General features: G+C 36.4%; 11 protein-coding genes across 12 annotated transcripts in view; 3 read left to right on the forward strand and 8 right to left on the reverse strand.

The window, feature by feature from the left end:
• The first annotated feature begins 25,514 nt into the window (after positions 1–25,514).
• LOC144451501 (endothelin-converting enzyme 1-like) lies at positions 25,515–43,067 on the forward strand. The gene is made up of 18 exons (XM_078142366.1): positions 25,515–25,758; positions 26,810–27,013; positions 29,736–29,863; positions 30,380–30,532; positions 31,694–31,756; positions 32,336–32,452; positions 33,031–33,117; positions 33,541–33,677; positions 34,580–34,802; positions 35,494–35,592; positions 36,179–36,256; positions 36,780–36,942; positions 37,704–37,755; positions 38,686–38,878; positions 39,798–39,863; positions 40,973–41,068; positions 42,123–42,199; positions 42,840–43,067. The coding sequence occupies exons 1-18, from the start codon at positions 25,515–25,517 to the stop codon at positions 42,937–42,939; spliced, it is 2,280 nt and encodes a 759-aa protein (XP_077998492.1). The 3' UTR covers positions 42,940–43,067.
• An 11,710-nt stretch (positions 43,068–54,777) lies between these two features.
• Positions 54,778–60,516, reverse strand: LOC144451810 (uncharacterized). Its single transcript, XM_078142713.1, has 8 exons — positions 60,270–60,516; positions 58,474–58,772; positions 57,831–57,994; positions 57,542–57,656; positions 56,750–56,913; positions 55,941–56,031; positions 55,450–55,617; positions 54,778–54,915 (listed from the first exon to the last, which is right to left on the reverse strand). The coding sequence occupies exons 1-8, from the start codon at positions 60,514–60,516 to the stop codon at positions 54,778–54,780; spliced, it is 1,386 nt and encodes a 461-aa protein (XP_077998839.1).
• Positions 60,517–68,706: 8,190 nt separating this feature from the next.
• Positions 68,707–90,723, reverse strand: LOC144451406 (ventricular zone-expressed PH domain-containing protein 1-like). Of its 2 annotated transcripts, XM_078142236.1 has the most exons (14): positions 90,518–90,723; positions 87,106–87,363; positions 86,144–86,288; positions 81,581–81,755; positions 81,179–81,342; positions 80,135–80,344; positions 78,647–78,861; positions 77,326–77,954; positions 76,149–76,291; positions 75,323–75,454; positions 74,839–74,956; positions 73,933–74,069; positions 70,551–70,568; positions 68,707–69,229 (listed from the first exon to the last, which is right to left on the reverse strand). In XM_078142236.1, exons 2-14 carry the CDS (start codon positions 87,312–87,314, stop codon positions 69,023–69,025), a joined length of 2,502 nt encoding a protein of 833 aa, XP_077998362.1. In that variant the 5' UTR covers positions 87,315–87,363; positions 90,518–90,723; the 3' UTR covers positions 68,707–69,022. The 2 variants fall into 2 exon arrangements, with proteins under 2 accessions (XP_077998362.1, XP_077998363.1); XM_078142237.1 differs by lacking the exon at positions 70,551–70,568.
• Positions 90,724–91,554: 831 nt separating this feature from the next.
• On the reverse strand, positions 91,555–93,887 carry LOC144451576 (apolipoprotein D-like). The gene is made up of 2 exons (XM_078142456.1): positions 93,344–93,887; positions 91,555–92,634 (listed from the first exon to the last, which is right to left on the reverse strand). The coding sequence occupies exons 1-2, from the start codon at positions 93,678–93,680 to the stop codon at positions 92,357–92,359; spliced, it is 615 nt and encodes a 204-aa protein (XP_077998582.1). The 5' UTR covers positions 93,681–93,887; the 3' UTR covers positions 91,555–92,356.
• Positions 93,888–94,147: 260 nt separating this feature from the next.
• On the reverse strand, positions 94,148–95,860 carry LOC144451415 (apolipoprotein D-like). Its single transcript, XM_078142247.1, has 2 exons — positions 95,483–95,860; positions 94,148–94,924 (listed from the first exon to the last, which is right to left on the reverse strand). The coding sequence occupies exons 1-2, from the start codon at positions 95,817–95,819 to the stop codon at positions 94,677–94,679; spliced, it is 585 nt and encodes a 194-aa protein (XP_077998373.1). The 5' UTR covers positions 95,820–95,860; the 3' UTR covers positions 94,148–94,676.
• A 786-nt stretch (positions 95,861–96,646) lies between these two features.
• On the reverse strand, positions 96,647–98,088 carry LOC144451640 (apolipoprotein D-like). Its single transcript, XM_078142534.1, has 2 exons — positions 97,733–98,088; positions 96,647–97,003 (listed from the first exon to the last, which is right to left on the reverse strand). The coding sequence occupies exons 1-2, from the start codon at positions 98,076–98,078 to the stop codon at positions 96,765–96,767; spliced, it is 585 nt and encodes a 194-aa protein (XP_077998660.1). The 5' UTR covers positions 98,079–98,088; the 3' UTR covers positions 96,647–96,764.
• A 3,041-nt stretch (positions 98,089–101,129) lies between these two features.
• On the reverse strand, positions 101,130–102,413 carry LOC144451812 (uncharacterized). Its single transcript, XM_078142714.1, has one exon. The coding sequence runs from the start codon at positions 102,411–102,413 to the stop codon at positions 101,130–101,132; it is 1,284 nt and encodes a 427-aa protein (XP_077998840.1).
• A 2,383-nt stretch (positions 102,414–104,796) lies between these two features.
• Positions 104,797–106,074, reverse strand: LOC144451813 (ankyrin repeat and SOCS box protein 16-like). Its single transcript, XM_078142715.1, has one exon. It carries the CDS (start codon positions 106,072–106,074, stop codon positions 104,797–104,799), a length of 1,278 nt encoding a protein of 425 aa, XP_077998841.1.
• A 6,789-nt stretch (positions 106,075–112,863) lies between these two features.
• On the reverse strand, positions 112,864–129,083 carry LOC144451090 (DIS3-like exonuclease 2). Its single transcript, XM_078141861.1, has 20 exons — positions 129,020–129,083; positions 128,475–128,685; positions 127,141–127,878; positions 125,748–125,867; positions 125,033–125,134; positions 123,715–124,125; positions 123,280–123,446; positions 122,366–122,465; positions 121,713–121,875; positions 121,035–121,147; positions 120,362–120,469; positions 119,444–119,620; positions 118,986–119,122; positions 117,902–118,085; positions 117,509–117,595; positions 116,870–117,017; positions 116,332–116,462; positions 115,698–115,802; positions 114,943–115,107; positions 112,864–113,654 (listed from the first exon to the last, which is right to left on the reverse strand). Exons 2-20 carry the CDS (start codon positions 128,670–128,672, stop codon positions 113,625–113,627), a joined length of 3,384 nt encoding a protein of 1,127 aa, XP_077997987.1. The 5' UTR covers positions 128,673–128,685; positions 129,020–129,083; the 3' UTR covers positions 112,864–113,624.
• A 1,126-nt stretch (positions 129,084–130,209) lies between these two features.
• On the forward strand, positions 130,210–137,447 carry LOC144451091 (3-oxoacyl-[acyl-carrier-protein] reductase FabG-like). The gene is made up of 9 exons (XM_078141862.1): positions 130,210–130,246; positions 132,505–132,644; positions 133,108–133,200; positions 133,899–134,037; positions 134,850–134,890; positions 135,523–135,592; positions 135,861–135,897; positions 136,689–136,755; positions 137,289–137,447. Exons 1-9 carry the CDS (start codon positions 130,210–130,212, stop codon positions 137,445–137,447), a joined length of 783 nt encoding a protein of 260 aa, XP_077997988.1.
• A 1,731-nt stretch (positions 137,448–139,178) lies between these two features.
• The window catches only part of LOC144451814 (3-oxoacyl-[acyl-carrier-protein] reductase FabG-like), an 11,513-nt gene continuing 6,512 nt past the window's right edge, over positions 139,179–144,179 (forward strand). The window contains exons 1-5 of the mRNA XM_078142716.1: positions 139,179–139,215; positions 141,000–141,139; positions 142,303–142,395; positions 143,052–143,190; positions 143,793–143,833. Of these exons, the coding sequence (XP_077998842.1) occupies positions 139,179–139,215; positions 141,000–141,139; positions 142,303–142,395; positions 143,052–143,190; positions 143,793–143,833 (450 nt within the window). The remainder of the gene's footprint in view (positions 139,216–140,999; positions 141,140–142,302; positions 142,396–143,051; positions 143,191–143,792; positions 143,834–144,179) is intronic.

Raw genomic sequence — 144,179 nt, forward strand, 5'->3', positions numbered from 1 at the left:
CACTGTATACATTCAAATTTGACAATATTCCCCATAAAGTTAGGGGGCCTTTTATATAAGTCTTGCCTTTGAAAGAATTTGAGAGTCGTGACTGCATCTAGCAATTACCTACTCATCTCAGGCCTAGAGGGGGCAAGATCATTTTATGGAAGGAGGGAGGACACCCACCACTGTTAGTCTGTCTACAGATTTTAACTCAGATTTCCTGTTTACAAAGCGATCTGGGATTTGCTTCACTGTCTCTCTAACTTCATGTATTGATAGCAGTAGGAAACTATTAATGTTGTTTGAAAATTGTGTGATCAAACTGAATGGTTTGAAAAACTGTATGCACTCAAATTGATTGGTCGCAAGGGGGAGTGATAACTTACGTCAGCCTAATTGACTATATTCAAATGAAGTCATTATATAACAGCTGGTGCCCTTGTTGAGATGAGCACACATGCAAGAGCAACGTAATTTACATATCGAGAATATTATGTAAATAACTACAAACAGGCATGCTGAAAGGTGTTAAAAAAATTGTGGTTCCAATTACATTCAATTTTAAAATAGGTGGGGTACCATAGGTAGATTTTTTATTTTATTTTATTTTTTTATTTTTTTCATGTGTGAGTGTCTAGTTCAGGTTTTCCCTTGTTTTCCAAATGGTCTCTGCATTGTTTATTTCTTCCTATCAGATGTACAGCCATTACAGATTGGAAGAATAGTTTTATATTGTCTTTTTAAGTTGTTTCCACACCCACTCTTTCATGCGAGACTTCATGATTTTCGTGATTTTATCATTATTTTTCTCAAATACATACAAAAAAGTTTAGGGTCGGTGTGAAAAACTAGGTGGGATTGGGTAACTGGAACTAAAAAACTTTTTTTATTTGGCCTAACTGCTGTTTGCGGTGTGGTTATAAATTAATTATCAGGCATTACTACACGTAGCCAATCTGATTAAAATCCGATGTGGTGAAAGCGGCTAGATGTCCTTATTTACCTCTATTCATCGTGTTTTGACGTTTGTTTTGTTCGGAGTGATCGCCACCTTCCCACATCTGAACCGGTGTAATCTACAATCCCATTGAACGTGGACAATATTGTAAGGATTTCTCAACCAATCAGCACGTTTCTTTCAAAATCATTTAGAGATACAGTTGCCACCACCGACGCATCGGATCGCTTAACATAATAATGCCAAGTTAAAGTTATCATGTTTAGTCTAACAGGCAAGGGGATTCCATATACACAGTGAAGCCTTTAGTAGGCACCCAACCGGGCCGTAGTTACTCTTTGTATCATCATGTGTATTTGATCTTGAGGTAGACTTTCGACTTGAAGGAAATGGCACCATGTGTGTATGAGCGAGTCAACTACTTATTTTATTATACATGGTTTTTATACATTTTATTTTATTATACAAACGTAATTCCTTGAGGGGAGGGGGGGGGGGGGGGGGCGGTAACGTTTTTCGCTTGCGTCAAAATCACTACAGCCTACAGGGATATTTAATTCATACTAAGATGGAATCAAAAGAGGCAATGCTATTTTGCTACTCTTGAAAATGACAGTCAGAAACTTTGCCGACATACACGGAGTGAGATGCATTTTGTTCTAAAATAATCGTATGGCCAAGTAACCCAGCTGGCCAGGGAGTGATGTACAATTAATGAATGACAAAAACAACCACATGAATGCCGCGAAAACATGATTTTATTATTCACCCACACCTAAACAGAAGTTCCTGAATTCAGGAGACTGTTTTTCTGTTTGTTCGGTCATCACAACTATAAATGATGGTACGTGACGAACGCACGTGTCAACCAATTTCGTGCGACTAGGATCGAAACTAGTAAGCGTACAACCCAAGCAAGTCATTACTGATTACACATTAGACATTACCTCATTTACTTGTACGACAACTCTTGGTTTTTAAAACGTCCTATATAGCTTTACGTTTTAGGATTGCCGTATGCCAAATTCTAGACTAGACGGGTAGCTGTTTAGACACGATGCGATTCATAGTACACAAATATAAATACGACAGTCCACTACGTATACGTAGGTAACGTCATGTGATCTTGTCTGTCAACGAAAGTTAACGAAGGCACAGTAGGTACGTGCACATGATCAGAGCCGATCGTTCAATCGTAGTCGCAACTTTTAAAGGACGGACCTTCATGATAATTGATTTGAATAGACTATGTGGGAGGACGTTGCCAAAATCCACCTACACGAAGGTTCTAAGTTAGGCCATGTTGGGGTATAACGTGAAACTAATACGAATGCAAATCCGGAAATTCGGAGATGTCACATGTTTGACTTGACGTGAAGTGACCTCTAAACTTGGACTAAATGGTCGTAGATAGCGTTGTATTGCGAATGTTTATTTCAGCACTAGTAACAAGTTGCTCGTTGGACTGATGTTGATTCAATCCTTCAATTAACGTGAAAATCAAAAGTTCGGTCGCCTGAAATAATTAATCAGCAATAGTTTAGTAATTCCAAACGGATTTGTAGATGATGTCAACATGCATGTCAAAGGCGTTGTCAACGTGGTTCGTCACTGTCGCGGTGCGATGTCACAGTCAAAATCAACTTGTATAAATTACGGAAGCGTGCGAATATATAGACTCGACATAAACAACTTGAAGGCTAAAAAGCATGAGAACTGGTAAATACAATTTCTAGTTGAAACTATGTTTTGCAGAGACAGTTAAATATTTTACAATTTGAATTGCAATGTTGCTATCCAGTGAAAGTGGTTACTTCATCCGATCTAATCTTTGGAATGGCCTTTAATGGGAAGTGGTGTCCTGCTGTTTGCAAAACATCCATCAATTTCTCCAGTGTTTGAAGCTGCCAACGTAACGCTCGTCCTAATTGGCTATTCAAAAGCGCGAGATTCAAACGGGATCATAGATTACACTGGTTCAGATGTGGGAAGGCGGCGATCACTCCGAACAAAACAAACGTCACAACACGATGAATAGAGGTAAATAAGGACATCTAGCCGCTTTCACCACATCGGATTTTAATCAGATTGTACACGTAGCATGACAAGCGATTAGTTAGACTGCAAAGCAAAAGGATAGATCGCAGTGCAGACAAGCTACACTGAAAGGGGATGAGAGTGGTAGTGGCAGACGGAGTGGCAAGGGTGGTACCTGTAAATTACACATTTTATATGTAGTGCATAGTGCTCCATAGATAGACAGATACCACTTATAACAACTCCAAGTTTGTCTTTAGAGTTTGTTTGACATTTGACATTCAACAATGTTGTTGTTAGGAACAGTTTGGGAAAACAATCTACCTGTGTTCCCCCGATATTTTATTTTCGGTCAGGTACTGTCCAAAGGTATCGCACATATAGTATGGAGATCTTTTACCAGATTTACCTTGTCTGTCATCGGCATTCCTAATAGCAAAAGCAATATATGTACAAGATCCGTACAAATACTGTATGCGAGTATGCAATGATTAATAACAAGGTAAACTGTAAACAGACGTGATTACCACTGAGACTGAATACACAACTCCACTACCAAAAGTACAATATCCACAGTGCTGAGTGCTAACACTTCAGCAGCAGTTTCAGAACATGAATCAATTTGTCTGCAACACTTAACTTGCCGTCGCTGTATCTCCTGCCCAAAGAAAATGATCAGGTTATACTGCCCACACACTTTAAATACGTCAGTAAATTCAGTCTATAAATATAAAGGTCTCACTTTGTGTTATAATATATGTAAAATATGATGAAAATATGTCTTCAAAATGAAATTTCAGAAAGATTTTTCTGGATTTAGAGTTCGGTATCAGATTTAAAGGTTAGGTGTTTTACAAAGAAAAGTCAAGGTGACCTTTGTGTTATAGAAGACTAGTGAAGTAGCAGCTATTTATGCCACACCATTCCTGAATACAAAATAGCTACAGTGGTTTAAGTTACGATTAATTGAACTTTGAAGGTATCATATTACGAGGTTTCAGTTATTTTGTAATTAAATGCTAAACATTTGTCAGATCATTTAGTAGCATTCACCTACTAAAATTATGCCATTTAGTTGAGTAATTTCTTCATATTTTACCAGGTAATAATTCTTCTGCTTTCCCCTGGCAGTCCTGAAATTCAGCAAGAATCTACTTCAGCATATATGTGCTTCCCCGTCCAAAAAAGCAAACAAAAAACAAACAAACCTAAACAGAATTTATTTTCGTGCAAAAAAAATTCAATAAATCATCCCATTAAAAACCTTTTTTTTTTAAATGATATCAAAATTCAAAATTGTGTCATTCCATTGAAAAAGATGGACCTATTATTTCAAATGTAATATGTAATGTTTTTGAAATGTTTCAGTGTCTGCTTCAAAATCTGCACCTATAAAAAAGGAGACAAAATCATTAAGGTAGGAGATATTGAACTATTACAAGACATTTCATTGATTTTCCCTGTCAGCAAAAAATCTGTACATCACTATAATTTAGATTCAAACAGACTAAAATATGTTGAAATACAGCAGCGTGTGTGCCAATTTGCAGAAGAAGGTTAATTGTCAATGTGAGGCTTGTGACTGACAGATCGGTAAACACTTGAAAATATCAAACAGAGGTTAACAGGTTTTTTGACCCCTCACTTTGGTATTACCATACCTGTATGAAAATGGTTCAGTCTACCATAGAGGACCATTGAAATAAAGATGAAGCAAGAAAAAATTGGAAGATTTTGGTCACTTTCATTCAGACTGCCATGTTCTTTGGATAAAATCTGATCTTCCTGTCCACATGGTACATGCCACTTGGATAAAAACAACTTATTAGTACTGTGGATCAGCGTTTTGTGATTTTAGAAAGGCTATTGACCCAAAGACTAGACTGCCATCTCAGCAATCAACTTCACAAGGTACATTTTAGATTATAATACTTATTAAGTGTGTTTTCTTCATCTTACATGTAGTCTGCTTGTCAAGAAAGGTGATCAAATATCTTACACTTTTCACAAATGCTGCCTGACATGTAATCTATTTGTGAATTGATTACTTTGATGTTGCTCCATTCAGAGCTCAATGTTCCCGCCAGTAAAATCTTTCAGTCACATTTCTGTTTATAATACATTTGTTGTGCTGAAGTGCAATTGCCGACATTTTTTTTCTTCCATATTTTCACTTCACCTTCACTTCAATGGATCTGACCATCATGTCTTCAATGAAAGGAATATTTTTCAGACTGATAAAAAATTTCTGAGAAATTTTCTTATCTTAATCAAAATTATATAGTTTTATTTTGTGCCATTTATTTGTCAAAATTTTATGCTATGAAAGAATTCAGAGTCATGTTTGTTTTCTAAAAATAAAAGATATTTATTTATTTTGATACGTACTGTAGGTATGTAATTGTAGATGTGTTAAACATTGACTTTGATGTTGCACATGTCATCACTAAAAACAAAGATCCGATACGGTACCTCATGCATTTAGTAAATTTCACGAATCACATACAGTGAAATACTATGAATTTTAATTTCTATATTTTTACAGGTATAATCTCTTAGCTAAAATAGATCCCCCAGACATTATTATGACAGAACTTCATGATGCACGAGTGCAAGTGTGGCGTAGTCAAGGGATTTGCACAAAGTGCTTGCAGTATTCTCTGTGGCAGTACTTTCACAAGCATAGCAAGGCAGCAGAAAACACTGCAAGCACGAGTTAAATGGGACAATGGTTGAAGGGACTGCACACTATCATTGACCAGGCTATTGGGCGAAAATGTTCAATTCAATATCAGTTTTGACAATGTAATCATTACAAGTGAAGAATACGAGGGGTAGGAGCTCGAGGTACGACCAGCTAACGATGTTATTTCTTGACAGCGCAGTAAATAGGAAAATACGAGGTTAGGAGCCCAAGGTACTACCAGCTAATGACGTATCTTGATAGTGCAGTAAATAGGAGAATACTAGGGCTAGGAGATACAACAAGCTAACAATGTATCTTGACAGCGCAGTAAATAGGAAAATACGAGGTTAGGAGCCTGAGATACTAACCAGCTAACGATGTATCTTGATAGCGCAGTAAATAGGAGAATACGAGGGCTAGGAGGTATGACCAGCTAACGTGTATCTTGACACTGACAGTAAATAGGAGAATGTGAAGGCTTAGGAAGTACGACCAGCTAACAAAGTATCTTGACATCACAGTAAATAGGAGAATACGAGGGCTAGGAGGTATGACCAGCTAACGTGTATCTCGACAGTGGAATAAACAGGCTATGATATATGAATGCATAGGAAACTCATCAGTAGGAAATTGCTGGTAATAGGCTATTGATTGTCAAAGACTTGCAAAATATAACATGTCGTGACAATGGAACTAATTTTGTGACGTCTGTATTTGAGTAATCTGACTAAATGCCTGATTTATTTTGACCTTCAGCCCCAGTTAGATATTTCATTAGATTTCATTTTATTGTCATGTTCGCCAAATTGAAACATTCGCGTGTTTCTAATAATATGCTTTCTAAAATAAAAAGGGAATGGCCCAAAATACATTTATCACTTTGAATTCTTTATTTTAGAGGGTCATAACAGTCATGTTAAGTGTTATTTTAAACAAATTTCTCATGTTCGTGTTATTTGTATGATATTTTTTCAAAGCACATGAAAATAAAATTTTAAGAGCTGCTTAGAATATCTAGACGTGATTGGGATAATTGAATGTTCTAAGTCCCTATATGCACTACAATCTCTTCAATCACCTCCACCATATAATCAAATGGATTTCTGTAGAACAACATTCTATTCTTCAACAGCATTAGTTTCTGCTATTTGAGTACATAATAATCACCAATATGAAAATGTCAACCAGAAAATTAGCTGGAGGAAATTCCTGGAAATTTTCGAACTAGTCGAGAATTTATTATGTGGTTCCTTCCAGGACCCCATTTTAGACCAACAAAATCGAAAATTGTGTAAAGTGGACCCCATTTTGACTTCTTATCTATATCTTCTTTATTCCCTACTTATTAAATTTTACATTTGTAGACAAAATAAAATAATTCATGTTTTGAGGTAGGTAAAAGGAGACCAGAAAAATAGCTACTTGCTAATCAAGTCTGTTTCCTTAGACACTGTAAATAAAATTTATAAATAAATACATGACAAAGTATAAAGAGGACAGTGAAAAAACTAAGCATCTATGAAAATATATATATTGTACATCAACATGAGTTGCAGTATATTCACATCAGGTGAAGAAAATCTTTTAGTGAGTTACGAAAAACATTCCTTGATGATTTGGACCTAACATCAAGAGGTAAGTGTTCCAATCTCTAAAAATACAGTACCCATTTTAGACCAAAGGCTGAAAAACCCCACCCCAAAGGGTGGCACATACGTGTACCCAATAAAAAAGTGAGAGTACTCACCCCCACCCCCATTTTAGACCAAACAAAATAGAAAATTGTGTAAAGTGGACCCCATTTTTAGACTCCTTAGCTCTAAAAATATAGAACCCATTTTAGACCAAAGGTTGAAAAACCCCACCCCAAAGGCCAGGGCGGCACACCCCCACCCACCCCAACTCCCACCGGTACAATAACATCGCATGTTACTGCATTCTTCTGTTTTGGAATTGTACCTGTATGTAATCAATATATACCTTTCTTCATCAATTCCCTCAGGTAGTATGTTATTGTAATTTTCATCCACATTAAATGATACTGTTGTTATATGCATGACTTGAAACAAGAGGTTGCCCTTTATTATTTACATGACTGAAAGAGTAAATGAGAAGAATTCTTACTGAACCCCAGCATTTGATATCAAATGATGTACATTGTAGGTTGATATTATTCATGTGTGCTAGTGTTGAAGTGGGTCGATCAGTCTACGTACACTACAGTGTGTTTTGTTCGTTAGAAATTTTTTTTTTTTTTCAATTGAATGGTCTTTAATATTACGCTACACACACTACCAGAGAGTGTGGTATGGTACAAATTTTGAAACAACAAAATAAAATATGAAAAGTTCACAATTGGTAAAAAGTATACAATGAACGTCCTGCATGGATCTACTGAGAGTCAGCACATAGCAGTGTTTTTGAAACATAAATCAAGATCAAGATATTTGTGTTTCATTATCATTTTGAAGATTGTTTCTTTTTGTGATTTCGTGAAAAAAGTAGAAATATTAAAATTACAATTTTGGAACAAAATAATAATATTCTTTCAGATTTGTGTGCCTTACATGAAAATAATAAATGAAATTCATCATCTATTTCATTACTGTTGCATCTCTGACAAATTCTTTCATTTAAAGTTAATCTTGGTTTACTTGTTCTTCCTATTTCTATACCCAAATTAGGATCACTTAATCTAAATTTTGACAAATTTCTACGTAGTGTAAAATTACAAATTACAGTGGGCAGAGTGTTACAATATATGGGGTCATTGAAAATAGAACATGTTTGTTGATAGTTGAGCAGTTCTGCAAGGTAATCATTGCAATCTGGGTTCAAACCCACCAAGTGTCGGCTAGGTTTGATTAAAAAATGAACAAGAATTGTAAGTAAGAAGGGGATCGCTAACTTTGATCCTACCGAACAATCACAGTATTTTTCCACTGGCACACGTGATAAGCACATTTCAGTGAACAAATTGAATAGATGTCATGAAATATAATTTATACTGTGTACGTACAATGTAGGTGGCAGAAAGGAGAGTGTAAAAATAAAGTCATGTGTATAAGTACTCCAGACAATGTACACTCATAAATTATGGGACCAATTTTCAACAAGGCTAAACTTTATTGATACATACTGACTATCAGAAAACAGAAATTATGTATAGCACATAAATTTATAGGACCATTTTACCAACAAGATTATATTTATCGATACATATATTGTCTAGCGGAAAACAACTATTCAAATTCAGGGCTTGTAATTAACAGTAGTCCTGTGTCCACAGGCCACCAATTCTTGTCATGGGGCTACCATAATTGCAACTGATAGCCCACTCAGGCTACCAGCCTACCACTGATTATGCGATGATTTAAAGGATGGAAGATTTAGCGACATAAAAAGTATTTTACATGTAATAACACACATATTTCCAATAGAGGAACTCAGTTTTCAGTTCAGGAATATAGGACTACTGGTCACCATCCTTGGGCTACCACTTTCTGAGACTACCAAAGAAAACAATTAATTTTAAACCCTGAACATTTAATATGTCCAAAATGTAAGTGCTTAGGCAAAACAAATAATTGTATGTTTCCGATAACATGGCCTCAAAAAATAGGGTAGGTAGGTCGGTATTTTATTTTAATTTTATTTCAACTTTTGATTCTTTTTTATTTGGAAGATATTGCTTTGACCCAAAACAAATGAAATATCGGTCAGAATATCCCTTCTGTGACAATCTGATGAAATATATGCATATATGGCTGGGAAAAGAAAACAGACATGCATGAAGGTCAAGAACACAAAGAATGTCTTATTTTTTTGTTTTATGGCAGTAAATGTATTAAAAAATGTTCTGGGTCATAGGCTTAAACTAGGGTGGTTAGGTTATCAGAAACACATAATTTTTTTCATGTGGCCTCATAATAACCAATCACAGTTGATCTTCTTTTAGTACAAACTCACCTGTAAGGAAAACCCAGTTGCAACGAACACTAAGTCGAAGGTACCGATGTTATTTCATTGCTATTAAATTTATTCACAAATTGTACTTTGCATATTCATTTTTTGGAATATTCTGTCAGAGTTGATCTGAATTTTGCTCTTCATGTAGTTTTCAGTAGCAGTTAAAGCCTCACTTGTCAAGTGAGATTTTATAGTTTCTGAGTTGTGAAATGGGAGCTAGTATACTCTGTTAGTGTTTTAGCCATGTTTTGTCCATAAATAAATCCTGCAGTGTTTTATCTGGAGGTCATGTACTGTTAACATTGTAAAATTTCTATTTTGGAAGATTAAACCCAATGTTAGAAATGTTTTGTGAATCACGGTCATAAAATAATTATTAGGTCGTTGAATGTAAGAAATGGCACCGTAAATATTTATAAATATAATTGTTTATTGATGAAGCGACACAAGCTTAGGTTTATAAGCATTTTCCTGGAGTGAAAATACTAACAAAAACTTTGATTAAACTATTCCAGTATAATGTTAATGTTGACGCATGTCTTCTATACTACACAACAATTGTGTTCTGACATTGTTAGAACTGTTGAATGTACATGTACATGTATAGTAAGGATTTCCTGGAACATTTTTTGATATGTATGATAAATTACATCATCAGATCATTTATGGGTTATATCTTGATACCAGGTTTGAGTTCAGTCAATTGCAAGTGATGGTTAAGTGTACTTCAGTAAGTAGAATACTGCTACCTTTGAAGTGTATGCAGCTAAACGCTATATATGTCGAAATATGTATAAGCTCAGCTTGTGTCCTTGTAACTTTATGTTCATGTAGTTGGTGATAGTTTCATGGTATGCTCCTGACCACAGCCTTTCTCAGTAAATTACTACAGTCTGTTTATTTGCATCAGGCACAAGTACCTCATTTACCTAAGCCCCCTAATTCAAACATACTTGTACATTAAGGCGTTCGTAACCTTAGTGACTGATACCATGGTAACATATTGCAAGCCACATCTTCTAAATAGAGTTTAGATTAAAATTAATGTTACCATGGCGATGCATACACATGTACCATAATACCTGACTTGTAACCGTGGTTCCTTTTAATGTTGCTTACACAAAATGTTGCTACGGTAACACATTGGAACGTACATCCTCTAAAAGAGGTTTTACTGAACCTTACCAAGGTCTGGTAGGGGTGTGCGGCCAATGCTGCCAACCCCAGACCCCATTTTAGTCTGTCCCTTGGGTACATGTGTCTGGAATGTAAATGTAAGACCTTTTGTACTATATGTGTTCAGCCATTTTTGGGATAAATGTAAGATTTCATGGTTTTCACATGTTGCTTTTAGGAAACACTCTGAATGGAAGGAGATGATGTTTGAAACAAAAGATGTCAAACCTATCAGGGAGTATTGATATTTTTATTTGTGTTCAACAAATCTTATTATCAATATCATTCCTAAGAATGATTAAGACATTAGCTTTGCCTAAAAACATGTGCTACTCTCAGGGGGTAAGGTCTGCTACTCTTGTGGAGAGAAGGTTTGCTACTCTGGGGAAGGGATAAGGTTTGCTACTCTCAAGGGATAAGGTCTGCACTCTCAGGGGATAAGGTCTGCTAATCTCAGGGGATAAGGTCTGCTAATCTCAAAGGATAAGGTCTGCTAATCTCAGGGGATAAGGTCTGCTAATCTCAAGGGATAAGGTCTGCTATTCTCAAGGGATAAGGTCTGCTAATCTCAAGGGATAAGGTCTGCTAATCTCAAGGGATAAGGTCTGCTAATCTCAAGGGATAAGGTCTGCTAATCTCAGGGGATAAGGTCTGCTAATCTCAGGGGATAAGGTCTGCTAATCTCAGGGGATAAGGTCTGCTAATCTCAGGATACGGTCTGCATTCTCAGGGGATAAGGGCTGCTAATCTCAGGGGATAAGGTCTGCTAATCTCAGGGGATAAGGTCTGCTAATCTCAGGGGATAAGGTCTGCTAATCTCAGGATACGGTCTGCATTCTCAGGGGATAAGGGCTGCTAATCTCAGGGGATAAGGTCTGCTAATCTCAGGGGATAAGGTCTGCTAATCTCAGGGGGGATAAGGTCTGCACTCTCGGTGGATAATGAGTTCTATTGTGACAGGTGCCCCTACTTTGGGAAGATATCAAATTCAGCACAGTATTAAATATTAAAGAGATATATTTTCATCCTTTTAAGAAACTTCACACATAATACACTCATCTTAAATTCCAAGAACTCAGTAAGCTAGAAGCATCAACTGTCTCCCAGTGGGAGCGATGTATATATGTTTTATTCATTTACTATAATGCTGAAGTGATTGCTTTTAGCTGATATATTATACGATGCTATAGTATGATGTCCTCGTTAGGCCAAAGTGTTTGTTTTTAGTACATATATTATGTAACTCAAGAAGAAGAAGAAGAAGAAGAAGAAGAAGAAGAAGAAGAAGAAGAAGAAGAAGAAGAAGAAGAAGAAGAAGAAGAAGAAGAAGAAGAAGAAGAAGAAGAAGAAGAAGAAGAAGAAGAAGAAGAAGAAGAAGAAGAAGAAGAAGAAGAAGAAGAAGAAGAAGAAGAAGAAGAAGAAGAAGAAGAAGAAGAAGAAGAAGAAGAAGAAGAAGAAGAAGAAGAAGAAGAAGAAGAAGAAGAAGAAGAAGAAGAAGAAGAAGATGATGATGATGATGATGATGATGACGTTGACGACTGATGACGACTACGACGACAATGACAACAACGATGGTGTTGATTATGATGATGATGATGATGATGATGATGATGATGATGAGGATGATGAGGATGAGGAGGAGGATGATGATGATGATGAGGATGAGGATGATGGTGATGATGAGGATGAGGATGATGGTGATGATGATGATGATGATGATGATGAGGATGATGATGGTGATGATGATGAGGAGGATGATGAGGATGAGGATAAGGAGGAAAAGAAAGAACTTAATGTGTATCTTTTATAGTTATAATGTGATATTTTACCCAAGAATTGTATTGTCAGTCATGGGTAAAATGTACAAGTACGTGTACATCAAATGTAGTCAGAATATACGTAGCATCAAAATTAAATTATTGGTAATTCTATTTTCCTTGCTTTCAAGTAACTAGAGCATCAAAGGCACCGACATGAATTGGCATGTCTACCTAATAATATTAATGGTGCTCTGAGATCACCATTGTAAAATCTAATTATAGCATTTCTGAGAGAGAGAGAGAGAGAGAGAGAGAGAGACAGAGACAGAGACAGAGACAGAGACAGAGACACACAGAGAAAGAGACAGACAGAGAGAAAGAGACAGACAGACAGACAAAGAGACAGACAGACAGACAGACAGACAGACAGACAGACAGACAGACAGACAGACAGACAGAAACAGAAAAGGGAATAGGGATGGATTGACAGTGAGGGATGAGAGAAAGTATGAGTAAGAGAAAGGGAGGTACAGAGGCAGAAGAGAGAGATCAAAAAATGAGAAAAAGAGAAACAGAAGTATAAGAGTGATGGCTATAGAAAGCAACACGGTAGTTAAGGTAATAGTTATAAGCCTGGCTGTAAATTCTTAATACTTGTATTGGCAGCAAGCATTCACTGTATGAACGCTATTCTCACGCTGTGTGCATAATGTAAAAGAACATCATGGAGGCAATTAGCCATTATGTTGCCATAACAACAGGTGATTACCAATGTTGAAATGAGTTTCATCCTAAACTGCCTGGACTGTAATGGATTCCTGTAATGAGTAGTCATGCAAGATGCCATCACTGCTATTAAATGATGTCTCCTAAATGATTTGAAAACAGAAAGGTATTGTTTTTAGATTGGCTAAGTTTACTCCATCATGCCACTGGATTTTATGCCTCATTAATCTTACCACAGTGATGACAAACTGCCCTTGAAGTAGTTCACTTGTTGTATTTCCCTCATACAATATAAATACAATGTATAACAAGTCATTTCAGTATAAATTACACCCAATCATTCAGCAAATATCTAGCATGGGTCAGCATGTGGGTAAATATTTTGAAAAACTACAGTTGTGCTACAATGCTATTTGCGCTTTTTTTATAATGTCCCCAAAAAATTGTATGATGACCCAGAAAAATGAAAGTTTCGGGACACTATGTCCCACTCTTTGAAAAGGCTGGCTGCAACACTGAATCATATGCAGATGTCAAAACTGTATGTATGCCTCATGCTGCAGTACATTCATATATAAATGATTTATTTCATTTCGACAAAATAGCGATAGATTGACATCTTGCTATTAAAGTGTGGTATGTACAGTTTCTTATTGAGATCTGTGCGGTTTTATCAAATAGGGAAGCTGTGAACAGTATTTTCAAATCCACTGATGAAATACTAGACTAAAGTGTGTCAGTTATAAGCATAACTTAATAGCAATGAATCAAGTATTGTTATGTCACCTTTGGTCCATGGAGGAATGTCTACCATATACAACACAATTAAATTCTCATTTTATTTCAACTATCCTTGACCCAAATTTTTGCAAATGTGGAATGTTGAATATAGGTTAAAAATCAAAACAAAGTTGAATAGATGAAGTCAGTTCTTCTGTTCCCATACAAAAAATGTATGCACTTAGATCAGTTTTGAACCGATTTAGTTGAATCCATTTGACACCACCTCAGCAGGCTGGTTTCGTACTGATTCAAAGTACGTGTAAATTGGTTCAAAATCTTTGCAAAAGTCAAAGTAAATAACTTCAATTTCAAATCCATTGCTCTGAAGTTTCATCATTGAAACAGAAACCATTTTCGAACTGAGTTTGAAGCGATTCAATTTGAATTGGTTTTGAATCGATTCAGATAGGGACAGAGTTATTATTCCCAATGTTTTTCTTCATTCAGCTGAAGAAAATACAAGTAAGATAAGGGGCCTTGAGCTGAAGAAAATACAAGTAAGATAAGGGGCCTTGTCACTCTGAGTCCAGTACTGACAAAGCCCTGGGGTCACAAGTATTTTAAATAACACATTCCAAGCATGTTACAAATCAGTATTATTGTCAATGATAACATTTCTATCCAAGTTGTATATATTGCCTGAAGTGGGACATGCTCAGATGATACAATTCAAATATGAAAAATAATGACAAAAGAAATATTTTATGATAAATATTGCATAAATCTAGAACAATTTTTGGGAATAATAAGACCCAACAGCAAAATTGTATGCATTGAATTTTTATTGATGGTTTCATCCTGAGGAGTTTTGTAGAGAATTGAGACAAATTTACATCATGGACTTTCGTAACAACGTGTAGTTATTGATTTTATGTTGCTATGTCCCCAAGGTGTGTTCTTATTGAGTTGGATCAATCATGCTGATTCTCAGTAAAAGAAAAGTATACTGTACTTTAGCCCAGATAGTTGTCTTGATGTTATTATCTCAAGAAGCTCTGCGTTTTAGCCCAGAGACTTGTTTTGGTGTCATTATCTCAAGGAGCTTTCTCTATACTTCGCCAAACCCATTGCCTTGGTAGAATAGAAATCAGTGTTAACTTTTGAATTTGACATCCACTAAAATATTTAGTGGCGAACTTCTCAAGGATTCCCTGGAGGATTTTCCAAGATGAATTATTGAGAAGACAGCCAGACATTATAGTGTAAAGTGTAATTTGACATTGCACTGGGCTACAATTTGAAGATGTGTGGGAGTAATGTAGGTGTTGAATTAGACCCTGAAGAGGAATTTTCGTTATAGCATCATGATTTTTTTTATCCATTAATGCATATATTATATACAAGCAAGATTTTGAATATTTATCTAAATCATATGATATCTCTTGAATATCTTAATATGATCTTAATATCTAAAATTATCAGAAATTTAAATCAAAATATATAGTCAAACTCTCAATTACAATCGTAGCCATACAGAACAACTTACCACACTTTGTCAATTGACTCAGAATTGTCCATTACAGTAAAAAATGATGTCGGCTTGGTGATTCACCCATTGGACATGATTTTTTTTTTGACATATCTATAGACACATTTTAACGCCAGCCAAATCATAACGCAGACACAACACACACGGCAGGACTTTTTGCCCAATCACATTGAAAAGTGATACTAAGTAAGAAATCAGCTTTCCTTTAATAACAGTACAGTAAAAACAGGCTTCTGCTGAAAAAAAGACATGGACTTGATTATTTTATTGGCATTAATTGTTTACATTTCAACTGATAATCAACATGTTACCTTGGTGATGCCTACATGTACATCACCACTATGCAAAGCACCTTGTTTGTTATGCATTTGAAGTTGTCTGAGTGTGTGTAAAGAAATGTCATGTCTTACAACTTACAAGTAATGCAAGTTTTAGAGTGTTTATACTTCTGTGACCTTAAAGTGACCAAATAGATGAGAATTGGGTATTTATTTTGGATTTTTTTATTTATAAAACAACTTTACTATGTTTTTCTACTTGAAAAAAACAATGTGAAATAATATATACCAAATCCTTTTTTGTGACTCGATTGCAAAACATTAAAAATATGCAAAACATTAAAAATATGTGTAAAATGTTTGTTATTGTACGTACATTATAACAAACTTTTTACACTGTTTTTATCTTTTTGCAATTAATTGAGGTACAAACAAGAACCTAATTACGTATGTTATTTCTTATTGCTTTTTCAAGTAGGAAGCCATGATAAAATTGTTTTGATATGCAAATGTCCAACCAGGACTCCACCCACCTCCAGCCTGTTTATACTAAAATCATGCGGGAACGCGACGACATCATCATGTTTATGTGAACTCTGTTGGGTGGGGGGGAGCACAGAATTCTGTGCGAGAGTAATGGGATTGACTAGGCAGCAACAATAGTTTCAGGTTGTGTCTATCTAAACCAAGACTTTGATTGCCAGAGTATATACGTTGTTTACACTCAGTCTGATGTTGTCTTAGACAGTTCCAGGCTATCACCACTTGAACTCCTCTGTAGCACTCATTTATTTGTGTGTATGTAATTATCATCATCACCCTGGGCAATTTAGATCAGTAATCATGATCTCATTAAAATAGACAGTTTTATCACCACACTTTTCAATTGGAGGGAGCATTTTCAATTACTGGCATATTTCTTATGGCAGTCTTTATTATTTGTATGTTTCTCATCTTATTTAGCACACCTTAAAAAATGATGGGTCAGTTGGATAGTTTTTGTTGTTGTTTTTTAATTAAGTGCGTACGTAAATGTTGGTGATATTTTCAATATGGACATCTTAGAAGTAAGAGTTAAAATGGTACAACTGGTGTTATAAGGTTTTTACTCTCAAGTGAAAATACTTAACTAAAACCACATCCCAGTATAATGTTAATGTCAATGCATGTCTTCTATAACATTACAACTGTTTTCTGGCATTGTTGAAACAGTTGATTGCACAGTAGGGATTTCTTGGAACATTTTTTGATAGGTATGATAAATTATGTCATCAGATCGTTTATGAGTTATATCTTAAAAACCAGGTTTGAGTTCAGTCAATTGCAAGTGGTGGTTAAGTATGCTTCAGTAGGTGCAATGATGCGAGTACCTTTTAACTATGCTGCAAAACCTACACCAAATACGGATAAACTCAGCTTGTTCCCCAGGAGAAAACTATGAACGATTGTTTTATTAAAGATCCTGAATTTCACCGATTCACAAAAATTTTAACCCAGATACCGTCAGTAATTTTTTGATTTTTCTTAATCCAGCTATACAGTGTACTGATTATTTTCTATAATTTTGTTGAATCAGAGAATTATAGTTTGTCAGGTTGTGAGAAACATGAAAGTTGAAAGTGTTGATGGATAATAGCATTGATAAGATTTGCCAGCTCCAAGACAAAAATAACCTTGTACATATTTCTCCTGCATCATTGATCATCGGGTATGCAGATGTTAAGTGTCATTGCCTAGCAACCCTTACAGAGTTATGATAGCGTAAGAGTCATAACATAAAATTAACACATTCTTGAAATGGGGTATTTGGCATAATTCATGTCAAAACTTTGAAAAGGAAATGTGTATCGTGTAAGTCGAACGCTATTGGTCAGGTTCTGACCTTTGATTGGTTAGACCGTCTGCTGTAGTATATGTGACGGTCTTATGCATGAGTTTGGGGATTAGAGAGATTGCAACAAGAATGTTGTTAGTAGCTTCTCCGGTTGATACTGGAAATGGAAGTCATAGTATAGCATAACCAAAAGGATTTGTTATTGTTAAGTGTTGGTGTTATTGTTGTTCTTGACAAAACAATGACGGAAAACGCACAAAACCATTTGTCCGAGAAGGTAGGCAAGATTTCAATGTATATATTATATTTGTGTAGGTTTAATTCTGCCTAAGGTGAATGTAGGTAATGAATATTACAGGGAGACAGAAGTCATCAGATCATTGCCCAGGGTCCGATGCATGTAAATTGACTGCTATCTGTGTGTTCAATTTATTTCCAGAGTATACTGTGTGTATTTATTTTATGACTCAGTTTAATAGATACATTTCACTGCATCTGTGTATGTCTGCGTACTTTTACTAATGTTAAAGATACACTGGCACAGAGTCAATTTAAAAGTAGTTTCCTTCATCAGTAATGCGGGATAGTCAAGACAGTTTCATGTGTCAAATAGCATACAAAAATTCTTAACAGAAGATTCACAAATTTCTGACCAAATAATTCACTGTTTTGGAAAGATTACAATTGAGAATACTAAAAAATTAACTGTTGTTCTTGACAACACAATGATGGAAAACGCACAAAATCATTTGTCCGAGAAGGTAGGCAAGATTTCAATGTTTATATAATATTTGTGTAGGTTATTCTGCCTATAAGGTGAATGTAGCTAATGACTATTACAGGGAGACAGAAGTCATCAGATAGTTGTCAATGTAGTTGACAATTCATTATAGCAATTAAAGAACACTAAAAAATTAATTTCAAAAAAATTATTTTAATTTCTTCGTTTTCATTTCCTGAATTGCTGCTTCAATTCTGTTTTACATGCATCATAAAACATGTACATTTAAATGTGAATTTGTACTTTTAGTACCTACTTTGTTGATTGTTTTTTCATAGACTGCATTAATATGCTTAGCCTAGCATTTAATAGATCATAGTTTCAAGCCTCATGTCTGAGAGAAACAAGGCATTCCAGATTTTCAGTCAGTATTTTTATAAGGATGAATTCCCGTAACACTGAATGAGAGTAGTGAAAAGTATACTTTAAAGTCTTCCAGATTTCTGTCAATATTTTTGTATGGTGTCTATCAAAATCGTGAGAAGAAAGAGTTTCGTTATTAGTATTTTTTCGAGTTAATGATTTTTCTGTTGAAATGTCGGCAGGTTTGCATCAAAATGCTTAAAGAGTAAGTAGTGAAACTATACAGGGGTTAACACTGACCTGTGGGAATGCATACATGTAGATGAAACATATATATATCGCAATGTTTTAACCCCTGAAGCTGATGCTATTAAAATGGGTTTCATTCCGTTTGTTTGTCCGTCAATGTTTTTTTGCAAGGGTGGGGAACCCCGGTATAAACAGAAAGGGAGAAATGGGTAAATTGTCAGTGTTTCCCCATAGTCTACGGTAATTTTGTTTAGGAACCCAGGTGAAATGACATGGGAATTCTCCAGTTGATTTTACCTACTTACAGCCCTTAGCAAAAACAGATCGATAATACATCATTTCTCTGATATTCAATGTCCAATTGTAATTCAAACCTTGCACAAAGGTGACAGTTATATGGGACATATACACATCATTTTGTGTTTTATCATTTCTGTTTGAGCAGTATAAATCACAACCTTGTTCCAGAAGTAACTAATGTGAGAAAAATTCTTTGTCAGTCAATGTTTTATTTCCTGTTTTGAGCAATAAATCACATCTTGGGAATCAGGAGACGACACATGTACAGAAATAACACCACTGTAAAAATAGTAAATGTAATATGCAATCTTTTACAATTTAGAAGATTGCTGTCGGCAATAAAATGTTGGAAGATAAAATATATCTGAGCCGAGCCATGTAGATGCTTTATTTCTATTTGCCACCCACTGACCCATGGCTAAGAAAATCACAACACAAGAAGTTGTTATGTCATTTACTGCCAGCTGAGTTATAACTGATATCTTTGAAATCTCTACCTATAGATCATTATGCTCCCTAGCTAGTAGTATCTGTGTAATGTATATTGTTGATTGCTATACAGAGCAGTCCTACTTTGCTGTGTTCAACTCACTAGCCTGTGTATTGTGCTGTCGAGCTGGTCGTACCTGGCTCACATTCTCCGCTTGTGTTGAGAAAATTTTCAAACAATTCACATAGATATACCCCAAAAGTCATTATCATGATCATGCAGCACTCATAAACATTATGCAAATATCATGTAATTTACCACACCACATAGCGTAACGCTTGTGCATTTGTATATTTACATACTGATTCATTTGAATAATGACAGCAGTCTGACTAGTTGTCATGGTTGAAGGGACTGCATGCTGTCATCGGCCAGGCTATTGGGCAAATTTTTTTTCTATTATAGTATTATATCAGTTTGACAATGCAATCATTACTAGCAGAGAATATGAGGGCTAGGAGGTACAACCAGCTAATGATGTATCTCAACAGTGCAGCAAACAGGCTGCCACTAGACAAGGGCTAGGAGGTACGACCAGCTAACAACGTATCTCAACAGTTTTTTGAAACTGTTTGAAACTACATTTCTTCATAGGATTTTCTGCAATAAGTGTTTGGTGCTAAAACAAACTTAGTAGATATATATATTAAAATGACCCAAAACAAGCGAAACGTCGGTCTGAAATAAATAGAGATAAAGTAGACCTCTGAGTGTACAATATCTAATTATTGGTATTATAACAAGTTTCAGTGAGTATATTGTATTGTTGGTTGTCTGATACAGCTGCTGACATCAGACCGTAGACAAACGGAACATGTTACAACCCGGGAAAGTAAAGAAATGAAGTGACTTAATAACTTTTGGCACAGCAGGTTGGAACAGAAGGGACTTGTATTACAGTGCACCATGGTTTGAAAAAAGCAGTTGTATAGTCTCTTTATGTATACATGAATTGCCAGGGGAACTGGAAATTTGTGAACGTGAACTAACATGTAAAGTGGCCATAAAACTGATCTTATCAAATGATGGAATGTCATACAAGTCTCTGTACTTCCAATATGGTATGCCAAGTGTTATTAATCCCATTCAGTTGTTTACTTTCCCTGTTTGTAACAGGTTCTGTTCATCTATGGTCAGATGTCGGCAGTTGTAATACCCCAGGTTAAATAAGTGGCCCCAGAGTCAGAATAGCTAGGTAACCGTATTTGGGATGGTGGCTTTAATGGTGGCTCACCCTGGACTCTCTGGTTGTAACCAGTCTGAACATAAGAGTGTAGTTTATTATCAGTAAGTCCCAGTGTGGGAAGGTGGCTTAAGTCAGAATTAGATTTTAAGCCAGCTTGAATTTTGATGTGAGTGTTAATGCAGTTGAGCTGACTCTGGTCCCCGTTGATAATATAATTCTCATCATTGTCATGATTTGAATTAAGATACGATGTGTCTTGGGGAATAATCTCCCTGAAAATAAAAGGTTTTGAAATCTCTGAGAGAGGCTTACTCCTGATCTCCTTGAAATAATAGCAGACATATGGGTTCTTTTGTTCAATGTAAAATAACTAAAAGTGTTCAAAGTGTATGTAAACATTTGACATGTATATGCTGAATTTGAGAGTAGTTATATGCGAGAACAGGCGCACCTTTTCATTTACCTCCATTTTCACCATTTGACTTTCTATACGACATAACAAAATGACTTAAATTAACTCAAAGTAACAAATGTGTATGTTAGGATTTACATGTACATGTCTAGTAAAAAAAAATTATTATCCAATACAAATACAAAACAATACAATGGAAAAGGATACACTACAGAATGTACATGAATTACAAAAGGAAAGAGGAATGAGGGTTGGTTAACTTAATTAAATAAATTAATACATAGGATTGAAAATAATTACAATTGATAAAGATTAATATAATTATATTTTGCATAGAAAGATGTATGTGATGAAAAGATGACGCGACAAAACCAAATTACAGCTGTCGACATTAGACCATGGACAAACTGAACCTGTTGCAAACAAGGAAAGTAAACATTTGAATTGGATTAATAACACTTGGCTCAGCATGTTGGAAGCACAGATTCTTGTATATTCCATCATTTGATAAGAATAGTTTTATGGCCACTTTACATAATAGTTCATGTTCACAAACAAATTTCCAGTTCCCCTGGCATTTCATGTACACATAAAGAGGCCATAAAACTGTTCTTATAAACCATGAAATGTAATACAAGTCTCTGCTGTTCCAACATGCTGTGCCAAGTGTGATTAATCCAATTCATTTGTTTACTTTCCCTGTTTGTAATAGGTTTCGTTTGTCCAAGGTCTGATGTCGGCAGTTGTACTTAAATCTAGTCTCTACTCACATGGAATGCCAGTTTTATGACATGTAGTTTCTTTTACTCTTATGTTGTGTTTATTTTGTCTACTTGTTTTTAAGTAGCTGTTCAGTTTGTGGTTTTATCTATGTCAAACCACAGACATTACCGGTACTCTCCGATGTCTATGAGAATATGGTTACATATAAACCCTTCACAACATTCCAGTGTCCATAAATGATTAAGTGTGTTCACTGACAAACAAACATCCCATTACTATTCTCTTCAATCAAACTTCAAATTCCTTTTACCATGATGTTTTCTGGACATTTCATATGTTGTTGACAAGTAAAGATAAGGCCATGTTTTTGAATGAAAAGAATTAATATACAGAAACTTTCAATTGTAAATTCTCTGAGAAGTTTTGTTGAAAAGCGTCCTCTATATATAGACGCTTAAACAAATGTCTTTATTTATTTGCTGCAATGGTTAAAGGAAAATAGCACTAGTTAAAATGACACAACCAATAAAAGCTTTTACTCTAGTGAAAGTACTTAGGTAAAATCTCAATTAAACTATTATTATAAGGCCAAATAAAAAAAAAATGTTTGGTTCTGGTTAACCGAACCCCCACTACGCAGTGCAATACCAAAAACATTATAGCATCCCTGCATGCTAATTATATGCAAATGAGGACACAATCGTTCATTCTTACTCAAACGCATGTGATTGCTGTGTCATTTTTACGTTATTTCGATATTTTGGATAAAACATGTAATAATAACAGAACCCCATGCCATGCGAGTTCCAGTGTGGGTACTCATGGGGTATTTGCACTCATGCTTGCAGTGTGTTCTGCTGCACTTTCACTTGTAAAACACTGTAATTAAAAGTGTAAAGCTGGAGTGTAGATACTCTAAGTACACCACACTTGTACTCACACATCACGGGGTTCTGTTATAATCATGCAATCTGTCAGACATTTTGTAGAAAAGGAAGTTTAATAGTACCTCTTTAACTAGCATGATTTATTATCGTCAGTGATAAAACAACATAGGCAATTATAGCAGACTACACCTATATTTTATGTTTACACTTATCAACACATGGATCTAATATTGTTACATGTTTATGGTTATAAATTCCAGGAATTTTTGACTGCAGGTCAAATATATAACCAAAGCACATCGTTGTATAAATAATCCGGTAGGACACCATATTTCCTTCTGTCAATACTAGAAACTGTCAACTCGGAAATTGAAATGTTAAGATTGATGACCTTCTGGGCAGGATAGTGTTGGTGGATTCAAATTGGGTAGAAGAGTACCAAAATGTATAATTTCCTTTTATTTCAAAACTTGTAAGGCCTTCTGAAAGTCTTTGGTGAGATATATCTGTAAATGTAATCTTGAGGGGTCACTGTGTAAATTTTTGGAATAGTGGTCAATATGATTAAAAATGAATCCATAACAGAATCCAAAATGGCTACTGGGTACAAATTGTGTTCATTGGTGGGAAAATAAAAACTTGTCAAAACAAGATGGTGAAATCCAAATTTCTATTATTATTTCAAAAGAACCAAGAACAAGCAAGGTTCGGAAAGATTTGAATAACTTTGACTTTAAGGAAATCCATTCTACTTTTAATAATATGTACAAATACATCTACATGTATATCACAAAGTGGCGATGTGTACAAACAGAGTCCTGAATTTGAGTTGTGTTTGGTCGTTCACATTGTCATTTTTGTGCACCTATGAATTCCATTTACAGTTCTGTCAACCTGAAATCATTTCAAATGTGACCCATGATAATCAGCTGTGGATAAAATGAGTCAGTTTAGAATTCTGAAAGACTTGAGTGCAGTAATGCGCAATGAAAGATTCACTCATAATACATGAAACAATTTGTGAGAATAGTTACTAAAAGGACCCATCATCAGAAATGACACAAACGTCTGTTGTTGAAAATAATATGTATAGAATGTAACAAATCGATGTCCACTGAAAAGAATATAGCATTTAGGAGATAATTGTGCTGTGTAATCCAAGTATCAATGCAAACATAGAGTGTAGGAACAATCGACATGTGTTTCTGACGTATTTACAAAATTGAATGTTCTATTTCTTGATGGTGTATGTACAATAACTATATTGTGTCGTATTGATCTGGCTACTATGAATAGTATCATTAGTTATGCTGAATTGACAAAAATTCTAAAGAAAAGTACATTTCCTTGGTGCGTTCATTTCTCCACATCGCTATCAAATGCTTGATGTACATGTATGACACATGTAGTTTCCATGGCAACCATATGCTATATGTTGCAAAATGGTGATAGGAAAGTAATTCTCGGTTCCTGAAATAGAATATTACTACCTAGGCACATCAGCAAACATTCGATTTCTCCGTCGACATCATACATGTAACTTCTACTCAACGTGCTTCAAATGCATTACTATGGACACACATGAAAATAAGTCGACCTTCTTGTTCTATTTTGGCCCTGAAATAGAATATTACTGCCTGGGCACATCATAAAACGGAACATACGATTTCTTCGTCGACATCATAACTTCTGCTCCACGCATGTATTTTAAATGCATTCCTATGGGAACACATGAAAATCAGTCAACCTTCTTGTTCTATTTTGACCCTCTAGCATGATGTAAAATCCTAATGCAGGTACTGAGAATAAGTCAACCTTCTTGTTCTATTTTGACACTCTAGCATGTGGTAAAATACTGTTGCAGGTACTGAGAATGAGTCGACCTTCTTGTTCTACTTTGACCCTCTAGTATGATGTAAAATGCTATTGCAGGTACTGAGAATTGGACAATTTGGTTTCCAATTGACCTCTAGGTCGTTACTTTTTGATGGAAATCAACAGTGGATTTAAAAATTATACATACTAGGCATTCATAATTAATTACATCAATACCAGAGGGCAGTAGCACCAACTTGTATTTTCTAACATGTACAGAACAATTACTTGCACACACACACAGAGTAAACACCCTCTGTAATAACTAATCCTACGTATAGCTATCAAGAGCAGTACCACACTGTAAATAAATGAAATTTTCAACAAATAAATCTAATGCAAGAAGTTATTAATTGTCTTGAAAATAAATAGACCATGTACTTTATTTTTGCATAATTCTGTGGGAGGTATTTTGAAATGTATTTATCATGTGAGTTATTTCCATGCTGTAATGTTTTCATCTGTGAGCATTTTTCATATTTGTGAAATTTAAATATGTCAATTTGCGTTATGGTACAGTTATGCAGTAACTGCATTCTTCCTTTTTTAATAACACACTCATTTCAAAGTGAGAATTCTTTTTTCTGTAGTTAGTTGTGATGATTATTTCTTTCTTTATGTGTATAGATGACAAAGTATGAGCGGACGACCTTTGACGATGGGGATGGAGACGCCGATGCGGGCAGCACAGCAAGCCTTGACCATAACCAACCAGATGTTACATTCAGAACACAGCCAACAAGGCCTAAAACACTCCTATCCACATGGAAAGAGCTATCACTTTTAGAAAGGATATTGTTTATATTTACAGTTGTTCTCTTAGTTACTGTTGTGGTGCTGGTCTTAGTTATAGCATATAATAAAAACACAAGTAAGTAGACTGCATATTTAATTAGCTAATTTGCATATTAACAGGGTTTTTATATTTGCATGTTTTATTGGCTTTTCTTGAATTTTTATGACCCTCCTGTAATGATAAAATGTTGCTATTCAGTTTATTAGTGCAGTTATACATGTATCTCCATTTCAGACCTTGAAAGCATGTACTTAATATATGAGTGAGTGAATGAATACATGAATGGATGAATGAATGGATGGATGGATAGATGAATCTCTATTTACCTACAAATAAGAACAACAAATCGCACATCCAGTTTAGTTTTTACAAGTGTGTACATGTCACAAAAATAAGTAGGAGAAAAGCTAGAAAAATAGTCTGTCATAAACTAATCTTAATCACTCATACAATTAGTATGTATACAATTAGCAGCTGCTGTTGTCATAAAGAAATAATTATTATTAGTAGTAGTATAATGAGGGAAAAAAACAAGAAAGATTGTAAAGTCTCAAGTGTGAAAGAGCTGGTATGTATTACAGTACCGGAATCCACCCATATAGTTAAAAAACGTTATTAACATAACACATATTGACCAATCAGAGATGTTTTATTCCAGCCACTTGTGTCAATCAAAGCATATTGTTCTATGAAGGAAATTTTATTTAACAGTCCTTAAAATAATTAATGCCGAAATTTGTATATTTACAGTTGTAAATTCATATTTACAGTATGTTCAGTGTAACTATGTCAAATCTTAAGCATCCCACATTGAATGTGACTTTTTTGCATAATGTCATTGTTCACATGGCAGTCTTTAATTCGTAGATTTCTGCTTGGAGTCAAAGATTTGTTTGAGAGGCTCTGTATTACTGGTTAGGTTTATTGTAGATTGGAACCCCAGACATGGATGTGTAAATGAAAAAAAAAAGCTGCACTTTAAAGCAAATCAAGTCTTACAAAGAAAATAATCCTTCACGTTAGGTGTGTGTAGTTAAAACCGCAGGTAGACATGCATAATTGAAACTACTGTTGCACTTTAAAGAAATTAAATCGTATACATGTATGTATGTATGTTTGTTCACAGGTTATTGTTTGACGCCAGAATGTATTACCATAGCAAGCAGTGTACTTAGTTCCATGGATACCTCCGTTGATCCGTGTCAAGATTTCTTTAAATATGCATGTGGAGGCTGGATAAAACATCATCCAATTCCAGATGGTAATTCCAGATGGAATACTTTTGGTGTCCTGTGGCAGGAAAATCAACTAGTTATGAAGAATGCCTTAGGTATGTAATATAGCAGTGCTAGATGTTTGTGACTTTCAGGGTTTCAACTGGAATGCACTGATGACAAATTAGACAGACATGGATTGGAAATTAAATTGGTTGTCCGTCCCTTGTGATCCATCAGTACATTTGTATTTACAGTCAGGAATATTTCCCATCCCAAGCGAGAGACTGTATATTGCAGTATTAGAATACATACATTTTCGCACAAACAGACTCAAGAAAACGTAAATGTAGTAACTGAGTTTTATTTTCATGTACCTATGATTCACAGACTGCTTAATATTTAGTACTACATTGAGAATGTATGTTTGGAAATTGTAGTTCTTAGGATAACATGACATTCAATCATACTAAGCTCTGTTTCCTTTGGGGTTTTTTGGGAGGGGTGAAGGGATATGCTTGTGTGGTTGGTATACGGTAAATGTTCTTTTTTGAAAATGTGGCAGCCCTGAAAAGGGATGTGTACTGTGACTTTTGATTGTATAATCAAATGCCTTTGGCCTCGGGAAATAGCATGTGTGTGTGTATGTATGTACATGTATGTATGTATGTATGTATGTATGTATGTATGTATGTATGTATGTATGTACATGTATTTATGTATGTGTGTGTGTGTGTGTGTGTGTGCGTGCGTGCGTGCATGCATGCATGCATGCATGCATGCATGCATGCATGTATGTATGTATGTATGTATGTATGTATGTGTGTATATGTGTGTCTGTCTGTATATACACAGGATCTGATCATATTCAGTTAATTATGTTCTAGGCCACAGCCACAAATATATCATGAAAAGAGAATTGTGACTAGGTGAATGAATCACACATGAAATTCCTGTCAACTTATCCAAGCTAATTCCAGACTCTGTCCCAATAAAAGTGCATGTTCAGTTAAAGAAGTCTAAGTGGAGAAATATATGCATGTTGATTATACCATGGCGAGACAGCTTCCGGGCAGGATGATTATTCCATGGAAAAAATAGCTGCTGGGCAGGATGATTATACCATGGAGAAATAGCTTCCAGGCAGAATAATGTATAATTTGTCTTCTGTGGAGAGAGTCAGATCCCTAAGGAACCAGAATGCTATTGGCATTTTGTAATTAGAATTTCGTCAAAGCTGTGACTGTTTTTTATAACAAGGCAACAGACATTATCCTCCTGGACGTCGTTGATGTATTAGTATTATGATATTAATCTCTCTGATTATAACAGCCAATTAAACTTTATGATCACAGATTTATGGCATCAATTTATTTTATAATACATGTAGATAATTATATCTCATAAGAGTAAATTGGTATAATTCTATAACTAATAGTTTATGGATGCAAAATTATAGATAATACAGTCCTTAAAAAGTAGTAAAATCATTGATGTTTTAAATGAATATTTATATTAGGTTGAGGTCATATAACGGACAGCACATTACTCAATGATTACAACTAATGACAGACAAGCATTAACAAGCAGAATTTGGTACAAAGAGGGAAAATAAACAGTTGGATTGGATTGGATTGGATTAATAACATTTGGCACAGCATGTTGGAAATAGAAAAACATACGATGTTTGAGAAGAGCAATACTGTAACAGTGAATGTGAGTTATTTTGCAAAGAGACCATAAAACTGTTCTTATCAAACCATGAAATGTAATATAAGTCTCTATACTGCCAACATGCTGTGTTAAGTATTATTAATCCAATTTATTTGTTTACTTGTTCCTGTTTGTAACAAATTCCACTTGTCAATGAATGCTTGTTAGTTATTGGTTGTACTTGTAGAAAGAGCAAATAATACAGTTATATTTTACTTCTTATTTTGAAAGTAATATTGCAAGATGTACAAGTGGTACATACTGAGATAACATAGTTCCTTCAAATTAATTAGTATAATCACTGATGTTTCACATGAGTTTCTTTACAACAGATATCATGAAACCTGAAACAAAATGTCACCAGGGTCAACAGAAATCTTACTAACATTTCTACATTTTATCGTCTGGCTAGAGAAATATCAAATTATTATTCTGTAGTGTTATTGTACAGTAGTCGCTAGTCATACCTGCAGTTTAAGGTGTTGTCTTCGCTGAAATCATTATAAGAAAGGTGTTGGAAATTAGCTTCATTACAAATAACATGCACACCTTAAGACTACATAGCTTTGGGCTAATAGAAGTAATATACAACTGAACTCCCAGACGTTGTTTGTTTATAACCAAACTCGTCAGACTTTGTTTGTTCATTCACTTTGTGTGTATTTGTGTGTGTGTTTGTGTATGTAGTATAATTGTCTCTGTCTGTCTCTGTATGTCTATCTGTCAAACTGACTGTGTCTGTCTGTCTGTCTGTCTGTCTGTCTGTCTGTCTGTCTGTCTGTCTGTCTGTTTGTCTGTCAAGTGTTTGTCTGTGTCAAGTGTGTCTGTGTCAAGTTTAAGTCTACGTCTGTGTCAAGTATGTGGTTGTGTCCATCTGTCAACTGTGTCTGTGTCAATTTTAAGTCTATCCGTGTCAATTACATTGTACATGTATGTGGCTATGTTTCTGTCGATGTGAAGTGTGTGTCTGTGTCTGTCAACTGTGAATGTGTCAAGTATGTAATTCTTTGTTTACATGGAGCTCTAGGTAGCCATATCTTTTTGCTGTTTTTATTAATTTGTACCCATCTTTTAGTGTAATGCTTCACCAGTTTTAATTCATTAACACAATTTCTATATTTTCAGAAAGGCCATATAATGAATCACACAGTGAAGCAGAGAAGAAGGCCCAAAGGTATTATCTTTCATGTATGGACAAGAAGAAAATTATTGAAGACTTAAAAGCAAAGCCACTTCTAGAGGTTGTTCAAAAGGTCCGTACTTTCCATCTAGTCAAAGTCTCTATTCTTGGTAAGAGGGGGTGAGGAAGGGTCACTGGTTGAGGGTGCTCAGTAGAACTATAATAATTAATAATTAATAAGGTAGTCATGGTAAAGCTTGGCTATTACACCAACATTGAGGGCGCTCGGTAGAATTAACTCATTAATAATTAATAAGGTAGTCATAGTAAAGCTGGTTTATTACGCCAACATCGACAAATGCAACAGCCAAATGATCACATATATTGCAAAGATAATATCAGGAATTCATACACAAGTGAACAAAAATGTTCAAAAATGTATGCAAATATATCTAACAACATGACCGCGCCCATAGCAACAGCCAAATGATCGCATATATTGTAAGATAGCAACATGGTTAGATAGGCAACTGGATAGTCATTCAGCAAATGAACACCTATTGTTAGCATGGACTAGCATATGGATAAACATTTAAAAACTGTACAGTTGTGCTAAAACGCCATTTGCGGTATTTTTTATGTTTGACAGATTGGCGGCTGGAGTATTTTTGGTGAATGGAATGAATCAAATTTTGACTTTAACCACACTTTGCGAATACTTCAAAGTGATTATGCCGTTCAACCTTTCTATTCTGTCTGGGTTGGACCAGATGATAAAAATTCATTATCTAACATTGTACAGGTTGGTATTACTTTCACAGTTCATTTATAAATATTACTCTGGTAATTGAGCCTTCAGTTTTCTAAGATAGACACAAACTAAAACTATTGTCGCGACATGTTGATACAAGAGTGATAAGCTATTGAATGGACATTGGTTTAAATATAGTCTCAGTAGGGAGGCGTATCTGAAAACTAGTTTATTTATAGTTCCATAAACTTGCAGTGTACTGTTTTGGGACTTCCAATGTTTACACTATATTGATCACAGGGTGATTAGATTCACCCAACACAGGAACTGCTATCACCCACTTGTGTAATCTAACACATTGAACAACAACAGTTTAGTTTGTGTCTATCTTAGTCTTAGTTACCCAGACTCTTGCCACTGGGGGCGCTGTCTACGAGAGTCTGGGAAAACCACATTCCTACTATATATCTCTGGGAGCAGTGCATGCTGGGGAATACTACACATCCAGTGTTGCATGCTGAATGATTTAGGCACCTACCTTCAAAGCTAGTTGTCTAGAATGCTGATGATAAGAACATCTAAAAAAATCAATGTGAAACATCATTGACAAAGTCTGTGTTTGTAACTCAATACTCAAAGCTAAAAAATATATAAAATGTTTGTTATATAATAAGAACAATTTTACACATTTATTATGCTTTTTGCAATTTATTGAGTTACAAACAAGGGCTTCGTATATGTTGTTTCACATTGATTTTTCAAGTAGGAAGTCATGATGAAATTGTTTCATATATTATTAAAATTAAAAATCAAAAATAAATACCCAGTCCTCATCCATATGATCACTTTAATCAAACACTCCTAATAATTTCATAATTATTTCATTGTTATTTTTGCTTTGTCTTTTTATTATCCACTTATTATCCACCTAAAAATGAATGATTTTCATTACGACAGAAGAGATACAACATACTAGAAATTATGACAATGAAAAGTGATTTTGAATGTTTTTACCACCCATAAGGGGAGGTTATGTTATGCTTCTGTCTGTCTGTCTGTCTGTCTGTCTGTCTGTCTGTCTGTCTGTCTGTGTCCATCTGTCTGTGGGAATGATATCTCAAAAACTATAGCACTGATACTAATGAAACTTGCTACACATCTTCTGCAGTTTGTGTATCACGACTTATCTTATTTTGTTTTTCTCTGCTGTAGATTGATCAGGCAGGCCTTGGTTTACCAGACAGGGATTTCTATCTTAAGAATACTTCCCAAGAAGTAAGTAGATAGCACTTATATGACTCAGACATAATATACTACACAAATTTTAGCTCTCACTTTGCCAAATCTGGTGCGCCCTCTTGTGGTGGTTACCTAAGAAATGGCTGGAACTTCAGTATTAAACCAGAATATGGTGTATTGTATATAGTCTTTGATAGGTAGCATGTGAATAATTAGAACAAAGGGCAAGGATATATATGGAGCTACAATTAGATATTATTCCCCGATATTTTTCTTCGTTCAGCTGAGGTAAATATGAGTGACTTAAGGGGTCTTTGTCACTACTCTTACTCGTCCAGCGACTTGTAGTGAGAACCCTTAGGTTAAGAGTATTTTCCGGCTGAATGAACAAAAATATTGGAGAATAACATAGTTATACCAGCACCAGTAATATCAAAGAAAAATTAGGGAAAGTAATGACAGTTTTGAACGTTTTTGACTCATAGTTCGAACACAGTAGAGCCAGTGACATAGAAACATGTTGTCGCGACGTAGAACAACCAGAGTATGTATTCCTCTTCTTTTTTTTTAACTTGACTCATTAGTGGCATAAGGTATTTCACTCTCTTTGTGCAGATTCTAGATGCTTATTTGATATACATGAGAACTGTGACGACATTAATGGGAGCTGATATCAATGCAACAGAGGCTGAAATGGAAGAAATCCTTCAATTTGAAATTGATCTAGCAAACGTAAGTATTTCCATATTGTATTACAGCTAAAATGATGTAGGCTTGGTGTTTCACTCATGGGACAGTACAGCATTGGGCATTTCCACCATAGCAAAAGTGCGTAACAGACTTGTGAGCGAAAGTTGTTTAGTTTAATGAAAAGCCTCTGAAGGCACACCCGAAACATAAATGTATGAAATAATATCAAGGTATCTTGGGGCACATTACTTTAAAGTAAAAACAAATGAAAGTATATCATGGCCTATGAGGGCGCACTGCCACAAGATACAAACTGAAAATGACTGAAAACATCTAGGCTGTGAGGGCGCACTACTTAAAGTACATGTGGAAGATAGAAAATCTAGGCATGAAGGTCACCAACATGTAACAAATAAAAGAGTAAATGCTACAAATTTCTGTGATACATAAATTTAACAACATGTTTTTTTGGTTTTTAAAGTTAGAGGTATCTTCAGACTGCCTCGCAAATGCTGATTTATCAATGTGATGGGCGAGAAGCTGACATTGTGAAAACAGTGACACTAATTTGTACAATATCATAAATTGATGAGTAATGTTTTTGTTTTTCCATTTGAAAGGTTACCCTGCCAACAGATGAACGCCGTGATGAGGAATTACTCTATCATCGTCTCAAATTGACAGATCTACAGGAAATGGCTCCAGCGGTCAGTTGACTTTTTGATAAAATCTTCATAGTTGAAAAAATGGACTACAAATTGTTACAACCCTGAGTTGTGAAATTTTTGCAAAGTCACGTGAGAAATAGTAAGATTTGATGAGATTTGATGATCAAAACAAGATGGCAGAATATAGTGTAGAACACAATGTCATCTATATATGTGTAAAGTGCAATCAAATCGATGAGAAATCTCTGTTGACCTCTACGTAGATTGTAACAACCTGAACCAGACCAAAACAAACAAACAAAATTTCAAGATTATAAAGATTTCCAACCTTGTTTTGAAATTGGTAGTTATCGGAAGTACACAATTTGTTTTTCTTGGCCATAATCTAAACACTTGGGATTGAATCCTTGGCCCTTTGATCTATATTGATATCATCACAGATTCAACTCTTTGTTTTTGCAGTTTGACTGGTTGACAAACACACAGTATTTATTTCAAAAAGTTGGAATTGATGATGTAGAAGGGGATGAATCCATTGTTGTCTACGCACCACAGTACCTACGGGATGTGTCTAGTTTTATTTTAAGAACACCGCCAAAGTAAGCCCACAAGCATATATTGGCCTTTTACACCTCATATGTGAAAAATATTGTGTGTGTGTGTGTGTGTGTGTGTGTGTGTGTGTGTGTGTGTGTGTCATGCATGTGTGATATACTTATCAATCAATCCATCCACCCACCATCCATCTATCCATTCATCCAACCACTCACCCATCCATCAATCCACCCACCAACTCATATATCCAGCCATCCATTCATCCATCAATTCATTTCTTTATCCATCCATCCACCCACCCACCTACCAACAATTCATCCATCCAACCACCCATCCATCCATCCACCCACCTACCCACAATTCATCCATCCAACCACCCACCCATCCATCCATCCAACTACCTATCCATCCATCCTCCCACCTACCCACCCATGATCCATCCATCCATCCATCCAACCACCCACCCACCCATCCATCCATCCAACTACCCATCCATCCATCCATCCATCCATCCTCCCACCTACCCACCCATGATCCATCCATCCATCCATCCAACCACCCACCCATCCATCCATCCATCCAACTACCCATTCATCCATACATCCATCCATCCATACATCCATCCATCCACCTACCCACCCGTGATTCATCCATCCATCCATCCATCCACCCACCTACCCACCCATGATTCATCCATACATCCATACATCCATCCATCCATCCATCCATCCACCCACCTACCCACCCATGATTCATCCATCCATCCACCCACCTACCCACCCATGATTCATCCATACATCCATCCATCCATCCATCCATCCACCCATATAAAGGTGTTATCACATATTTTGTATATTTCATTATATTGCAGTCATTATAAATCATTATACACACAATCAATTTTGCCTCCACATCATACTTCCTAATACCTTCTCCATCCCTACAGACTCTTAAATAACTACATGATTTGGAAGACCATCAAGAGAATGGCACTTTTCCTTGATGCAGACTTCCGCGATGCATCGTCAGAGTTTGACAAAGTCTTGTATGGTACAACTACTACACCAGATCCTTGGAGATTCTGTGTAGCAGATACAGATAGTACAATTGGGATGGCATTGGGCGCTATGTTCGTAAGAGAGGCGTTTGACGGTAACAGTAAAGAAACTGTAAGCAGAGATACCTTCTATCAATTCATACCGGTTTGTACTGTTAAAGGAAAAGTCTAGTCGGCCTGATTTCTGCCTTTAGTACACTTGTATTAATTACTGCTATCAAATTACATATGATTTTGGGTGATAAAATAGCATCTCTGTAACTTATTCAACTTTGATTCTTGGACAGAAGCCATACTGCATGTGTGTTCAATAATTTGTGAAAATTGTTGCAAGGCTGTATCAGGCGATGACATCATATTTAACACAATCTCTTTGTCAAATGATGACATCACAATCTCTTTGTCAAATGATGACATCACAATCTCTGTCAAATGATGACATCACAATCTCTTTGTCAAGTGATGACATAACAATCTCTGTCAAGTGATGACATCACAACCTGTCAAGTGATGACAGCATAATCTCTTTGTCAAGTGATGACATCACAATCTCTGTCAAGTGATGACATCATAATCTCATTGTCTGTACATGTTTCAATTTGTCAAAACAAAGAAATTGTGGTAAATATGATGTCATCACCAAGAAAAATAATGTAATTTATGTAAACAATTGAATCGGTTGTTTTTTGACCACTTTCATTTTGACCACTTTGACCACTTTCATTGATACATGCATATTTTCATTCATACATTTTATAATTATTCTAAATGAAATACCAATCTAATTTGTTTATTTTTTTCAGGCTCAGGATATGATAGATGAAATCAGGGAAGCATTCAAAAATAATTTTCCAAGGTTAGACTGGATGGACGATGATACCAGGACTGTTGCTAGGGAAAAGGTATTTATTTCTGCACGTTCAGAAATACCCTGTCCTTAATTGACCTTGTGGTCACCTATTGTGATCTTAGACTGTCCTCACTTGACCTTTGGCAATTATCTTCAGGTTTTGTAGCTACAATACAGTGACATCACCAGTTTGTGTAGCCACAATACAATGACATCACCATTTTGTGTAGCCACAATACAATGACATCACCAGTTTGTGTAGCCAAAATACAATGACATCACTAGTTTATGTAGTCATAATACAATGACATCACCAGTTTGTATAGCCACAATACAATGACATCACCAGTCTGTGTAGCCGCAAAACAATGACATCACCAGTTTGTGTAGCCACAATACAATGACATCACCAGTCTGTGTAGCCACAATACAATGACATCACCAGTCTGTGTAGCCACAATACAATGACATCACCAGTCTGTGTAGCCACAATACAATGACATCACCAGTCTGTGTAGCCACAATACAATGACATCACCAGTTTGTGTAGCCACAATACAATGACATCACCAGTTTGTGTAGCCAAAATACAATGACATTACAAATTTGTTAATCAATACTGTATATTTACATTTCAGGCTGATGCAGTAGTCGACATGATAGGTTTTCCAGACTATATCCTGAAACCAAAAAGTCTGGATGACAGATATAAAGGGGTAAGTAAAACTTTGAAACATTAGGATTGATTAATATATTTTAGGTTTTTTTGTTTTTTTTGGTTTTAGTAATTTTTGTTACTCATCAAAGAGAGAAATGGAAGAGTACAGTGTCCATGCAATAAGACACTGAGGGTATACAACTGTTGACATCAGACTGTGGACAACTGGAAATTATTACAAACAGGGAAAGTAAACAAATGAATTGGATTAATAACACTTGACACAGTATGTTGGAAGTACAGAGACTTGTATTACATTTCATCATTTTAAGATAATTTGTGGTTTGTATCATATTGTGTAACAATTTGTAAGTTCTGAGCTTTGAGTCTTGTCTATAATACAATGACATCACCAGTTTGTGTAGCCATAATACAATGACATCACCAGTTTGTGTAGCCACAATACAATGACATCACCAGTTTGTGTAGCCACAATACAATGACATCACCAGTTTGTGTAGCCACAATACAATGCCATCACCAGTCTGATATTTAAATTGTGTTTTTTGTCATCCTTTTAGTTGGACTTTGATGAAGATGAATATTTTCTCAATAATCTAAAATTGATAACATTTGATATCAAACGGTCTTTTGAAAAACTACGTAAGCCTGTGAAAAGATCACGTTGGGAGATGACACCACCGACTGTCAACGCATACTATACACCTAACAAGAATGAAATTGGTGAGTCAAATCATGGTAGTTATTCAACTGTAAGGTATATCATGTCATTCTGCTCTCACGAGGGCGCCCTGTCATGACGTACCTTATAGACTAGGTAGTTAGGCATAAAAAATTACGTGTTTCCTATTACATTCAATTTTAGAATAGGTGGCGTTGTAGATTTTTCATTTTATTTATAAAAAAAAAATTATGTGAGTGTCTAGTTCAAATGTGACTTTTCATATGGTGATAGTGCTGCATTTCACCAATTTATATGAAATCAAGATGAAAAATAAGCTGTCCCCAAGCAAGAGAAGAAAATAATGAAAATCGTCAAGTCCATGTTTTATGGTCTGTTTCTTCTGCTCTGTGAAAGAACTAAGCTATGCTTATCACTGTTCAATGTGATTGGGTAAAGGATTCTGCTGTGTGTGTTGTGTCTCTGTTATCGTTAGTTTGAAGTTGCAATCACTGCATGAAAGGGTGGCATTTCCTGTTCCATGTACATGACTGTAACACAATGGAATTGCCGCGATTCCTGATTCGCTGCAATTCCGTTGTGTGACCATCATGTGCATGGAACCAGAAACGCCACCCTTTCATGCTGTGAATGTATATATGTTTATGTAAAACGCATCACGTGTGCCATGAGCAAATAACCATGGTAACCCAGGTGTAGACTGTATTTTCTGAGAGTCACCATTGTCACCTGCCTTATGTACAAATATTTACAGTTATCAGTGAAAATTGATTTATAACTATTGTTCTTATTTTGTTGGTAGTGTTTCCTGCCGGAATTCTGCAGGCTCCATTTTATGACAGGAAATATCCAAAGTAAGTTTCAAATTAAGTAATTTCATCAAACAAATGATACATAACTGTTTATTGGTCAACTCTTCCAACACATTATAATACATGGCTGTTTATTGGTCAACTCTTCTGACACATTATAATACATGGCTGTTTATTGGTCAACTCATCTGACACATTATAATACATGGCTGTTTATTGGTCAACTAGCTCTTCCGACACATTATAATACATGGCTGTTTATTGGTCAACTCTTCCAACACATTATAATACATGGCTGTTTATTGGTCAACTCTTCCAACACATTATAATACATGGCTGTTTATTGGTCAACTCTTCCAACACATTATAATACATGGCTGTTTATTGGTCATCTCTTCCAACACATTATAATACATGACTGTGATTGGTCAACTAAAATTTCTCTCTCCTTGTACAAAAAATTGTTCGCATTTGAACAAAACATTGTATGATGTGTTAGGGTCCATTGATTAAATACTTTGTTTGCCATTCTTGAATTTCCCAAAAACTTACCAGGCAGACAGGGGATAAAACAAAAACAGAAAAAACCACAATGTTAACATGTCATGTAAAATTCACTTTTCTTTTGATTTATTGTATGTTTGCATCTAAATCTACGACACTGGTGAAATATAAATGTCAAAATTCAAAGTTTTTTATTTTCTTAAACAATTATTTAGAAATGTGTGTAGTTATTCTAAAAATATTTGAACAGTCTTTCCATTTACAATAATATGAAATACAGCCTTGTGCAGAAATTTTGAGAAAAAATGAAATGTGTTTGTTTTGTCTAAATCTACCAACAAACTTACCCACACACGGAGGGCAAATAAAGAATTTAGCTGATGGTGCCTAAGAAACAATTACAAAGTGTTAGCGCCCTCTATGACACGTACACAGGTTTTGATTTCATAATAATTCCCTTATTTTCAGATCTTTGAATTTTGGTGGCATCGGTGTGGTTGTAGGTCATGAACTGACACATGGCTTTGATGATCAAGGTCGGGAATATGATAAAAACGGTAACATGGTGACTTGGTGGAAGAACGCAACGGTGGAAAGGTTTAAAGAAAGAACTGAATGTATGGTGGACAAGTATAACAAATATATTGTCAACGGTGAAAATGTAAGTTGTCATTGTCAATATTTTAATAGTTTACGCAGCGGCCACAAGCGGTCACATAGCAGCTCAATGACTAGGACGCATGCACGTCCTATGTACTAAGCGAAATTTTTGTGGTGGTTTTACCCAAGGATGCATTGCGGTGACTACGCATGTACATTCCATATATACAATGCACATTCTCCACGCAGAGGAGGCTATCTACAATATCATCACGAGGCATCGTGGTCACAAATGAATCTACCCTGCGCAAGCTTATGGGCTTTGCCTAGATATGACATTACAGAATTGAAAGTTTGTGCATGCTGATTTCTCTCTGTAACAGTTATGTGTCTGTGTCTGTGTTTGTTTCTGTGACTGTGACTGTGTCTGTGTCTGTGTTTGTATCTGTGACTGTGACTGTGTCTGTGTCTGTGTCTCTGTCTGTCTGTCTGTGTCTGTGTCTGTGTCTGTGTCTGTCTGCATGTGTCTGTGACTGTGTCTGTATGTGTCTGTGTTTGTTTCTGTGACTGTGACTGTGTCTGTGTCTGTGTTTGTATCTGTGACTGTGACTGTGTCTGTGTCTGTGTCTCTGTCTGTCTGTCCGAGTCTGTCTGTGTCTGTGTCTGTACGTGTCTGTGTATGTACATGTCTGTGTGAGCATCGTATGTGTTAGTGTCTGCACACATATTTGTCTGCTTGTGTGTATGTTGTGTGTGCATCATTATCACCACTGTGGCAAAAAAAGAATCGCTGGCAGCATTCATATAGCAATAAAAGGTATAAGTTTTTGTGAGCAGTCGATTCTTTACCGCCTTTATAACCACCAACAGACTTCATTGATTTTGACAAAAGTAGTCTTGTCACAAAATATAAAATTGTGTTAGGTGTCTAGTGAGGTGAAAGAAACAATTGTAATGGTCTTTTTTGTTAACATTGTCAGATCAATGGTAAACAAACTCTTGGTGAAAACATCGCAGATAATGGTGGCTTGAAAGCTTCATTTCGTGTAAGTAGTTAGTGATTTCATTATACATGTACCAGTATGCGATGCATACATTGTACTAGTGGTATTTGCTGTACAGTATAATATCAAACTCGTATACATATGTATGTACAATCTCTAGAGATCAATCCAACGGTGGGCAAACGTACTAGTGATGTTTGCACTGTGGTGCAGTGCTGAAAACTTTATTGCATATCTGCATGCAAATGATATGCAAATGGGGAATACCATTCGTTATACACAAAAGCGTGTGATCATAGTGTCATCTTTATGGAAATTTGTTGTTCCGGATAAACATATCTAATAATAACAGAACCCCATGCCGCATGAGTACCAGTGTGGGTACTCAGGGGTATTGGCATTCGTGCTTGCAGTGTTTTCTGCTGCACCTTCACTTGCTACGCTCATGAAAGTACTGCTGCAGAGAACACTGCACACACGAGTGCAAACACCCCGAATACGCCACAGTTGTACTCGTGTGTCATAGGGTTGTGTCATATTATTGCATAATCCAATGTGTCTGATTTAGAAAAGGTTAGTATGAGATATTAAAAATGATGAAGTGGGAGTGATGTCATTATTTGTGGCATGTGTGAATGAAATTTTATCTATACAAGCAAAACCTGTAGTGGGTCATATAAAACCCTGCCATACTATGGTAAACATAAGAATGGGATACAAAATACTATGAGATCACCAACTATATAGTTAGCCTGCTATTTTGAATCAATGTTCTCCTTTTTACACAAATCGATCATTCAAAAAAAGGTAATAAAAATAAAAAATATACCTACCCCACCTATTCTCATATTGAGCGTAATTGGACCACACAATTTTTTTTGTTAGGCCTAATACTATACTTACAGAAGGTAGTAATAATTATAGTTTGTGTTGTGAGAACGAATGTTCATGAACTCTCGATTCATATTTTATGATGAAATTTCTACTCACAGAGTCAAAAAAGTTTCTCTTCCAAGACACGTGACAATAGCCCATTGTAGTACACCACTGATAATGCTGACAAAGATGTCAGCCAAATTTGCGATTCACTTCCAAGAAATATTTTTGACTTGACTTTCTTAAACAGAATGTTTGTATTGTTGTTTTGGCAGGCGTATGAAGGTTACATAAGAGAGCATGGACAAGAAGTACCACTTCCGGCGTTGAATCTCACTCACAGTCAGCTTTTCTTCCTTGGATTTGCTCAGGTTTGAATTTCTGTCGATAGGGAATCTCTAACAATGTATTTTGGTCGATTCAGATCTCAAACTGCATTTTGTAATTACTAATAGATATTATTCCCAATATTTTTCTTCATTCAGATATATAAAGGGAAATTCAAGTGACCTAAGGGGCCTTGTCACTATGAGTCGCTAAACAAGTAGTGACAGACCCTTATGTCACAACTATTTTCTGGCTGAATGAAGTAAAATATTGGGGAATAATATAATTATACCAGCACCAGTAATATCAAAGAAAAATTGGGGAAAGTAATCACGGCAATTTAGAATGTTTTGACTCATATTTTGAACACAGCAGAACCAGTGACATAGAAACGAGATGTCGTGACATACACACGTCAAGGAAACCAAGGAAAAATTCCATATTTTTTGTTCACTGTAGCTTGTACATGTATTTACAGATTATACATACTTACTACACATCCCTTAACAAAAACACTAGTAGGGAACCCTGGTAAAATGACTACAGGTCTACCACTGGTAGGGAATGCTGGTAAAATGACTATAGGTCTACCACTGGTAGGGAACCCTGGTAAAATGACTATAGGTCTACCACTGGTAGGGAACCCTGGTAAAATGACTATAGGTCTACCACTGGTAGGAACCCTGGTAAAATGACTATAGGTCTACCACTGGTAGGGAACCCTGGTAAAATGACTATAGGTCTACCACTGGTAGGGAACCCTGGTAAAATGACTATAGGTCTACCACTGGTAGGGAACCCTGGTAAAATGACTATAGGTCTACCACTGGTAGGGAACCATGGTAAAATGACTATAGGTCTACCACTGGTAGGGAACCATGGTAAAATGACTATAGGTGTACCACTGGTAGGGAACCCTGGTCAGAGGTAAAATGACTGGGGAACTGTAGGTAGATTTACATACACCCTTAACAAAAATGCTGGTAGTAAACCTTAGTAAAATGACATGGAAATTTTGGTATTTCACTAATTTTTGAAGGGTGTAGGTATGAGTATTTTGTCCCTTGATTATATTTTATTTGTATTCACTTACTATAGGTTTGGTGTTCAGTCAGCACAAAGGCAGTAGCCCATGTACAACTTTTGACAGATTCACATAGTCCGGCGAAATTTAGGTGAGTGTAAACTGATTCATGTAGTCCTGCTAACTTCATACTCAAGTATTCATTTATTATAATACACATACATGTATGTTTTCATTCTTGATCTAGAGTGCTGTCACCGCATGAAAAGTGATGTTTCTGGTCACACAATGGAAATATGACATTTCTGATTTTCGGCAATTTTGTTATGTCACCTTTATGTAAATGGGACCGAAAATGCCACCCTTTCATGCAGTATATGTTTCAAAATGTTGCAACCCTAGGCTGTTATCAGAATTATGTTTATCATAATTTTTCTACCTTTTCATGTATAAGTTGAAGGAGTTGTACATAGTATGATTGCTGTGTATCAAATCCTAATATCCCACGAGTAGTGAGTTGTATTTTACAACAAAAATGGTCACCCAAGTTCAGTAAATTCAATGCGATCCCACAAACTTAGTGATGAGCATATATGTCCGGGCTAGGCTGTCACCTTTGTGCCAAGTGTGAAAAAATCACTTCATAGGCGATCTCAAGAAAAGCCGCTTACAGACTGATGTATGCATGTATAGAGCCATAGACACTGCACTGTCTATGCTGTGTATGATAGATTCCATTCTGATAGTTCCCTGTGAGAACTAACAAGTTGTTGTTCTCTCGATTTCTACAGAGTAATAGGCACTCTATCGAACTCCGACGACTTTGCCAAACATTACAGTTGTCCTGTTGGAAGCCCAATGAACCCTTCTAAGAAGTGTGAAGTCTGGTAACCTGCTACACCTGTGAAGAATGGAACAATCCTGTTGCATTACTGTCAATGGCTAGTCAGTGCATTGCCTTGTAGTGATTGGCTAACTGCAGACAAAATAAGAATGTGGAGGGTATAGTTCAACAAACATACAATTGTCTGTTGTATGTCCTGTACACCACACAGTTGGCAGAAAGTTTTCACAAATTTGAAAGTGAATTTTATTTATTGGAATATGTAAAAAAAAAAATTACAAAGTTATATCAATTTGTTAATTTTCTTTTTTTTTCAGGAAAGCATTGTCAAAGTGATTCCCCGTTGAATCTAAGGGTATTTCAGGGGTATGGACAAAAATGAACTAGAATGCTCATATTGACCGTTATATACCTTTGGTACATTCATGGAACTTGATTTGTTGTTCCAACCAAATTTTGTTCAAATATATTGTGGACATAGATAATTAGATGGTATTGCATTGTTTCAGTTTTAGGCCATATCTTGTCATACATATTGCATTATGTATTTAGATAGACTCTCTCACAGTCCTCGGGAACGTTGCTACATGTAGCCGAAAGTGGCCATTTTGTATGTACTGGTATCTACCCCATACTTATTTTCATGTGCCCGCTCATGATAACCAAATTTTGTTGTTGTGAGTCAAAATGAGAAAAACTGGGATTTCTTGTGAGTGGGGAAACACCAAATTTTGGTGAATCACTAGAAATTGTGTGCATCAGTAGCACATCAAATTGGGCGTAGAGGGCGCACTGCTTGTGCTCTATCTAATATCCTTGTACTGTCTGCCCTCATTGACTTCATAGGAATAACCATTCATTGACGTGTTATTGAGACCCGTCCTTATATTGCGATGCCCCCGACTGTCACAGTAACACGGCAGGTCGCAAAAACACGTCATCAATGAATAGTTAGTTCTATGTAGTCAATAAGGTAATCGTGTGTAGTAGTTAGGTTTTATTTTCAAAGTAGGTACTCTGCAAAATAATGGAATTTCTCTTAACGTAGCACTGTTATTGTTTTAGTGATTTTTACAGGGCCTAAATACAATTTTAACTCAATATTTCTATGTTCAGAGGGTATGCCAAAAATATGTGTTTTTATGTTACAACTTAGTTACAAATGTAGCACCATTTAGTGTACATATTTTAAAAACCAAATTATAAAAAATTATATGTTATATCAGATTATCATATATATCATATTGTTTCAAAATAAAAATACAATGTGTAGCAGATAACTACAGCATTTCATCTACTTGCCCCATTCACTTAGGACATTCATATCAGGTGTAAAATAACAGTGTGTAATTGTCAGTTCAGTAGTGGTCACTCTAAATGTACTCAATTTGTAATAGTGTTGACAGCAGATGAACCCCCAACTGTGTCACAGTTAGAATATAGGCAAATTTGATTGACACTTCATTCACTGATAACAATCAGCTAGGGTCTACCCTTCCCAATGAATAAATATTGTTTACAGATAGATTACATTTAGAGCTACCACTACAGAGCTGATAATTAAAGCAGTCAGTACATTCTTATTTTACACCTGATCAGAGCGTAATGAGCTATCATGATTGTTTTTTACCCATCATGCTCTGTACCCCCTCTGGCCTCCTTTGCACCTGATATGAACGTTCTAAGTGAATGGGGCAAGTAACTGAAACACTTTAGGTATACGTTATGCATTGTAACACAGTAGGGAATTTAAATTTTTTTTAAACCAAAAAAATTATTTAATTAAATGAAAGACTATATTTACTAGATGTTAAAAAAACTATTGATGGGAATCACAACTTGATATTGAGAAAATATTTTTCGTTATTTTTTAAAATGTGACTAAAATTCAGAGTTCATATGAAAGTGTAGAACTCATCAGCCATATTGTATATTTGTTTGTTTTACCTCAACTCAAATGATAAGTTGATAAGTTGTTTGTGACATCTTACCTCAACCAGTTGAACCATGCTAAGTTGCAAGTGTTCTACCTTTATCGGGTTATTATATGCATTCTATTTATAGTTTTGACAAGATTAGCTTGTTTTGTTACTCTAAAAATTGTTTCCAGGTATTAAAATGAAGACAAGTATTATATTTTGATGTTACATACAGAAGAACACAGCTTTTTTGTGATTGGTTGCCATGGTGACTATAACTTCAGCATTTACATAATAGTGCAGTTCTGGTATTGTTAATTTACGTGTAAACTGCAGAACATCTGCTAAAACCTGCTTTAATATGTAAATGAGGTTTTAAAGAAGTGCACAAGATGACATGAAAGACTTAACATTCACAAACTGACCTCAATTTGCATAAACTTTCAAAAAAATGTTTAGCACAACTTCCCACCTTTGACCTTAACATGCATAACATTTGACCCAAGCTTACACAAACTTTGATCTCAACTTGCATAACTTTTGACCTCGATGTATCTTTCGCGAACTTTGACCTCAACTTATATTACTTTGACCTTGATGTGATTTTCACAAACTTAGACCTCAACCTTTGACCTCAACTTGTATGACATTCAGTATTCATGTTTTAACCATTGTAAAGTAATTTACATGTACCGTCATGACCAGCAAGATTGTCAAGAACACATTAATGTTTAGTCCACTTACTTCAGTGCTAATTTACATACCATATTACACTTTGAACAGCATTAGTCATATTTACATATAATAGCATTTAACCTTTAACCTTTATATATATCACATACATAGTAACAAGTATAATGTATTTCAAGGAATTGTCTTGCCTAGACCCACTTAGTCTGTAAGGTACGCCGTGACGGAGCGCCCTCACACATCGGCCAACCATGAGAGGAAGCCGGTGAGGGTGAAACGTCACGACGTGTCTTACAGTCTAAGACCCACTTGGTTCATTTCAGCATTTTCCTCTTAACTCTTGCTCAAATATCTAAATTCATTATTAGTTCCCAAAAGAGGGGACTGTTACAATGGGTTCTGTCAGGCCATCTTTCTGTAATATGTCATTTCTCATTTTAAGACCTTGACATTTGACCTTGACCTTCAGGGTCAATTATCAAACCCAAGTTGAATATTGTAGACACTTTGTGGTATTTAAGTGTTGTGGGTATTTTTATTTTTTTTAAAAGGGAACAACACACATGCATTAATTTTGGTTCTCATCACTGTTTTGCGGAACGGTAGCCATATTTGGTATAAAAATCAACAATTTGCATAACAGCTCAGGAAACATTATGCAGAGATTTCCGTCATTCAAGCGTCTACTCCTAGGTATGTTAATTTTTACAGATACGACTTTTCAGTCAGTAACTTTAAATTTGACTCTGATCTTTGTCCTGTGACCAAAATTTAACACAACAAATCAATTTTAATCTGTTACGCGGAAGTAAAGTACTTGAGGGGGCTGTTTCTTCTATGAAGGCTTGTTTAATTTTGAAACGTAGTTTCAACTACTGATGCATCTGCCAGAAAACAGGTTGCAAATTCAAATTCGTACTGGGTTTTAAATCTACCTACTGTGATGTCATTGAAATCACTGCGATCCAAATCAACAAAGAAATTGAACCTGTTTGACATAAACTGCAGACTGGATGAGCCAATCAGAAAGGAACACATAGTCCATGAAGTACTTGGTTGAGATGTTGTGAAGTGAGACTCTAATCTGATTTTAGATTTGAATACAAAGCCTTTTTGGTAAATGTCTAAGCAAGAGTTGAGAGGATCCACTGAAAATCAACCAAGCAAGCGGTCTAGACAAGGAATTGTCTAACACATCAAAGACAATATGGTGGTATGCAAATGATGAGGGCGTGACTAAATTTGCATGATTGACAGGGTTGCTTCATCTAATCTTTGTATACAGTTCTACTACTATGACATGTCAGTGCTTACGAAAAGTAAGTGGATGACTTGTATTATAATCTACTCAAAAGTTAGAATTTTCAAATATATTAATATTTTATAAAATAGAATTTATGTACATCATCATCATTTAATCACTCTATGATAAAGATGAATCACTGAGTTTAGTAGTCTAGGTCCTGACAGGGACCATATTACGTACTACACTCCCAGTCTAGTCAATCCCCTTGCTTGAACACAGATATCTGTGCTCCCCCCCCCCCCCCTACGGTGTTCATATAAACATGATGATGTTCCGGCGTCCCCACATGATTTTAGTTTAAATAGACTGGAGGTGGAGTCCTGGTTGGACATTTGCATGTCATAGTCAAAACTGAAACAGCTGTACAAATGAATATTGATGAGCGATGACGACAGCCTGTCAATTTGTGATGCATTGCTACTGGCATGCGCCCTTTGCGCTTCATTCACCATGGGGATTGAACCACATTTAACGGCTTGAGCAAGGGGATTGACTAGACTGGGATTGTAGTACGTAATACGGTCCCTGTCAGGACCTAGACTAAGAGTTTAGGTGCTTTTGTAAAAAGTTTTACTGATCACAAATTTTTGTTAAATATTGATGTGTATGAGTTATTTGCCTGGAGTGCATAGTTCTGAGTTTATATATCCTCCTGTGACCTATTGCTATACCTACTATTCTTAGTTTGGTAAATTTAAAACTAAGTGGTTGTGTGCTGAGCATCCTCTGATGCGCATATATGTCACAAGTTTTGGGACATTTACAAAAATGAGTTTGATACAAATATTGAAAAATTTCAGTTTTTCAAGCATTATGTGTAATCCAAAGTAAATCTTCTTCTCAAGTTGTATCAGTTTTCGTCATAACCATTCCCATCGTCTGGACAACTGGTGTATTTTACTATGACTTAAGGGACCAAAAGAGAATTGATACAAGAAAACAGATCAAACCAAGATATACCTTGGAAGTGTACATAAACCTTGAGAAAACCATAAAACTTTTGAATTTCAGTGTCAAAAACCTTTTTTGGAAATATCCTGAAATGCGTGTGCACTGAAGATGTCCAGCACACGACCACTATAAGCTCTGATAAATACATATACAACAGTTCTACACTACTAGTATCAAACATTTACTAACATTTACAGTACCGAGCACATCATATCTATATCTCAAACTATAACATAATAAACTACAATATACAAGGTTTTTCTACATATATCTTACTTCATTAGCATGTTAATTAGCATGTCATTTGCATATTCTAATGCCAGCATTCATTAGTATGTAGTATAAATCTATTTGGAATTTTCATATTGTAAGATAGATCAGCATTAAAGTGCACAATGTATTATTAGCATGTCATTTGCATAATATGTATATTCTGGCTTTCTAGTAGCATTTGTATAAAATAAATCAGGCATGTCATTTGCATAATGTATGATATTATCAGCGTGTTATACATGATATAAAATCAATTAGCATATCATTTGCATAACTGATATACTAACATTCAAAAGTATGTTACATGCATAATATAAAATCAGTTAGCATATTTGCATAATTTATTATATACTAACATTCAATAGTATATTATAAATCATTTAGCATGTCATTTGCATAATGTATGATATATTAACATTAAAAAACATGTTATATGCATAATATAAATCAATTAGCATATCATTTGCATGATGTATGATATACTAACATTTAATAGTGTGTTATATGCATAGTATAAATTGTTTAGCATGTTATTTGCATAATGTATGATATACTAATGTTCAAAAACATGTTATATGTATATTATAAAGTAATTAGCATGTCATTTGCATATTGTATGATATACCAATCCTAGCATTTCAGTACAGGAATATTACATCTTTTAGAATTTACACACTAATGAAAAAAATCACATTTCATATCTTAATCATAATATATGTTTGCGGTGAAAGTAATCTTGTTGTATTTTGCCAGGCCACCAGATGAAGGAAAGATTATTTAACCATTTTATCAATTACTCTGTAGATGATTTATCATATATATCAGTGATTATATTATCATATATATTGGCAGCTTTTTAAATCTTTTGGGGAAAAATATTCAGAAAATTTTCAAAAAATTATGAAAAATTAAAATTTTAGCTTAATTCAAGACTTGTTCATTTGTTAAGGTTTGTATTGTTGAATATATTATTTTCACTTTCCAATCACTGGTATTTTTGGAAAACAAACTTGATTTTCTAATCATTATAGTTTTGTTTCTACATTATATGTGTATTTCAATATCATATACAGTAGTCTTGGTTTCCCAGTCTCTCACCACTGGGGCTCTGCCTACGAGACCACCCCAGACTTTCATCTGGGTGGTCTCATAGAAGAGCGCCCTCAGTGGTGAGAGTCTGGGTAACTGAGAACTACATATAGAGTGAAATTTAAGTGATATATGACATCACTGTTTGTAGATGGGTAAAGTTCTATTTTGATAAGAAGCTGTTGCTAAGAGACAAATGATTGACATGTACTTACAATATGGTAAATAATGAATGTATAATGATAGTTTTCATGTTACAGTCAACGTCATCAGACATCACCAAATACTATGTCTGTCATTTCATTTGTTTATCTTTGATACTGCATTGTGGGTAGATAAGGTCAACACTTCAAAGATGCTGACTTGGCACAAATGAACCAGACAGGAGGTACAACCAATGATATATCTTGACAATGCAGTGAACAGGCTAGACAAGGGCTAGGAGGTATGACCAGCTAATGATGTATCTCGACAGTGCAGTAAACAGACTAGACAAGGGCTAGGAGGTATGACCAGTTAATGATGTATCTTGACAGTACAGTGAACAGGCTATAGGGCTAGGAGGTACGACCAGCTAATGATGTATCTCGACAGTGCAGTAAACAGACTAGACAAGGGCTAGGAGGTATGACCAGTTAATGATGTATCTTGACAGTACAGTAAACAGGCTATAGGGCTAGGAGGTACGACCAGCTAATGATGTATCTCGACAGTGCAGTAAACAGACTAGACAAGGGCTAGGAGGTACAACCAGCTAATGATGTATCTTGACAGTGCAGTATACTGGCTACAAATGACCTGAAATCTGGTCCTAATTTGTACCACTGATCAACTGTGAAACTGACAAAGTTGAATGGTAACTGAGCTCTCCCAAAAATTTCCAAATTTCTCCGTCAGGGTTGACCAAACTAGTTCATGATGTGGTTAGTGTAACCTTTGAACCTTGTAGTGAGGCCAAATTGCCAGTGTTTTTCTACCCATATTGAAATATCAAAGATTAAAAATATGTTCATGACACACAGTTTTGGCAATAGATGATGAACTTGGCTGTAATATAGATTTTATGTTAATGTCACCATGAAATGTGTACAGTTACTCTGTTATTCCCACCAACAAATTTCATACTGTGGTTTTCAAAATTTTCAGTGTTGGATTTTTTGGAGTGAAATATTTGTGCCAAGCAAGAAACTGATGTTGTTTGTGTAATAAGTGTTTTAACCTTATCAGTTGATATCTGTACGGTAATTGTAAGATAACTATATACTTTCATAAATACATTAAAATTTTGTACTGCACTAAAGTACTTGGATAAATCCTAGCTTTCAACCCCAGTCCTCAGGTCTTCTTCAGGGATGAGATGTCATGTGTTGTTTTCACATGAATGACTTCAGAATATTGTCCCAGACAGGTGGTAAAGTATATCAGTCCACGTCTCTGTTTAGCAATGGTTTTAATGTTCTGATATAAATGGCTTCTTTGATTCCCCTGACAAACCAGTCTGGTTCCCTATCCCACATTCTCCATGTCAATTCTAATGTCCAGACAGTCTTATGAATGTCTTTGGAAACATACTCCATGTCAATTCTAATGTCTGGACAGTCTTATGGATGTCTTTGGAAACATACTCCATGTCAATTCTAATGTCTGGACAGTCTTATGGATGTCTTTGGAAACTTCCGATGCCGCACAACTAAGGACGTCAGTGCTCCTGAAAACTGGATGTCAATGTTCTTTCCATTTCACCAATGTAGTCAACCTGTCTGAGACAATATTTTGAAGTCTGTATACATGCGTAAACAATGCATGACTTCACATCCCTGAAGAAGATCTTAGGACTCAGTCTGAAAGCTAGGATTTATCCAAGTATTTTGGTGCAGTACTAAGTTTTAATATATTTGTATAAACTATTCACCTGCACAGATGTGTCTTCATCATTATATACTGTTATATTGATATAGAAATTGTACAACATTTTATGGCATTGGAATAAATGTTGTCAGTAAACTGTCTGTATAAATATATGGATTTTATGACTGTTTTGTACATTTTGGCAAAGACTAGTAAATTAAATGGGTACAAACTGAGTTTATTTGGGATGCCCTCGCGTAACCATTCTTTCCAAAATGGATACAAGTAGGGTAACTAGAATTGGTGATGCCAAAGAGAGGTACTTTTATTTCCACTTTGAAGACCCCAAAGTTGTGTAAATGTACTAAATATGTCTATTTAATCACAGCTGGGATTTAATTAAAGGGGCACAAGCTGAGTTTATACGTGTTTAGGTGTAGTTTTTACTGTATATTTAAAAGGTACTCACAGTATTGTACTACTGAAGCACATGAAACTATCATTTGTAATTGACTGAATTCAAACCTGGTATTAAGATATAACCCATAAATGATCCAATGACGTAATTTATGGTATGTACCAAAAAATGTTCCAGGAAATCCCTACTACACATGTACATGTACATTCAACAGTTCTAACAATGACAGAACATAATTGTAATGTCATAGAAGACGTGTATCGACATTAACATTATACTGGAATATGGTTTTATTTAAATTCCACTTGAGTAAAAGTGTATAAACTCAGCTTGTGCCACTTTAATAATAACCTTAGTTTTACAGAACACTGTTTTTCACCTGCTCAAAGCACTTTACAATCCTATGGTAGCACAAAGGCTCTAAATTTAATCTCCCTGGTGAGCATACAATGCATTGCAACCTCTGCAGGATCCTTCACATTGCAACCTCTATCCTACAGGTACCCATTTATACAACTGGGATGACTTGGGTACAGTGGTGATACTTCCACTAAGTATACATATATAGGTTCTGTCTTACCAGCTGGGTACCCAGTTATATAGCTGGGATGACATGGATACAGTGGTGATACTTCTACTAAGTATACATACATGTATATAGGTTCTGTCTCACCAGCTGGGTACCCAGTTATACAGCTGGGTTGATGTAAGAAGAGATTTCATTTACCTCTATTTCCTTCATATATATGGTCATTTGTTTTATATTACTTTTGTTCCGAGAGTGAGCTCTTTTCCGTTTATCACTTTGAGAAAATGCACTCAATCCTAGAACTATCAAAAACAAACCACAGCATAGGAAGTAAGTTCCACCTATCTACAGTGACGTCATCACAGAGGGTGGACAGTTCGATGTACATAACTGACAAGTACGTTGACACCTGAATTCTAACCGTTTCACACGTCCAGTGTACTCAACACCTCCAGTAAATTTGGATCATTTGGTCAGATCCAGTTAGACACTGAAGAAGTACAAGTGTGATTTGTTCAAAACATGTCTGTTTCTCAATCAGACATGTAAGAAGTGATCTTGTGTATGCAGGAGATAGAGGCAAGTAGAGAAATGGAGTCCTATTACTAAATACATTGGGTTTAATATGTAAGATAATTACAGATTTTTTTTCAGTTCACCTCAAATCTGCGAGGATCTTGGTTGTCCGCTAGCAGAGCTCTTACTATTTAGTGGATCATGGATGTACTCCCCTAATACCTAATCAAAACGTCGAGCACAACGCATAGCATAGACAGGGCAGAGATTTAGATTTATTGCATTTCAAGGCCTGTCACGTGTGTATTAAAAGTGGGTTACCTTTATGTAATAGAATAGAAAGCGAAATACTATACACAAACACTCGGCAATCAAAAAACAAACAGAAGCATATGCATACAAACCATTCGAAATTTTAACTTCAACATTTCCTGACGGCTCTGAAAAGCCTTATAAGTATACGTACAAGTTTACAAATTTCTGTTGACTTCGTCTTTTGATCGTAACAAAAACGGTAAAACTTGCAATCTCTCGAGGAACGTACTTGACCCCTATGTGGTTAATGAACGAGAGAAGGGTTATATAATAGTGCAGATATAATTATTGCAGCAACCGAGTGCGTAGTGCGCAGTTTATGGTTAGCGAACACACCTGTGTGGTGGTCACAAACTGGCCAATCAGGTTTGAGGATGCGTTGACAAATTCGTGAGTCACTGCGTGCTACAGGCCAGTGATTGGCCAATTTATTTCAACCACCTGTGGATCACGTGTTTCTATCAGTTTTGTCATTCTGGGATTTAATTTCGATGTGAGAGGACAGTCATGCCGTGTGGTCACTATTACACGTTGTGGGCAGTTGTTTGTAGATAGTAATCTAGTTTTGCTTCTCCATCGTTTCGCCGTTTTCGGGAACAGACTGGTGAGTAAAATTTAATTCTCGTGTCCTTCAAATTTTACGTCACCTTCAGAATTGTTTGTGTTAGTTCACAAGACTTAAAACCGTCTCTGCGTGCCTCAAAATCTTACGTGATTTCGCTGTTATCACTATCGCCGATCTGTAGTCTGATTGTTAGCTACAGTCTGGACATTATACGTCATTTCATAACCATCGTGGAGAGGGCAGTTCTAAGTGCATTTGCCAAGTGTTGTACGTTTTCAAAATATGTACCCTACTCGCATTTTGTTTGATAAAATACGTTCTCTCCGTTTATCAGCTTCTCAAATGATCAAAACCTACGAAAATTATTAGCAAGATAGAGACATCATTTACCATTATTCCGAGTCTACAGTCATATCGTCAAGGGGATTCATATTTGACCCACGGCACTTATTTCCCGAGATACGCTTCAGAATAGAATAAAATATCGATAATATTGAGAATTATATGAAAGGAGGTAAAATAACACGCGTTTCTAGGATCGCGTAAGTCTACACCTCGCGAAATATACACAACATATCGGAAAACAAGTGCGTGTGATTTGACCTTATTGTAACTGCGCTGTTATTGTTCTATATTTTCGACCTGTAAAAAGACGTCGAATTTAATCAGCATAAATTCTTTGTAATGATGTAAACAAGGCGTAGGGTATTGCAATTTATTTTTGAAGTCTGACTGTGATAGTTGTACAGTTTGAGACTAGTTACAATTAATGTTGCTTTTAAATTATTGTTCGTGGGTTTGCACTAAAGTTAGTTTTGTGTGCCAACCCTGAAAGAATGAAAAGCGCAAAAATTAAAAAGTCAAAAACTCACGCTACAATTGTTGCATCTATGTCTGAGACATGTCTGAGAAATAATCTTTAAACTAAAATATGTTATTTATTCTATGCTTTATTCAATTTTTGAGTAAATGTTCATTACAAATATATATGTTTGTAGTGTAGAGCTTGTCTTAATATTGTACATGCAAACGTAAATATCTTACTCATAAAACAAAGTGTTTACACACATGAAGTAAATTATGATTGGATGTCATTCGAGAAGAAAATGGTATTCATCTTCATTTATTAGCATGGCATAGAATATTGTGTAAAAGGGTGGAAACATTTTTTTTTGGGGGGGGGGGTTAAACTTTAAATGTTGGTGGTGGTGGTGGTGGTGGTGGTGGTGGTGGTGGTGGGGCTGATGGTATTGTTGTTTGTAGTAGTGGTGGTGGTGGTGTTGTTGTTGTTGGTGGTGATGGTGGTGATATTTTTATTGAGACAAGTTACACATCATACAAATTACGAACGGATTTTGAGAGATGCAAAAATTGAATTCATTGTTTATGTGAAAAATGTTTAACATGTATTTCACTCGGCATTTGAAATAAAACCCCACAAAAAGGGAGTCAAAACCATGCTGACTTCACTCTGTACTCGTGTCTTTTCCATTATGTTGTGTTCTTGGTATTTCTGTACATGTTCGTGTAATATCATCTAGAGTTTCTGCCCTACGGATAATTCGCCAACAGTCTTTATCAACCAGAATTTCAGCAGGCCGGCACTGAAAAGAGACATTATAAATGATTAAATATAGTATAGTACAGAATAGTATAAGGAAACAATTATAACATAATCTCATTCTGCTGTTCATGTTGTTACAATTCAATCACTTATACATGCATAGCACATTAGAAAGCCTTCAGTAATTACAAGGGGAGGGCCGGGGGAAATCAAACCCAGTCTGGGACATCAAATGTCACCCCTCTCCCTTATTCGTTGAGCTAAAAAGTGACCCTCCCTCAATTTCCATTCTCTAAAATATGACCCTCCCCATGTTCAAATATTTCATACTTGCAAGCCAGTGTACATTTTTGCACTAAATATTGTATTATGTGAACAAGGTTTTAATACACTAAATAGGAATCAGGGTTGAGGCGTGGAGTTGAGTTGTGTCATTCGGAACATCAACAAATCTTTTATGGTATATATGTCTTAATCAGTGCAAGGATATGATCAGCACTCCACCAAGGCAATAACATACAATCTTATTGCCTTTTCACCATAGATGAACAAGGCAATAATATTATAATATTACCCTCATATTATAGTTTGATGATAGGACATAGCAATAGGCACCGACGTCACGGATAGCCAGACCACAACCTTCATGTGGGCGTGGTAAGCTCCGATTTTGACCGAGAAAATCAGCACTCTCACATATTGGTCCAACTACATTGAAGACTTTACATGATTTATCATCTTCCTGAAAAGATGACATAAAATAAAGATCACGTTATCAATTAATTGCTTTAAAATCTTCCACTTGAATTTCATAGGGCCTCTAGCCTGGTTTTCTGAAACTAAAGACACATACAGCTTTCAACCATTCAGCAAAACTAAACAAACAATGCTCTGGAGTTTGGTGCTTCATAAATTTGATTGATTGATTGACTGATTGATTGATTGACTGGCTGATTGACTGATTGGTTGATTGACTGATTGACTGATTGATTGATTGATTGGTAGTTTGTTTGAATTTTGGGTCCTCGGTTACTGACTGTCCCCTTTAATATTGTTTTTTCTAACCTGTGTTGGTTCAATAAGTTGTATGTGGTGATAGGCTCCATATAAACTTGGTCTAATAACTTCTGCCATAGAACCGTCTATAACTATGAATCTAAAAGAAATGAAAGATAGTACAAATTTGACCATAAAAGTTGACGGAAGTCTAAATGATGACTTCTAAAATACTGTTACAGTAGTCAAATAATTTACAAGTTTTGATAAAAATTTTGGTGTGATATTAAAAATCAGATTTTCCAAGGAAGGCAACCACTTGATTTTAATTGAATGTTGGAATGATAGCCCAACATGAATGTATTATTCAGCAAAAGTCAGTATTGTTTTCATCCACAAGACACAAAATCGGTCATTTTACTGATCACCGTCACTATCACCTCTCTGTTTCAGGGCTTGTTATAACTGGACATTCTACATAATTCTATTAACAACCAAACTGTATTTTGTAGTCCTTGTGCCATGAGCATGTGGTATGTGTTTTAAAATCTGTGTAGTCGCATTAGCTGTCTTATAATAAATGCTCTCTCATTTTACCAGCTTCAAATTGCCAAAACGTACGAAAATAATCTTCAAGTTAGAGACATCATATACCTAGGGGTATAGCCATCGTTCAAATGACTCTTTGAAAAATGGCCCGATATGAATTACATCATCCCATAAGTATAAACAGATTTAAACAAGGACACGATACAAGGATGCAAGCACAGCAGATGTGAAATGCTGTTAACACAAATCGAGCCTCTTTCTCGATCAGATTTAACCAGATTGCATTGTGGGACAAAGAATGATCATAAGTAAGACAACTAGCTAATAACCTTTTATCTTCATTATCCTTTACACCAATCACCTTGGTAACCAATATGGCGGCATTTCCGATTATCGATCTACCTGGTTCAAGTATGAGGCTCAGGTTTCTGTTAGAAAGTTTTTCTGCGATTGAATCCACCAGATCTGATGGACTTGGCATATCATCTTCATTCTAAAAATATACAAAAAACACAAAATTGGCTGGGTGAACACAGATGAATCAACATATGGTCATGTAGACACGTACCTATTTACAATGCATGGTACTCTTTCCTCTACAGTCGCACTCCATTTCAATATACAGACACACAACCTTCTACAAGATTCATAGTAAATTTTCATTTCACAACTACATACACATGTAGCTGCTTTTACAATTTGAAAAGGACTAGACAGTGAACAACTGAATCCCATAGAATGATTGATTAATAGACATACTTCCTTCATATCCATACGTTGACAAATCCAGCCGTGTGTGCCTGCGTGTACACACATGCATGCACACACACACACACACACACACACACACACACACACACACACACACACACACAAAGATACACACATACATACATATATACATACATACATGCATACATGCATACATAAATACATACATACATACATACATACATACAGACAGACAGACAGACAGACACAGACAGACAGACAGACATACATACATACATACATACATACATACATACATACATACATACATACATACATACATACACATGCCTATGGTATGCTGAGAAACTTAAATATAAAGCCACACAGAAAGATATTTAAAAATTTACTTGAATGTATTTTTCATAGTTGATGCCAAGTCCTCCGCCAATATTTAGGTATTTTAATATGAAGCCTTGACCTTCAATGTTGTCAACCCAGCACAACATCACTGCCAAGACAGCTCTAATGAAACAAATATAACGCCAATGACATCGAAGAACATATGACCACTTTAATATTCATGCTTCAACTGAACAATGTAGTATAAATATTAACTGTGAAGAATCTCACAGAAATAAATAGACAAATCAACTAATTGAAACTTAGACATCACATTAGGGGCGCTGATTTACTTACTGTATTACTTCAGTGTTGTGTACAGTAGATCCTACGTGACAGTGAAGACCAAGAAGATTGAGATATGGATAACATTTAACCATCTCCAACGCTTTATCCATATCTTTCATTTCAATACCAAATTTTGATCCCTTCAATCCTGTTGAAATGTATGGGTGGACCTCCTGTAATTATCAGAAAATGTTAGAAAATTCCACATATGTGTGTGTGTGTGTATGTGTGTGTGTGTGCGTGTGTGTGCGTGTGCAGACTTGACCTCCCCTTATTTGAGTATACATATATGTGCCACCCTTTGGGATGTGTTTTCTACTAAAACAGGGTCTATTTTTTTCGTACCAAATAGTCTAAAACAGGGACCACTTCGCATTATTTTCAATTTTTCTTGTTCTACTGTGGTCCATTGTCCTTTACCAAATCATAACTGCCATTTATTGCCCAAAAATATTGCCTCCTAAGGAAAATGTATTTAGGTCCAAACTTTCATCCTGTAAATGGTCTTAAATGGGTTATTGATTTTTGGTCAAAGTGGGTCTAAAATGTGGCGTTTCCTGTACTGGTCACACACACCCCTACCAGAGCTGGCCACTGGTACCGCTCCTGGGTAAAATTCATCCCTCGCATGGCAACTTCAACATTCACTTACCGGATCTATATCTGGATTCATTCGCAGAAAAATTCGAGCAGATTTATTGAGATCCTCGCACACTTCATTTATGTGACGAAGATCGAACAACGAATCAGCATTCATCATGACGTCATGATTGACAGCAAGTTCGATTTCCCATCTCGTTTTGCCGTTACCATTGTAGATAAGGTTTTGAGGGTTGAATCTCGCCAAAAGAGCTAGTTTAAGTTCATTGCCACTAACAAGTACAGCGGTGCAACCCAGTTCTTGCAGGATTCGTAATATCTCCACAGTATAATTGGCTTTCATTGCAAACCCTGTGGTAATTTTAAAAAAGAAGACATTTATTATTATGCAAATGACCCATTGGGAACATGATACGATAAAGTAGTGAAGATTAAAGCAATGTAATTTCCAATACGCATGTCAGGACATCACTGTTTGTAAAATGAGGCATCGCAATCATCTCTTACTCATTGTAGGTTCCAACCATCACACTGAATTTGGGTTTTACATGTAATGACACCATAAAAGTAACTTGAAAGATGAAGTGGATTAGCACTTGTTATCATTGTTAATCTTTTCTCAGCTTTAGTTGTCTGATAAGAAATGGTGTAATTAAATCACTATGTCCATGAATTTGAAAAAAAATAACTTGTTTGAGTTGTGTCGTGATTCAGTAAGAGTTCGGCTCTATCAACCAATGGAGAGCAATAGAGTATAAAGTTCACATTGATCGATTATATATATATATATGTGTGTGTGTATATATGATGTGATGTGATGAGCAATGTAAAGGGAGTTGCTAGTTGCATGGATATGGATGTATTAGGGATGCCCTTATACATCCATGCTAGTTGTAACTTGGAGTTTTAAGATCCTCAGACAACACACACACACACACACACACACACACACACACACACACACACACACACACACACACACACACACTTACAAGTATTATATTAACAATTGTTTTTGATATTTTTATGCAAATCGTGAAACTAAAAGCTAAAAAAAAAAAAAAAAAATTATTGCTATACTTGTATTATAGTTGTTCAACTGAACTGGCATAAATGGCTTCAATTGCAAATACATGTTAGAAGGAAATACCAGTAAATCACAATGTATAGTGACATAGATATGTAGGTCATGTCATAGAATTTATTTACACAACTGTGGAGTCTCCCAGTGGTAGTGGTAAGGGTTATTTTATACAATAGTGATCTGTATATGTTTGAGAGTCCGGGCAAAAAAAACAACTTACATCACATAGCTGCCATTATTCAATATTGGCTCACATACTCGGGCTGTGGCTAACTGTGGACAATGAATTAATAGTAGGGTAGCAGTGACTTGCCATACAATAGATCTCGAAATACACCGTAACCTAGTATAGCTGCTGACTAATTTTTTTTTTTTTACAGAATAACGTAATAAACTTGTGGTCACTTCATCACATATTTCGTTCTATATGATTTTATATTGGACAATGTACATCCAAGTTCGTAAATACACAGTCTAGTCAGTTATTTCAGTCACAGAGGTGATACTTTTAAAGGTAGGTCAAAGTTCACCTTGTATTGTCATATGGTTACAATGGCCACCACGTGCACTTCACTGTAAATGAAGGTGCCAGGTGATGTCTGTCAAACGTTACAATGGTCTGGTGAGATCAAATCAAATGTGCTCTTCATTCTCGATAAAACGATGTGTGTGTAATGTGAGAGAGACGTGGGGAGGGTAAGATCATAAACCTGTAATAACCCCCACCCCCGGGCCCCACCCCTTAGAACTATTCATTTACATACCTAATAAATGTGGCAAGTTGTATTTCCGTAAAGCGTCCGTGTACAACATTACATTTTCCTCTATCTGGCGTTTACTATACAGAAAGTATGGACTCGAACTTTCCATCTCCTTGTCAATTTCATCGCAGAGTGATTTCACTTTCAATTCCTCACAAAACAGGAAACCGTCGTCACTCGTATAGAAATATTGCGAAGCATATGTCTGATATTCTCGGTCTGTTGACTTTAACCGTTTCGAAGTCGCCATGATTGTTGATTAATCATCAATTGAAACCGTGATAGGTACAATACATTATTAATTATGTCAAATGTTCCAGGTCAGTCGAACTTTACATGCACCGTACCGTTTACGCGTGAAGGGCAACTGTCGCATTCGGAAAATGAAACATCGTATTAAAATGTACCTTAAAGTCTGGCCAGTGTCTCCGGGGGGTAGGTGAGAAAATATCGTGGTGAGCCCCCCATTCTCTCTGTATAAACCAAACCACGAATAAAAAAATTATTATCCCCTCCCATGAAGTCTTCCAAATTTCACACGTCGGGTAAAATCAGACATATAGATGGCGCCCTCATTATATTTTTATTTTATGCTTTTGTTTTCTGTTACTATTCATGTATACATTCCATTGTAAGTTATCGACCAATCATGTGTACCCCATCCACCTGTACGAACTAGCAGGTTGCAACGTGGTAAAAGCAGTACATTCTTTTTATTTCAGTCGTTCGAGTAGTTCTGCGGTCCTCTCACCTAATACATCCATGCCACAATCAATTGCAAGCGTGGTAAATGTGAGCAGTTCGTCGGCAGTTGTTCCATGCAGTTACTCTACTTTGAAGTTGAGAGTTTCGTGTAATTAATTCCAATAACGGAACATACATGTACATGTACCTCCGTTTATCACCAAAGGAGAGTTACAGAAATACAACTGAGGCCAGAAAGCTGTTCAACGGGCAACATAACACATTGGGTAGGTAGGTCGATTTTTTTTTTTTTTTTTTTTTTTACAAAGGATGTAAAAACAAACCACATGTAATGATGGCAAAACATTTGAAGTTGAGTTTACATTGTACTTATTCATTCATTTTGATTTTATCTCTTGCAATTTGTCTGTATGGCAGATTTCCATCAGCTCTAGTTAGGAACTGTGCACAATTTACGGTTAAACACATTTTGTAGCTCCTCTCAAAATATGTTAAGACCCGCTAAATGAAACTCCAGAATTATTTTAGCCACTCCTTCTGTCACCTACACTATAGAGGAGATATAAAATTATATATGGTGGCACAGGTACAATGATGCATTAAAAATAAGAGATAATCAACTACAATAACAGTCCAAATGATATTACTTGACAAAGGATGTGCATTTCACATGGATACTTGTAAGGAGATGTCTCATAATTAGCTCTGACCTATGAAGGGAGGTACTTAGTCAGCCACCTTCCATCTTGTTTTGGAAGAAAGACAATTATTACCGTGATTGCTACTGATTGGAAGGATACATCCTCAAAAATGCAAACTTTTTTGAAAATAAGACAATATAGGAGGCCATTTAGAGGCATAAAATATCAAACAAAAAACATAATTATAAAGTCTTACAAAGCTTGAGTGTGGTCTTAAAATACCAGAATTGAGAGACAATTATGACATGCAGTACATTTTATCTGGCTATGACAAAATGTATTTTGTTGTGGCAAAGCTGAAAGATATTTTGCAGATGTGGTAAATGACTTCTCCTGAACTTTAATAATTTGATTCCAAAAAAATCATTAATAAAGAAAGAGTAAAACATTTGAAGACTTTCAGACTATCAGACTTTTGATGGCCCAATGACTGCCCTTCCCATGGTCATAAAATTTTGCTCATTTCGTTTAGTGAATATTGGATATGCAACAGTTTAATTTTATCTCAATTCATGCTTGTATGCATCATCACAGCCAAGTAAATCACTGATAGTACATAATTTGGAATTGACTCAAATGTATATTGTTACATGTACTATTCAGAAAATATAAAGAAATTCCCTTAATTTTGAAACAAAGTGTGCATTTCACTGACATGCAAAGCCAGTATGAGGATATTTTGCCCATCACCAAAAAAAAAAATTGAAATGCCAAAAATATGGGTAGGTAGGGTTTTTTTTTTCTGGCCTGAAGGAATAAAGGAGGTCATGTGAGCCAAAAACACAAAACATCTGAGAAATAAATATATATAAAGACTAAAATGCAAAACAAGAAAATTAAATACTGTCCAAAGCTGATCCTGAAACAATCTATTATGAATTTTGCAGTCATCACCATAATAGTTTTATATATACTTGACATTATTACAATTTTATCTGAGAACAGGTTCAAGTTTTCTTGAACAAAGACGACCACTTACCATTTTATATTTCTGAGGCAAGTGTGTTAATACGGGTAAGCGTGGAGTATGACTGCAGCGTCAGATTTTTATCTGAATGAGTTTACTTCACCAACCCTAGTTGTTCATTCAGTGTATACCTGTCTACAATTCAAGTTACTGATCCCTCAGTCTTGATACAATCACACAGAAACTACTAAGAAACTGGACATGCTACACTTTAAGATAGCAAGATTGAATGAATACAGTTTCTTGCCACATTTTGTTAAAATGAAATAAACTTGTGTGCCACAGTGAAGACATCAAAACATTGGCACCACATGTCTGTGTTTAGTTGCAGTATGTTTAAATGGTTTATTTCATTTAGACAAAATATATCAAGAAATTGCAATATTCCTATAGAATATGCAGTTTCTTATTGGTTTCTACATCATTGTGTCAAACAGAGCCAGTGAACGGTTACTTATTTACAATGGGCTGTAATAAAAAGCTAGACTATTTTGGAGCCTAGTACATCTGCAAGATAAACTATAATACATGATTGTCATCATAATTTCAAGTCATTTGTATAATTTCAGTAGAATATATCTCCCATGTGTCATTATGTGTGAGAAAATATATACACTATTTGAATGTGTTACAAGCACTGGTTTCCATGGAAACAATTTCTAATCAAGTGCCGTCAGAATAAAACCTCAATTTCCCAAAATATAAAATTCTTCACTACTATTATAGACATTTGTATCACCATGGTTTTTGTACATTACATTTTTTCACATCCATAATTCAGAAATGTTTAGAAAATATTCAGCCACACAAGCTTCAACTGTTTTAGTGTGTTTTCGCTTTTTTGAATTTTTTTTTTTTTTACTGTTTTTGGTATTTTTAGAGTTACATGGTGAATTACGTTATTGTACATACATACAAAATACTTTTGTAATTGACCATTCTTAAAAAGCAAGGAATCAAAATTGTGTGGTGGACAGAAACTAATTGAAGATATTATGTCCGTTGCATGTATTGTTAACAATTTATAATCAGATGTTACTGTTTGATTTCCAATCAGTTAGACCTCTGTGAGAGATTTACATGAAAGCTGCATAAGTTGTAACAAGCTATTGAATCGATGTTGGTTTAATTAGAGTCTAAGTAGGGAGACGTCTCTGAAAACTAGTTTATTTGGAGTTCCATGAACTTGCCGTGCTGTTGTGGGACTTCCAATGTTTACAATATGTTGATCACAGGGTGATTACGATCACACAACAGAGGAACCACTATCACCCACTTGTGTAATCTACCACATTGAAGAATAATAGATTTAGTTTACATCTATCTTAGTAAACTGAAGGCTCAATTACCAGTGTTGTACATGTATATCTAACAAAACATCTTCAGGAAAAGTTCCAGTTTCATCTAGTGCAGCTTTAAATTTATGGTGTTAGTACTCCTTCAAGTCAGTAAAGTAATAATTCAATGTACTCTACATTCAGTTTGAAAGAATTAAACAATTCCTACCTTTACTTTTGAAATTAGTACTCCTTGTAATTTATCATTTAGAAGAGAAAATAAATGGTCACAGACCAAACTTGTCAGATACTGCAGATCTGACACCTTAGCTACCCTGTCTATTTATATATATATACCAATTCATGCATTAAAATATGGTTCATAGCCCATCATGCTTTGCAACAACATGGTACCTGGTAGTCTCGCTATCCCTCCACAACATGTCATTATACAAAGCAATTACACTTTGTTATGCCTCCCCCACACTCTCTCTCTCTCTCTCTCTCTCTCTCTCTCTCTCTCTCTCTCTCTCTATGCATCACCGCAAGTCATACACAAACTAATAGATGTTATTAAAGGTGAATCATTTCAGACCAGATAGGCTGTAGAGAGACGGGTTATACACGTTGGAACCAAGACTAGTTACTTTGCAAATTTGCTCAGTTTACCTCAAATCTGAAATCTGAAACCAAGTCATGTGACACTACAATATTTTACCCACAACGCTCTGATTTGTACTGTTGGACATCCATCTCCTTGAAGTCAGACAAATCTCACCTGTGTACAGGATTTTGTAAGAATATTTTTGCCATTTTCAAAATGTAGAATTAACACTGGTGAGTTTCTGAATATATATTTTCATTGGTTCTGGTATCAATGATTTATTGTAGGAGTAGCAATTTTAGAAATTTGTCTACAGATTTTCTTGAAAGACATGCAGAATATTTTCTACAAAACTAAGGAAAATATATGCACTTGTTATGACTTTGCCAAAGATATAGATTTATTTGAATAGGTATGACAAAAGAAATTTACATACTAAAACTCATCATACACACTGTCTACCCAAGTTATTGATACTTTGACATTGAAAAGTGTTTTATTCACAGTACATGTTTCATTTAGTTGTTAGCACATTTTATGCAAAATTTAGAACTTTATTTTTGATTCCCTAAACGTTGACAAATGTGGGTTACTGAAGAAGTTATACAATAAGGAATTTCCGAGCATACCAGTCAGAGAGAGTTGTGGGTAAGATATTGTACAGTGCATGAGGACAAAGTAATGCCATAGGTGCGTGCATACTACAGTCAAAACAACATAACATGCAAGTTCTTTGCACAAGTGATCTGATAATACCCATCATGGCTACCACAAGCCACTTATAAAGTACATGTATATCAATGTATAACAATCTACAATAACATATTCATAATATATCTCTCTGTCTTGCCATCCTTTCAGCCGTTTGAGTCTTACCTTTCCAAGGAGGATGTGTCTGCTGGATTAAAGAGAGGAGAGCTAATCCAGGGAGCTATACGGATTAATCCCAAGAATTATGAAGATCCAGTACGGTATTTACAATTTATATTGAAATTATACACACATACACATACAGTGTTGCAGCCAGAGAGGTTTTTTTGGACCTGACCCATTATAGATGACCTACACTAAAATTGTATGCAAATATGTTTAGCAACATTACCATGCCTATTATAGCAACAACCAAATGATCATGCATATTGCATAGATAACAACAGGGTTGGATAGACAACTGCATAATATTTCAGCAAATATCTAGTATGGATCAGCATATGGGTAAATATTTTTTTTAAAGTGTACAGTTGTGCTACAATGGCACTGTTTCTTTTTTTTTTATAATGTCCCCGAAAAATGAAAGTCTCGGGACACTATGTCCCACTCTTTCAAAAGGCTGGCTGCAACACTGACTTTTGGGCAAGATTTGATCACTCTTACTCAGGGAATGAAAAAAATAACCACAGCTTGAATACCTCAGTTTAATGTAATGAGCTGTACTTCTCTCTTTATTTTTTGAAATCTAAAGTACTGAATGGGGAGAATACAGCAATGCTGCAATCAAGATTACAAAAATAAAACCCACAAAAAAGAACTACTATATACATGAATATAACCAAATTTTCACACTAAATCAATAACATAGACTTCAAAATTACCCAAATTTTGCACAGTTTCTCTTATCATTGCAACATATACATAGAATTCTTGGTTCAGTGGAAATTAAAATTAAAATAGTATTGGAATGTTAAAGGCAATATATATAGGAATTTAAACTAGAGATTCCTCGGAAAACTAAAATCATTTTATACATATAGATACTGGTAAATATTAAAGTCAAAAAATTAAATATACAACAACAGATTATCATGTGTAAAAGTAATCTACATAGTTCAGGGGTGAAAGGTCACGATGGTGTTATCTGATTTGATTGGACCAATAAGTGAGTTAGTGTCACATCTGTCCTTTGACAAGGTTCAAAGGTCACTAAGAGAATCAAATCTGTCATAAGGTAACTGATCAGGTTAAAGGTCACAATGGTGTCATCTGATCATTTCCAACCAATCACAGGGAGCCCAGGAATTTTATATACTCATCCATACAAACTACACTCTCTTTGGTTGTAACACGGTTCCTGGACTCCCTGTGCTAACAATAAACCAATAAGGGGGTGAGATCAATATTTCAATGTAGGATAAAAGACTAAATTCTTTTTACTTTGGGGGTGGTGGGTTTGAGCCATTTTAGTTCTCATCCTACTTTCAATGGATTTTTTGTACCCCTAAATAGAAATATTTCTTTAAAAATATCAAATTGAGAAATGGAAGAATTTTCGCTACAATACAGTGTCAACAAAAGAACTAGTTTAGTTTTTTCCTCACTACGTACTGGCTAAATACTTAACTGATATTGATTGTGCAATTTTCGGAATTATTGATCTCACCCCTGAGTATATGTCACATGACTATCAATAACCAATCATTATTGAGAACCCTTGGCAGCTAATCAAAACTTAATGCTAAGGTCATTTGCTACACATCAAGTTTAAAATAATACTGTACTACAAGGAATTTGAGTTAAGTTTAGAGATGTTGATACAATATATATATGTATAGATATATTAATGAGTTGACTTTCACTTTCAATATTCACACAATCAGCTAACCCTATTTCCTAACTTTTCTTTCTTCATTTAAGGTACTGCAGCAACAAACATACAGACCTCAAAGACTACCGACTGTATGGAGGCATGATTTAAAAGGAACTGGTACTATGACTAGGATTTTGCACCTGATAATATGGGTAAACAATCAAATGGATTCTCTATTTAGTACAGTTTTTTGAGTTATGCATTGATTTTTAACTACAAATATGGCTGCTGTGACTATAATAGTCTCCCTTCGAAGGACTTAAAAAATAATGCATGTTATTTTTGTGCCAAGATGATAATTTTGAGTTATATTCTAAAAAACCATAGCTTGATTGGGGTACAAAATGATGTTCTTGTTCAGTTTTTACAAGACTTAGTTCAACCTTACTTTAAGAAATAGATAAGAATGGCTGTCTTGTAAAAACTCTGCTTCATAATGTTTTATCATCGTGAATAATCATGGGGTCATAATTCCACTACTGTTCATCTCAGATCCTAAACACATTTAACTTGATTGCTGGTTGCCATTGACAACATGTTTACTAATTATTAAAGTGGCACAAGCTGACTTTATAAGCTTTATAAATTACACTCACGTGAAAATATTTCAAACTATTCTAGCATAGTGTTAACATTGTTAATTACATGGTAGAAATTTCCTAAACATTATCACTTTAATACAAGGTTATGCTTCAGGCAGCAGAATACTTTGAGTACCTTTTAAATATGGAATCAAAAATTACATCCCAAAACATATAAACTCAGCTTGTGCCCCACACATACCTTGTTGATGCTTCTGAAGCTGTGTCAACATCTAAAGTTAATTCCAGTGTCAGAGGCAGCCATTTTGGAAAAACAGTTAACAAGGCATTGGTCCATTTGTTGCTTGTACTATTTAAATGTATGCTAAAGTATACAACTCTAAAACAAGACGTTTCCATTTCAGATATGAACAATTGTGAAATTGAAATCCCTTGATTTTTTATAAAGGAGAAATCTTTACTATTTACAGATGGGAATTGCTTCTATAGTATTAAAACAATGCTAAAGTCTAAGAAGTGAGCATATGTATAGTAGATAATAAACTTCAGATGGATTCATGTGTTGTGTAAAATAGATTTTACCTACTTGTAATAAAATGTCAGTCTTTCAACTTATTACGCCTGGTCATTTCATAAGTTCTAAAGTGAAGGAGTTTGATGGAATGCGTTTTTCAAATCGCAACATATTGATACATTACAAAGTAGGTCTTTGTACAGAATTTAGTAGGGTCAGATCAAAGATGTGCTACACTTGTGTGCATCATAACTGATAAATTCAATTTAACAAATCACTTTACATCTTGCTATTTATTTGCAACAATGAATAAACTAGTATTCAACCTTGCCACTGAGTAAGCAATGTTGCAACTCCTATCGCTAAATCTATATAAATGAATCAGGGCAAGTTTAGTAATGTATCAATATGTTGCAGTACTTCATCGTTCATACTTCGATTGGAAGCACTGTAAGGGGCGAGATCAATAGTTCAACATAGGATAAAACACTAAACTCTTTTAGTTAAACCCCCCCCCCCCCTTCCTTCCACCTAAATTGGCCAAAATTGAAAATGTTTCAGGCACGACTATCAATTTCAAATCATTATGTAGTTAAGGAAAAATTGTTCTTTTGTTTAGTGCCATGCAGTTACTCTAGCAAAAATTAGTTTAGCTTTTCATCCTACATTGAACTATATATCTCGCCCTAACATGGTTGGCCTGGTGTTGTATGATTAAAAGGCAGTTAAAAGTGTGTGTGTGTGTCGATATTTACTTTTTATAGTTTCACAATATACCTAAATTATATATTTTAAAAAGTATGGAGAATATAGGCAGCAAGAATATAAAACTCTGCATACACACCCCTCTGGAACGATTCTTCTATATTCCACTTTTACTTGCATGGTGTCTCATTGCTAATGTCAGACACTGTACCCACTGTTCTGCATTCTGTCCATCTTTTGGTTTCAACACATACGTCTTTTCATTGGTGAAGATCTCAAACGCCCGTGGAATGCTGCGGTCTCTCTTACGTAACGTCTTTACACTCTGAATCTTATTGAGATCAATCGGCATACCTGGTTTGCTCTGAAAAGTGAACATAAAAATAAACTTTTAACCGGTTTGTTTTTTTGCATGTATGAGAGTGTGTGTGCTTGTCTCATTACATCTGTATTCCAGCAAATTTACTTGTAAACGTACAAACAAATGTAGTTATGTTTCATGATACGGTAATCCAACCAGTTTGTTTTTGATTTCCTAAATCAAGCAGAAACATTCGTACACTTCAAAGATTACAGAATCATGCAATAAGAATATTTCTAAAAGTAGGTCCTTGTGACCACATCACGGATATGTCATCTACATGGTGGATGAATGTCAGACAACATATTTATCTGAATAAGATGGTTAACGGTAGCCTATACATCGATATCTGAGTACTAGCTTAGCATCTATTGATTGTTGCAACTCTATGAGAAAGTAACAGTCTAACAGACTGATGATTTCCTTGAAACTAAGGCAGTAAACAACCAAATTTCTATAATTCAAAGGGACCGAGAACAAACTTTCATTTGCAAAGACTTAGGTTATTAAAGCTACAAAAGATTCAAAGCTGTAACTTTGATTTCCAAAGAAATTTGTTCTTAAGGCACCTTCTTCCTGAAGTATATCATGACTTTATGACTCAAGTCTTCAGGTGAAATTTGACTTTTTTAAAGCAAGATAACAAATTTATAGTTATAGCTATTGAGCCTTTAAAGATGCATAGTCTAGTCGCATTTGAAAATATGACTATGTGTTCTATGCTCTTTGCAGTGAAAGATACCGAATGTAGAATGCATTTCAGAAATAAAAGTTTGCTGTTACTTTATTCATGAAAACTCCAACCCACTCTCAGATGAAATCAAGAAAAAAAATCTGGGCTCACCATGGAAATTTTTTAAATAGATCTAGAGCTAAAAACAATCTTAAAATTAAACATTTTAGAATCCAACATGGCTGCCCAATACAGCAAATGTATTCAATGGGAAAATAAAATTTGTCGATTTCTTTGAAAATATGATGATGAACCATCAAATTTCTTTTATCATTTCAAAAGGACCAGGAACATGCTTCCATATGGCAGAAGTTTTGAGAGGTTGGAGTAATTTCATAATTTCATCTAATAAGGCACGTCCTGCTTTAATAGTGACAGAAGGCTGCATTTTTGAGTGATTTGAAAACTTGCCTAGGCATTTCAATACAGAGAAAGCATCTTAGCTTGCAGGAGAACTCATTCAAACCATCGAATTAGAATGTTAGACAGAAACTCGCCAGGCTAATTAAGCATAAGACAGAACTACAAAATTTCCGTACAAAAAGTAGAATTAATGACAAAAAGTTAATGTACAAGTATATATAGTCATACCTGTTCTATTTCGGCCTGCTTATTAGGCAATGAAAAAATGAAATAGGAAATTGACATTTTAAAATATAGATTAGTTTCCATGGATATGAATCTATACCAATATGACATGCAATATCTTAAATAAAATATACTATATTTTTACTTTGAAGGAATGAATATGAAATTGGAAAGGAAATTGCAGCTTTTATGACAAAATAAAGAAACTGTGTTCAGAGATATTGTTAGATTACTTGTATTGGTTTCCATCTTTGTTTCTACATATGCTACAATAGTGACAGACACTGTTGAAGTTACAGTGTACACTAACACTTTGGAGATAATATCATAACTAAACACCAGGGTGCACACACTTAGTAGTTGCCTTGTCTGAAAATACTAGTCCCATGTATTTTTGAATGATATTGCTACTACGATAATAAGTAATTCTACTTTGAACAAGTGCAAGGACTCATTTAAACACAAAATTGAGGAGCTTTTATCTCTGAAAAGACTTGGACTACTTCTTCTGTAAAGTTGTCTATTCATTCAGGAAAATGCATTGACTGCTTGTCAGTATCCAACTGTGATAAGATTGTAAAATCTTCAAGTACTAGTAATTTACTGTACACTTCCACAAGTGCAGTAAACTTGGGGACTAACTTTGAAACCAATACTAGTAATTTATCAACATCTATTTAACATTTTCATTCTTTCTTTCTTTCTATCAAAAAAGCTGTATTTTTACAAGAATGAAAGATGAAGAGGACATGCAAGTACATTGCTTACAGCTGAATTTATGATATTTTTGTGTGTGCAGTATGGTTGTTCAAAGCAAATTTACAATATTGCCATGCAAGACAAGTAAATGAAAAGCTATATATTTCTTTACAGCAAGCAAGAATTTCACGCTTTTTAAATTTTAAACAACATTTTTTGACAAGTTGTAGGAAGTCAAATGATAGAATGTTGTGGGTATTGTGGGTAAAACGGTTGACAACTGACAATAAAATGGTTGCTATGGAGACATGACAGAAGGATGTTGTTAGCAATTTGTAAGATCACATTTGTCAAGAAACTATCTTTTTGGATAAATTTTAATTAAATCTTATAATATTCGTATTTCCTCCCAAAGTTAGGGGCGAGATCAATGGTTAAAATGTAGGATAAAAAACTAAAAAATTTTACTTTGGGGTAAGGGTTTTGAACCATTTTGGTTCTCATCCTACAAAAACGATCTTACTTTAAATGGATCTGTTTTGTACCTTCGAATACGAATAAAAATACCGATATTTCTAAAAAATGTCGTCAAATTCAGAAATAGAAGAATTTCACTCTTAGTAAATGCATGACTCTAAAATGAAGTAAAGTGTCAACAAAAGAACTATTTTTTTTCCTCACTACATACTGACTTTGTATTCATAGCACTACACACTGATTTGAAATCGATTGTGTAGTCTGAAACAATTTCAATTTTGGCCAATTTAGTAAGAAGGGATGGGTGGGAGTCTGAGGTCTAACTAAAAGAATTTAGCTTTATTATCCTACATTGAACAATAATGATCTTGCCCCTTAGCAATAAAAATGTTTTAACTATCTGGTATTAAAATTACATACTTTCGGCTGCCATGTTTTGACTGGATTTTTACAACTTACCTATTTCTATATCAGTTATCAACAATATGGCTATTGACGTCACAACATAGGTGACATGCATTTTGAGGAGAGGGGGGGGGGGGGGATTTATACAAAAGAGGACTGACAATAAAAAAAACAATTCCAATACCAGTGTGTAAAACAAAAACTATTACCAGCACAGACTTTTTGGTTCCTGTTACATTTTCTCAGAATTTGTCAAATGTAGACAATTAGCATTTTTAACAATTTAATATGTAACACTATTTTTAACAAAACTACAGCTAAGCTCCACCAATTAAATACTTGGTTTCCTGTCCTTAAATATTCCCAAAACCTTCCCGGAGACGGGGAAAAAACAAACACCGAAAAAGAAAACAATATTTGCATGTCAACCCCCAAATTTAAAATTCACTTTTCTGTTGATTCATTCTCTGTTTGTACCTAAGTCTACTACACTGGTGAAATATAAATGTCTCAGTGCAAAGTTTGATTGACTTAAACAACTACTAGAAATATAGGTAGTTGTTCTGAATATATTTGAACGGTCTTTCCATTTATAATATTATGAAAAATTGGCCTTGCATGGAAATTTTGAGCAAAACTAAATTTTGTTTGTTTTTTCTAAATCTATCAACAAACATACCCAAACAGAGATGACAAAACAAAGAATTTAAATGATGGCGCTTTATGTATATTTGCAGTAAATTTTGATGTTTGATTCATTTTAACCAAGTTTCACAAATCTATTACAAGTTTCATGTATATCTTTTTGTAAACAGGAGGATAACGTATAATATCTTGAAACATCTAGTTCAAAACATTTTTATAGGACCATTCCATTCTGCAGGAAAAGGGGGTGAATGGCAGCCAATTCTGATGTGCAACTGATATATAGTAATTTCCGACCAACTTTTTTTTGTAATTTGACAAAGAATAAAGTTATTTCTCACTAACAACACACTGGTGATTGGTTCAATGTTTTTTACTGATATGAAAGATGTCTGACATATCCCCCCTAAAAGTAAGTGGAAACCTTAGACATCAGTAGATTATAATATTCCACTGCAAGCATATTAATATCAATAAGTAATTATTCTTATCAAAAGTTGTATTAATAGAAAAAAATATGAAGAGAAATATTACTATTATATTATTATTATTATTGTTATTTAATGGTATTATATGAGATAGAAAGATTGACTAGAGCCTTCAACAAGGTCTGACTTGGATCTCTGTCTATGTGTACATCTAATTAAAGAGAATGCTTGATTCATTTTGTTTAAAGTCAGCAGTTGTCCCATTCACACACGTGTCTTGGGGTCTCACAGCATGAACACATAAGCCAGTAACTAGGGACACTGAGGCCTAGCCAGTAACTAGGGGCACAGAGGTCTGGTGGGGACATAGACACCTCGCCAGTAACTAGGGCCACACACACCTGGCCAGTGACTAGGGAACACAGAGGTCTAGCCAGTAACTAGGGGCACAGACACCTAGTCAGTAACTAGGGCCACACACACCTTGCCAATGACTAGGGACATCTAGCCAGTAAATAGGGACACAATGCAATTATTATCTAATACTGATTTACCTCATGAATATCAATACTGATAATTATAAATGACAGACCAGCACGCCTTCAGGACTGAGAAGCCCCTTAACTGATGGTCTGTCTAACCTTAGAAATAGTTATCACTCTCCACAACAAATATTACAATTTAGTACCAAAAAAGAGGTTATGAGGTGCCAGTAAGTTTTCAATACTTACAGATTTACTCTTGCTGCCTACAAGTTGTTCCCCGGCTAGTGTAAAATATCTTGTTTTCCATCTCTTAAATAGTTTCCATCTTACTTTCTTCTCCTTAAGACATCCTTCAATCATCGGTTGACCTTCATGGAGATAGCCTAAAATAGAAAAAAACAATATAAACATCAGAGTTATCATTGAGGGCAGTAGAGCAGGTAAAATCTATCTGAGTTCCCCTTCCATTTTACAAGGTTCCCTATCAGTGTTTTTGTTAAGGGTAGTAAGTAGGTAAAATCTACCCGAGTTTCCCTTCCATTTTACAAGGTTTCCTACCAGTGTTTTTGTTAAGGTTGGTACATGCAAGTACTAAGGTAAAATCTATGCGAGTTTCCGTCCCAATATTCTCAGGGTTCCCTGCCAATGTTTTGTTAAGGGTAGTAGTAAATCTACCCGAGTTCCCTTGCCATTTTATCAGGGTTTCCTGCCAGTATTTTGTTAAGGGAAGTAGCAAGTAGTTAAAATCTACCTGAGTTTCCCTGCCATATAATACCAGGATTCCCTACTGGTACTTGTTAAGGGTGAAAATAAATACTTGGTATAAAAGTATAACCAAGTTGAATGAGTTACCAAAACAAACTCAGAGTACAACGTAAGATATTCTATGAATTTTTTTACCATAATGTACCACCCATCACCCACCACCCACTTACCGAGTACACATGGCTGCAAATGTACATTTGCATGGGCCCACATACAGATAGATAAAACCCATCTAAAGAGTCCCTCTCAACAGAGGTCAACAAGTTTATAACTGAGGTATATATGCACGTTCCCCTTCTTTTAGAAAACATTAGTATGGCCCCCTAGTTTGCATGCTGAAGGCTGGATCATTCCATTGAGAAAGGGGAGATTTTGAATTTTACTCACCTGTGGCCTTGTCTGGATTATTGCAGAGAAAACACAACCATGATTCTGTGTCTTTATTGAAACAGAAAACGTCAAAGTAACTTACATCTGTTAACTCATCAATCATGTGTTCCTGACTCTGAAAAGAGAAAGAAAAGAATGTTCATTTTAATGGACCTTTCTGACAATTTTGTAACTTCTGTTACCATACACATGTAACCTCCTAAATGTGTATGTGATGGATCACTCTGATGGATGGCGCCCTCTATCAAATGATTTCCTCTTTCCATGTCTCTAATAGACCTTTCCAATAACTGCCATCACCTAGCACTTGTCTCTACTAGACCTTTCCAATAAATTACATCACCTAGCACTCATTTCTAATAGACCTTTCTGATAAATGCCATCCTGTGGTGATGCATCTACACATAATCCAGAAGATGAAATTTACACATATGCTGTGTAAATATTGACTGAATAGAATGAAACTCCCGAATTCACGTACTTTGAGAACAGGAAATGGCTGTGTGATGAGTCTTGTAAATGGAATGGGACCACCTTTCTTCTGTTGCTCCCAGCATGCTTTGAGGTTCTGTACTGCATCATCGTCCAAAGACACGGGCGTAGACGAACTGGCCTGAAAATGACAGAAACGACACATATGGTAAGAACGTGGCTTTGACATAACCAGCTGAGTTCTGTGTGTTATATAAAAGAACCAAATATGCATATGTGGTAGCAAAATTTAGAGAATCGCATGTTGGACAAGCCATCAGTCAACCAAATGTCCATGCTCTATTTGGCCATCACATAGCATGCTATCTAATTCACAGAATCGCTTGTTGGACAAGTCTATCAGTCAACCAAATGTCTCTATAGATTCTATATTTGGCCACATCACATACATGTAGCACCAAATCTCCTTAATGGCCATTTTAATACTCTGATTGCAAACCATTTCCATGAGCTACTTGTGAACAAGTTGGATCATGAAAATCCCTGTACATGGGTGTCAGTTTGTCATTGTACAAAATCCCTGTATCTGGGTGTCAGTTTGTCATTGTGCAAAATCCCGGTATCTGGGTGTCAGTTTGTCATTGTGCAAAATCCCTGTACCTGGGTGTCAGTTTGTCATTGTATAAAGTGTGGTTGAATGTAATTGTAGGAGTTTTCATTTATCTTGTATTGTATCTGTAGGTTTTACTGGTTGTCTTTTATTTCTATGTATATTTGTTTTGGGATCCACGTTTATAGATGTTCGTCACCTGTGTGGACTACATGACTTTTGACGAAGTTAAATAAATAAATGAAAAAATAAATAAATGCCTTACCTGAACCTCTAAGAACATGAGATGAACCCAGGGTTGAAGTGTACGAGTTGATATCACAAACGGAGTTTTGTTAAACAGGCAGTGAGATCCTTTCCTGTTACAGTAAAATTCTAATCTACCAATGCTTCGAGAACCATAACCCTCTGTAAAATAAATCATATACAATGTCAAAGGTTAATAGGTCAAAGGTCATGGCAAAATGTACCTGTATCATTGCATCTTGTATAGTATGGCTTCACTATCTCTTATCATTACACCTTGAACTGTTTCTTTAATGGCTGTACATTTTAGGATGCCCCCCCCCCCCCAATAAAAAAAAATTGTACAACTTTTCATTATCAAGCAAATAAAGAGTTCCATTACACAGCGTGTTTTAAGTTACTATTCAGTGGCTTCCTAAGAAACTATCCCCTGGGATTGTCTCTACCACCTTCCTACAAGAGTATCCCTCGGGACTATCCTTACCATCTGCATAGGAGAGTATCCCCAGGGATTGTCCTTACCCCCTTCCTAGGGGAGTACCCTCTGTGATTGTCTCTACCACCTTCCCAGGAGAGTATCCCCTGGAAGTGTCCCTACCTCTTTCCTAGGGGAGTATCCCCAGGAGTGTCCCTACCACCTTCCTAGGAGAGTATCCCCTGGAAGTGTCCCTACCTCTTTCCTAGGGGAGTATCCCCAGGAGTGTCCCTACCACCTTCCTAGGAGAGTATACCCTGGAAGTGTCCCTACCTCCTTCCTAGGAGAGTATCCCCTGGTGGGATTGTCCCTACCACCTTCCTACGGGAGTATCCCCTGGGAATGTCCCTACCACCTTCCTACGAGAGTATCCCCTGGGAGTGTCCCTACCTCTTTCCTAGGAGAGTATCCCCTGGTGGGATTGTCCCTACCACCTTCCTAGGAGAGTATCCCCTGGGAGTGTCCCTACCACCTTCCTAGGGGAGTGTCCCTACCACCTTCCTAGGGGAGTATCCCCAGGAGTGTCCCTACCACCTTCCTAGGAGAGTATCCCCAGGAGTGTCCCTACCACCTTCCTACGGGAGTATCCCCTGGGAATGTCCCTACCATTTTCCTATGAGAATATCCCCTGGGAGTGTCCCTACCACCTTCCTAGGGGAGTATCCCCGGAATTGTCCCTACCACCTTCCTATAATGAAAGTATCCCCAGAACTATTCTTACCTTCAACTATGCAGACATATGGTACAGGTATCTTAGGTCTAGTAGAATCCATATAGGAAGTGATTTCTTTGTGTCTATGTGCTAAGTATTGCTGAATACTACTGTCTCTGTTTTTACTCTTTCCACTGGCCTGGAGACCATCCATCCTCAGAGTAGCTTTCATATGTTTTTCATCCCGACTAAGTTTCCTCTGCAACACTTTGGTTGTCTGGCTACTGTTGCTAGGTGACAAGCTGCTACGACTTGGTGGTCGTTCTGGCATGTTGTTAAGGCTACCTGTGCTAGAAAGGTTGGTAGCCTCAGCTTTATTGTTTGTATCCATTTCTTTCACTTCAGGGTGAGTTGAATTCATTGCACTTTCTGAGATAAAACTGCCTGTGGTCGTCGTGGTAACAGTGGATGTGTGTTTTTCTGTAGACGAAGTGTCTTGAGCAAGTTCTTGGCTTTTCTTAAGACTTGTGGCAGACTGAGATGCCTTAAGAGTACTGCCTTTTTCATTATTTTGAGCCTCGTTTTCCTTTGCAGGATCTAGGTTGATGGGTTTAAAATCCCCTATTTCATCTGTTTGTGACATGGCTTCACTTGTTGTAGGGCTTCCTGGTTCCTTTTCGATTGCTTCAATTGGTCCACTGTAGAAAATGAATAGAAAAAAGAGATTTGTTGAATCATTTCAGAACCAAATTGTAAAAAAAAATACATTTACAAATTATTGCCATCACTCACTTTATTCTCTCTATTGTTTCAATTGGTCCACTGAAAGTTATTCATTTTAGGCCAAAAAAAAGAATTGTTTCTGGTCAGGACAGTTTGTCTAAAATGGTGCGATGACGCACTTTGTTTGTTTTTTTAATTCTCAACAAACCTGTAACTGAATCTACAATGTATGGCAGTTACTGTTCTCTTTATCTAGTACTTTATAGCAAGTGTGTATGTGGGGTATGTCATTTGCTTGGCTCTGCAGTTATCTTCATTGAAGTAAGGAGGGTTATTTTTGTGTTTCCCCACGGACCTGCAGACTGCAAGGGCTGGACAAACACACACACAAAAAAAAGACCGACGCAGGGGTATTTAAGTGATGCGTGCACTGACCAGAAACAATTTATTTTTTTGGTCTTAGGAGAGATTGTTCAGACATGCAGGACAAATCTGAAAATACATTTACAGATAATCAATGGCATGTACCCATGTAAATGTACACAATTGACTATGTAACACACAGGTACACACACACTATTAAACACACACACACACACACACACACACACACACACACACACACACACACACACACACACACACACACATTAATAATTGCACTTACAACTTTGCTATGTCATCTTTGAGTTGCTGAACTATCATTCTAGCTGCTGTGGATGAACTTTCACCCTGTTTACTGATTGCCATCAAATGAACTCCCAGCAGGCTTGGGTACTGGTCTCCAATGCTTTTGATTTCTATTAAGACAGCTGGCAAGGTAGTGTGGTCTACGGCTGATAGCTGGGAAACAAGGAAGGCAATGCACTCTTTGCCATATTCCTGGTCAAAAGAAAGAGAGAATATTGCATATTAAATTCACATAAATTATGTATTAAATGAACAATGAATAGTTTTGACTTGTAAGTGCTTATTACCTTCAGATAAATAGTCATGGATATTTACTGCTAGAACAATTAACTTATCAAGTCTTTCTTAATTCCAATAACGGAACATGTATGTACACGTACCTCCGTTTATTCCCAAAGGAGGGTTACAGAAATACATAAGAACAAATAAAGGAGGTCATGTGAGCCAAAAGCACAAATCAGCTGAGAAATAAATATATATAAAGATTACAATGCAAAACAAAAAGTCAATCAAATACTGTCCCTGATCCTGAAACAATCTATTATGAATTTTGCAGTCGTCACTATAATAGTTTTATCTATACTTGACATAATTACGATGAACTTAGTCTCGTCACCATTATTCATAAAATCCAGGTAGATAGTGGATACAGTTTGAAAGAAATTCTGTAACAATGGGGTGAGAAGACTTTTAATTTGGTGTTTCTTGGCAATTGCAGTGAATTTTGGGGGACTTCTAATGTTTGCACTATCTTGGTTAGGGGGTGAGATGATCAATAGTTCAATGTAGGATACAAAATTAAATTATTTTGCTTAGGGGTGGGAGAGTTTTAGTTCTCGTCCTATAAACACAATTTTACATTTAATGAATCTGTTCTGTACCTCTAAATACAAATATTTCTAGAAAATTTCAAAATTGAGAAATGGAAATATTTTCAGATATAGTAAATGTATGGCACTAAAATACAGTAGCGTGTCAACAAAAGAATTCTATTTTCCTCACTACATACTGGCTGTGTATTCATACTACGACATACTGATTTGAAATTGATTGTGCTGTCTGAAACATTATTTTTAATTTTGGCTAATCAAGTTGTTAAGGGGGGGGGGGGGGGGGGGGCAGAAACCTAACTAAATGAATAGTTTTTATCCTACATTTAACTACATTTAAATCTGCGTCGTCATCACTCTGTGATCCGAATGACTATAACCAACAAAGTGTGTACATGCATGTGACCACCCACCCTGGAGGATTTTTTCTCAATTGTGAGACAGTCTCCAGTTTCCAAACAGATATAGATAGATACTGATCTTGACCTTTACAGGGTGATTACAGGGTAAATCCACATAACCAAGGCCATGTGTGTAACCTACTACATGCAACAACAATAGTTTTAGTTTGTGTCTACAAGTTTAAATTTGCTAACAGTATATTTAGTATAGTAACATATGACAATATGCTATACCTGATTCAATCTGCCTACAGCTCCAAACACTTTAGCAGCAAGGCTCATCAGAGATGATTGGTCCCTTACAGCGTCTTTCAAAGCTGGCAAACAGCTTGACAAGGTAGCTGCATTGGTGGAGGCCATGTCAACAAATGCTGTCAATACTGCCTGAGATGTACTGTTAGTTTTCAAATGCTGTGCAAGTGTACTCACATGGGCTTCTAGTAACTGTATGGAAAGAAAGTTGATACAAGGATTATTCCAACACAAGCCAGGTTGAATGTGTTCACATACAAAATATAGGTCTTTATACCCTGATTGTTCTATGTTATGACAACTTGCGTCCAGTGTTTTTGCTAAGGTTGGGGAACCCCGGTATCAGAAAGGGAGAAAGGGGTGAAAATGGCAGTGTTTCCCCATAGAGTTTTGTTTGGGAACCCAGGTAAAATGACATGGGAACCATGGTAGATTTTACCTACTGGTACTTACTGCCCTTAGCAAAAACACTGGTGTCTACAGCACTGAGTTTGCAGTGCTCATAATAAAACTTAAAAGTCAAAAAATTTCTAATTGCCATTAGTTTTTTCAATTTTTCATAAATTATGCTTGCAGAGTATGTATTATATTACCCCCAATAACTTTTCTTCATTCAGGTGGAAAACACTCGTTGACCTAAGGGTTTTGTCACTACTTGCCTATCGACTTGTAGTGACAAGGCCCCATAAGTCACTCATATTTTCCTTGGTTGAACAAGAAATATATAAGGGAATGATATATAATTGTTCAGCCTTACATAACAGTTCAACTTGAGACATCATTTTAAATAACGATTATGTAAAACCGTTCTCACATTGTATTCATATCGAAATGTCATATTTGTCCAAGGTTTGATAGAAGTCGCATATTGCATTTCAGAGAAATGATGTCGGACAGACAGACGGAACACATTGTAATGGCATTATCTAGGAGGTGGGAGTGGCTAAAAGGACACAAAATAGTCAATGTGGGGGGGGGGGGGGGGGGGGGTTGTTGTTGTTGTAAGGATTGAAAAGTTGACCATACCTGAGCATCCTGTTTTGCCACCAATCCTATCAACTGAAGTAAATTGTTGACTTCTGAGCTGTCACATTCTGGCAGTAGCAACACCAACTCGGAGACATGTTCATTAATTGGTTTGGGTTCCTCTGCGTAGATCTGTGGTAGGATCCGTGTTAGTGATCGGTTTCCTGTAAATAAACAAAAACATTTTACAAATTTATTAACTTGTAAAAGAATTTTGACAAACAGGATAGACTTAAATCATGGCTCAAAATAAATTTCTACGCTTGATAATCAAATTTGCAATTTTATTATTTTTTCTCGAATATGTAAAAAAAAGTTTAGGGTCAGCAGTGAAAAACTAGGTGGTGACAGGTAACCGGAACTAAACAATTATTTTTTAGACCTTATATGGTAGATACCTACCTTTAACAATGCTGTCAATGATGGGTGTTGTATGCATGGCAAGGAGACTAGCACTCTCTATGGCAACCAAGGAAAGATAACTTGACATATTTCTTGTGATGTCTTTGTTTCCCTGTTGTAGGAACATGACGGCTACTGGGACTGCCAATTCCATCACTGCTTTCTTTGAGTAGCTCTACAACATAAGAAGCATAGTTTGTTAGAAGACAAAGAATGACCAAACACACAGGTACAATTGTATAATGTAATTTGTATCTTACATCTTATATTTCAGAGATTTTGATGTTTGCTCGTAAGGATTGTTATGGAAACTTTCCGCGAAGAAAAACCCCACACTACTCTGGTAATCCAGCCTTTGGTTTACTAAGATAGACACAAACTAAATCTATTAGTCTTCAATGTGGTAGATTACACAAGTGGGTGATAGTGGTTCCTCTGTTGTGCAATTCTAATCACCATGTGATCAAGATAGTGTAAACATTGGAAGTCACAAAACAGTACACTACAAGTTTATTGAACTCTGTCAATGAAACTCTGCGATGCCTCCCTACTGAGACTATAATTAAACCAATGTCCATTCAATAGCTTATCACTGTTGTATCAACATGCTGTGACAATAGTTTTAGTTTGTGTCTATCTTAGTAAACCAAAGGCTCAACTACAAGAGTAACAACTAATAACTGGGTACAACTAGAGGAGCCTGATTTCATTACAGATGCTTTATGAATGTTTACTGACCAGAACTCTGTACATTTCAACCTAGTTTGGACATTTGCTGACTAGATTTCCTCGATTTTCCTTTCTGGAAAATAGTGACTCCTCTAACTTTGCTGTCACTGAAGTTCTGCACTGCTATTGTTCTACAAGTGGATTCTTTTCTAATGCCAATTGTATGATAACTATGCTAATTGTATGATAATGATGAACATTCCCCTTGTGACAACACTGCTGTTGATTGCTGCATTCACCACTATGCAATACTCCAGTGAGATGCTACACCTGCTGAACAAAGAATCATCCAATGAAAGACTGTCAACACCAGTCTGGAATGTGATCAAGTCCTGCAATCTGCAAGCAAGACCAGCAACTCATCGTGGTGTCAGGGCAGGCACTCGTAAGCAGAAATTCACCTTAACTGCTCCACACCTGCATCAACACATTCTACCCAACAATAACCAGTTTCCTTCAGATTCATCAACAAGTCACCAATGTAAGCCAATACTCAGACATACCAATCTCCATCTTACAATCTGGAATGTTAGGTCAATTTGCAACAAAGCAACTGAAGTTGGCGATTACATCACAGAACAGAACATTGATTTATTAGCTATGACTGAAACCTGGTTGAAAGACACAAATAGCCATGTCATCAACGAATGCACTCCTACAGGATACTCATTTTGTCAAACACCTCGCAATACCTCATCTGGCGGTGGTGCTGCTCTTGTTTACAAATCAGTGATGAAACTGTCTTCATTGAAACCATTAAATTTCAAATCCTTCGAGGCAACACTAGCTACTCTTTCATACCATGGTATCTCAATCAAACTGATCATATTATATCGCCCACCACCAAACAAGAAGAATAAATTAACTACATAACAATTCCTATCAGAGTTTGGTATTCTTCTTGAACAGTTCAGTTCATGTGACAGCCACTTGTTTATTGTTGGTGATTTCAACCTCCACATTGATGACCCACAAAATAATGACACAAAGAAATTCACTCTTGCTATAGACTCCTGCGGCCTGAAACAATGGGTACAGTCTTCAACTCATATCCGTGGTCATATCCTGGATTTGATCATCACAAATTCTGAGTCTATCATCGATTCCATAGATGTCCATCATCCAACTCTTTCTGATCACAGTCCTGTCCATGCCAAAGTCAAACTACAGAAACCACCACTTCAGAAACGTCAAGTCATGTATCGCTCCATCTCGTCCATTGACACCGATGTTTTCTCCAGTAATATCATCACCATACCTGAATTTCATCAGCCTCTAAGTGACGTGCATTCAGCTATAGCCACCTACAACAAACATCTCTCCAGTCTTCTTGATCAACATGCACCCCTCAAGAAACGCATCGAAACCACTAGACCAAACACTAAATGGTACAGCACTGAAATACGCCAGGCAAAACAACAACGAAGGTCAGCAGAACGCAAATGGCGCACTACTAAACTGGAGGTACACCTGCAAATCTATAAAGATAAATGTCGTCATGTCAACACGCTAATTCGTCAAGCTAAATGTAACTATTACACCAACCGAATAAAAGACAATGAGGATAACCAGAGAACACTGTTCAGAGCCATCTCATCACTCTTCAATAAGCCAACTTCTCTACCAACCCATACTTCTATTCTCGATCTCACACAACAATTCAGCCAGTACTTCATCAAGAAAATCACCGACATACGTCACATACGTCACAACCTCAACTCGAATACATCAACCAGTCAACACAGCAACTTCGAAATCCAGAGTAAATCCAAATTATCGCAATTCAAGTCCGTCCGAACAGAAGATGTCAGGAAAATTATAATCAACTCGCCATCAAAATCATGCTGTCTGGACCCAATTCCAACGTCACTTCTCAAGAAATGTCTCGATCCTCTACATCCATTTATTACAAAAACTGTCAACCTGTCTCTTCACACTGGTACAGTTCCACAGCTATTCAAGTCAGCAGTCGTCACTCCACTCCTCAAGAAACCTTCACTGGACTTCAACATTCTCAAGAATTACCGACCTGTTTCCAATCTGCCATTTCTTTCCAAAGTACTTGAGAAGATCATCGCTGTTCAAATCACCGACTACCTCAAAGAAAACTCGCTCCAGCAACCACTTCAATCAGCATACAGGAAATTTCACAGTACAGAAACTGCCCTCCTGAAAGTACACAATGACATTTGTTCATCCTTGGACTCTGGCAATTATGTTCTACTCATTCTCCTCGATCTCTCTGCTGCATTCGATACTATTGATCACAAGATATTACTTCAGAGACTCTCTCATCTTGGTATCAACGATGTTGCACTCAAATGGTTCAACTCATACTTAATGCAAAGGGACCAATCTGTCAAAATCAACGATATCGTCAGTGAACAATCAGAACTCAGTTTTGGAGTGCCACAGGGCTCTGTCCTAGGCCCTCTTTTGTTCACTATCTACATTGCTCCATTAGGAAATTTAATTCACAAGCATGATCTTAACTTTCACCAGTATGCAGATGACCACGAACTTTATCTTTCATTTTCTCATCGTGACTCTCCTGTAGCCTTGTCCTCAGTCGAAACATGTATCCATGACATCAAGGAATGGATGACTCACAATAAACTCCAGCTCAACGACAATAAAACAGAAGTCCTTTTGATCCGCTCCAAATTCAACTGTGCACCTGCTCCACTCAACAGTGTCAACATTGGTTCTTCTTCCATCATACCCGTTTCATCTGCTCGCAATATCGGCATGATCTTTGACGACAATCACATGTTCAGTCAGCACATTACGTACACTTGCAAATCAATCTACAACCATCTCTGCCGGATTGGATCCATACGACGCTACCTCACTAATGAAACATGCCAAACATTAATACATGCGACTTTGACAGCCAAACTTGACTATTGTAATTCACTTCTCTATGGACTCCCAGACAACACAATAGGCCTATTACAACGAGCTCAAAATACTGCAGCAAGAATAATCACATGCACCAGGAAATTTGCACCGATCACCCCAGTTCTCACCCATCTCCATTGGTTACCAGTTCGTCTCAGGATTGACTACAAAATTTTGCTGTTAATTTTCAAGGCTATTTACAACCAGACTCCTGCATACATCAGTGATCTGCTCCAGCCCTATATTCCAACTCGTACACTCCGTTCATCCACCAAGAAACTTTTAACATCTACAACCTACAAAACCATCACATATGGTGGCCGTGCATTTTCATATGCTGCGCCTAAACTATGGAACGTACTACCACTCGACATCAGAGAATCTCCAAACTTGGAAACTTTCAAAAGAAAACTGAAAACGCACTTATTCTCCAAAGCATACAGTGTGGTTTAGCCATTGAACGTCATAGAGCAAAACAATGTTTTTGGATTTTGGCGCTATATAAACTTTGCTGATTGATTGATTGATTGATTGATTGAACTATTAGGCAAATAGATAAACATTTTTTTGTAAATGACAAATATTAGTCACCCAGGAACTAAGATATCGCACATAGTTACAGTAACATGATGGTGTATATTACATGTACATAGGCAACAACTGGGTTGGATTAGCATGTGAATAAACATTTCTTAAAATTATCACATAAATTGAACAGTTGTGCTACAACACCATTGGCGCCATTTTGTTTTTTACTTGTAGTGACAAAGCCTCTCGTATTTTCTATGGCTGAATAAAGATAAATATTGGGAAATGACCTGACGATGCTCTGGTATTAGGTCGAATGCTGGTCATAGAGTTTTGTTGAGACCATCCGGTTTATATTAAATTTTGTGTTATTAGGAGATGATATACTATAACTGTCTTCCTTACCATAAACAGACAACTCATGATGTCAGAAGCTATCTTGGCATGTGGAGGATCTTCATCTCTGTTGCTAGGTTTCAAGTTGTATTGTAAACAAGATTGCCATAGCAACACCAAGGCTGCTGCATGTTGTTCTATTGAGTCAGTCTCTCTACAAATTGGTAAAAAATAAAACAATATAAATATCATTTATGTGAACATGTATGTGTGTATGCATGTACAATCATGGTCAGTATGTATGTATGTATGTATGTATGTATGTATGTATGTATGTATGTATGTATGTATGTATGTATGTATGTATGTATGTATGTATGTATGTATGTATGTATGTATGTATGTATGTATGTATGTATGTATGTATGTATGTATGTATGTATGTACGTACGTATGTATGTATGTATGTATGCATGTACAATCATGGTACAGTATGTATGTATGTATGTATGTATGTATGTATGTATGTATGTATGTATGTATGTATGTATGTATGTATGTATGTATGTATGTATGTATGTATGTATGTATGTATGTATGTATGTATGTATGTATGTATGTATGTATGTATGTATGTATGTATGTATGTATGTATGTATGTATGTATGTATGTATGTATGTATGTATGTATGTATGTATGTATGTATGTATGTATGTATGTATGTATGTATGTATGTATGTATGTATGTATGTATGTATGTATGTACGTACGTACGTACGTACGTACGCATGTATGTATGTATGTATGTATGTATGTATGTACCGGTACGTGTGTGTGTGTTAAAGGTATGGAATTCTAAGTCAGTTTACAAGTATGCCCCTCTCTCCATTACCAGATTTTCCATTCCCTTGTAAAACAGTCTTGTGACTGTCTGTCTGTCGGTCTGTCTGTCTGTCTGTCTGTCTGTCTGTCTGTCTGTCTGTCTGTCTGCCTACAAATAAAAGCAGGAAGTTACTTGTCTTCAAATTACCTGATTGCTGTCGTTACCCTGGTGATACAGATTTCAACCACCGACTGGTCATTATCATTTTGAAGGTAATCTGGGGACGATGAAATTTCTTGAATTTTATTCAAGACTTCAGACAGATCGTTGACAATGTCTTTATCCTCTATAGAGAAGAGATCGCCAGCTCTGGTGAGGTCTCGTTGTGCCAACACTTGTGCAAATAGGTCATGCATGATGACGTTGCATTTAACATTGTCTCTCACTTGTCTGTATATTAATATCCTGTAAACAAAGAAAGGACACATTCATAACAAATATACATAGATTTATAAATGAACAAATAAACAAACAAAACAACGATGAATTTAAATACAAGTAAACGTAAGGCCAAATAAAAAAATGTGTGGTTCCGTTGACACTAAATTTTAGAATAAGTGAAGTAGGTAAAAATTTTTTTGATATTTTTGATATTTTTTTTTTCATATGTGAGGTCTAGTTCAGTTAGTTATGTTTTCCGTTGTTTTCCATATGGTCTTTGTGTTATTGGTTTCTTCCCATCAGATGTACAGCCATTACAGATTGGAAGAATAGTTTTATATTGTCTTTTTAGGTTCACTGATGTCAGTTTCCGCATCCACTATTTCTTGCAAGATTTCACAATTTTCGCTAATTTTTTTTCTTCCTTGAATGCGTAAAAAAAAAAGAGTTGGCATGAAAAACTAGGTGGGGGCCGGGTAACCAGAACCCAAAAATTTCTTTTCTTGGCCTAATAACAGTGAGGATTAGGTATTTATTTTATATGTTTAATTTATAACACAATTTTATCACGGCTTCTTGAATAATTAATGAAACAACATACATCAAGGGCTTGTTTATAACTTAATAAAATGCAAAATGTGTAAAATCTTTGTTACTGTACGTACAATAACAAACTTTTTACACATATTTTTTTTTTAGCTTTTTGCAGTGTATTGAGTTACAAACACAGACTTGGTCAATACTCTTCCGCATACAAGAAGGAAGCCATGATAAAATTGATTTAAAATTCAAAATCAAAAGTTAAGAATAAATACCCAATCCTCATCCATATGGCCACTCTAAGTAAGGGGGACTACAGTAGTTGAAATTGGTTTGAATTAATATCTGAGTGTAATTGTGAATTATCTATATAAGGTAATACTGTAAACCTGCATATTTTCACGACTAGAAAATTTTGCGATTTTACAGTCTTCATGTAGTTCACAAAGATTAATTTTCACTAATAACCATACTGGTACATTGCATTATGCAGAAATATATATTTTCGCTACTACTTGTTTTCGCGTTTTTGTTTTGTAGGGAAATTAGCGAAAATAAATCTTACGCAAACATTTCCACGTTTACAGTACTTTTTATGCCCAAGACTAGACTGTCGACAGTCGCTCGCGCCTTTTTTTCCTACGTTTTATCTAAACTCCGATCCGGCGCAACACTAGTATAATCGCAAACTGATATTGAGGGCCGAAGGCCCGAATGGTCGAGGGCCAAAGGCCCGAGCGACTTGCTCGGGCCTTCGGCCCTCGATATCAGTTTGCGATTAGACTAGTGTTGCGCCGGATCGGAGTTTAGATAAAACGGAGGAAAAAAAGGCGCGAGCGACTGTCGACAGTCTAGCCCAAGACATTTACTTGGAGATTACACACTCACATGTTAGAATCATATTTTATGATTCAGGTGAAAAATTTACAGATGTTTTATTGACAGGTACCTATCACACAATGGATGTTGTTGACAGACCAGGATTTTGTGGCCTCAATTTTATGTTTTTGGAATACAAACATGTTGGTTACCTTTGAAAATGAATGCCCCTGCATATCCTTGAATGCATAAAACTAGTGAAGTATGTAGCGCCATTAGATAATTAAGCATTTCTAATTCTCACAAACATAACGACCTAAGACAGGTGTGAACCTAGGTCAAAGGTCATTAACATGCTGTGTGACAGTACATACGACTTCCGGCACAAAAACCTCTGACACACATTTCTACATGCATAATACTTGTATCCTTTTTTGATAACTAAATTCATTGATGTAAGAACTGCTGTCATAATATTCAGACGTTGCATGTATAGTGCCTCATTAATGGATTTGTGGGTTTGTAATTGTATGTAGGAGTTTGAATGTATGGTTGAAGTGTTCATCGTGGATATCAGTCACAGTCCAGCATACATCTGAACTCGTTTAGGTTTGTTTGGAATACATGATACATCACACACATTATTTAATGTATTGGAACTTGGAGTAATTGTACTGACAGTATAATTACTTCAAGGATGGAACAATCATTTTCTAAGGTAACTGGGTACTTAAACTCGCCCAAATTGCTGTCATAAAACGTCGATGTCTTGCCTGTCAGAATCGTGTAGTGTTGGTGACAGGTGCCAGTCTGGAACATGCTGAGTAACGGGAGCCTGTCAGGAGACTAGGTCAAAAATTTATCATGTATCATTACATTGGGTTTAATTAATGGCCATTGAATTAATTATCACTAATAGTATAATAACACTTTCATCCACACTGCAGTCCATGTCTGGAATGGACTCCCTGACAATATAGTTGGAGTGATCAGTGATAATGGTGCTCAGTCCTTCAAGAGCCATGTGCACAAACATCTTTCAACACCCTAAAGAAACAGAAGATTCTCTAATGTACTCCTAAGCTGCTGTGAACCATTGCTTTGGCTCATGAGATTTACTTATATAGTGCTTTGCTGCTTATATCTGTGTATGACCTGGTCACATCTTATGAGCTATTGTTCACTTTAGCATTTTATATATAAAAAAAAATTAAAAAAACATATTCATGGGCTAAGCCCACAGGCGACTAGACTGTGATCCATTCTGCTGACATTGCATACCTTGTGCTTGTGACTGCGGAAAGACACATGAAAACATTTTTGTTTACTTTACATATTACGGTTACGTTAATGTGCACAAACTTCACACGATATCATCACCAACACGAAAGTAAACATATACCGCCCTCGACAAAACAAATACGGAGACACCCAAAACAGTTCCAAGTACCAGCAAGCTTACGTACACACCGCACCCGTCAGCTAAAAACAATCGACTTTGCCTTCAAATTACGTCATTTAGCCTGCAAACCGAAATATTGACACCTGTTCGGTTTCAGAAAATTTCTTTCGTCGACAAATCATTTAGTTTACTACTGTGTACAATAAATATGTACCCCATTCGTGAAATGGCATGGAAAGACTTCTGCAAATGCCATGGACCGTTTATTCTAGCGTACTATTTACAACTCTAGCTCTGGGCGAGGTTCCACTGTACGTGAACTGTGAAGGTGATGTCATACACCTCACAGGTGAGATATCCTTTCGATATACGGTCGCAGTACGAAGAGTATAGCTAGAAATTCATAGGTGTACTCACCTTAGCTCTCTTACGACAACATTTTATCGAAAACAATTTGCACCGTTTCTTGTAACATCCTAAATCACGTTCAAAACACCTCAGCTGTAGCCACCCATCGCCATATTTGCTATCCTGCAATCGTCGTAGAGGGCGCAAGTATGAGTCATCGAAGTTGTCAGAATGATAATTATGATCGTCACTGAATCATGACAAGGAGAAGCGACAATTTGTTTCCAATCTGGTATAGCAACCGAGAAAAAAAGGAGAAAGCTTGTGTAAGCTCATTATCACATGCCAATGCAATGACCAATTAAGCTTGAACGGTGGCAAGACTTCTTCGAACACAGAGGGCGGGGTGGGGGATTACAAAAAAAAATTAAAATACACACAACAAGTTACGCAATAAGCTTATCCATTCTTTTCCAATTACAACTGAAAACTCAATTTACGATTTACGGTGGATTTACGGAGAAAATAGCTTTCGACATCTTTACGTTCAACAAAGAAATGGATTTGTAAGACAAACACCAAGTGTGAATCACTAGTGGTTGTAAACTTGTATATGGAAATAGGACTTGATGAAACGATATATGGGTAGGTATGAAAGTAAACAAACTCGACTCCCCGAAAATTCTGTTCTGAAACGAGTCTTTTATAATACATTTCTTTTAAGTGTGCTAGTTAGGTTAAAATCATGTGCAACTAAATCAGTGATGTAAACGCCAATGAACATTTAAATCTACCATTTTTCTAATTCAAATCGGTGGCTGTAAAAAAAATGCCGGCTTTGTTTCGACATTTTGGCTCTCTACAGCTGTAATTTTACAAAATTTGCTACAATGGGGGGGGGGGGGGGGGGGCAATACCCATCCCCTATCCATAAGATCATTCCACATATGCAAGCGCGACTAATTATTCAAATGTCACGTGACCAACTTTCACTTTTTAACGTTTAGAAAAAAAATTAATACATAGAGGAGGTTCATAGCTTTCAAAATATGTATGGTTTATTGAGTATTAAATTTGAAATACTGAAATGAAATATCATATCCTGTAATTGTAATTTGGGGTGGTCTAATACCTTAAGCATTTAGAATTTGGTATAACATAGAATTTAAGAATGGCTAGTTGTGTATCAGGCTAGAGGGTTTTTTTTATTTTTGCATAACTTGATGAAAACTCGTCATTGTTTGCCAAGAGACTTGTCTTGGTGGTACAATCTCAAGTAGCTCTTGATCTTTATCTAGCCCATATCTCTAAATGTAGATACTAACACAAAAACAATTCTCTTGTCGAGGTCAACGTGTATAGATCGTATATAGGTATATACCATACAACCATAAGGTAAAAGTCAACACATGGGGTGTCTTGATCCAAAATAACCACACAGCTTAACTGTTTTAAAACTCCCCTTGTATTCAATACGTAGTGTGTGTGTGTGTATGTGTGTGTGTGTCGTCATCTGCCTCCGACATGACAGTATAGGACATGGATACGGGGTACACATCAGATACATGTTTGTCAAAGTTTCTTTTTCATGATCATGAACTCTATGTGAATCAAACTTAGAGACGAAATTTTGAGAGTATAAAATCAAACAAAAGGGGGTGAAAAAAATATTATAGCATTCCAGATAATATGAAACTATCACCAAAAAATAAGTTCTAAATACTCTACCTTGAGATACAATACAAGCTACACATATTGTTTTCTTCGATACAAGTTGGCTTTATTGGCGAATACTATCATATCGACAATGACTTTAATTAATGCAAATACTAAATACCTATTGAAAATGGAATCTATACTAATCTATCACAAAGAGGAACATTCAGATATAAAGTGTTCTTGAAGACGTTATGGTCTAAGTCTCCTTATCAATGGACCGATCTCTACTTCTTTCTCGACGTCATCACATTCCGTTTGATCCGTTGGTACGAAGTAGCTGACGTCAATACCCATCGACTCTATGTCAGTCACGATTGACGCAAGGGTGTCTTCATCGAGGGTACGCTCTCTGCTAAGGATCCAGGCAAATTCCACTCGGCTCAAACCAAAGTAGTCAGTACAGGTATAAACAACAGCATATGATTCATAATCTGTGCGAAGTACCCAGTAATCACCCGGAGGTTGCCCTGTGTAGAGAGATAGGCATATCAATAATCATCAGAACTTGATGGATGGATGGATGGATGGATGGATGGATGGATGGGTTGGTGGGTGGATGGATGGATGGATGGATGGATGATGAGAGAGAGAGAGAGAGAGAGAGAGAGAGAGAGAGATAGAGAGAGATTCACACTCCATATTTCCATAACAAATAGAAATGTATTACGTCATAGTATTATCTTTTCAGACTTTAAGCCTATGTTTGATTTCTTTGTGTGCCTGGCATGATTGAATGTTTGTTATTTCACTATGTTTTTCCTTTATTTTCGGGGCGAGTTGAAACATTTTACACTGAAAGTGGCACAGTCAGTAACTGGCCTGGAGTCCCCTTTTTGCGGCAATGTACAAAGTACACATGTCGTACGTGTACACGATACATACATGTACTCTGGGCATGTACTATCAATATTTGGAAGCAAATCATTACAGTTGATTGAGTATTTACAAGAACGTTTACGCTTACCTTTCAGTAATAGTACAGTAAAGTACAGCACAATACAGTACAGTACATCACAGCACAGCACAGCACAGTACAGTACAGTACAGTACTGTTTAATATTTTGTATTAATTATTGCATACGTAAAACATTGCAAAGTAAACCAGCCAACCCCATAGGATAGTTACAGATTTAGCCCTTTTAAAAACCTTTTTAACTTGAGAAATGTAATACTTACACCAAAAGAACTTTATTTTAAGTTGCTCTGGTACTCGTGGGTCTGGTGCATATGCATCTCCTACGATCGCAGTGGTTGTTCCCAATAATTCGTTAATGCCTTCATTTTGAACGCGAACGTGTCCATTGTCTTTGAGTTGATAAATCGCCTTGGTGCACTTCAACATCTGCTGGAATGCGGCAGGAAACTTCGTGATTTCGTACCATGTACCCATATAACTAGTGACGTCGAAGTCTTGCTGGAGAGTGACATTTGGACATTTGCCCCAGTTGAAAACTTGGCCATTTGTAACAACGCAGAGAGAGACTAGCAGAAACACGACGTGCGTCACTGCCATGGTGAAAATGACCCGTTTCTTTCTACAGCCGTTGTTTGTCTGAAATGATCTTATCAATTTAATACTATCTAAAGCTCCAGGTGACCACTCAATCTACATTTGGGATCACTTTGACCAGTATCGTGTATAGGACTTTACTTGTGTATCTACATTATCTACAAAATATGGTATTGATAGAATCGTGACCACCTTTGCACTATTCTCATGTACACATGCACACACACACACACACACACACACACACACACACACACACACACACACACACACACACACACACATGCACCCATACATACATACATACATACATACATACATACATACATACATACATACATACATACATACATACATACATACATACATGTACATACATACATACATACAAGACAGACAGACAGACAGACAGACAGAGGTATAGCATAACCTTCCCTTACGAAAGGTAATAACGAGTTTCAGCATTCTGAAGATCCTAGAAGTAAGCACACAGTGAGCTTCTTTCTTTATTTTTTTTTTTGCAGCATCATAATCATCTAGTCAGGCTAGACTAGCTGTAAGCTATTTCTTGACTCCCCCATTTACCCTTCTCCCTCTTGTTTTATGTAAGCATTATTTTGTAATCGTTTTATACCCTTGGGTAAATAAACCACTTATGATAATATTACAACAAATTGTATATGCATCATTCAGTAGAACAACCAGGGCACGTGTTTCAGCCCAGGCAACAGAATAACATTAACTGGCGTTGCTGTGAAGAGACATGTGGCGTTTATGACGATGCAACATCAAAGAAAGATTCGACTTACTCAGGTCTAATATAACTACTTTAGTTTTAAAGTTAGTATTTACATGTAAGATTTTAGAAACAAAATCACCCCACGTGTACGCTCATACCACTGAAAAGAGTGGTCTGGGGTATACGTATACATGTAACAGGGCCATGGGGGAAAATACTTTTATGTGTATTACGCGGTGTACATTCAAATCACGACAACATTAGAAGATGTCCGGATCCATATCAACACACCCTGTTTGATCTGTTGATTGGAAGTATGCGATGTCGATATCAATGGACTGTAAATCACTCAGAAGGGATGTCAAGATTTTGTCGTCAAGGGTACGCTTTCTACTCAGGATCCAGGCAAATTCCGATCTGACGAAACCAAATAAGTCACTGCATGAGTAGACGATGGAAAACGTCTGATAGTTGGTGTGAAGAACCCAGTAGTCATCTGCGGGATGCCCTAAATTGAAAAGACCAGGGAGATGGATGGTTGGTATGATGTAGAGAGCCTCATATAGTAACACCAAGACAAGCCTCTGAGTTAATATCAGTGGTGTTCATATAAGATAATATTAGAAAGTTAAATACTTTTTCCAATTTTAGCAAAGCTTTGGTTTATGCGCATGTCTGAATATAGTCATTTTATATGCATCCTTGGGGTGTTCTTTGACTTTGTAATATCACAACATTTTCAAGAACGCACTTCCGGTTGTATTTCCTTTTATACATGAAAGGATTGTCGTCATGGGTTAAAGACCGACAACCACCTGTTGTCACGTGTTGTCAGGTTTGCGTTATTGATACGTACGCCCATACTACGAACTACACAGTTTAGTAGACAATATTGGTCATAACACTAGCCCTTGGCGACAAAAATATTTTCGAGAAGTATTTGGATCATAAGGTTTCTGTACCGAAATATTTCAAGGCCATTTAATCATATATTCTGAATATGAACTCTTAAATAATTTGATAACAGGACGATAAGACTCAATAAATGCATAAATAAAACACTTACACCAGAACAGCTTCAATTTTAACTTTGCTGGTTCGTTAGGATTTGGTGTAGATGCAACACCTTCGATCGATTCAACCTTTCCAGTTTCACTGTTGATACCTTCGTTCAGGACTTGAATGTTTCCGTCGTCTTTGAGTTTATACGTTGTTTGAACACACGTTAATCCTCGTTGAAAGTAAGCTGGAAACTTCTTGATTTCGTGCCAGGTGCCCAAGTAGTTAGTGACATTGAAGTTTTCCTGGACAGACACACTCGGACACTTGCCAAACGAGATAATTTGTCCATTGATAACATAACACAGAGTTACCAGTAGAAGTGTAATATACGTCGCCGCCATGATGACCAGTTAATGTGTTTTTTCTCTTTCAATTCCCCACTTATACATATGAACTGATAAGGTCACACTGTACAATACAAGTATCCAGGGGTGAAAGTTCACCGGCGACCTTGAATAACTCAAGAATTGTGACCGGAATACATAACATGGACATACAAGTGTGATAATATTATCTAATTTATAAATAAAAGTAGCGTATTCAACACATACACAATGAACAGACTTATAGTACTTGCCCAAATAGAAATGGAACCCCACAACAATTCTTATCGTTACCATAGAGTCAAAAGAAATTGGTCAAATAAGAAGTTCCTTTTTAGAGGAAATATGTATTTAAGTCACAGATGATGGTGGTGGTGGTGGTGGTGGTGGTGGTGGTGGTGGTGGTGGTGGTGGTGGTGGTGGTGGTGGTGATGATGATGATGATGATGGTGATGGTGGTGGTGGTGGTGGTGGTGGTGGTGGTGGTGATGGTGATGATGATGATGATGATGATGATGATGATGATGATGATGATGATAATGATGACAACGACTACATCAGCATTCTGATTTAAACTTTTACAAATAAACACAATTTATTGTCGTGAAATTCAACTTGTTTGATAAAATTACAAAACAATTATATCAAAATAGTTCATATAAATCCATGTAATTTTTTTCTGTAAACAACAAGTATTGTGACATCAAACTGAACAAGAAGCAGTCTTACGTCATAAGATGGATGCCAATTTTCAAACTTGTGCGACAACGACTGTAACAATAACAACAACAACAACAACAACAACAACAACAACAACAATAACGTAACAATAACGACAACTACTTTAAATCAAGAAACTGACTACATAAATGTAAATTATTTTAAGAAATCTACACAGACGAATGTTCGTGTGTTGTTCGATCACGTGACTAGCACGTGACTGACATGTGACATTGTTTTTTGTTAGGCTTCATCAATTGCTTCACATCCTGACTGGTTTGTGATGGTAAAATGGCTTGTGTTGATACCCATCGATTCCATGTCGTCCATCAGCATATGTATTGTTTCACCGCTTATACTACGTTGTCGGCTAAGTATCCAGGCGTACTCCATCTTAAAGAAAAAGTAACTACTGCAGCTGTATACGACGGAATAGGAATCATAGTCTGTAGACAACACCCAGTAGTCGCCACCTGGTTGCCCTGGAAACAAAAAAAAAAGATTTTTTTTAAATAAGGAAACCAATATTTTGTTTTACCAGACAAGGCTATTGCTTTGTGTCAATGTAGGTGTGCATTAGACGAGTATGTGCATTAGACGAGTTCTCTGAGCTCAGTTTAAAAAAACTTTGCGTGTTCCAGAGACTTGAACAGTCGTCATGTATTAATGCGTGTATTCAATAAAAAAAAAGTACCATTGCTTTGGTTATGCTACCTCAATGGTTTGGCAAACAATGCGTGTATTCAATAAAAAAGTACCATTGCTTTGGCTATGCTACCTCAATGGTTTGGCAAACACGCTATTACAGATAAACCTAAAGACAGTAATGCTAAATATATTTACCATATATGGTCACACATTGTGGGTACATTTTACTTAGTAAAGCATAGACCCTAGACGAAAAAAGTCAGTAATCACACAATACAAGAAACATATAGAGTAGTGGACTCCAAGATATTGGTAGCAAGGGAAAGATCAATGATAGAGAGCATTCATTCAAGGGAGACACCATTCTAATAAAGAGGGGTCTTAGAATATGTATCATTAAGTCAAAACCATTGGATCACGGAGAGAGTGTACCAGTACTCTACAACCACAGTACTTTCACTTTTACGAAACTATTTTTGCATGCTGTCCCATGATCAAACACACACTTTACATGTAATAAGTCACCCGAGAAGTTTCTTTTAAGATACATAAGGGGTACTTACACCAAAAGAATTTGACTTTCAACTTGGCAGGATGTCTATCTGGGTTTGGTACATGAGCTTCCCCTTCCATTCCGTCAACTTCTCCTGTGTCATCTCTAACACCACGATTGTCAACTAAAATGCGTCCATTATCCTTTAAGCTATACGTCGCTGTTATACACCTTTGTCCATCTTCGAAACTTGCTGGAAACTTTTCAATTTCGTACCATCTTCCTAAGTATGAAGTGAGATCAAAGTCTGCCTGCACTGTAACTTTCTTACATTTACCCCAGCTGAACACCTGAGCGTCTACCGTTAGAAATAGACCAAGAACTAGCAGGATACTGGTGAGGAGTGTCGACGCCATACTGACAGTGATGTGAGGATGACTGTCACTTTCGAACGGCACAATTCGTATTTATAACGAGCATAACAAAGAAACCCCCTTCTTTGTCTATTTGCAGGGTCATGATAGAGAGCATTCATTCAAGGGAGACACCATTCTAATAAAGAGGGGTCTTAGAATATGTATCATTAGGTCATAACCATTGGATCACGGAGAGAGTGTACCAGTACTCTACAACCACAGTACTTTCACTTTTACGAAACTATTTTTAAATTTGTAAAGTGTAGAGAAGACTTTCCAGGTTTTATCGATACAAGATTATGCTGAAAAATGCAAGTACCAAAGGGTGACCCACTTTCACTTTTCGGACGAACACTCACGTAGTTTCCCACCGAAAGTGGTTATGCCCATCATTCCGCTATGTATTGTTTATGTATTTAAACTTCCAACTGTTGGGCAGGGTTACCTGAACCCGTTCAGTGTGATTACGTAAGATTGGCACGTTTCGTGAAACGTTTCTTTAGTGATCACGCGTAAAACACACGTGGGGAGAAAGTGTTTGTATTGGGATCTCCAGAAAGTAGCTTCAGAGAGATTTTATCAGACGAGAACAGGTTTATGTTCTTAAAAAAAATTAAATCAGATTACTTTGAACTTTGTTATATCCGTTGTCTTGGTGATAGTGGTTCTTCGTGATATTAGTAAAGTGACAGCATGCCGGAGGTGGGGTTGGAGTTGGGGTGGGTGTGGGGTCAACGTCCTTTCATGTTTACCTTGATACCATGGCCAGCTGACTAACTATCACATACCAAGTCAGCCTGATGGCGTTAGCAATGACGACATTTTCTGGTTACGTGATACGAAGTTTGAATAATACATTAGAATTCCTGTCCAACATTTAATTACTATGTGCCTTGATCGGAGTATTGTGACATGTGAATGCCTAACACGTGTATCAATGAATAGTTCAACTTTGTCCACATATTGATCCAGGACATGGCTACTTCCATACTTGAAGAAACTCGTTTCTGAAGCTTACTACAAAAGTATATATCCTACAGTTACAACTTTGTCGCTGTAATGATTTAAATATCACACCTGGATACAAGCTAGTGCTAGCTGACATCTTTAAAGTTAGTACAGAAACTGACTTGATTGTCGAATATAACGGAGTTACAGTCCGTAAACTTGAGCTAGTTAAAAACGTTCTAAACCACACCAGCTCGTCCGAACGATGAGTGCAGAATTTTGACACAATAAATTTACAAATAACGAAATACTTTCCTTACATTGTAATATTTGTATGCAATAATTATGAATTCAAGCCCTAAGTACTGGTAGGTACAGAGTCAGCATGACTTATTAAGTTCATATCATGACCTCGGCACACACTTAAATGAAAGGCTGTTCTGTATTGTCTCAAACCACGGCCTGTTTTACGGCAACGTTCTTAACGAGCCTCACATATTTATTTCGAAATGTAGTGGTAGAAATAATAACTCTGGTTTGCGAGAATGCTGTTCTGTAAACTTCTGTTGACTTCATTCGATGTACATTGCCAATAAGTTCGGTCGATTTAATGTATGTATGTATGTATGTATGTATGTATGTATGTATGTATGTATGTATGTATGTGTGTATGTGTGTATGTGTGTATGTGTGTATGTGTGTGTGTGTGTGTGTGTGTGTGTGCGTGTGTGTGTGTGTACAGGTAGGTAGGTAGGTAGGTAGGTAGGTAGGTATGATGTATTGTTGTATATTGTGACATATCAAACAATAATACTTTTCGTTTTCATTTACAACTGAGTGTTTATTGATAGGCGTGACCTTTGACACAGTCCCGATTGTCACGTGGCATGGATATATCCATTGTGTAGGTATGCAAAAAATGTTGCCTCAGTGTATCGAATCCCTAAACTTTGAAAATGTATAGGGCCATTTGATAAATCGTGTATTTTCAATGAATAAGTGTGGTTATGATCAGATTTTATGTTTGCCCATTGCAATCGACAAAAGCCTTGAAGGTGGACAAGGTATTTTTGTACTCCTAATCGGGTTTTTCATTTTCCGTCAATTGCATTGCAACAAAGCCCGTAAATTCGTAATTCAGTGGTCAGCGTACTGCGTAATGAACTGTTTATTTTGCATGTAAATCCGTATAAAAAGCCCCACGTGTTTCATACACGTAAAAGAAAAAATACAACTGTGGTAATTGTACGACGTTTATAATAATTATTCAATACACACAGCACTAAACGCGATCGTTATACATGCGTTTCACGTGTTTACACGATTTTAGAAGTTTTAGAAGGAGATGTAAAACGTTAAGAGGTAACAGGGACTCAATTTTACTCACCAGTCTGTTCCTGAAATCGTAGAGAAGCCAAACTAGATCAATACCTCGAAGACGTCCGTCAATGTACAAGGCCAACGCCCAATACAACCCGCTCAGAATGACAAAATTGGCGGAAACACGTGTTTCTCAAGTGCCAGGTGGTTAAAATGAATTGGCAGATCACTGGCCTGTTGCTAACAATGACTTGCTAATTTGTGTACACATCCTCAAACCTGATTGGCCAATTTGTGACCACACACAGGTGTATTTTATACTATCCATTCAAAAAATCACATTCCCGAGCTTGAGGATTCGGCTCTTTGATTGGATTATTCAGCTGTTTTTCATTACAGTGGGCCGAGAAATTTTATCTTTAGTAACAAGTTTTTAACACGTGATTGATGTGTACATGGTGTAAGCTGTTTTCACTTCAAGACGCAATCGGGATTATGACTAAAGTGGAGGTCTGAAAAACTATAAAAGTGTCTGGCAGAGCTGTAGGAAAAGTTGGTCCTGAACTAATGAACAATTCTATGTAGTTTTTATTGCTCCGTTGCTATGATAACACTATTGCGATGACCAGTGATAGCTTTTACACTACACTGCGCAAAGCCAAGGTTGAAACTAATTATCTCAATTTAGATGTAAGATGTTTTAGAGGGGGGGGGGGCGAAATTGCCGAAATAATAAATATTGAAATATTTGTTCGTGACAATATCATGATATAAAGATATCTCTCAATTAATTTCTTGAGTTCCGTCCAAACTAATGTACATCTTTATGTTCGGTGGTAAAGGTAGTTTAGCAGTATCTCTGTGTATTCTACGTCCAAGACATCGACGAACTGCGCAGCGACTAAGATGACGTAGTGAACGAGGACCGACTGCCAATAACTGCAGAATAGAAAGCACACCCTTCTGTTGCTGAGAAAGCATCTCCACGTCTTCAAATATCGTAGAGATGATTCTGTGAGTATTGAAGTATGAAACTGAATTAAAGAACAGTGTGTATGCATCGATTGTGGCGGGATATTCGCGGAGGACCTGCTGTAGGTGAAGGGGGTTGGTAAATTCTTTGGGGACGCCACCGTGACTAAGGAGAAGCTTTAGACAGGAGATTGCAACTTTGGCATCGAAGTTTGTTACATTCGGCTCACTTCCCCCAAAAGAGTATATGTGTTTTAGCGCTAAATCCAGGACTGTCTGACCACGACCATTTACAGTGTTGATCGCAGTTGTCCGAGGAATCAGAAGTTTGATGCACTTAGATGCGCCCGAGTGACATGCGTGGTGCAGCGAAGTTTGTCCGATGTTGTCAACAACATTGGCAGTAGCGCCGTGCTCAATCAATGCCTTTGCCTTTCTTGCTAAATCTATCGAAACTGAGAACATTAACGGAGTTACCCCCTCCTTATTTACGCCATCTACGTCGAAACCGTGCTGTAGGAGTAGCTTCAATGTTTCTAATTCCGCATGCTCATCAGTTTCGCAACTGCTTGCCCAGGTGTGCAAAGGAGTGTTGTCATGGTAACAGTGTATCACCATCGGTGATTTAAGAAGAACTTGCAGACACTTATTGCTTGCCATCACCGCACACCAGTGAACTACAGTATTACCGTTGAGGGCATCCTCGACATTTGGATCGGCACCATGAGAAAGAAGCAAACGCAAAGCGTCAACGAAATCATGCTTACATGCTGTCAATAGGGGACGTAATCCGTGGTTGACCGTCGCACCATTCCACAGAAGAACTTTGATACAATCCATACATTGAAAGAATGTTGCAACGTCGATTGCTGAAGCTTGTTCACTGACATGAAACCAGTATATCCAGGTCAAACAAGACTCCAACTTTCCCGCAGCTAAGTAGTTGTAGTTTGTTTTGTGTACGATGAATTGCATGTTTGCATCAATCTCGTCGTTTGCTAACATTTCTGTTACAACTTTCACATCATTGTGTCTCAAGGCATTGTAGAAGGCCATAGGTTTTTCTTGCGTCCAGTTCATACTGATCATAAACATGTCGTCATCAAATTCTGTGTGCCTTCGCAAAGTGAAACCAGTGTAAGCTACAGTTATGACAGAAAATTAAAAAAAGGAAATATCTTTAGCATTTATTAAAGTTTCATTCATTGTCATCAAGTAATCCATTTTTGTTTAATTCGTTAAAACTACAATCGAAACCCTGTCACCTGCAAATGGTGTATGATTTAAATTGTATAACACTAGCTACAATGTTATAATTACTTGACAACTCTTATCAGGGAAACAAAGTAATATATTCCCCCCTCCCCACCCCAATATTGGTCTTGTTCAACCAAAGAAAAATTGAGTGGTCTAAAGGGCTTTGTCACGACGCGTCTAGCGACCCGTAGTGACAAAACCCCTAGGTTTTCCATCAGGCTGACAAATAGTCGCTGACCACCCCTCCTTCTGTTAAACCAAAAACAGATTGACTGTCTATCATGTGACTTATTTCTAAAACATTATGACCCCATGTCATATTCACCTGCCAGGCTGACTCAGAGAGTGGTCTGTTTAGCTTATCCATCACATAAGTTAATAATTTCACAATTTCGAAATGGTAATACTAAAGTATTGGCATGACATATAACAGTAACTGTTGTATATTAAGTACTAAGCGAGGATATTAAGGAATGAAGGTAAGAAATCGGGACAAGAAAAAATACTATAGTTCAGACAAGGTCATATCATTGTAGAATTGAATTGTTCTTCCATCGCAATAACGTCAAAAACACAATGATCCCCCTCCCCATTTCATTTTTTAAAAAACACAGGATGACTCCAACCCCCATCAATTTACCAACTCCTCCCCCGCGCCGAAGAAACTGAACAGTCCCTAATTTGACATTGTCTCGTTCATGTGAACGGGATAGCAACTTAAAATTTAAGGTCAGGGTCATTTGTATACTGGGACAGGTGTGTAAACATGACCCAGACCGTCCAGTCAAGAAATCGTCAAAACACACCTCTCTCTATGTGGCAACTGTAGACACGATAAACCGTGATTTTTGCGAAAATATAAAAAAAAAAACATTACTATTTGACGAGAACAGGTGAAGTCCACATTGCACATGCGTACTCTTTGCAGCAAGTTATGGACAGTCATCGAATATCAAATTAGTAATGTGGGTCAGAAGTTGAAACGTTCCGTAACATTTTTATTGGACACATGACATGGTGAAAGACTTAACTCGATTTCTGTTGTGTTGTCTACTAAAACATGCGTTATTAATCCTGATGTAATATTAAATGTTTTTACAACAAAAATAATCTTTCAATTTCTTTATACGTGGGCTCAGAGTCGAGAACCGTTAATATGTATGGGGGGAATAAAAAATATCTTTTAAATAAATAAATAAACTTAATTTAATTAACTTAACTTACCTCTTTTAAAGTAACTTAAAGGTGAAATTTGGCTCCGAAGATATTGTATGTAGTAAGCAACAGCGCGTACTAACGACAAATGAACTTTTCGTTCAGTGTTATCTTAAATTGGTCAATTGCTTCTATGGCTAAGGACGTGACCTTCATATCATTTTGGCGTAACGTGGAATATTCCATTTATATGCTGGAAGTGACGTTACAAGGGGAGGGACAAGGGTGTCATCACTTGGTTACAGGAGTGTCCGCTCGACACGTTTGTATTCACGTCTCTAACTTTTTTACTTGTAGAAACTTTGAGCATTTTTATAACTATTTTAGGGCCAACAATCTCAACCTGTGATCACATTACTTCTTTATTCTCGATGACAACATTGGACGATGTGAACAGTTTACATTTGCAGTAACCATGGTAACTTCAGACTGAAAGATTCGTAATCATGGTTAACAAGAGCGCCACCAACGACGAATCTTGCACTTAACATGTATACTAACATTTATACAGTAAACCAATGCTGTGAAGTATTTCATTCGATTTCGTCATTAACCTAAATATATTATCCCGAAAGAGCATGCAGAGGTATTAACCCCCCCCCCCCACGCCCCCCATTTTAGGGACCTACCATTGGTTATTCCGGGGGGGGGGGTAGGTTGAAGGAAATCGAAATAGGAATTCATTCGACATTTTCAAACTGTCATTCAAAAAAGTATGGTTTACTGAAAATATTAAGTTGAACGACAGAGAGCTATAACTGAATGATATATTGTGTGGTTATGTATAAATACACATCATGAATGCAGTATTGGTGTGAAATATGTAAATAAAACAACTTGAGCCTTAGCCTGAAACAGATTTTAATTATAATATTTAAATTTGGTTAAAACTACCATAACATTGCATTATACACTGAATCCTGACGGGCTTAGATATTAATTTTCGGGAAGTGAATCAATATAATGTAAAACATGTACACTTTCCCACCCAACAACAAAATATCTATCAATTGATTTCTAGAGGTCCTTCCAAACAAATGTACATCTTTATGCAAGGCGGTAGTGGCAATGTGGTCGTGTCCCTGTATATTCTAGGTCCCAGACATCGACGAACTGCACAGCGACTAAGATGACGTAGTGAGCGAGGACCAGCAGCCAGTAACTGTAGAATAGATAGGATATCCTTCTGTTGCTGAGAAAATATCTCCATGTCTTCAAATATTGTCGTGAGGATGTTAGTAGTATCAAAATATGCAACTGAGTTGATAAATATTTTGAATGCATCGATGGTGTCCGGATTTCTACGCACGATCTGTTCTAGGTGACGTGAGTTGAATTCATGTGGAATCCCACCATGATTAAGGAGAAGCTTCAGACAAGCGACCGCTACTTTAGCATCAAACTTAGGCGTGCCGTGCTCACTTGGACCGAACCTGTACAGGTACTGGAGCGCAAGATCAAGGGCTGTGTAACCGCTCACGTTAGTGGCGTTGATGGATGCTATTTGTGGCACCAAAAGCGGGATGCAATTGAAGGCACCCGAAAGACACACACGGTGCAGTGATGTTTCACCGATGCAGCTGACAGCATTGATGCTTGCACCTTTCTGGATAAGAGCCTTCGCTTTGCCGGATAAATCTAATGAGGTAACTAGCATCAACGGGGTTTCTCCTTTCTTATTAACGCAATCTACGTCAAACCCGTGTTTTAGTAGTAGTCGCAATGTCTCATATTCCGTATGTTCATCTATCTTGCAACTCTTAGCCCAAGTGTGTAGAGGAGTGTTGTCATGGTAACAAGATATCACCAATGGCGACGTTAATAAAACTTGTAGACATGTATTGCTTCCCATCGCCGCACAATAATGGACAACGGTAATACCGTTGTGTGTGTCTTGGACGTTAGGATTTGCACCGTAGGATATGAGCAACTTCATACCATCAACAAAGTCATTCTCACAGGCTGTTAACAACGGACGTATTTTATTCTGAAGGGTGTCTTTACTGACGCCATTTTGCAGAAGAACTTTCATACAACCTATACTCTGGAAATAAGTGGCAATGTCGATTGCTGAAGCTTGTTCAGTGTCGGCAAACATCAAAAACAGGATAGGATTAAACTCCCCTGCAGCCACGTAAGCATAATTCGACCCCATCACCATATACATGATATTGGCATCCACCGTTCCTTCCAACAACATATTAGTCACTATTTCAGAATTATTGTCCTTCAGTGCATTGTAAAATGTCACAGGTGCGTTTTGGTCCCTACTACCAGCAGCCATAACTTTCCTCGGATCGTTCAATATATATTTTACTATTGTTGCAAATATATAATTCAGTTGCTAACGATCGCCAGAACCTGTAATGAAAAGTAGAAGCTGTGTTTGTTAACGGGACATAAACTGGGTTTATAAGCTTTTTTTTTCTACTCAGGTGAAAATACTTACAAAACAAATAATTAAACTATATTATAGCCTTAAATATTGATGTCTGTCGAGGCATTCAATCCGAACCATTCGTTGATAAAAAGATATGTTTGTCTTTGCCGTTAATCAAAACTTGTCTTATAGAAGAAACGTAAGTATACTGTAACAATTGACATTTATTTCAAACAGAACGATCAGTATGTAGTAGTATGTAGAGCTGTGAATACAAAGCCAGTATGTAGCATTATGTAGTAATGTAGTAATCCTACAGTCCGGAGACGAACTTGCATCAGACGGACAAAATTAAATGCACTTTGTACACATGACCGAATTTCATCATATTTTAGTTAACATTTAAGGACACATCGGGGTCAAGGTCAGCCTGTAGTCGGTACCTGTCAAATTTCATCCATGGATGTCAAGTTTAACTATATATAAAAACAAGTTCACTGAGGCATACTAGTTTGATAAAAATGTGTTCATCTTCAAGTTCTAATGGCAACAATAAATGTCATAAAATCGTGATATAAATAAACATTACATACCTGAGTTATTTTTGTCACAAACTGGTGTAATTCGTGTACTTCTATGACATTGACACATTTAATGAACACTCGTGAATGTTTACTTGGCGAACCGTTGCGCATGCGCTGCTGAATCAGTGCAGTTGCTAATTTATTTTGCAAAAAAATATTGTCGGTAAAACATTACCAAATACGACTCAACGCAATATATAACTTTATGACGCGTGACGCGTACTCAGGCGAAGCGATAAAATATCGCCCTCTCCCGAGAACCGATTTGGAAAAGTGACCCACCGTCAATTCCCCGGCCCTCCCCCCTTGTCATTACTGACGGCTCCCTTACTATAGCATCGTACTACAAAACTTCACTCCAACAGTCCGAGCTACTCTGTGACGCATACAGTATATACTGCTGTACACCAAGACTATGGACGAACCAGACAATCAACTAATATAAGCCGTGGAAACAGAATGGTTCAAATATTCAAGAATAGAATGGTTGTTTTTTTCATAATCTCTCAAAAATAAAGTAACTGGAAAGAAACAGCCAAGTGGCTGGTTATTTATCAACTTCACTGCATTAATTGGTGAGGCCCTTTTTTTGCTTCCTCAGTCAGGTAATGTTATTGGGGCATCCATGATGGTATTTATGCTATGTTCTTCATTACAACCTCACATATGGTGTTTATAGTTCTCTAGTACATGTACAAGCAAGTTATAACCCTAGTCCCTATGGTTGTGATATACTATGTCACTTGAATGGGGTCAGCTTTTAACACACTGAACTTCACCAGTCCGTCCTTGACCAAATTTCTTATCTGAGCTGAACCGAGATACAATCTTTGATAAATTTGGCAAAATATAAGTTATTTCAGTCTCGAAAGATGTGCCATCAGTTGTCATGTAGTCCTAATTAGCATATTTCATAAGTTGTAGTCTCTCTATCTGTGTACACTATCTATCTATCTATCTGTCTGTCTGTCTGTCTGTCTATCTATCTGTCTGTCTGTCTGTCTGTCTGTCTGTCTGTCTGTCTGTCTATCTATCTATCTATCTATCTATCTATCTATCTATCCATCCATCCATCCATCTAATCTATCTATCTATCTATCGGTAACTATCTAATCTATCTATCTAATCTATCTGTCTATCTATCTATCTATCTATCTATGTCTACCTATCTGTCTGGACATATCAAACATATAGTTCCAAGCACATTAGTATACATAAGGACAAGGGGGAAATTCAGGAAATTGTTTTAGATGGGGATGTGTTGTCATGTCTCCACAAATCATAGACTCTACAGTCTATGCACCAATCTACAAAGGCTAAATCAGAGGCTGTGAATGATGATTTCGGTCGTTGGGGGCGCTATACATTGAATTCTTGTAGTCATTACCTGGGAACTAATGTAATGTAATACAAAGCAAACCATGTTGTTCTGCTAAGGAAGAATTTATTGGGGACGTAATTGTGGATAATTTATACAGTGCATTACATATATGAATTATTTAAAGGTCTTTCATTTTTAAAATGAGCATAGGTAAGACATCGTTGATGAGCATCGCAAGTGCTCATGACTCAGAGTTGAATATAAGCTTATTTGAAAAATGCTTGATTCTATATTGTACATGAAATTATAAAAGTAACCTTTAAAAATGAGGTAAAAATTCCATGATAAAAATAATACATCTAATATCATGAGGTTATTACCCAATACATTACCTCTTTCTTTATTTGTATCACTATGAGTGTCATTCCCACAGTGACAGTCAGCTTCTGACTTGTGCCACTATGTGGAAATGGCACTGACAGCGACACAGAGAGGTCATAACTGAGTTATTGTATGCCACACAGGGAAATTCCGACATCCCTGTATGTCACACACATAGGACAGGTTGTGTTCATAGCTGTACCGGCCATGATAGAGCTACAGTGGCTGTACCAGCTATGTGTGATATATCTCTGCAACATCTCTGACCAGCACTACACAGCTGTAACATACCTTGATTTGTCAGATATATATGTAACTGGCCATCGTATGCTATTAAACATCCATTTAACACGGGTGTGAGAAATGGCAATGCAGCATGGATTTTTATGACAACCATGATGTAAGACAGCTTTTCCCAACAGCCATGTACCAGCTATGTGAGCATAGCTGTAACATCGGTATTTCCCACAGCCATGTACCAGCTATGTGAGCATAGCTGTGATGTCATGGCCACACCCTAACACTACAAATTCACTGAGATGTGCAAGGTTTCCTGTGATGCCTTGGAATTCATAAGTTTATCACAGGTTTGTTAGTTTCTGTGTTACCATGCCAACATACTTACTGTATTAGAAACATGGCTTTAGTCAAAAACAAATGACAACAAAATAAAATTTCTTGAAATTAAAAAGAAAAGAAAAATATGATCTCATTTGATCATCACACAGACTAACACTACATCTTTATACAACAAATTTCACATCACAAATATCTCTACATAACATGTTTATGTTGAAATACATTTACATCGTTCACTTCGAAAACGACACATAAAAAGTAAAAATAAAATACTGTACACCTTTTTCAGTGATAAAAAACTTTAAAATGTACATAAAAGCTTGAAAGACAAAAATTTCACATCTACTATCACTCATGAATGTTATAGGTGAAAGATATTGGACAATGTAATCCGTTTTAGGGCTAATACACATATTTGGCAGAATCTAGTTGGCAGCCATCTTGAAAAATGGTGGCCATATTGGATTGTCAAATGCCTTGGTAACCTTTAGCATTGTCATGCTTGTATTACATAGTAAACGATTCTGTACTTACTCAGCCAGCCAGCCAACCAACCAACCAACCAACCAATGTCATGTAAAATTCATAATACCATGCACAAACCAAGTTAAAAAAAGAAGTCATTCTACGCCATGACAACGTGCGTCTATGTCACAACAACGTGTGTCTACGTCACTGGTTCTACTGTGTTCAAAATTAGTTAAAATGTCCCTGATTTTTCTCTGACATTACTGTTACTGGCCCAATATTTTTTTTCACTCAGCCAGAAAATACTCATGACCTAAAGCCCCTTAGGTCACTCATATTTTCCGTGGCTGAATAAAGAAAAATATTGGGGAATAATATTAATACTTACTGAGGAAATTGTGTACCAGTCATTCACATGACACATACATAACTCACGGTCCCATGGTAGAAAACCTTACCCAGTAACTAATGTTGCTGAAACAAAACTTAGTTTCAGAGCTAATACTGAGGCAATTTGCAAAAGAGTCCCCCCCCCCCCCACCAAGTGAACTCTGCCACCATACAGACAAGTCAAAGTCAATGTGATGGTCTGAACTTGGGATAGGTTAGGATATTACAGAGTGATCATAATGTGACACATTGTGTTAGTCAATATCAAAACAAAAGTAGTTCTTCAGATCCGGGCATCAGACAAACATTAAACAGCAACTGGAATGGGTTTCTTTGAAAACGTTTTTAGGTACAATAACTTACTCATAATATCATACACCATGAACAGAATTGTATCACCTTTGGGTAAACATATATGTTGTAGCTGTATACATGATAAATCAAATCAAATTGCTCCCAAACATCAGCACCGTCAATGGCGATCATGATTTCAACCTGTTTCTGTACTATTTTAGTTTGAGACACTGTGGAAAAATACCAGATCTGAAAGACTCATTGACTATGCCAGTAATACGAGATGATGTATATGGAAGACACATTTTCAATAGTGAAGTTGGAAGTGGATCAAGGTTGCAGGATTTTGAATTCAACGATAAAATCAACTTAGAAACATGGGATTCTGAAACGCTAATAAAACCTGTAAAAGAATGTGCACAATCCATAAAAGGTGGTACCCTAAACGCAGAATCTAAACGCTCTCTGAACTTAGCTACTTTGTCACAGATTAACATGTACAATGTCTCATATTTTAACACTTTTCAGTGATTACGTTGTTGGTTGTTTGAAAATGATACTCCAGTTACAAATAGTGCAGTTTACTACATGGCGACATCTAAAATGGCGACAGATTTAAAACCGAACTTCGCTCAAGACTTAAACTTACCACAACACTACCTACAGATAACACTGATCACTAATTAACAGATACAATGTCTTTTTAGAAGTAATTGACTATTTTTAATGAATATATACTTGGTTATTTGATGAAAAAAAATGTCCTAGTTGCAGCTAGTGCAGGCTTAGATTAATAATCATTTATTTTGTTGCAGCATACTGCATGCATTTCAACTTGAAAGCAGACTTGTCCACAAATTAATTACTGATTCACATACATTAATACATTTATATTTTGGTTCCGTCGATTAAAAACTTCAAATTTAATAAATGACATCAAAAGTTCATTTTTTTATCGTCCTATCTACATAAATGTATGTTTCTAACAGCTAGCTATCAATAATAATAATATCTACATGTACAATTGTAATTAAATCTACTGCAAAGTGTCCTTACCTATAGGTAGTTCGACAAATATGAATTTGATTGGAAAGACAATTTTCATTTTAGGGTCAAATTGGAATGACCAATATTCTGAGATTGTAGAGAGAGATATTGATTCAAATAAATGTATTACTTAAAATGATGTCAATTTTTTGTATATCACTTAGTGTTAGGTCACAACACTGCTTGTAGTGTAAGTATTACAATATTACTTTTAGCATGGACCTATATCGACACAATGGCCTTTATACGTCAATTCCCACAGAAGCATACAAACTTTGCTGCCTCAATAACGACATCAAATCTGACACTTTACATAGCAATCTCTATGCTAGTACTACCACATCTCCATTTACACAGCTAGGGCACAAGTATGGTTCAATGCTTGCCTAAAGACTTTGGCTACTAAGAAAAACATGACAGGTGAGTTGTAAACACAGAAGGGCTTGTCTGTGGTATAAACCGGCAACTTGAAGAGTGCACGCTTGCCACTCCAACGATTCAACCATCATGGCTCCACAACCAGCAATGTACAGATTACAAACCAACCACTCCAACGATTCAACCATCATGGCTCCACAACCAGCAATATACAGATTACAAACCTGCCACTCTAACCATTCCACCATCATAACTCCACAACCAGCAATGTACAGATTACAAGTCAACCACTCTAACCATTCCACCATCATAACTCCACAACCAGCAATGTACAGATTACAAGCCAACCACTCTAACCATTCAATCATCATGACTCCACAACCAGCAATGTACAGATTACAAGCCAACCACTCTAACCATTCAACCATCATGACTCCACAACCAGCAATTTACAGATTACAAGCCAACCACTCTAACCATTCAAGTGCCGTGACCAGCAATGTACAGATTACAAACCTGCCACTCGAACCATTCCACCATCATAACTCCATACATGACAAGTGCTGATTAGCTACTGGGTACTATAACTGCGTAAGTTTTGGCACAAGCTGAGTTTATAACTTTTTATACTCAGGGTGAAAAAAAAAACTTGCAGTAAACCTTGTCTACACTATTCTAATATAATTCAAGGAGTTTGATGGGCATTCAAAATCATTTTTGCTATTGTTAACCCAGTTAGTAGTACAATACACGGTTTCCTTGATATTTTAGTATGTACTAAATTATTTCATCAAATTACTACAATGTTATGTCTGAATACAACCTGTTTAAAGTTACCGTTCACCAGCTTTGTTTGATACAACCATGCAGAAACCAATAAGAAACTGTACATTCTACACTTTAAGATAGCAAGATTGAATGAGTAGTTTCTTGCGACATTGCATGAACTAACCCTGCCACCATACAGACATCAAATACAAACGTCAAAACATTTGTGCCCACATGTCTGTGTCTAGTTGTAGTGTGTTTAAAGGGTTTATTTCATTTAGACAACAAATTGCAATCTTGCTATTTTAGTGTAGAATATGCATTTCGGTGTCTACATGGTTGTAACAAACAAACAAACAAACAAACAAACAAAGCCAGTGAATGGTAATATGAAATAGGTTGTACCAGATTTGAGTTGCGCCAGAAGGAATTGATGGTTAAGTATACTTAAGTAAGTAGAAGATTACGAGTGCCTTTTACTATCCCACAAAAAGTACCCCTCCCCCAAAAAACAACAACAAACAAACGAAACAAGAAGAAACGACACAAAAACAAAACAACAACAAACAAAGAAAGAACAAAACAACAAGAAACAACACAAAAACAAAACAACAACAACAAACATATACACCCAGCTTGAACCCCTTTAATCACAACTTTCTACACTGTTTTCAATTACCACTGAAAGTGGTTCTACATTGACTGAATTTTTCCGTTTTTTTTTCTTTGTTTGGAACAAAAATTATTTCCATTGAATGCAGTCTGATAAACTTATGGCTAAAATTCATATATTCAAATGCAAATTCACACAAATGTTGCATAAAAGTATTAAAAATGAACATAAAAAGTACTAAATTTACATATCGTATGACTCGCGGTAATTTTTACTTTAAAATTGTAAATGAGTTGCCTCTTTGAAGCACTGCATAAAAAGAAATTCATCATTTTTTTTGAAAGAAATGTAAAATAGCTGCTTTTGGTGTAGTCTGCAAGGTACGTTGTAGAAGGGCGCCCTCATACATTGGCAAACCCGATAGCAGACTGTTGAGAGTAGAGCGCCCTCATACATCGGCAAACCCGGTAGTAGGATGTTGAGGGTAGAGCAACATGATGTATCTTACATTCTACTTTTGGTGGTGAAAAACCAAACATTTGTAATTTTTTGAATAGTACTTTGTAGTACTTTGTAGTACCCATTGTGATTTCAGACGTCATAAAAATTGTGAGTTACTCCAAATTTGAATTCAGTTTTCATCTGGTCTTTTAATAATAGCCTGAAAGAAAAGAAAAGAAAACATAGTCTGAAACTTGTGTCTAGTTTTTGTCATTTTTGTTTAGTAACGAAGAATTACTTCTGTTTTACTATTTATTGACACATACCTAAACATCAGTAGTCACTGGCAAAACTTTTATATTATTACACATGTACCAGAGATTACTTGCACCAGTGTGTGCATATACTAGTGCTATTTACATTGCAGTGCAATACATATGTACCAGAGATTACTTGTACAGTTGTGTGTGCATAGTAGTGGTATTTGCACAGTAGTGCAATACTGTAAACATTATTGCATAGCTGCATGCAAATGATATGCAAATGAAGGCACGATCCTTCATTGCACACAAAAGCGTGTAATCACAGTGTCATTTTTACGGAAATTTGTTGTTTCAGATAAACATATGTAATAATAACAGAACATATGATGTGACACTTGAGTTGCAGTATGGGTATTCAGGGGTATTTGCACTCGTGTGCTTGCAGTGTTTCTGCTGCACTTTTACAAGCGTACTCATGCAAATACTGCAAGTATGCCTCGCTTGCGCTCGCGTGTCATGGGGTTCTGTATTACTACATTTACATATTCATGAAAACTTTTCTCGCATGTCTTTTTATTGAGAGTGTTTGACCCCAACTGAAAAGGTAAACGGTACTTGGCAAGAGTCAATTTGAATTCTACATCTTCACCATCTCAATACCAGCAAATGTTCTAGGTGTTTACTTCCTTTTTACAAATCTTTGAATAACTTTATTTTGCTATCAAACAAAGACAAGTTTTCATATATAGTTCATCGCTGTACACAGTTGTTTTATATCGGGTCATTTGTTTAGCACTGAGGTCAACTGAAACTTGAACACGTGGAAACAACACTTGAAGATGTATTTTGATTTGAGGGAGGTACGAAAGGAGTCAGGGAAAGTGATGGTGGGAAGGAGGGAGAGGGGTGAAGGAGGTTGAGAGGGAGGTGTAGGGGAGGGAGGAAAGAAGGTAGGTAGATAAGTAGGGTAGCTAGTGTACCATTCAGTCAAACAGAGTCGAGGGTGTAGTAGAACTAACAATACTTTATTCAAGACGACACAACACTCAATGAAGCTATACATTAACATAATATTAACTTGACATCTTCGTGTAACGTGTATTCATGTTTACTGACAACTGATTATCACTAGGTAGGGAGGGTTGGGAGAGAGGTACATGTATGGAGGTATACATTTAAAGAACATACATATATACTAGTACATAAATTAAAAAAAAAAATTGGAAAAAAAAAATTTTGACTTACAGAGTATTTCAGTGGTTGTTCATCTGCTTTCAGGATGACATCAACCAATGTAAATATCTTTAGAGTTTGTTGGATTTCTGGATGTCTGTCATCAGCTTTCCATACTATGCTAAGTGATGGGTTGTTATGGTTCTTGTAAAAGTTATGCTCCTTCAATGGCAGTGCCTAAAATTGTGAAGAATTAGTAAAAAAATCCAGGTATTATTTATATAAGTGGAAAAGACGTGTAAGTGACCATATGGATGAGGATTGGGTATTTATTTTGGATTTTTAATTTATAAAACAATTTCATCACGGCTTCCTACTTCAAAAATTAATGTCAAACAACATATGCAAAGCCCTTATTTGTAACTCAATAACGTGCAAAATATTACATACAATAACACATATTTTACACATATTTTAGCTTTTTGCAATGTACTGAGTTACAAACACAGACTTGGTCTATGTAATTATTTCAACATGAGATTGATGCATGATCTTGACTTTGCAGCCATACTTTTAAAAGATGACATAACTGTGCATGACATATGCATTGAATAGTGGTTATTTTGGATTAGATTTGACATAGAAAAAGTTTGTCATTAATTGCACATCACAGGTGGTGTCAAATTTAATTACCTGGAGAATTCAATATTAGGTGCTGCAACAAATTGCAATACGCTTCAAATATGTCATGTACCTAATCTAATAATCAGATCAGGCATATGACAAGTTTGATGTTTCTTCATGGCCTAAGATATGCCGGTACTTACATTACAGTATACTCGTTTGATGACACCAAATTTCAGAACCAAGACATCAAAACTCTGATCAAGAACAGCCAATACCATAGCTTCTTCCTCAACAGGGCCACACTCCTACAGAAATTAACATAAAATTGTAATAAACTTGTGCCATAGACATTCTAATATTTTCATACAGGTCTTGTTTGTGTGTGTGTGTGTGTGTTGGTCATTACTCCAATTAGTTTCATGACCAGTAAACAACATCACCATTTCCTTTCATTTACTTTCAAGCATTTATTTTCATGTGTGAAAATTTATGTGCTCATAATTGTAACTATGTATTGTAACTGAGTGTTTTGGAAACAGCTTTGTAAGCCGAGCTATTGTATTTTGTCTACATCTGAAAAACATGTGTAATGGGGTTGGACTCAATTAGTTGCTTGTCAACTACCTCTCATCTCCATTCCCTATTATCATGTAATCATTTATCATTAGTACACTGTACCTTATATATTATATTTCTGGGAATAAATGAATAATTATATAATATTATTTAATAATTGTTATCATGCAAATGGTTGGTAAGTTTTCATTCGGAAATTTTTTCCTGAAAATGGCACCTTAGCCTTGTATCACTTTATAACCAAATAGACAGTATTACCTTGATGAAGACTGCAAAGAACAAGTCCCCACTCAGTTCCTGTACCCTCTTAGCTGCAGTCTTTTTGTCATTGCAGTGCTGGGCTTGAAGCTCTATTCTGCTTTTATCAGCTATTACTGGTGGTCCACACTCTGAAAAACACAAGAGATAATATTTATATTTACTGATAGTTATGGGAGCAATGGTTGTGAGAGAGAGAGAGAGAGAGAGAGAGAGAGAGAGAGAGAGAGAGAGAGAGAGAGAGAGAGAGAGAGAGAGAGAGAGAGAGAGAGAGAGAGAGAGAGAGAGAGAGAGAGAGAGAGACAGAGAGAGACAGAGAGAGTGAGAGAGACAGAGAGAGACAGAGAGAGAGAGAGAGAGAGAGAGACAGACAGAGAGAGAGAGACACAGAGAGAGAGAGAGAGAGAGAGAGAGAGAGAGAGAGAGAGAGAGACAGAGAGAGAGACAGAGAGACAAAGAGACAGAGAGACAGAGAGACAGAGAGTGTGTGTTGTTCATTGATCCACAAAAAAGTTGACAAAAGAAATAAGGAACTTACTGAGTGACTCTGCCAATAGCCGATGAACAACAACATCAGCATATCTTCTGATTGGTGATGTAAAATGTGTGTAGAAAGGAACATTGAGTGCATAGTGTCTGTAGTTATATTCATCATCTATATACCCTGAACAGAAATACTTGGCCATCTGAGAGGAATAAATAAGGAAATTAATATTAATAGTGGTAACAGAAATACTTGGCCATCTGAGAGGAATAAATAGGAAAATTATATTAGTTTAGTGCTAACAGAAATACTATTCTGAGAAGACTAAAACTGTCCATGTCTGCTTACCTGCATTGACTGGGCACATAAATGAACTAATATTACTCTGGTAATTGAGCCTTTGGTTTTCTAAGATAGACACAAACTAAAACTATTGTCACAACATGTTGATACAACAGTGATAAGCTATTGAATGGACGTTGGTTTAATTATAGTCTCAGTAGGGAGGCATCGCAGAGTTTCATTGACCGAGTTCCATAAACTTGTAGTATACTGTTTTGTGACTTCCAATGTTTACACTATCTTGATCACAGGGTGATTAGAATTCACAACAAAGGAACTGCTATCTCCCACTTGCTTCTTTCTTAGTAAACCAAAGATTACCAGTGTCGTATTTTACAACTGTCTGCTTACCTGCATTGGCTTAGCACATAAATGGACCAATATTTGACACCTTGCTCTGGAATGTTCATCAGCTGCATAGTACTGGCTTAGAGAAGTCTGTGAAAAAAAAGAAAGACATGGAAACATAACAAGTGATAGCAAGATATAACAACTACATCACAATATTATGAACAAATCTGTAGAATAATGGTCTAAATTACATATTAATCCTTTTACAATTTCAGACAGGGGGTGTACAGCCTGTTTCAAAACAAGTAAATATTTCTTGCAATTTTTTTTACTATAGATTTTCTGACTACAGGGGGCGCTTCTACTGTAACATTATTATATCTTCATATTTGTTTGTTATAATATCACTTAAAGAACTGACCAGTATATATAAAATACATTCCTAGAAATTACCTGTAAGTCCCCAGCCGTTGAAGCATTTATAGGCATACCCATTCTTTTACATAAATCCACAACATCTTCAAACATTTTGGCCTTCGGTGGTGGATGTCTTCTCAGCATAGCCTTGTCAGGAGAAGCACGATAGATCTTGTGAGCAACCGCCATATTGGCCAACAACATGAACTCTTCAACAAGTCTGGATGGGATGACAAAATATAACAAGAATGTTATTACAACCCTTAACACTGAAGTCAAACACTTTCTGTATTTGTCACACTCGTTTATAATGTTCTTATCAAGTGTAAATATATACTCTTTCAATTTCAGAAATTGGTAGCCCAAGGATGTAACCAGTAGTCTTGTATTCCTGAACTGAAGGTACGTTAAAATATGTTCGTATTTGTATTAAAAACTTCCATCCTTTAAATCATTGCATAATCAGTCCTAACAGTGTGCCTTCTAATGATAGCCAATTTTGTTGTTGCTGGGAGTCAAAATGATAAAAACTGGCATTTCTTGTGAGTCACCACATAGTAAGATATAGGAGAACACCAAATTTTGGTGTCACTAGAAATTGTGTGCGTCAGTGGCATGTTAAATTGGCCTAAAGAGCACACACACTAAGTGGTAGGCTGAGTGGGCTACCAGCTACAAATTGTGGTAGCCCCATGAAGAATTGGTAGTCTGTGTCATGGGACTACCAGCGACAAATTATGGTAGCCCCATGAAGAATTGGTAGTCTGTTGACATGGGACTACCAGCTACAAATTATAGTAGCCCCTTGACAAGAATTGGTAGTCTGTGGACACAGGACTACCAGCTGTAAATTATGGTAGTCCCCTTGATAAGAATTGGTAGTCAGTGGACACAGGACTACCAGCTGCAAATTATGGTAGTCCCATGACAAGAATTGGTAGTCTGTGGACATAAGACTACCAGCTGTAAATTATGGTAGTCCCATGACAAGAATTGGTAGTCTGTGGGCATGGGCTACCAGCTGCAAATTATGGTAGCCCCATGACAAGAATTGGTAGTCTGTGGACACTGGACTACTATTAATTTCAAGCCCTGTTAGCCAATCATTTTTTTGTCTTACCTGTTACTATCTTTTTGCTGGTACACAGAACATCCATTTGGAAGACCACAAGCACTGTCTATTGTAAATGCAAGTTTTGGCTGATCAAGTCTCAGAGCACCGTCATCAAAACGCTGTCTTCTCATATTAACTGCAATCTAGTGGAGATGATAAACAAATATTAACATGAAAAGCACCTCAGAAATAAACTATTTAAACTTCTGCTGTTACTTTGTTCAAAAAAACTTCAACCTATTCTCAAGTGCCTTACCACTGCAGTCTGGGTTTGAACCTGTCCTATGCCAGCTGAGTTTGATTTTGATTTAAAATTGAAAGATTGACATGTAAGAAGGGTGAGGCCAAGTGTGACACTACCAAACAAAGCAATGTTTTTCCAGAGTACTCCATTTGTCTCCTGGCTGCAACAAAAATTCTGTGAAATTTATTTTTGCCAAAAAATATCTGTTCAAAAGAATTACCTTATTCAGGTTGAGTACACACTCTATAATCTGTGGTATATTATGATTGGCTGTCACGGGTGGCAGTTCATCTGCTGTCCATTCTCTGGTCGGATCCTCTATAATTCCCTGTGCATGCTGGTATGTCATTTTGACACAGGAACGAATAACAGATCGACCCATCCATTCCTCTAAAATCTGTATACAGATGTAGTAGTAGAAAGAGTTGTTTATTATAGTGACAAATACAGTTACAAATAACCAATAAACAGAACAGAATGTTACAACCAGCGACAGACAAGCATTTACAAGTGGCACTTGTTACAAACAGGGAAAGTAAACCAATGAATTGGATTAATACCACTTGGTACAGCATCTTTGAAGTAAAGAGACCATTACATTTCATCATTTGATAAGAACAGTTTTAATTATCTTTTCACATAATAGTTCACATTCACAAACAAATTTCAAGTTCCCCTGGCATTTCATGTACACATGAAGAGGCCATAAAACTGTTCTTATGAAACCATCAAGTGTAAAAATGTGTAAAAAGTTTGTTATTGTATGTACAATAACAAGCATCTTACACATTTATTAATCTTTTGCAATTTATTGAGTTACAAACACAGACTTTGTCAATGTTGTTTCACATTGATTTTTCAAGTAGGAAGTCATGATAAACTTGTTTTATGAATTAAAAATCCAAAATAAATATCCAATCCTCATCCATGTGACCACTTTTAACAAAATGAATACGTCTTTGTAGAAGTCAACACAGTTCCTTAAAAGATAGAATGGTTTCCAGACTCTACAGGACAACTGACATTTCAGTCTCCATGTCATAAACACAATTATGAATTCTAAAAGCTGGCAGAGGAGATATCATGTGACATGACCCTTCCCTGACCTATGGTATCACCATAGTAACAGATTACCTACCTTCCCTTCCTCTGTAATAGTCCAGATGACAGAAAATGTCAGTCTGTCTTCAGCAGGATTTAAACTGCACAGCTGTTCACACAGTAGCCGTGGCAACATAGGAATCACCTGATGACAAAAAATATATATTGTAATAGACTTTCTTATACTTGTGTACAGAGACATCACACACACCCCAGATTCATATCCCACAGACTAGTAAGGTCGCTATTGGGTTTCTATGAATATTTGATAGCACAGCTCGCCTACATCCCATATGATATGTCACCTTTATGCTAGGTTTGAAACAAATTGGATATTACATTTCAAAGAAATGACATATTATATTCAGATGGACGGACGGATGGATGAATGCCAGTTGCACCCTCTAGCAGTTATCTCAGGTAAGGGCATGTGGTGGCGCTGTTGCTTCAGATCAAATGACTACTTTATGTCCTATATGACATGTCACCTTTGTGTCAGATTTGAATGAAATTGGATATTGCATGTCTGAGAAATGATGTATTACAGACACACACACCCATGTACACACAGACAGACGGATGGAGCCCAGACACACACACCCATGTACACACAGACAGACGGATGGAGCCCATTATAATAGCACCTCTACGGGGACTAAAAACAAATGTTACAATGATTGCAGCTATGACCTAACAACTTACTAACATACCTTCTGTACTAAGTAGACACTGGTAGCTCTTTCAGATGCCACTTCATCCAGTTCCGTGCCTTCCTTCAAGAAGTAGCTGACATCAGCAATATGAACGCCAACTTCATAATTACCTGAAAATAAGGTTGATAAACAAATGACATTATTTTGAGATGAAATAGATTATTCTGTTGCACTTTTCACTGGCTTTTCTCATGAAAGACAGCTAAAGGGAACACTGCATTGCAAGACTTGAGTATGCCACACTGACAATGAAGCAACATAGGGTTCTGTAGTGTTAAAATATAGTTGATGATGCTTGTGGTGAAAGTAGCTAGCTAAAGGTTATACTGACATGTTGAAAATTGTCCTTGAATGTATATACACACAATGTAAACGAACAACTGTATATTCAGCCATTTTCATTGTTGACTAGAATTGGCTGTGATCAGAACGTCACTTCTTCAGTGGTGGACAATGAATATCTTGCTATCAAATGGATGTACATTCTCTTACACATATACTTGACCACAGCAAACAGCAGGGTGTAATCGGTGAAAAAACATAAGTTCTTCAGAGCTAGTTTTATTTGTCCGCCACTGATAAACGGATATTCTTATCACAATAATCTCTATTCAACAGCAAAAATGGTTGTACAAGTGCTGTGAAAATAAAGGGTGTCAATTCAGATGTACTTACCGCCACCTAGTGGTATACATGAGAGAGCATCATCAAGATCTCTGGCTGTGGCAGGATCAATAGTAAATATACATTGTTGTCTCAGATCTCTTCTCTTTGTTATCTCCTCAGCTGGAATCTTCCATGGAGAATCATTGCTAACCCTGGGAAGACACTCTATAGCCTGGAATACAATCATTCATTCATTATTCTATTGGTAACTTTTTCACTATCAGAACTACATTTGTACTTTAGAAGGGCTAAAATATACCATACTTTAATAACTGCCCTCACTTGAGAAGGGCCCAGTGCTTTCGTTAAGTTTGGTTTTGGGCAAACATTTGAGTAAATGTTCTGTTGTTATTAAATATGTTTATCCGAAACAACAAATTCAGTAAATATGACAGTGTGTTCCCACACTTTCATGTACAATGAATGAGTATGCCCTCATTTACATATCATTTGCATGCAGGTATGCAATAATGTTTTTGGTATTGCACATGCAGTGCAAAACATACCACTAATATGCAAGTGTATCAATGCAATAATCTCTGGTACATATGTAATAATGTTTTCGGTATTACACATACAGTGCAAAATATACCACTAATATGCACGCACTGGTGCAAGTAATCTCTGGTACATAATTATGTAATAATCTTTTAGTACTTCACCTGTTTTGAGAATTCTGCATAATCTACTCCATTCTCTATCAGAAATCCTTCCGTCTCTGGTTCTATTTCACCAGCCTCACCAAGACTTCTATGCATTGACCTTGTAAGGAAACAGAAAGTCTAAATGTAAGTACAGTTCAAAAGTGGCTTTTCCAACAAGGATTAGTATCTGGCTGGTCTATGTATCAACATAGAGTCAACATGGTGTTATGTACCACAGATTTGGGCTGTACATAACCAACGTTAACTGCAGCTGCAACAGGGATGTTTTTTTCATCAAGTAACCAAATATATTTTCTCTAAAAATTGGTCTAATACTTATAAAAATGTCACTGTGTATGTTAATTAGTGGTCAATATTATCCGTATGTGGTGTAGTGATAAGTTTAAATTTTGAGTGAAAGCTTAGTTTTGAATCAGACGCTATGTTAAAACTGCACTAGTTTGTAACTGTAGTATCATTTTTCGATCTGACAACCACAATCTACTCACTGACAATGTTAAAATAACAATAATCAGACATTGGAGATGTTAATCAACAGTCGATTTTATCCATTAGTTTTGCAACAACAGGTTTAAATCATAATCACCATTGTCGGTGCTGATTTTTGGGTGTGGACCCAAAAATTCAATTTGATATGATTTATCAAGTATACAGCTACAAAAAATACGTTCACTTATAGGTGATTCAATACTGTTCGGGGTGTACGATAGTACAAGTCAGTTTTTGCATCTAATAAAACATTTTCAAAAAAATACATTTATCCACACATGGGATGCAATACTGTTCATGGTGTACAATATTAAGAGTAATTTATTGTACCTAACAAAACATTTTCAAAAAATATGTTCATTTGCAGCCAGTGCAGCTTTAACAATCATTGTACTGAACAGAAATACTCTGAAGTCACTTACCCAGTTGCTAATCCTGAGTCTTGTGGCCAATCAATAAGTCTTGCAACAAACAGAACACTAGAAAAATCACTGGGCCTAACAGTAAATCCCTGTGGACAGTCTGTTAAAGGAACTCTCATTCTTGGCATCCTGTGGTCTATGGGTGAAAACAATGCTTCCTTGGTATCCTAGCAAAATAAAACAATAGGTATCATAAGTTTATGACTGCTGAAGACATAAAAAGGTAAACAGTGAAGTGCCATTGCTACCTGATTGGGTCAAATTTTCAAGAAAAATTCTAAAACGTGGGTACATTTATGATTTTTCCATCTGAAAATATCCCTCAACATTTCTTAATGATTACAACGTTAACAGGTTGAAAATAAGAACAATAGTTGTGAAGAAATAATGTTTAAATTGCAAGACGTGTAGGGTCTTTAGTATTGTTATTCTCACCTTCTCTTGTAACTGTTTTAAATGACCAGTTGCAGCCCTTGAATGTTTCTTCTCCAAGATGTACACCACTTGTCCTGTCTTTTGGTAAAACCTTTCAGGTATGCTTTCATTCTCTGACCTTTCACCTTGCTGCTTAGCAACAGCTCCATTCTCAAACAGTTTCCTAGCAACTGCTGGTACAGCACCAGCAGCACAGTCCCCTCGTTGTTCTTGGCATTCAGCATCACTGGAATTGTTTGCAACTCTTGTTTCATCACTATCAGTTGGATGTTGATTCTCATGTTCACTACTGTCTGGATGTGACCGTTCCACATCAAGTTCTCCTGGTTCAGGTTTAGATTTTAGAGTCAGTTTATTCATGTCTTCTGTCAGCTTTCCTTGTTTAAATAGTTCATAGTCTTGGTGTCTTACCTGCAATAAATAACAAATGTATCACAGGAAGCATACATATTCACTACAAGTGCATACAGTTATACTGACACAACCCATAACACCAAAATAAAGTGTTTTCTGTATGTACCACAGTCATTTATAGCATCCATATCAAGTGTAAAAGTTTACTGTTTCATTTGCTAATACAACCTATAACACCAAAGTAAAGTGTTTTCTGTATGTACCACAGTCATTTATTGCATCCATATCAAGTGTGAAAGTATACTGTTTCATTTGCTAATTGACCACATTAGAAAGGCCACATGCTGTGCTTGTAAATAAACCAAATGAAACAGTATACTTTTACACTTGATGTGAATGCTATAAACAAGTGTAACACATAGAGAAAGTGCTTTACTTCAGTGTTACTGGTTGTAATATGAATGCTATAAATGAGTGTAGCACATACAGAAAGTGCTTTACTTCAGTGTTACTCATTGCAAACAGCACATTGCCATGTTATGCTCAAAGCCCTGTACAATTTACAAAATATATCACCAATGGTACAGACCCATAATAGCACAAATGATTATATTATTCACATACATGTAGCAATCTTTGTCCTACAAGGTCCCCATTTACACAGCTGGACTAATTGATCGAAACACAGATATGACGCAATCTTTAGTCATTCATGAACAATAGCAGCAGTGAAAGTTATAGAAGACATGCATTGATGTTAACATTATATTGGAAAGTAGACTGTAAGATACTGGTTGACTGATGTATGAGGGCGCCCTGTCATGGCGTACCTTACAGACTATTGGACAGTTGTTTTATTCAAATATTTTGATCTTGTGCCACTTGAATTAAACTTAAACAAAGAAAAGTAATTTCTACCAACTAGGCATCACACGATTTTGACCACATCATGTTACATACATACTTTCCATTCTGATTTAGGTAGTATCTTCACAGCTACCACATCCCCATTCAAAGCTCTGTTTCTGCCATGTATTCCACAGATGTAGATATCAGCTTGGTTCTCCTGTAAAGTAATGAATACACAAACTGAGCTTTCACTGAGATAGGATACTGAATATTATCTCATTCCATTGCTGGCTTGAATTTAATGAGGATATAAAATGTTATCTCATGCTTCTGCTAGCTTTCACTGATATCAAGTGCCATCTCATTCTGCTCTTACCTTTCACTGAGTGAGAATACCAAAATGTCATCAATTTCTAGCAAGTATTGTCATGAGGGAGGAAGGGAGAGAAGAGGGAGGGAGGGAGGGAGAGAGAGACACAAACAGAGAGAGAGAGAGAGAGAGAGAGAGAGAGAGAGAGAGAGAGAGAGTGAGAGTGAGAGAGAGAGAGAGAGAGAGAGTGAGAGAGAGAGAGAGAGAGAGAGAGAGAGAGAGAGAGAGAGAGAGAGAGAGAGAGAGAGAGAGAGAGAGAGAGAGAGAGAGAGAGTGAGAGAGTGAGACAGAGCTCAGAAGAGTTTCAGGAGAGAGAGGGGGAGAGGGAGGGAGAGAATTTCCTTAATAATTAGTCACAGGTTTAAACGTAATTTTGACCACCATTTTGGATGTCTGTCAAGAAAAATCTCTGTGAACTAAAGTACATGTAATTTCCAAATAAAAAGTGGAGATACCGTACCGGATTATTTATGTATGCATCTTCATAATTCTTGGGATTAATCCGTATAGCTCCCTGGATTAGCTCTCCTCTCTTTAATCCAGCAGACACGTCCTCCTTGGAAAGGTAAGACTCAAACGGCTGAAAGGATGGCAAGACAGAGATATATTATGAATATTCATGTTATTGTAGATTGTTTTATATTGATATACGTGTACTTTATAAGTTGGCATGATTGGTATTATCTGATGACTTGTGAAAAGAACTTACATGTTTACAACAGCTGTTTCACAGTGAAGTGTATAGCATTTTAAACTCATGAATATTTAATGTTCAACCATTGAATAATGTATTCCTATTATCCCCCATGATGCAATAGCCCTCAGCAATCGGGAAATAATTGTAGGTGATACAAAATCATGAAATGACTCTCTAGAACCCATGTTCAAATGTCTCTATTTCCTGGAGTGGCATTCCCCATTAAACTCACGGATAAAACTGAGGAGTTACCATGCAATGTATTGAAGAAAATGATCAGAAAATTAAAAAAATTTTGAATTCACCAATATGTTTAAAAAGCAGAGTAGAGTGAATCACCAATGCTGTCATGAAAGCTTGTTCCTGTACTTGTGAAATCATTACAGAAATTTTCACCGCCTTGTTTTCGAGTCAAGGAAATTGTCAATCTATTATTACCTTGATAATCAAGTCTTTGGTTTACCAAGACAGACACAAACTAAAACTATTGTCACAACATGTTGATATATAGTAATAAGCTATTGAATTGATAATGGTTTAATTATAGTCTCAGCAGGGTAGCTCTCTGGAACCAAAGTCCCATGATAGAGGGACAGTGCTGGAACTAACATAGACCCTACACGTGTAGGGTATATGCTGGAACCTAGTTCCATAAACTTGCAGTGTACTGTTTTGTGATTTCCAGTGTTAACACTATCTTGATCATAGGGTGATTAGAATCACACAACAGAGGAACTGCTATCACCCACTTGTGTAATCAACCACATTGAAAAACAATAGATTTAGTTTGTGTCTATCTTAGTAAACCAACGCCTTGATTACCAGTCATATTTTCCCCACTGAGTTTAACATACTGTTTGGTGAGAATTTTGAAGTATTAATATGGATAAACTTTGAGATCATTTTGTTGTCTGTCAAAAATGTGGAATTGTGACCCTCATTTTTTCTCCTTTATTGGCAGGATTTCTTGAACAAATAACAGTTTTAAAACTTTCATTTCTGAGCTGCATATTACATTAACAGTTTGTCAACAACAACAACAACAACAACAACAACAACAACAACAACAACAACAACAACAACAACATGTCTTTCACTCTAGATTTGCCAAGCAAGGAAGTATACTACCAGGGTATATTTATGATGGTATTCTTACCTTTGATAGTTTTCTGGGTGTATTAGATCTATGTTGCTGTCTGTTTTTCTTTTTCTTTGCAGAGTTAGATACTCCCCCAGTATCTGGTGTATTGTATTGTCTTTGATTATTCTGTTGGTATCTTTGTGTCTGTGGGGATGACGTCTGAGAATTGTATCTCTCACCTCTACCATGTTGACTTCTTTGATTGTAAGGTGAGCCAGTCTGTTGATTTGACCTTTCACCTCTGCCATTGTAAGGTGACCCAGTTCGCTGACCTGACCTTTCACCTCTGCCATTGTAAGGTGACCCAGTTTGCTGACTTGACCTTTCACCTCTGTCATACCTATGATTATATGGTGACCCACTCCTTTCATTCCTCCCATACTGTCTACTGTCATTATAGGAAGAACCCGGCTGTTGACCAAACTTTTCATCTTGCCCTGGAAAACAGTGAGGTGATCCAGTCCCCTGACCTGACCTTTTACCTTTACCAGACCGAGGTCGGGTTGCTGACCTTTGACCAGATGACCTCTGACCCTGGTTCTTTGGTGTCTGTATTTGTTCAGAGGGTTTTCCATTTTCACCTTCTTGTATCTTTGGCCCATCTGGTCCATTCTCAGGACCATGAGAACTTGAATCTAGTTCTGCAGCATCACTAGTTGCACCCTCAGGGTAACTTTTCTGGGTCTTTAGGTCTGTGTATTGGTAGTGTCCATACTCTACCCCTTCACCAGACTGTTTTTTCTTGTTTCGTTTCTACAAAATAAATGTTTACATTCATATCTTTAGTCATTTAGCAAAACTGACATGTATCATGTATGGTATAACTGATTCTCAAATTTTTATTTCAGAAGTATTTTTTTTTTCTGGGGGGGGGGGGGGGTGGACGGGAAGTAGGGTCAACATTTATAAACATACACCCTCATCAATTTTTACAATAATTCCCACTGTGTTTAGACAATAAAACCATTTACATCATTTCATTTTTCACTGGCAGGACTATATAAACAAACTAATTCTATTCTACATGTATACCACAGCAGTCGTGCTCTTATCCTGATGAAGGTTCCTGTGTGAAGCTGAAATGTTAAAATAAAGATCTTAACAGTAGAAGTTGTGTCTTGTTTACTTACAAATCCAATAAAACCACTTCTATCAGTATCTATCACAGACAAGGATTTCTTTCTTGTCGGTGTGTCTTTCTACTGAAATTTGAAAATATCAACTGTGGCAATAACATGTTGCAGAATGGTAGAATAAGATTTTCCATGGACAAGATTTGTAATGTCAAACACACGCAATCAACTGTTCTGCATGTCCTCCTCAAGCTTTTTTTCTGTGACAGTACATACCCTATTTTTGGATCTTTTCTTCCCTGATCCCTCACCACTTTGTATTTTTCCATCTGGCTGTGGTGTTCTTGTAAATTCTGGTTGTGTTATTTCTGTTTTTCTTTTCAACACTTCCCCTTCTTCGTTCTCGATGATCTCTTCCTCAATGATGACGTCGGGTTCACCGTTTTCGAAACTTAAAATTTCTTCGCTAGCCATAATAACCCTTAGTCTGTGTACAAATTTTCCAAATAAAATAAATGTTCGTTATATTCTACACATTGATTATGATAGCTGCACAGCACAAAATTTTATCAAATAGTGATACCTATCTGTTGGTGTTTTTTTATGTAGCAATACGTGCTAATGAATGTATTTTTAGTGCCGACGCAGCTCACATATGTTGCACAACATTGAATCATAAAAAATGTTGTTGACAGTGTTGTGCAATTTCGAATCTGGGCTTCGAACATGAACATCAACTCTCACACAGCATATGACTATTTTTTGTGAAAAACGAGTTGTACATAAAAGTACGTTTAGTTTACGTACAACGAACAACTTACCAATATATACCTTCCCAGATTTGTAAAACACCCAAACCGAAAATATTCGAAACACAAATTCTAGGAATACGCCATTTTGCTTTTGCTTGTTTGGTAACTCTCTTCTCCATCGTTTTTCATTGCGCCTCTTCTCCTGCGCTCTGCCTTTCTCTTCGTTGATACATATATCGAAATCGTGTATTCGTGTTATTGATAATTTCAAACGAATGTAATTCAGACTATCTTACAAATTAAAAAAAAACCCACAAATGTAACGAAAAGAAACTACATTGTGTGAGCGCCATCACTAGCTATGATCGACACAACTTTTGTTTTTATAGTTTGGCGGCACAAAACATAGGTGCAGACCAGGCCAGGCCACACCAGGTATCGTCTGAATGTTGTACGTTCTGGATGCATTCAAGAGTGAAAACGTTTAGCCAACTGCGGGCAATTTTAGATTGTTGCACATGACAAACAAAAAAGATGGCACACACTTATAAAATTATGGGAAAGTAGTCGCATTTCGGGCAATTTCAGTATTTATTGATAAAATTAGTATTGATAAATTTATGGCTGTCGAAGATAGTCTTGATGAACTTTGGAGCAGACTTATTTTCATGTTTACGTTCAAGCTCTCACGTGAATGACTGACTGATGAATGCCTGTCTGTCTGATGATTGTAGTGAAAACCGCTGAACAGGATAACTGTTTTTGACACATACTAATAGCTATTCACTGACATCCCTTATAACTATAGGTTGTCCAAGTTACTCTACAGAATCGACCTAACTGTTGATATCACTCATTATAGGTGCCATCACTTAAATTCTTTGTTTGCCGTCTGTGGGCGGATTAGTTTTTCAGTAGATTTAGAAAAAAATGCAAAAAATTCCGTATTTCATACTATTGTAAATGAACAAACCATACAAATATCTTCAGAATAACAACACATATCTCTGACTAGTTTGATTTTCACATCTATATTTTAAGTCGTAGATTTGGGTCCAAACAGATGTTCCCACCCTCTATAGGTCTTGTCTCCACCCACTATAGTAAAGTAGTATATACTGAACCAATCTGATTAAACAAATAGAACGACATTACGTCACTACAACCTCAGACCACTAATGCTACTCATGCACTAATCATGCTAATGCAGCCTGAGCAGAGGGTATAGCCTATGTAGAGAGGTTAGTGGCCTTTGGAGAATGGCGTCACTTCGTAACAAGGTTACCTTGATAACAGGTACGTGAGCACGTATACTAAAGTGCATGTACAGTTCTATAAATCTACGTATCTTTAATCAACTGCTATGTGTACATAATTGTCTATGCGCTTTCTCTGGTACCCCATGTCAATAAATGAGGAGGGTCTAACAGCATACCTCTCGGCGCAGGACACTCCCCCAGGCCGGCCGGGCACGCCGGCACCTCCAAGCGCAGGCCGCATACAAATATTGCTTGCGCATGTGCAGTTCAATGTAAACGTAACAGCATTAAAATCGACCGTGTAAACCAAGAAAGATCTTGGCGTGAATTGTCCTCTCAACTATTAAATTAGTTGAGAGGACAACGCCAAGATCGTTTACACGGTCGATTTTAATGCCGTTCTACGTTTACATTGAACTGCACATGCGCAAACAATATTTGTATGCGGCCTGCGAGTGAGTGAACCTGCGCGATCACAGAAACAAGTGTAATTTTATCCCTTTCGTATATAGTTGGTTATGTACGTCAATATTAACGATATTATCGACATTATATTGTATTCTGATAGAAATATTCTGAGACATAACTCGGGAAACAAATGCCTGTGTGCCCGGCCTGGGGGAGTGTCCTGCGAGTTACACATTCAGGACGGTCTAGGTCAATGCTAATGTACTACTACTAGACTAATATCGTACTGTAAGCAGTGTAAGTAGCTCCAGACTGGGGACAGTCTCGGTAAATGTTACATAATGTACTAATCTAGCATATGATATTGTAAGTAGCGCCAGGCTGGGGACGGTCTCGGTAAATGTTACTGTGCTAGTAATATCGTATTGTAAGTAGCTCCAGCTTGGGGTAGGTCTCGGTAAATATTATTGTGCTAGTGTAAATATGGTATTGTATTAAAGTAGCTCCAACTTGGGATCTGTCCCTGAATATGGTCTTTTACTAGTCTAATATCGTATTGTAAGTAGCTCCAGCTTGGGGACTGTCCCAGAACTTGGTTTTGCACTAGTCTAATATCGTATTGGAAGTATCTCAAGGCTGGGGACAGTCTTAGAAAATGTTCGTTCATTTCAATACATCTCAACTAGGCTATCCCAATACCAGGTCTTTGAATTATCATCTAACTTTGACACCTACGTTTTTTTTCACACAGTCTTTCACTCTCTCCTATTTCAATAGGCTTGTGTGTTTCAAATTGACAGACAATTATTAAGCATTCCGACATTGTTGAAACTGTAAGAATTTATAATTATGATCTTAGCAAGTATTTATGCATGATTTCTAAATAAATTTGTAAACTATTTTAGTTTTATTTCACATTTTAATTTTAATTTCAATCAAGTAAGAATGTTGTGGAATACTCGTCTGGTACCTGCTGATACCTGGTTATCCTAACAAAATAATTGCAGGCTCATTGATCCGTTTCAATTTTATTCTGCATTGTACTTGTCAACTTTTTGTGTATACCCAGTAATGAAGCATAATAAATAAATACATAAAAAATAACAAATGGTGATATCATAGTGTAGCAATTAGTTTTATAAATAGCCACGAGTTATTCTTTTAGATGTATTAACAGTGTTCTTTTAGCTGTATTCTGTACGAAATCAATATTATTGAAAACATACAAAGACTGTGATAAGGAAATTAAGAGATGAAAAGCAAAAAAAAAACAGTTTACAAGGACAACCGATTTCGATTCCTAAAAAGGGTAAAAAAAATTAAGAGTATCGATAAAAAGGCAGATGGACAGAACAACGATAAACGTACGCTTACGGTACCACTGCGAACGGTATCGATACAGAAACACCACAAGGATAAACGAAAGTATTTCACGAATATGTTCCTAGGGGGCGTCCTGAGCTTGGAGGGCCTGGATCCATGGAGGAGTGTCCTGCGCCAGGAGGTATGCTGTTAGACTTGTATGCAATAAATCCACAGTGTGTTGACCTCAAAGGAGTATATTTGAGTAATGCGACTGCGTGGTGTATGATTGCATTTTGGGTCTGCGTGATAGACATTTCGGTAGAGTTTAAATCGTGCATAAACAACACGAACTAGTTTTTGAATCGTGCCTAAAAATAAAGTAAGGATGTCATATCCATGGCTCGAAAATTTCAGCTATCAATTTTCAAGTTTGCGTTTGAAGCTTCATGTACACATGGAGATTATATTGTTAGGTTAAAGGTTTACAAAGAATTGCCATACGTCATGACATGACAAACATATATCATTGACTTATACATTCCAAGACTAGTAAATAACGATCTGTGGCTTTCCTGTCAACAGGTGCCAGCTCTGGTATCGGTGCTGGAACTGCCAAACATTTTGCATCACTAGGAAGCTTCCTTGCGTTGTGTGGAAGAAACAAAGAAAACTTAGAAAAAGTTGGCAGTGAATGTGAAAAGAATGGACTCCCGAAGGACAAGGTATACAATGGAGAGTAGAAACAAGTCTTCATAGAAGACACAACTCCTTTACTTCTATTCGTCTGAATTATGACATTATTAAATAGAAATCAGTGGCAACAAATTAATACAACAAAGTATCCACCCTCGATCTATCATAAAAAAGCCCGAGGTCTATCAGTTAGAGACTTTTATCAACAGCATTTAGTCTACCTGAGTGTAGACTTGAAGGACTTACGCTAACTATTAGCTGGTATACTATTTCCACTATCCTAATTCACATTTTGATATTTTGTTAATTTTCGCTCTGATCGTACTTCCAAGAAGTCATTGGTATTACTGTTTATTTGTCTGGTTGTTGTTTGCTGGTATGACGTCATGTGATGTGATGTGATGTGAAGAGTGTGTCATATGTGTGTGACTATATCTGGATTGACCGATGAAGGGCGGGATTTTACTTCCACTTTTTCCTGCTTTGATGTAGATACTACTCATACAAGGAGATCTTGTAAATGAAGATGATTGTAAGGCCGCTGTAGAACGAACAATTGAGAAGTTTGGTCAACTGGATGTATTGGTAAGATACTGACATAATTAAGTATTTATAGTTTCAAAACACAATCTTGTGGTGGTGTTAGTCATGTCTTTCCCGCCAAAAAAATATTTTCTCTATCTTTCCTTTAAGTAGATTGATATATAGTGACACGAGATAATTGAACGAGTACCTCCCAGCCGACGACAACTAACATATTTGACTATAGCCCATAAAACTATAGAGTTTTTGGCAGATAAATTAAAGTTCTGAAAATGAGGGCGCCCGTACTCAGGAAGCTTTCAGGGGGTGGCCATGGAGTGCCCATCTCTAGTGTTTGGGAGTTAACGTTCTGGCCTTCAGCTCAACCAATAAGATCAAAACGCAGGTACTGATCATGACTGATGCAGTGTCTTCACATAAATTTACTCTGGCACTAGAAGTTGGAAAATGCCTGAAGTTCATTGATTCTGGGACTAAGGTCCTTTTCCAAGTCTGACAACATTTAAACCTATTATTTTTTAAAATACTTAAACAGGGAGAGGGTAATATTTTAGAAAAAGGAAATCAAGGGACGGTTACTTTTTAGTACGAATGAATCAGGGCCAAATTTTACACTTGTTCAGGCCGGGCCTGATTTCCCCGGCCCTCGTCCCTTGTAATTAATGAAGGATCCCTAAGTACGTTCTAATGGCAATTAAATGAACATGTTGAATGCATTCTACTATTTGTAACTATTTCAGGTGAATAACGCTGGCGTGAGTGAAATCGGAACTATAGAATCTGCATCCTTGGAACAGTTTGATCGAGTTATGAATATAAATGTTCGTGCCGTGTTCCACATTACCATGTTAGCCGTACCACATCTCATCAAATCTAAGGGTAAGATAAACTAACAAACGACTAAACTAATATAATGCCCATTTTATTAACAAAATTATTCCCTACTTGTTTTGATTTTGACTTTATACCTTATCCGATACATGGATTCCAACCTGTACCTATACTCAAAATACACGAGCTTTGATGTATACAGATTTGCTATTTTTGGAATGTTCTTAATAGGTGATGAAAATAAACATCTCCCTACTTTATCGTATGGTATCGATCAGCTAAAGACAAGTATAATCACTCATTTACGTCCAGTCTGTGCATTAAAAACCTTCCCTTTGTGCATCTCCACCTTAATTTGTTCAATTCGATTCCCCCATATTGAAATATCATTATACATATGTAGTTTGATTATTTGCGTTCACCTGTAGTAAAAAGGTAGCATTTCTTTTTTTACAATTTATAAATTAGTTTAAGTAGCTGTGTTCACCTGTAGCAAAAAGGTATTTACAACTTATTTTTAACTCACAATAGCAAACATTTTACACAAAGTAATTTATTAGTGTTCTTTTGTTACAATTTGTTGCGTTACAAGCACATACTTAGTCTGTATTGTTTCACTCTATTTCAAGTACAAAACATTGTAAACTTGTTTTATCAACTAAAAATCTAAAACTTAAACGTCCATTTCACATCCATATGGCCACTTGTTTCTGTGATAAGCTTATTGTGACAAACGAGTTAAGGTTATAAATTCGATAAATCCTTTGAGTAAATTATCTGCACATTCATAAATATATAAATGTTAGGTAATAATTATCTCCTTACATTTGAATCTTTCATTATGTTTTGTTTGCAAACAGGTTCCATAGTGAATGTATCAAGTCTTGCTGCCAAAAGAGCTGTACGTATATCAAGTACATACATAAAGACATAGAGTGGACTAGTTATATATGGTTACACGTGTGTGTGTGTGTGTGTGTGTGTGTGTGTGTGTGTGTGTGTGTGTGTGTGTGTGTGTGTGTGTGTGGATGGATGGATGGATGGATGGATGGATGGATGGATTTAGGAATGCATGCCACTAAGCTCTTGTCCACACCCACATCCGAATTTTTTCACTGAAAATAGTTCAATGTTGTGGAGTCATGATGGGCGAATGGTTAGGGTAGCTGGCTTGGAATCTGCAGGTTGCAAGTTCGAGGCTGCAATGGATTGTATATTCCCCAGGGAGTTGAGGTAGTATAAAAGGCTCTTGTGCAGATACAGATCCGTGCCAGGGGTAATAACTGTTAAGCGCTTTGAGCACAGAGTGGGAAAATGCTACGTAAAAACTAACATTATTATTATTATTATTATTATTATTATAAGTCTTTTGTTAAATTATGTAAATTTATGATTTATGAAAAATGTGGGGTTTTATGTGTCCCAAGACACGAACTAGGAAGGGTCTGACGACTGCTGAGTTCTGATTCAGTGGTTCGTGCATTTAGTAATACAGTATGGCTTAAATTACATGTGTGTAAATTTTCTCATTAGTTCCAACATTTGTTGGTGTACACCATGTCGAAGGCAGCTGTTGAACAGTTTACAAACTGCATAGCTCTAGGTAGGTCATGTACAATTTGAACTTTCTAAAGTCTTGGTACACTGTGACTTAAAATTAATAATAATAGAATTTATGAATGAACTCGTTCTCTCTCCCCTTCTATCTGTCTCTCTGCTTGTACGTACGCTATCCGATATGCTACCGATTTGTTTTCATTTTGCTGAATTGATATGTTATCGTTTCATTTTAATCTAATGGAAGGTTTTTCGAAAGACACCTTCAAACTAAATGTATGGAATACAGCTAATTATTTCGTTTCCTATTACAGAACTAGCGCCTAAACAGGTCAGAGTCAATGCCGTAGTGTAAGTATCCATCGATAATTTATTACCCTATTATGACGTATTGCCAAATACCAAAGCTGCCTACTAATTTAAAGTGACACTATCTGTAGATCAAATCTGAAATTTGTACGAAATGCATATATACATATAAATATACGCTAAAACTATATTTTACAAGGAAATGAGTGACATAGCAGTACGTTATCGGTAGAGGGCGTGGTATATACCTTAGACTCTTGGTATATTAAAACGACTTCGTAACATCTCAGACAGATTTCGAAACCAAAACTTATGCAAGTGCTATTTATATATTATATTTGTATAGCTATAGAAAGTTAAATCTCTTAATTGCTAGATATGGATGTTGGAATACAATAAAGATATTTCAAGATTCAATAAATAGCTAATCATCTGCATAGCCATAAATAACATGATGCAGATGGCGCCCCTTTAAATGGAAATAAACAAAAGTGTCATATTTTGGTCAGTTGTTACTTATACTGAGAACTTACCTGGACTTTGTGTAACGTTAATAAATGTGAAAAAACATATACCAAGCCCCTGTATGTAACCCAATAAATAGCAAAAGAGACTTTGTCATTGTTATTTCATATTGATTATTCAAGTAGGAAACCATAATACAAATGTCTTATAACTTTAAAAAATCCAAAATAAATACCCAATTCTCATCCATATGACCACTTTAAGGACTTGTGTTTGATTTCTGTTGATGTTATCATTTTTTCAATTCTAATGAATGCTGGCATTTTCAAATCCGACTAGTATATATTCTTTCTGTCTTAATATAACAGCCCTGGATTCATAGCGTCCACAGATATATTACGATCATTCGGGTTAACAGATGAGCAGGTTGCGAAGGTAAGAATAGTTAAAAAACTTGATAGGTGTAAGACATTAGTACATAAAGGTGGTGTTTTGTACTTATAACTTTGAAGAAAATTGATGTGTCATTTGGATCGTGTATTCCATGAAGACTTGTGGAATGCTTGTACACATCACGATTTAATGTTGTACCAATCTCCCAAGATGCAGTGGGACCTGACCACCCTATATAGTATACCTCTACACATACCAAATATCTGAGAGATTTTGTAAGGACGAGAAAAAAATCACAAAATGGCAGAAAGGATAGCTGTAATGGTGCATTTATAGTCCTTCAACTCTACAGGCATGCTGGGGGATATAGTGAAAATATTGGGATGTATAGATTATATATCCCGCAATTGTGGTCGTTCACATGTTTTACAAAATTTGACTGAAAACTAAGACTACACTGAAGGGTAATACAGACTAAGAAACACTTGAATACCTATAACACTATAGAACCTTTAGTTGTTGTATCTATATATTTTGCTGTTCATCCTTTTTTTCTCTGATTTGGGTTTTCACAGTCTTTGGAGCATTCCAAAAGCTTGTATCCAATTGGTCGACTTGGAGAAGTTGAAGACGTGGTCAAGGCGATAACATTCTTTGCATCTGATAATGCCTCGTTCATCACTGCCACGCTACTCCCCGTAGATGGCGGTATTCAAGCCGCCTGTCCAAGATAACGCACGTGCATATAATTTGATGATGTTCACTATGAGTTAGAGTTCATTGAGGAAATATGATAGCCAGTTCACAGATAAGAATTGTAAAACTTGACAAAGGTAAAATAAAATAACTTTTGAAAGTAACCACTTGTTATGTTTAACTACAAAAGCAATGATGAAGATAATACTGATAAAAAGGCAAACTACGTTATTTCCGATAATATGACTTCTGAGGAAAAAAAAGGTAAATAGGTTCGGAGGTTATTCTATTTCGTTTTATTTTTTCTTGAGAATTTGCTTTGATTTAAAGACAAGATACTTATTGGTCACAAATACCTAAATAAATGAAAACGTAGATGAATACAAGAAACTGACTTTACTGTGTGGAAAATCAACGTAGTCTAAAAAGACTTGATTTCTCTGGAAAGTGATTTTTGGTAAATGACCAAATTTAAGATATTTTAGCAAGAACATTTACACGGATTTTACCTTTTTTGAAAACAAATAACGTAAATAAAATGTTTAGGATGGACGCCATTTTAGTATTACCGGAAAACAGTTATTTTATTTGGCTGAATAGGCTTGGGTCAGAATTTATGGGGGGCCTTCGGGAGAAATTATTTTGATTAAAATAATGTTCACAGCCCCCTTCGCGCTCTCAAAAAATGTCATGCCCCTCCCCGAAATGAACCCAAGAATTTTCTTAGCCCACGCCTCTCCCGGCTACACATATTTAAATTTTTAATTATACAGTCCCCCCCCCCTCCACTGCATACATGTACAGTATGGTACACTATACAATAAACTAACAGTGGAAATCAACTTCAGCGTCCATACATAACAATGAGATTTTTTTACAAATATATGTGACCTTTACCAAAACGGTCTCACATTGGGCTGTACTTGGAGATACTTGGTCAGCACTGTTTTATCTTTCAGTGATCTTAATTCTAGGTAGGAACAGCATCCTCCATGATAGCTAGTGGGGAGGTTGTGTCCCCCTCCCACAGCAACCAAACCATACATATTATCGAAAGCCATAGAGTACTTGAAAATTTTCTTCAATACCCCAATTTTATTCGAGTCAATGAATTATCATACAACTGTATGGCTATATTACATACACTTTAACTTACCTATTGACAGAGATATTATGGCAGACACACACATTGGCTTGACTACTGACTGCCTCATAATTAAGTGTATGGTAGATAAATGAAGTGAACAATTTTGCAAATACTAGGTAAAGTAGGGCTCCTGAGGTTTGAATGTTCAAAAAAAGTTTCCAGAGAGAGAGAGAGAAAGAGAGAGAGAGAGAGAGAGAGAGAGAGAGACTAGAGACAGACAGACAGACAGACAGACAGACAGACAGACAGAGAGAGACAGAGACTAGAGAGAGAGATATAGACAGACAGATAGATGAAGGCATACACAAATACATTCGCATGGCTGTCTCCAACTGATCACTGAAAATATAGGTCTTAGAAGGTATTGCGACAAAGCAGTGAGATCTTTAAAAATTGACTCGCTAAACGACCACTCCTGAGGTTTAATTTGGTTCACATCATGAGCAAAATATTTCGGGATACCTTTTCAGACCATCAGAATTTTTATGCTCCACCCCTTTGAAACCTCATTTCTTTCATGCCCCCCGAATTTCTTCCCAGTCCCCCTGCCTTAAATTCTGACCCCAGCCTAAGTTACTTGTCTGTGCTAAAGCTATGTATATAGGTCATTGTCATTTGGAGAATGGCGTCACTTCGTAACAAGGTTACCCTGATAACAGGTACGTGAGTACGTTTACCAACTACTATATATTTTATCAACAGATTGAATGCAGTTTTTGATGTATAGTTCTATAACTCTACGTATACTGCTATGTATATGCGCTATGCGCTTTCTTTGGTACGCCACGTCGATAAATTGACATTTAATGTGTTGACCTCAAAGGAGCATACATTGTATTTGCCATCGACTGCTTTATCACGGCTGCAGTGTAATGTTATCTGTCTGAAAACATGTCCAGCTTACTAAATAGCAAAGCAAATGGTAAGGAGGGTGGGGTGGGGTGAGAGCACCGATAAAGCCAAGTTCAAAGAGTTCCTAAATCACATATACGAAAATTATCTATATGCTTTCAAACAACTAAAGGTTAAAGGTGAGACTGCTGATAATGGTGACGCCTACCAGTGCAATAAAATAGATATCACAAAAATGTCTTTAAAAAGTTATTAAATCATATCTGTCTGGTACACTAAGTGATACTGAAAACAGCGATTTTATTCGTTATTACTTACTTTGCCTTCACGTTTTCCCTATGTCTGTTATTCTTTCTAATTCCATGTTGCTAATCCCGCCACTATGTAGTCTATAGCTGCTAGATGTTCGGGCTTTCTGTCGGTACAATAGGCGAACAAAGTTCGCTGTGAGGCCGAAACACCTGGGGCCTAACAGCTAGATTAACCACTACCTTGAATCACTGTATGGACCCAGTCACCCCACTGGAAACAAGTCTTTGACTTTGTGGGTTATCCAAGTAATTCAAGAATTTGCACCAGTTTCAATTTGTCTGTCTGTTCTGTCCTCGATTTTAGTGATTTACTGAAATAACTTAATCTAATCTAATCTAATATACGCCAATCTATTTCAATGTTTGTTCGTCTGTTTTGGTTATTCAATGTATTACATTGCTTTTTTTCTACACACAAACTTGAAAATTGTTACTGCATACTTTAGTCTTTCTCAACAGATTGATCCATTTCCTGAACACATGATCGTACGGCAGCTATGGTTAACGTGTCTCATCTCCTCCCGGCCTAGTTTGTAATCTGTACATAGAACATAGGGCCATTGAAATAATTACGACACTCTCCTTTATGGTGGTACAGGTATGCGGATAAGGCACACACACTAAGCTCAAGAAATGCAACTCTCAGCATCGGAATTCACCGACCATCTTTAAAGTCTTGAACCAGCCATCAAGTTTACCACTGAGGAAAAGTAGTACTGACCATTATCAGTTGCATTTTTGGTCTGAATGATAGACATTTTCGGTAGAGTTTAAATTTGTGTATAAACACAGTTGTTTCACTTTTTGATGTATTCTACTTTTTGAATCGTAAAGTAAGGATGTCATATATATAGCTCGAAAATTTCAGCTATCAATTTTCAAGTTTGTGTTTGAAAAAAAAGCTTAATGTAATGCATACTGAGTATATGTTGTTAGGGTAAAGGGTTTACAAAGAATAGGGAACTTGCGAACCCGCCATGTTGAATGTTGCATCATTGGAAATGTGATAATACATACTAATCAATTAGCATTGTAAATAATAATTTTACATTGTTTGTAACCACAAATAATCAATTCATAGTTTATACCCTGACCATTTTATGTGGTTGATTTTAACAGTAGCTCCAGATTAGGTATTACGATAACCACAGATAATCCCATAGTTATTTGCGTCTGAGCATGCTCAGTCTGGATTGCAAGTTCATGACATGACAAACAGATAGCATTGACCTACATATTCCAAGACAGTAGATAACGATTTGTGGCTTTCCTGTCAACAGGTGCCAGCTCTGGTATCGGTGCTGGAACTGCCAAACATTTTGCATCGCTAGGAAGCTTCCTTGCGTTGTGTGGAAGAAACAAAGAAAACTTAGAAAAAGTTGGCAGTGAATGTGAAAAGAATGGACTCCCAAAGGACAAGGTATACAATGGAGAGTAGAAACAATTCTTCTTAGAAGACACAGCTCCTGTACTTCTATTCGACTGAATGGAGACATGATTAAAAAGAATCAGTGGCAACAAATTAATACAACAAAGTACCTGTGATTTGCAGGACTGGCTTAATTAACCACGAAGGTCAAGGGCAAAGTCTCAAAAGAAAATTTAGATCTCATAATATGCATGGGGATAGACGCTTGATGGAGTCTGTGTGTATGACAGTTTTTTGAGTTATGCCATAAGTGTAGATTTTAAACTACAAAAATATGGCCGCCATTATTTGCTCATGTCCAGAAACAAAGTGACGTACGTGCATATGTCCTATATGATATATCACATTTGTGCCAGGTTTGAAAGAAATTGTATATTGTATGTCTAAGAAATGACGTATTATGGACGCACGTCAGGCTCGACAAAGGGTTAACATTTTACTGCTAAATCTTATTGAATATCTGGCTGGACGTCTTACTAACATTGCCCAATCTTATCGTCTGCTTCAACAAAAGTCTGATCATCATGGATGCTAAATTTTATCGTCTGGAACGACAGATACATTACTACTGGTAACATGTATACATGTTATCTTCTGGTGAGACAGAACAATAAGTGTTACAATTTATCTTTTTCAGGGTGTTAAAATTTCATGTTAAAGTAGATAGTAGAGTAACGGAGCTTTTTGTCAAAAGTTGGTGATGCGTTCGCCAAGTAGACTTTCGAGGTCATTCTATTATGTATTTAGTCTAGCTGCTGGACCCCTCGGCTATTCTGCTCACTGTGGAGGCGACCAAAGGTCGACAGTGAGGGCGATAACTCGAATCCATCATCATAATCATAGCTATCAGAAACAAACCTGAGGTCTAGCAGCTAGACTATTTAGTATTTAGTCTACCTGTAGATTCGAAGGACTGACACTAACTACTAGCTAGTATACTATTTCTGCTAACCTAATTGACGTTTTGAATTTTCGCTCTGGTCGTACTTCCAAGAAGTCGTTGGTATTACTGTTTATTTAGCTGGTTCTTGTTTACTGGTATGACGTCATGTGATGTGATGTGAAGTGAAGAGAGTGTCATATGTGTGTGACTATATCTGGATTGACCGATGAAGGGCGGGATTTTACTTCCACTTTTTCCTGCTTTGATGTAGATACTACTCATACAAGGAGATCTTGTAAATGAAGATGATTGTAAGGCCGCTGTAGAACGAACAATTGAGAAGTTTGGCCAACTGGATGTATTGGTAAGATAGTTGACATAATTAAGTATTTATAGTTTCAAAACACAATCCTGTGGTGTCAGTCATGTCTTTTCCGCCAAAACTATACTTCCCTTTCCCCTTTAGACCAACAAAAATTGTTTCTGGTTAGGACAGTTTGTCTAAAATGGTGCGAAGACGCGGATTTCTTTTGTTTATTCTCAACAAACCTGTCACTCAGTCTAATATTTATGACATAGAGCAAGTGTGTGTGTATGTGGGTCAGATGTCATTTGCTTGTTCACGATTGGCTCTGCAGTTGTCTTCACTGAAGTAGGGAGAGCTATTTTTGTGTTTCCCCACGGATGTGCAGACTGAATGGGCTGGACAACCACAAAAAAAAGAGACAGACGCGAGGTATGATGCGCGCGCTGACCAGAAACAATTCTTTTTTGGGGCTTACTACTTAAATATAATGTTTTTAAACAATATACGATATTGTAGAAAAAGGAAATTGAGAGAGGGTTACATTTTAGTGCGACTGAATTGGGAGAGGGCCAAGTTTTACAATAGTCTTGTTCTGGCCCGGCCTGATTTCCCCCGGCCCTCATCCCATGTAATTAATGAAGGATCACCAAGTACGCTCTAATGGCAATTAAATGAACATGTTGAATGCATTCTACTATTTGTAACTATTTCAGGTGAATAATGCTGGCGTAATTGAAACTGGGAGTATGGATTCTACATCTTTGGAACAGTTTGATAGAATTATGAATATAAATGTTCGTGCCATGTTCCACATTACCATGTTAGCTGTACCACATCTCATCAAATTTAAGGGTAAGATAAACTAACAATTCCTCATGTAAGACGCACTCTTTAAGTGACCAAACTAATCGAATGTCCATTTTATTATCAACTATCAATAATTAGACAAGTTGTACAGTCATGTTAATTAGAAGTCAGTGGTATCTATAATTAGATAGTACAGTATAGTAAGAGGTTGAAATTATGATTCCATCTTGGTGTTGATGTTTGGGTGCGGACCCAAAAATCAATTTGATTGGTTTTATTTTACCATACCCTGTACACTGCTAAATATATTTACCCTTAGGTGATTCAACACTGTTCAGAGTGTATGATATGATAAGTAAATCATTCTATCTAACAACATAGTTTCAAAGCCGTTTCAGTTGTAACTAGTGCAGCTGTGATAAGTTGATTCTGACATATGAGTTAAGGTTTTAATTTTTGCATATATACGATAAACCCAACTAATAATTTCACCATAAACCATGTCTGATTTCTCTACCTTTGCAAGAATTAAAATAACTGCACATGATTTGTTCCATAGTCCGATCTTTCATTCATAAATATATAGATGTTAGGTAATAATCATCTCCTTGCATTTGAATATTTCATTATGTTTTGTTTGCAAACAGGTTCCATAGTGAATGTATCAAGTCTTGCAGCAAAAAGAGCTGTACGTATATCAAGTACATACATAAAGACATAGAGTGGACTAGTTACATATGGTTACACGTGTGTGTGTGTGTGTGTGTGTGCGCGCGCATGTGTGTGTGTTTGTATGTGCATACGCGTACGTACGTACGTACGTACGTACGTATGTGTGTGTGCGTGCCTTTCGGGTGTGTATGTGTGTGTGTATGTATGTATGTATGTATGTATGTATGTATGTATGTATGTATGTAAGTATGTATGGATGTAGACACCAGTGTTTGGAATGAATTCGTGGACATGGATACATCATTTAGACAAATGCTAAGCACCAAACCAATAACTATTAAGCCTGTATACTCTCACTCTAA

This window comes from Glandiceps talaboti, chromosome 21 (genome assembly GCF_964340395.1).
Source record: "Glandiceps talaboti chromosome 21, keGlaTala1.1, whole genome shotgun sequence".
Lineage (NCBI taxonomy): Eukaryota > Metazoa > Hemichordata > Enteropneusta > Spengelidae > Glandiceps > Glandiceps talaboti.

Bases quoted from the DNA above. Each gene is read 5' to 3' on its own strand.
- LOC144451091 (XM_078141862.1), top strand. From the start codon at position 130,210: ATGGCGTCACTTCGTAACAAGGTTACCTTGATAACAG. The intron at 134,891-135,522 runs GTACGTATATCA...TTTTCTCATTAG, and splicing joins GTCTTGCTGCCAAAAGAGCT to TTCCAACATTTGTTGGTGTA. The intron at 135,593-135,860 runs GTAGGTCATGTA...TTCCTATTACAG, and splicing joins TACAAACTGCATAGCTCTAG to AACTAGCGCCTAAACAGGTC.
- LOC144451813 (XM_078142715.1), bottom strand. From the start codon at position 106,074: ATGGCTGCTGGTAGTAGGGACCAAAACGCACCTGTGACATTTTACAAT.
- LOC144451810 (XM_078142713.1), bottom strand. From the start codon at position 60,516: ATGGCGACTTCGAAACGGTTAAAGTCAACAGACCGAGAATATCAGACA. The intron at 57,995-58,473 runs GTAAGTGAATGT...TGATAATTACAG, and splicing joins TGAATCCAGATATAGATCCG to GAGGTCCACCCATACATTTC. The intron at 54,916-55,449 runs GTAATATTATAA...GTCTCTTTTCAG, and splicing joins CATCAAACTATAATATGAGG to TGCCGGCCTGCTGAAATTCT.
- LOC144451090 (XM_078141861.1), bottom strand. From the start codon at position 128,672: ATGGCTAGCGAAGAAATTTTAAGTTTCGAAAACGGTGAACCCGACGTC. The intron at 121,876-122,365 runs GTGAAGTACTAA...ATTGTATTCCAG, and splicing joins ATGCAGAATTCTCAAAACAG to GCTATAGAGTGTCTTCCCAG. The intron at 116,463-116,869 runs GTAAGTTCCTTA...TGTGTTTTTCAG, and splicing joins GCTATTGGCAGAGTCACTCA to AGTGTGGACCACCAGTAATA.
- LOC144451576 (XM_078142456.1), bottom strand. From the start codon at position 93,680: ATGGCAGTGACGCACGTCGTGTTTCTGCTAGTCTCTCTCTGCGTTGTT. The intron at 92,635-93,343 runs GTAAGTATTACA...CTCTCTACACAG, and splicing joins TAAAATAAAGTTCTTTTGGT to GGCAACCTCCGGGTGATTAC.
- LOC144451812 (XM_078142714.1), bottom strand. From the start codon at position 102,413: ATGTTTATGATCAGTATGAACTGGACGCAAGAAAAACCTATGGCCTTC.
- LOC144451406 (XM_078142236.1), bottom strand. From the start codon at position 87,314: ATGCATGACCTATTTGCACAAGTGTTGGCACAACGAGACCTCACCAGA. The intron at 86,289-87,105 runs GTAATTTGAAGA...ACCAATTTGTAG, and splicing joins AGGGTAACGACAGCAATCAG to AGAGACTGACTCAATAGAAC. The intron at 76,292-77,325 runs GTAAGAATAGTT...TTTATTTTACAG, and splicing joins ATATGTCTGCATAGTTGAAG to AGGGTTATGGTTCTCGAAGC.
- LOC144451415 (XM_078142247.1), bottom strand. From the start codon at position 95,819: ATGGCGGCGACGTATATTACACTTCTACTGGTAACTCTGTGTTATGTT. The intron at 94,925-95,482 runs GTAAGTGTTTTA...TTTTCAATTTAG, and splicing joins AAAATTGAAGCTGTTCTGGT to GGCATCCCGCAGATGACTAC.
- LOC144451640 (XM_078142534.1), bottom strand. From the start codon at position 98,078: ATGGCGTCGACACTCCTCACCAGTATCCTGCTAGTTCTTGGTCTATTT. The intron at 97,004-97,732 runs GTAAGTACCCCT...TTTTGTTTCCAG, and splicing joins GAAAGTCAAATTCTTTTGGT to GGCAACCAGGTGGCGACTAC.
- LOC144451501 (XM_078142366.1), top strand. From the start codon at position 25,515: ATGACAAAGTATGAGCGGACGACCTTTGACGATGGGGATGGAGACGCC. The intron at 29,864-30,379 runs GTCCGTACTTTC...TATGTTTGACAG, and splicing joins TTCTAGAGGTTGTTCAAAAG to ATTGGCGGCTGGAGTATTTT. The intron at 42,200-42,839 runs GTGAGTGTAAAC...CGATTTCTACAG, and splicing joins CATAGTCCGGCGAAATTTAG to AGTAATAGGCACTCTATCGA.